We start from the raw sequence: 144,179 nt of genomic DNA, 5'->3' as shown, positions 1-144,179 counted from the left end.
AAAAAAAAAAAAAAGACACTACCTCTTCGGACCTCACCTCTAAAGATGCTTACTCTAATAAGTGTCGAAATCTCTACTTATTAAAGTGGAAGGGTTACTGATGTGCATAAAATTAAGTTAGCCCAAAGAGGCCCACGCAGCCAAAAAAAAAAAGAAAGAACCGAACAGTCCAAGAAGCCCGGAGGAAGGGAGGAGGCCCTGCACATCCTTCGATTCGGATCATGATCAAAGTCTGCCAAAATATTCGGTCCAAAAGTCCCAGCTCCTCATCGATCTAAGTATCAGCAACCACCTTTGGACCATATCGGCCCTAAGAGGACCTCCCTAGAGGTTAGGACTCCTCACGGGCGAGGAGTCTCCCGACTCCCAAGACAAAGAAGCTTGCATAAGCAATGGGGGACTTCCTGGCGGCTAGAACTCCTTACAGGTCGGGTCTCCCTAGACTGAAGGAGACTCCTATTAAAACACTCCAACCGCGGATAAGGACAACCTACCCCTTATCCCAACCAACTTCTACAAGAATTGCGGAAGGGGTCTATACCCTCAACAGACGAGAGCACTCCCTCTATAAATACAAGTTTAGTCTTCCATAAGGAAAACACCCATCTCACGTCCTTCACACCTGAATTATCTTGTAATTAGAACAAATTGAATTTTCAGAATTTTTCTTTTTCCTTTATATTTCTCTTACAAATTTTGAGGTAGAGGAGGAGCAATTAATGATTGTTTTTATCAACTGAATTAGGATATTAATTGCTAAAACCTAATCTTCTTTAGTTTAAGTTCAAAGTAGACTTACTAATGTGTATGTGTGTTCTCAATTGTTGACTTGGTCTCTTAGTTCATTTTTAACTATTAATAATTAATTTTAAAAAAATTATTATGATTAAGAGTACTGTCGATCCGTGACCTTCTTGACTTTATTCATCATAATATTACTTTTTTTTTGTTATTATTTAAATTGGTTATACCTGAATTAATATTATGTTTAAATCTATTGATCGCAACTTAATATATACTTCGTTGGGACGAAAATTTGTAATTTTACATAATTTACAAGAGTTTTGATATAAACAATTTGTGGTTTGCTTTCTATTATAATTTACGAAATCTCATTCTAATAAAATTAATTTTGAGTTATATATATATAAGTGCATTCTCTGACCACATAAATATTTATGTTTTATATCTTTTTGCACAGGTTTTACAGTCTTACTAAATTATTCTAACTATTTCTTAGTATATGGTATTTAAATGGACCTTTATAATATGTATTAAATAGTTTGGTTGGATGTCATATTAATATAAGAAAAATGCATTCTTCGTCCTCTATTTTATTGTGGCGGAGTGATATTTTTAGTCTATTTTGATTTTAATAATTTAAAAAACTTAGTATTTTTTTTATTTAAATTTCTATAAAAAAAATATCAATTTCTCAGAGAAAGGCACATATTTGCCAAATGACAACCCTCCTAAATTATATGTCGGCAAATTGGAATTCTCCTGCAAAATTTGGACCTTTTAAATATTATCCGTAATTACAAAATTAAAATCAAAGTAAAAATTGCCACTCTTCCGAGTTATAGAACAAAAAATACACTTTTTTATTAATTTACATAATGCAAAATTTATTAATCTCGTTGGTGATATAATATAATATCTATAATTTATATTCTTAATTATTTTCACATTCAATTTATATTAAAGAAAATATTAAAATAGAAATTGCAGATAACCCGTATTTATTTTTTTAAAATAAACAAAAAAGAAAAAAATGAGTTGGAGATGAGTCATGTATATGATGGCAAAAGTAGAATATATGCAGAAGAAGGAAGAAAGGGAAAGTGGTGTCTAATCACTTAATATATATATATATATATATATATATATATATTTGTAATTAATTGGGGGTTAGGTAAAAGCTTTGATTAAAGGTATTTAATTATCTTAGCTTATCTTAACTTCTACGCCATCAACTCTCGCGTCATCATTCGCATTCCCAGGTTTAAATAAAAATTAATATCACTTGTAATTAATTAATCTTCATATAATTATTAATTAATTAATTGATAGGGTAAGAAGATAGATAGAATCATAGAAAGGTGGCCAAGATCAATTCTATGGGCCAATCATGGTTTTGCGCTAAACTAGTTCGTGTTGTATGCACCAAACTTTGAACTTTAGTTTATATTCACATTTGCAAACAGGGTAAATGACAGGTAATTTTTGAAATAATTAAGAATAGCGTGTCATTATTTGGAACATTATGAATATTCTACTCAAATAAAAAAATAAATTGTATAAACGTATCTTGTAATTTTAGAATTTAGCTAAAAACTTCCTATATTAAAAAAAAGAGAAAAAAAAACTTTATGTCTTTTCTAAAATATTGCACACTCCACTTCCACTAAGTTTAGCAACGTTAAAATTTGTCTTTAATTGCCCGTTAGACCCTTCTTATAATTCTTAAAAATTGAACGATCCAAATCTTAGTAATTTAAAAACTATTTTTCAATTATATATATACATATACAATACATATATAATATAATATATTGCAAATATTCACTATAAGAAAATAGGGTATTAGAGACGGAAATTAACTATAATTTTCGTTTTATAAAATATATCGGTGATGGAAAAATTCATCGCCACACTCTGTGGTTGAAAGCCCCGTGGTTAAAATTAGCGACGGAAATATTCCGTCTCTAAATGAGGAACATTTCGTTGCTGCTTCTATCGACAAACAAGAACAAATTTAGAGTAATCTGTCTCTGATTTCTGTAGGCAATCCGTCTCTGATTCCGTCGATAAAAAAGTAATTCCGTCTCTAATCTGTCAATGAAGGTAGTTCCGTCTTTGAAATGCACAAAATATTCTGTTTCTAATTCGTCTCTAATCCATCTATAAATCCTTACAAATTACCGTCTCTGATTCCCAAAATTTTTCGTCTCTAATTTTTTTTTATTTTTTTGGTAAATTTTTTGATTTCTGTACCCAAATTAATATCTTGATCATTATACCATCAAATACATTCAATCAATACCAAAATCTGAATTTTTCAAACCAAGAACAATAAATTGTAACAGAAAAGATACTCATAATACAACCAATAATAATATAATTGATGTCATTGTATCATCCAAATAATATCAATGTCTGCACTCCCAAATCAACAAACGAAAATCAAAGTACCATCCAAATCAACATAAACAAATTCATAAACAACCAACAGAAAAAATAAACTAATGATCTTTCCGAAATGTTGTTGCTCCTACTGTCCAGACCCACCAGCAAATTAATGATTTGTGTATCCCACATCTTGAAATAATTTTCGAACTAATTCTTGTAGGTCTGCCTCCCTCTTTCGAGCTTCTTCAAGAGCAATTTCAAGAAATTTTCTATTTTCTTCTTCTCGTCTTGAAAATTCTTCTTCCATCTTTGTAGCATTAGAGCGCAAGTCCTCTACAACTTTTGTTAACTCATTAAACTTCTCCTCAGATACTTTAAGAGTAAAACTTACTGAACTTGCACTTGTACATGAGGAGCTACTTCCAAATCCATATAAGCATCATTTAGAAAAACCTCCAGCAATATCATAATCAAATGAAGGCTGGGAAGAAACATTAGTACAACCCGTTTTTTCAAGGTATTCTTCTTGTGCAAGTACATTAGATAAAAAGGAACATTTATATAATAAAAGTCTAAAAAAATTTCTCAATATATATACTAACCAATATTTAAATACCAATAATAAATTATACTTACACTAATTCTTTTAGATTTGTTGTCTATGAACTCCCCAATTTCTTTATTTTCTCTATGGCATCTTTGAAATACCTCAAGATTAGTCACTTCTCTACCAAGTTCTTTTTCCTATAGTTTACAAAACAATATTATACATGTCAAAAAATTGCATAAAAGATATCTAAAAACTTATACTTAAAACTTACCATTTTTTGCCTATGTGCCCCTATAGGTATAAAACCACCAGTGTATTTTATTATCGAACCATTTTTTTCAGTCAAATGATTTTTTTGGGCAGTTCAATATTTTCCTGCATAATCTTCTGAGGCCCAATACTTCTCAACTAGCTCATTCCATAATTAATTATTCAATCAATAAGGACCTCTATATATCATATCACTCATCTCTGATCATCTACCTAACTGTTTGTGCGCATCATTCAGTGCATTTTGCTTAGCTTTGTACACCATCTCTTTAAATCAATCACTCGCATTTTCATTCCACACCTTCCTTATTTCTTCGTCAGTTAGATTATCCCACCAGTATCTCAACTATCACATTTCAAAACAATAAATCACATTAAATAATTACAAAAATATATCTATGTAATTTAGCAATGAATAAATTGGATTAAATATAAATAGTGTTTATTACCTTGAAGTTCTCTCGTAGTAAATCTTTAGATGCTTTTGGCACTGCCTGCCATCTTGGCCATGCCTCAGTGAAAATATCTTTAATATCATTTATGAGATTTCGTGTAACACCATTTTCAATAAATCTATTTGACAAAATAAATTTAAAAAATATATAAAATTAAGAAATAGAGCTAACAGTATTTATGAATATATTAAGTTCAATTTTTTAGAAGCTTTGAAATTACCGATTGTTGACCACTGTCACTTTTGTCCTTGTGGATGATCGGGATTCTGAGCTCTATTGTTGGGTCCCCGTCGACGTCCATGTGATACAATATCATCACTTTGTCTTGTATTTTCTTCATTTTCAAATTTTAAAGGTATTGTTTCACCAACCTATAATAGTAAAAAAAACAATAATAGAAATTTTTTAATGCATAAGAAATAATATAAAAAAAACAAAAGTGAAAAATTGTCTTACTTGCATTTCACTGTTCGAACCTCTTGGAAGAATACGAGATGAGATACTTTGTCCACACACCTCTTCACTAGAATTAGAACTTGGATTATCTTCTGGTTGTGATGAGTGATCTCCCATAAACTTCGTACTGAACAATTTAATGTTGTAAAAAAGTATTCATTATGTGGAATTATGTAAATGAAATACATGGAAAAAAACTATAGTTGAAATTGTTATATTGTAATGGTTTGAGCTTATATTTTCTGATAAATGATTAAAAGCAGAAGGGGGTGAGAATGCAGAAGAAGAAACAGAGAAGATGGAAGGGAAATTTGAGGATTTTTCATTATACCGTTCATCACATCTTGCCTTTCCTTTTACATGGTAATGGAGACAAAAACTCATAAAAACTAAAGCTGAATTACATTAAAATGGTGAAGAATAAAATCTGAAAAAATGATCCTAAAAGTAGTCCCTATTGGCCGAGCTTTTAGCTTGCAGAACAACAAAAACAGAGGGCAGTTTTCCTCCATTCCCAAGCAGACGAAATTAGCACCGTACACGTGTCTTGGTCTGTTCAAATCAGGCAATCACTCTGTCAAAATGTCCCAATTCAGCTTGCGCCCTAATTTCCCTTCAAAATGGTAGGGTTTCACTCCTCGTGACCTAATTTTTCTCCCAATTCAATTCCCGCCTTCATCGAACGGTTGAGATTTAAATTGTACGGCTCTCTTCAAGAGTCGCATTTTCTGCTGAAAACGCGACATATGTTTACAATATGCAATAAATTTTTATATTCATAAATGTTAGTGTTCCATTGATGTAACTAAGATTTTATATTATTGAACTATATGGGTTAATCGGGCCATCAAGATTTTGATGAAACTGTTAGATATGATCATACTTCAATAGAATACATTTGCAAAAAATTTAGCCTTATTGGGATATGAATGTTGAGATATCACATCCAGTAATCATTCAAAATGGTGTATCATTGGATTAGACTATGAGATTTTAAATTATACCGTCTAATATGATCTAATAGACACATTCTTGTATATATTTAAATTTGGTTTAAATCAACTTCCCGAATTTTAAGATATTGTAATTGCAAACATAAATTTTTGAAATAGAACAAATATTGTAACGACTTTTTAGACTGTTCTACAATTTTAGGATGGTACTGGTTTTTTAGCCGTCATTAATATTACGTGGATCGACTTTTGTAACAACTAAGTAAACATTTGGTCGTTACAAAAGTTCATTTCCCTCCACTTTTTTCCGATGGCGCCAAAAAATTTGCGCAATACACTATGACATTTGTAACTGTCTTTTTAATATTTGGCCATTCCAAATAAATAATTTTTATTTAAAAAAATATAATTTTTTTAATACAATATTACAAAATTGAAGTATTTTATTACAAAACACTAGATTATCTAGCCTAATATTTATTAGTCTCATAGTCTTTCAAGCTATATTCATCATCCTCGTCTTATTCATTATCAGTTTGAACATGTTGCATCCATGATGTACCTGCGCATTGTTGTTGTTCAACCAAAAGATCAACAAAGATTTGTATATCATCGAGATCATGGAGATCATACGTCTGATTGTCTGTAGCAACTTCAGTGACTGGTACAACTTCCTCCGACTGATATGCGAAATCAGTCCATCGAGACTCATTAACTATTCTTAGAGCCTCGGTTTTGCAAACAGTCATCCAACCCACTTTATCTATCTACATACTTAGGTACTCGGTGTAATATATTTGTACTGTTTGTTATGCCCATATGAATGGTTCATCTTTTTGGTACACCTTTTTGAAGTTTACATCAACGAGATGATAATGAGGGCATACATTTGTGCCTCTTATTGGATCGATTCAATGATACTTGAACAGAACAATGTGCAAGTTCGGAATAAGTAGGTATATCAATTGAATGATTTCTTCGATTATCCCATAGAAGTCGTTGTCCTCCTCTGTATATGATGAATTTTTCACACACCCCCTCATAATTCATGGTTGACTTGCCCACGTTATGACGTTCCATGTGAAAATTATAACCATTCATAAAATAATAATTAAACATTGTCGGCTATGCATTGGGACCCCAACAATAACACTTTAGGAGCTCGTTGTTCGTGTAGTTGAACTCGGGATAAACCTACATTTTCTTATATTATACAATTTGTATATAGCACAATGTATAGTTTCAATAGAATCAATTATTAAAAAAATGTGCAATTTACGTCTCATTATCCATTTTCGTTAAATTATTAATGAAAAGAACATTGAATGCACGTTGTTAGTCATTTTGATGTATTAATTAACTTAAAAAATTATTAGATATATGAAGATGAGATATTATAATTTATTTATCGTATTATTAATAATAAAGATAATAATAATAATAATCTATCGCCTTTATATGGCCCAGACAGTGTCCTTATGTTTAGATGGACCTTTTTCTCTAGTGTAAAACTATTAAATGATATATACATCAACTATTAATATAATTTAATATTATCTTTTTACATTTTCATAGTTGGTATGTATATACTAAAAATAATAAATAATTTTTTTCACCCTATATATTATTACGGCTTAATTAAATATCATAACAAAACGATATTATTATCATGGTCAAATAAAATTTTTGCAAAAATTGAGTTTGGACCACAATTATCAACATTTATCATAGTATAGCCAAATTATTTGTTATAGTTTTTAATTGCAGCTAATATTTGGTGTACATTTTTCCAGAAATAATGAGTAATAGTCATTGAGCAATCATAGTTAATTAATTAATATTTATTTATTTTTTTTTTTTGCTTTTAAATTACAGTAATTAGTCATTAATAAAAAGCCATATTTATGGTATGCAATAAGATTATACTATGTAGAAGGGTAGAGTTGAACCACTTGCCATCAGCTTTTATTACATTACGTGTAGACTTGGTAGAAGGCAAGAACTACGAACCCAACTTCGAGGGTTCTTGTAAACTTTTTCTTACTATTATTATATCATTAATAAATTAGGTAAAATTACATTTCTGTCCTACAAGACAGGAGATTTAATATTTTTAATTTTGTACCCTACAAAATTTTTAAAATAATATTAAAATTAACAAAAAGTGTTGACCATAGGGGGTTTAATCTTTTCAAGAGTTAAATGGTCCCAAAATTAAAAAAAAAAATCAACACGTTTAGTTCTCTGTTTTATATAATTTTTAAAATTTTCTAAAATTAAGAAATTTCAACACACTCAATCCTCTACTTTACGAAATTTATGATATTAAACTTATCGAGTTTTCTCAATATTGGAATCATTTTAAAGTTTTGGTGAAATATAGGATTAAATGTGTCGAGTTTTTCCAAGATTGTAATCAGTTAAAAAAATCCAATAAAATAGAGGACTAAAAGTGTTGAAACATTTAATTTCGTACATAAATTAAGTAGTTTATGTATATATAGCTATACATATATATTGTATGTACCGCGACGTACATACGTTTTCATATTAGTTAGTATGAAGAATTGTACGTACAAATTAATGCTAACTATACTCCGTGGTGCATATTTCTACACAACTGTACGATATTAAGAGAATTCAAGAAACATATAGTCAGTGAGTCGATCGACATCTCCTCCTGTACAATGAATATTGCAATAAATATAAAACAGTGTTCCAATTTTAGTTCTGATGGTTGCAGCCAACTTTTGTGTGTTGTTGAGCTGATCCATCCATCTCAACATCAGAACAAGAAAAAGAGCAAAATAAGGAGAAGAAAGGTGTGTTTATGCAAAATTCTTAGTCGGATTAAATTTAGTCAAAAACTAAACCAATCACTGAGTAAGTATGATTTTTCTGAATTGTACATCAATCACACAAATGTATTGTACTTTCCATATAATTGATTCAAATTTGATCAAGTCGAGTCCGAATTAGAATTTCACGGATGTTTACAATATCTTCTATTTTTATAGAGAAAATTATGAATTGTAAAACTTGAGAGTGTTGAAAAATAATTTAATTATAAAATAATAATAAAATTTTATTATCAAAATTTACAAACAACCGGAAAGAAAAAGAAAAGAAAAGGCTAAGAGAAAACATCTATTTTCAACTATCGCTTTCTGGTTTTAATGGGGAGGGCAAGTGTACAGAAATAATTATTTAAATTTAAATAGGAGAAAACAAAAGTAGGACATCCCTGACAGGAATAAAAAGTCACAATTGAAAATAACAACAGGTTATGTTTCTTTAAATTTAAATTAATATATATATTATTTTAATACAAGTAAAAAAAAAACTAGTTCTTTTATAAAAAAAATAATAACAGTCCAATTCTTGAAATTATTTCTGATTCTATCAAACATGAAATTGATTTTATTTTTTTCTAAAAAATAATCCTAATAAAAATTAGGAGCAACCCATGATGTTTAGTTTAGAGGTTAAGGCTAAGATGTGATTTCATGAACAAAATCTTATCATGAGTTCGAGTCATATCGGACATATGGGTATTGTCCACTTAATGTAAATTTTATAATTTATTGGATAAATTACAATAAACTCTCATGAGATTTGTCTTAGTTACAAATGCATTCTCATTGTTTGAAAAATTACAAATACCCTCCTGAAATTACAAATATCTTAACAAATACCCCTTATGAGTTATTATTATTAGTGTATTGCAATGAGTTATTGTAATTTATTTAGTAAAAAAAATAAAAAATAATTATATGTAATGATTTATGTTAGTATTGAAATGAGGGTGATAAGTGCACAAGATTGAGCAGCATACATAGGTTGTTGTCTTGATAATTATAACCCTAGCTAGTCATTCTTGATTCCTGAATCTCATCAGTCATCAGCTTCTTTCTTGACTTGGTCAAAACTGTGGTAAATAATCATACGGTGCAGGTGCCCTCTGCCCTGCACTGCCCCTCCCCGGGAATACAACAACGCTTCTGATTTTAACTGATCTCATCATCATAAACAAAAACAAGTACACATAATTCCCTTGCATTATTTTCCTTTTATCAACAATTCCATAACATTTTCGAGAAATTAAAATTATGATTGTTAAATATAGAAACAACCATAATGTTTGGTTTCAATTTTACTTCATTTTCGAGATGGATTAAAACATGAACAATATTTATCTTAATTTTTTTTAAAAAGTTTGATGGTATTTTGAGATATTTTAAAATAGTACCTTATTTATTTTTTTATCAAAATAAGTCTATACTAATTATAGGCCATATAACTAAAAAAAATTATATACATTATATATATATATATATAAAAGAGATATGATTTGACATCAAACATACCATACATATTTTATATTATCTCCAAAAATAAATCAAACATACACACTATCTCTGACACATTCTTATTTATCTTTGTTTTTCTCTTTTTATTTTCACAAAACATATCAAAACAAGTTAAAAATAAAACAAAACAGAGTGAACATTTCCAGTAATAGTGTTCTTTCTTTTCCCATTTTTGGTTAAGGTCTAAGAACAGTTTATGATTCAAAAAATTTATCATTACAATATATTAACTGCTTTTTCTCAAAATCATAGATTTATTTTGGCCCGATTCAGAATTTAACAGATAATTTCTTATTTTGAGGGTTTCGATTATAAGTACATTATGAATTTCATCAACGATGATCAGTATACGTCACTTATTAATATTAAATATAGATCATTAATGCAAACTACCAATGATATTTTAATTTCAAATTAACTCAATTTTGCCACTTCATATTACAAGAAAATTAAGTTGATTAAAAATCGTGATAAATCAATGCTATTAACCACTGTTAAATAAAACCAAATCAAAAACTTAAAATTTTTACAATGATTAATCAAAATTCGTCGTGGTTTCTAGCCATAGCCAAAATATTTATCATAATTTTTGTCATGACTAATGTTTTGGCTAAACTACAGAAACAACGGACAATGGCTGTTATGAATCCGTAATTGATTTGTATTTGCTACGGTATTTTTATTTTGGCTATAGTAATTAATCGTAGTAAAAAATTATATTTTAAATAGTGTCAGCTAGACTTTATTGACTGATTTAACAGATATATTTTTTTTAGTAATACATCGATTTAACTAGTACATCAATATGACAAAGACCAGTAAACAAATTATATAAATTCAACAAATAACTAAAACCATACAAATTACAAACACTCATATACAATGAGATAAATACCCACACATTCAGTGGGTTTCGAACCCATAACTTGGAATTTGTTTATAAGACTTCAATTTTATTCTTAACATATAATTTAAAGAGTGCAAAGTTTTGTATTATTATTTTTGAAAAAGGATAATGTTGATAAAAATAATCATAAAAAATCATAATTTTATTTTGAACATATATTGGCAAGAAATTAAAATAATAAATTTAAAAAAAAGATGGATATAATGTTATGGGGAAATTAATGAAATTAATTAATGTATGAAAGAAATGGTGATGGCTCTGTTTTCTTGGTACACTTCAACAACCATCTTGTCCAATTTGGCTGTTAGTACTCTCTTCCTCTTTATCCCACGACAAAAAAGCTAAATCAATAATATTTTTTTTATTTTTTGTAAGGAAAAAGAACAAGAGATATTGTTCTTGATCAGCTTCAGCTCTGATCTTCCCTTTTTTTTTTCTTTTAGTTTTCAACCTTTCACACTGTAAAATTCTTACAAACCACAAACAAGAATAAGAGAACAGTCTCTCTCTCTCTCTCTCTCTCATCTTTCTCTCTCCTCTCCTGTTTGACCTCTTACAATTCTCTCTCAAAGCACAGTTTCCTCTTTCATGGCGACCCCACTCTGATCCTTTTTATTGCAAAAACATTAGCTAACCCGCTCCCCTTTCCCCCTCTTTCTCTCTCCCTTTCTCCCCCTCTCCATTTTAGGGATGAATGAAATGGCAAAAAATAGAACCCTCTTTTGTTAACTTGTTTCTTGATGAAACCCTAATTCTTGCAGCAAGAAAGAAGAAGCTTTTCTGTGACGATCAATTCCTTTGGTCTCTGAGTTTTTTAACGACGTGGGCTGGAAGAAATTACTTTCTTTGCAGATCAGAGCTTTTAAGCAGTCATGGGTACTCTCTCTCTCTCTCTCTCGGCTTTCGGTGGCTGTTATTTTCTCTTTAATGGTTTTGTGGTGATGAGCGGAAGAAAATCTGAGTTGGTGTAGTGCAAAATCTCTCTCCATATCTCTGTCTCCCATCTTACGTTATTCCTTCTAACAGTACTGATTGGTGCTCTTTTTGCTCTCCAGAATTTACTTTCTTGGTGTAGAGAGAGAAGAATATGGATTCTGGCAACAGTGGCAGCCTCCAGTCATCCAGCGGTGGTGATGAGGAGTACGATTCACGCGCCACCGACTCTCTTTTCATGAGTAGTACTCGTCCACAGCCCCATGTCGTCGGCTCCATTTCCAACCAACCACCACCACCACCCTTGTTCGACCCACTTTCCAACTATATGCAACTCCACCAAAACCTCAACAACTCATCACTCCTGATCAATCCCAACATCTCCTGGCCCAGACCCACATCTCTAAGATCCGACCCGAATTCCCACGACATCATCCACCCCATGCTCTCCACCTCTCCCCCGCCCTTCATGTCCACTTTTCAACCCCCGGCAGCGGTTGGATCGGCGGACAACAACAGTACTGGCACGGCGCAGAACCCGAATCAGACGGCGGCGCGTAACCCGAAGAAAAGATCAAGAGCCTCCAGGCGCGCGCCAACCACTGTTCTGACCACGGACACCACCAATTTCAGAGCCATGGTTCAGGAATTCACTGGTATTCCCGCCCCGCCTTTCAACAGTTCATCTTTCCCGAGAACCAGGCTGGATCTCTTCGGGACGAGATCCTCCGCCTTGGACGCGGCGCAGCCGCCCCCGCCGCCATATCTACGCCGTCCCTTTCCCCAGAAAGTCCAGTCGCCGCCGCCGTCATTTCTTGCTTCCTCCTCTTCTTCCCTCTTAAGTTCTACTACTAACAACATTAATATTTTCTCTTCAGTTCCTTCAACCAGCAGCTCATCAGCCTCTAGTTCAACTACTCCAGTTAACTACCAACTGCCAATTACTCAAAGTCCGAATCTTTTCAACATTCCAAACCCACTCCTCACTTCTCTCCTCCAAACAAACCCGAAATTTCTCTTCTCAAGTTCTTCCGCCATGGCTGCAAAACCTCTCCAGGGCTCATTCGATCTGCAGATCCCGTCAAACAATATCAAAATCGGGGGCCTGGAGGAATTCAGTTTAGGCCCTGGAAACCATGTTTCTGCAAACCTGAGCGACCTCCCGAACCTGATTTCCACCGATCAAATCGGGGCCCGGAACAACGATCATGATGATCATCATAATACAGACAACAATAATGCAGGAACCTGGAGGAATAACGGGGTGAACAGGCACGACGAAGGAGACGACTATCAAGCTCAAATCAGGCCTGTCAATGGCGGTAATTACAACGGGAAGATAAACTACTCGGCTTCTTCGTCTGATTTCCACGGCGATAAGGGCCCGGAAAACGTAGCCACGAGAGGAGAAGGTATGGTGGAGTCCTGGATTTGTTCTTCAGAGTAGAAATTATTACAGTAGAGAAAGTAAGATGGAGTAATGATGAGAGTGATGATTAATCAATGGAGCTGAGGTTAATTTTAGTTGTGAAATTCTTGATCTTTAACCATGATTTTCACAAAGTTAAATTAAACCGTACTACTAGTGCTTAAATTATGTGTAAATAATTATAGCCTTCTTTTTGTACCCTTTTCAGTTCATCTCTATACATATATTTACATATACACACACTGATATATACAAATCAAGAATCATAATCATGCAGAAAAATTTCACATACACACATTTATTATATATATATATACATGCGTTTATTTTCTTTTGAAAGTTGGCTTTCTTTCAACCGGAAAAATTTCTATTTCTGGGCTTCTGCTTTCACATTGAGATTTTGACTACATGCGATGATAATGTGAATCAGCAGAAGATCAAACAGCGACAGAAAACATCGAACTCTGTGAATCTATTTTGCCTTTCCTCGTACTTTTCTGGGATTTATTCTCATGTTTTTATTCAGCCCCATATTGAGAGAACATGCATTCACAAGAACTCTGGATGCATGTCGAAATATGAACAGGGTTTTTGATTGATGGTGGGTTTGGTCTGGTTTTCTTGCATTCTAATTTTCTCCGTTTGTTGGTAAGTTTGAATTACTGTATTTTTTATTGGTTTGAACGAGAAAGGGAGCAATCGGTGGCGAGATTTGGGGAGCTGTTGGGCTCCGCCGCAACCTCGTGCCAAAAACAAGATGCTTTTTTTATTTCTTTGATTTTGTTTTTATTTGTTTTAGTTTGAACAAGTGGAGTCTTCTTATTAAGGTATGACGACACCATATGATTCTTGTTTATCCATGTAATATTTTAGTTTAAATTGGGTTTCCGCATTTAAATTAATTTATGCTTATTATATAATCCATGTGCAATTTAAAAAGCATAATTGAATATAGGGTTAATTACATTATTCTCCATTTAAAAATACAAATTACACTTTCTCCTAAAAAACTTAAAAAATTACACTTATGTTACTTCAAAAAATCTCGATTTACACGTAATTCCTTTTCATTAGAATCTATACGAAAAATGTTGACGTCAATCAATTTTTTTTTTACATAATTCTTAATTTTTTTTTCTCTCATTTAACATTCGTATGTATATTTTTATATTTATAAAAGAATAAATGTAAATATATGTATATATGGAGTGAGATTAACATTACAATATTATTATATGAGAATGTTAAATGAGGGATAAAATAAAAAATTTACTTAATTTTTTTGCTTACGTCAATATTTTTCATTCAAATTTTAACAAAAGTGAGTTAGTTGTAAATGGTGAATTTTGTTAAGGGGTATAATTGTAATTTATTTTATTTTTTGAAGAAAGTGTAGTTCCATATTTATAGAGGGGTTTAAGTGTAATTAACACTTGAATATATACATATAATAGGTATAATAATTTTTTTAATTATATTATTGATTGAGTATAACCAATTTGATCAGAGTTGATTTTCTTTTTTTTTGTTGTTTTGTTGTGTTTGTATTGATGTATTTGGAGTTAAGAAATTCAAATCTATAATAATAAATCTACTATACGCATTTGAATAATTATAGTTTCAAAATATTTAAAATTTTATAATTCTCATTTTGAGCTATTTTTAATAATATGACGATAAATTTCAAATTCATTTAATATAATGTCATTTACATTATTTTCTCCACAATATTCCATGAAAGTTAAAAAAGATTAATGCATTTATTTATTATCCTAAAGCAACAATTACCAATGATTTTTGTTTTAATACAAAATCCTATATAAACTTGATTAATGTAGTATTTCATATATATGTTTGGATATTAAAACAAAAATGTTTCATGAATATTTTAAATTGGATATATGAAAATTAAATTTCGAATATTAGGAGGCTATCATCTTAAAAATAGACTTTAATTTCACTGTTTTGGTTTTGCAGACTAAATTTTCTATTTAAATTATGTTGCATTTTCTGTTTCATCTAATAAAATACACATTATATATACAAAAAATTATATTATTTATTTTAATATATCAAATAAAATAAAATATACAACAAAATTCGAAATAAAAAATTCAATTGGAGGTGGGGATGTTTTTTTTTTTTGGCTTTAATATATATATATATATATATATATGAGTAAAATCATTTTTCCAATTTTATGCTTGGAGAGATGGGATATATATGATGCCAGTTTCAGACACTAATCGATGATGTTACTCAAGACACGAAACTTCGTCTCTTACTATTTTTCTTCAAAGAACATTTAATGAATGCCTCCGAAACATGGGCATGATTTTGGGCAGCTTTCTTGCATGCCCTAACATCTTTTCCTCACCCACATATTCTAATTTAAATTAAATTTGGTTGCTTATATATATTGCAAGTCACATTTTAAAAAAATAAATTATTTCCGACGTTGTAAATGATTACGATATAAAAATTATGACAAATAATTACTATCCACCACAATAAAATAAAACAAAAAACAAAATTAAATTTTAATCATAGTTAAGTAATAGTTGTCATGGTTTTAAGTATAGCCAAATAATTTTTGTGATTTTTAACTATAATTAATATTTTGATATCGCTTGTAAAAACATCTATTAATAATTGTAGTTAATTAATATTTGCTATTTTTTTTTTTTTACTTTTAATCATAGTAAATTGCCATTATCAAAACTAATATTTCGCCTGCCATCATGCGCCAGCTTAAATTTGAGGAGGAATATGATCTGTGCATTCGATTTTCCCGCCAATGTTCCAATATCAGACACAACTTTAAGGATGATATCTCTCTTCTCTCACAAATATTAAATTCCATCCTTCATATATTTCTATGAGTTGAAATCAAGTAGAAGCAATACAAAAAATCATATATTTTACAAGTGAATCAAATAGGTCAAATAGACCATTTATATGTTATTATTGCAAGAATGGTCAATTTTTCCTCCAGTCAAAAATACTTAGCAGTAACATGCTAGTCATGTAATATACACCGTTAAATTATAAACAAGAAAGTGGATGAAGACCAGAGTACTAAATTTTATAAGTAATAGGACTAAAAGTGCTAATTGGGTAGTGAATAGGATCGAAAATGAAATTAGCCTAATTATGAGATCTAAAATGTTATTTTTCCTAAATAATTTGTCAAAGAAATCTCCGTAGTTGGTGGGGTTCTCTTCAATTACGCAGACACATATTTCTATAATTATGGGTTGCTCTTAAGGTGCATTTAATTTCCAAGATATTGGACAGATAACTAAAATGTGAAGCCCCTTTTTTATTAATTATTATAGATATAGACATTAGGATTGTACAAAAACAGCCTAACTTGAAACTCCCTTACCTGTATTTTAGGAACGATCAAATGATTCAATTATAGTATTTTATTGCTATAAAAGATAAAGAAATAATTATATTTACACTCTTTGATTTATGGTATATTTATACAAATTATTTCTATTTTTTAGATAATTGCACATACACCCATCAAAATATCACTATTACTTACACAAACCATCCATTACAAAAGATCCAAAGATAGTTTGTATAAATAGGCCATAGTTTAGAGAATGTAAATCTAATTATCCCAAAGATAAATCATGGGTTTGAGTTTCAGGATGAACATTGACGAACAAGTATGATATAACAAGTATAAAAAAATCATGGTATACAATTATTAATATCTGTAGGGATAATGCGTAGTTATTAAAATATGATAGAATTTGGAACAGAAAATTGGATGCGGCGTTGCATTATGGGACAATGAATTAATGTTGCGTGGGTATGGCGCAGAACAAAACCGTGCAAGAGGAATGGAATGGTTCCAAAAGGCGGTAGCTGCTTAGGAGATGGAATTTGTCCAATTTCAGTATACATATCGACACTACATTTTATATATATTTGGACAGCAAGTACATTAGTTTCACTGTTTTTTTGTTTATTTTATGATTGTCTTTTCTTCTTCTTAATAAAAACAACTTGTAATAATATTAATAATGCGATTGATTGCATGAGAATTCATAATATTATTTATATTGTGAATAATTTCCCGTGGTTCGACTGTAGGGATAATTGTATGACTCTTATTATTTACACAGTGTTTTGAGTTTGCGTAGATTGAATTATATAATATGGATAAACAAAATTTATTATTAAATTTAAATTAAGGAGTTACAATATATGTTGATTAATGTCGATTTTCTTTATTCTTCAATCCAATGTCGATCAAAGCACTGAAAGCATGTTTTTGGTCAAATACGTAATCTCTTCCGAACCTGTGAGAGAGAATCACGAGTTACCTAAGAATAATGGTGCTTGCATTGCAGTAGAGCTAGTCAAAACTAGTGGGAAGCTATCTAGAAACATACTGAAAACCATGCCTTTCAAATTGAACGCAACGCCCATCTTCCAAATCAACAGAAAAAAGGGCATGAAACATTTGCGATAGCAGTTTCATCGTGGCAGAAGGCTTTTTGAACTTTTTTTACTGTGGATTTAATGTATATATGTAGTATTGTACTGTTTCAAGTATCTTCTATAGACCTCATTTTATAGACACGAGCAATGTAGATAGCTTGGGCTCGAAGACTATAGATTTATTTACAAGGATCCATCTCCGATGATCAAGCTGTACTTTAATAAATTTTCAACCAATTAGTCAATTTAAAATAAAAAAATAATTTTTTATTTATTTTGGATTAATCCAACAAGATGCGTAAAGCTCATTTTTGGTATAAACACTTATTGCAAATTTGTTATCTTGAACCCATGCAAAGCTAATCATTTGGATTTTAATTTAAAATCAAATTACTACTCAATTATTTACGCTTTTAATTGATAATTTACACCAAAATTTTATATCAACACTCACATGTGATCATGTGAGGGCCCACCTCAAATATCTTTTAGACCGTTCATATGCATAATGCATTTAAAATTAAATAAATATATACATTTATTTATTTATTAAGGCATAAGGTTTTAGTCTTTTAAATAACTAGTTATGATAGACAAAATACGAATCGATTAAAATATTCTTACTTCTTTCAACTACAAACAATGCCCATTAATATTTAACTAGTTATGTCCATAATTTTCTGTTCTATGTGCATTTAAAAGCAATTCATTTTAACACTTCCCATCAATTGTTTATTTTCATTTTTTATATCTTTATTTAATTAAATATATATACTAAAAATTTGAATTATACACATATATCGGCCCTGTTTCAATTGCTAGCAAATGTATACGATAAATCATGACTAGCTCTCATGAAATTTGTTATACTTACATATACCCCCTCATTGTTTGGAATTTTACTAAAATCTCCTTGATTTTAACAGTCATCCAACATCTGGTCTCTTCATCATCTTTTTAGGATTAACTGATTAAAATATCATTGTGAACTATAAATTATAAGTTCATTTTTTTTTTATAAATTGAGTGGATTTTTTTATAATTATTTATTTTTTTTCATCCACCTCATCTAAATTCTTTTTTGGCAAAATTTCAACTTTTTTTTCATAAAAAAAAATACAATTAAGATCAAAATTAATCATTTAAAAAATTATATAAATTTGATTACTCAAAAGAGTAAGGGGAAAAGGGTTGGGTGGGGGGGCAAATGCAATGATGGTGATGATGGAGATGAATGGGGGAAAGTGCAATTTCTTTATGGCAAGTGTCAATTTATATTTCTGAATAAAAGGCACTAATCTTTTTCACATCATTGATTGATGGATGATAAAGCTTTTTCCCCCCTTTCAATTTCAGATCCCTCACTTTTTTTTTTTTTTTTTTTTAATAAATTTGAATTTTGAAATCATGATATACCTTTATGATCATCTTTTTTTCTTGTTTTGATCTTTTTTATGGTGTGATATGACAGCAATATATTGGATTTTAATTGGAAGACTTTTACCCAAAAGGAGATCTCCTCTTGTCTTTTTGGGAGGGTGGGTGGTTAACAATTTCAAATTTTATTTATTCATCTCATGACACGTTATTTCTATGTGTATATAATAAATAATTATTCATATTTTGAAATATATTATTAATAAAAATAAAATATATAAATCAATAATCATATTTTTTTAAAAAAAAAAACAACTTACGGTATTATCAACACTCCAAAAGAATTGATGTACTGGTGTTAAAATGATGTTGAGCCACTTTTGTAAAAAAAATAAAAAAATAAAAAAACTACTACAAATAATTTTAAAATTATCTAATTAGGGGTATAATTGTCCTATTTAAAAGTTAGTGTGATGGTGTCATTAGTGAGTATTATATGAATTAATATTTAATTTTTTTAAGGTAGCTGAATCTTTAAAATGCTACAGACTGCAGACCGGTAAATCTAAACACGCACTCTTAATGGGGTGTGTGTCGTGCGTTATTAAATTTGAAGGGTGTTTGAGTGAGGTTATAAGTTATTAAAAAAAATTTATAAGATATTTAAAATTTATGTTTGAGAGCATACAAAATTCTAAAAAATGCTCGCCAAAATTTTTAAAGAATGATGTTATAAAATCTAAAAATAAAATGTTATGAACTTATAAATTCGTTTTAAAAAAATAATAATAATAAGTTCCCAAATTATTTTTAAGAAATTATTTTAACTTTGGTCATATTAATTACAAAATCTAACATCTTTCGAACTCTATAATTTTATTTTATTTAAATACTATAAAAACCAATATCTTATAAATTATTAAAATATTTTAAATAAATTAAACCAAACAAGCCCTTAATACGTAGAATATCAGCTGTGGCAAGGAACACATTGGCCATGCCCTCAATGATGGCCATTCCACTACTTCACCCATACCCTTAAGGACAATTTATTCTTGATTTTCGACATCCCTTTTTATTTAGATAAATTATAATGAGACTTTTTTAGAATTAAAAGCATCTTTTTGTTGTTTTGAGAAATTACTAATACCCCTTAATTAATGGTCGTCCAACTCAATCTATTAGTTTCTGTTAGATTTTTATTTTTTTATTTTTTTTGTTAATTGATCAAAATGTCATTAATAACTAAAATTATAATATTACTTATATTTTAATTTTTTTATGAATTAAATCGATAATCTTTTTAATTTTTTAAAATTTTCTATTCAACTCGTCCAATTTCTTTTAATAGAAAAAGAAATACAACAAGATAATGTGGATAATTCCATGTCCCAATCCAAAAATTACATTATTTTTATCAAATAATAAAAAATATTAATAATTTTATAAATAATAAAGGGTATTCGTAATTATATTAAATTTCTGATGATTCATTGTAATTTACTCTTTTTATTTTGAATATTTCAGAGTATATTATTTCAAATTTAGTTTTCATTTCTATACAAGCACCAATTAAAATATTTTCAAGTATGGAAATTTTATGAGTGCTGAATATTTCGAAGAAAACTTGAAAATGAAACCAAACAAGGTCTTGCTTCAGGGCCTTGCCCAACAAAAATAAATTGAAAATTTAATTTAGTGGCTACCTATTATTATTGTACCATGTTTAGGTTAGGTGATAGTTTTAGGGATAACAAATAATTAGACAAAGTCTAATTCACATGAAAAAATTTCTCCAACTTTACTCACATTTTACATATGATGGTATGTATGAACTGGCAACTCTTGTCATTGGTTCATCATTTGCCTTTGAAAATAAAACAACAACAATAAATTACAATAAACTCTCCTAAAATTTATTATAATTATAATTATCTTATTGTTATTTAAAAAATTATAAATATTTTTTTTAAAAAATTAATAACCATCTAATAAATACTCCCTACAATGGATTGTCACGATAGGAAATTTCGTTACAAGAAAATAACTCATCAGCAAAGAGAAAAATTAGTGTGAGCTAATTAGTAACTAAAAATTTTTGTTGTTAATCTACACCATTTAATACAAGAAATTTACTTGCTAATGGAATTTATCAACGAAAATTTACTTGCTAACGAATTTAGCAATAAATTATTTAAAATATATATTAAATAATGTAGATTAATAGTAAAAGTTTAACTTACTAATTAGATCAAATGCTGATATATCAGTACCGAATTTCACAGCTATAGACGATTATTAATACCAGGAAATTTATTTATAATTTTTTAAATAATAAGGGAATAATTGTAATTATGATAGACCTTTACCTTTAAAAAAATTATATATGCAAAACTTAGCTTTTACAAAAGTATTAATGAAAAAAATAAATTATATCATTAATAACTCAAAACTATTACCTTAGCTAAATGTGGGCCTAATTTTTTTTAATTTATTCGGTTAGATTAATGTGTAAAAGTTTGTAATTCAACAATAAGTAGATATTTAGGACTAAAATTTACGTCCTCTTAATTATGAGACCTCAACTGTATTATTACAATATAAAATCCTTGAGGGGAATAGGTTAGGTTGATCACCTAATCCTTTGATCCTTCACTCTAATAGCGTCTAATTTTTTAGTACCTAAAATCTCAAAAACTCAGCCAATCATAATATTTCTATGGTTTCGAAAAAAAAAAAGATTTATATTTTAATTTTTTTTTATATATTCATCCTTAAATTACAATGAGATCTCCAGATATTTGAATTAATTACAAATACTTTCTTATTATTTGAAAAATTATAAATACTCTGTTAATATATGATGAAACTATGTAATTCTTAAATAGATGACTGAAATTATCAATTTTGCCCTTGTTGCATTTTTTTTTTTGAAAAATTATAAAAGTGGATGAAAGTTATTTAAGAAAAAATGTAAAAAAATGTCCACTTCGTCTATAAAAAAATTAATTTTTTTCAAAATAAATAAAATTGTAATTTATAATCAACTAAGGTAGTTTGGTCAGTTCATCATAATAAATTAATGAAAATCAGACGAAAACTAACGGATTAGATTAGTTCTTAGATGATTGTTAAAATTAAAGGAGTATTTATAATTATTTCATATTTCAAATTATGAAAAAAAAAAATAATTGTAATTTATTCATGTGAAGAAATGTAGTTGGGGGGAGGGGGGAGGGAATTAATTAAATTGTTGAGGGGGTCCTCTTTTATTTTGATTTTGAGGCTCTCCAGAAATGTACTAGAAGCGTGCTCTTCCCGTCAGTAACTTCTTCCAAGTGGGGGACCCTACAAAAATTAGAAATCGTGATTTGAGGAATTCTATGTTAGAAAAAGTGGGGGAGAATATTAAAAAAAAAAAAAAAAGAAAAGAAATAATTATTATGGATAGAAAAAGACAGCACTGTGTGACCTGGCATTTTGAGTATCTGAGGTTTTTGGTTGGTTTAAATTCACTTCTCCATCCAACTTTCACTCCAAACAATATTAAAAAAAAAAAAAAAAACCTATATTTTTTGACCCAAAAAATCATATTGATTGAGTCAAACGCACTTGAGAATATATATTTGTATTATGTGCATATACTAAACTATTTCTATATAAAAATAAAATACTAAGTATTTTTCTTTTCTTTTTTGTTTTCCTTTTTCTACATCGTATTGTACTCTTTATTCCCTAAATTTCACGGTGCTTTTTATAGATATATTTATCGTATTTTGTATAATCACCATATTTATTTATTTAATTTTGATTTTTCTCACATAGCGATATTTATAATAAAAAATTATATTGAGTGTATATGTTAGCTTTATATAATTATATAGAATATCCCCTCAAATTTGGCGTAACTCCTTATAATTTGAGAAAGGAAAAATTATATATTTGGTCCTGTAATTTTAGATCGTTGGTAGTTTTGGTTCTTTAACTTATTCTATTTACACATTTAGCCATTTTTTTATGAATTTAGTTCTTAATATCTCATATTTGGTTTTTTTTTTTTTGGCAAATTTAATCCTGTCTTGACAATTTTGGTCATAACAACCTATATTATAGAATAAAAATTGAGTCTATTACAGTGTGAATAAGACCAAAATTGTCAATACATGACTAAATTTGCTAAAAAATGATTAAATGTGTATTTTGGACTATATTATGTCAAAAAAGAACTAAATATGTAAATAGAGTAAGTTACATGATTAAAAGTGCTAACGATTTAAAATTATAAAACTAAAAATATAATTTTATTTTTTAGAAATTACATCTAATACTTCCTAAGTTTGTTTCTATTCAACAAATAGATCCCTTTGTTAGTTAGAATTCATAAAAATTATTGATATTAGCAAAACAGTTGGATAAAAATCAACATTTATCTATGATGGACTAATTACTAACCTATTGTAAATCAAACAACTCCTTTTCTAATCAAATCATTTTTATACATTTTCATACGTTAATGCGTGTGAGTAGTGATTAATAAATGAGTAATAAATGAATTGAGTGATTAACGTCTAATTATATAAAATTTTAAGGAAGACATTGTAATTATTCATAATTATTATTAGTATAGGGGTAATAGAAGAAATTGACGTCAAAGGGAGGTCAGGCTTAGGTGAGTAGTGATTCACAGGGGAGGGGAGGGTGGCCCAAATCCAATACAGGGAAGGAAGCTGTTTTGGTGGATCATGAAAATGACTGACGGACTGTTAACACGCCATCATTTTCCCGACAAGAAAAATGGGTCCCGTCCTTGTCACCCGCAACCCTAAAGCCAGCCCCCCGCCCTTCAGATTTGTGTACGGACAGGTGTGGGTGGCAGGTGACACCCCCCACCCACCCATGCCCACCTGCTGCCCCCGTCTTTCCAATTTCCTAACCAATTCTTTTTACTTCCACAATATATATATATATATATATATATAATATCATCTTTTTATTACCATCAAGTTTTATTACGATCAACTTCTCAATGGAGTTGAAATGAAATTTATCTTTCAATAGTGGTTTTAGTTGAATATTCAGACATTTCATAAGGATGTAGGATTTTTTGGAAGATGTTCAAGAAAAGGACTTATGTTATATTAATCATCTGTCTTTAAACGATGATTCAGTGATTAAATTATCAATTTTTATATGAACTTTACGAGTTTAAAACTTAATGAAAACATAGAGCTCTTGCGATCCTACTTGGATATATTATGAACTAGCGTGATTTAAATGATTTTTTTCTGGTCGAGTCTCTTTAGATCTTTTCATGGTCGTGACCTACAAAGACCAATATGAGTCGGCATCGCAAGTGTTTTTCTCTAAAAAAAACCCTTTAATGATCAAGTCAATAACAAAGTTAACATAATTAGTTAAGAGCATATGGGGTGTATTAACTGGATATCTAGTTTGACTTTTGGATATAATATTTTAGGAACGAGCAACAACACAATCAAAATGTGGCATGCTTTTTTGTTTTCACATGTCTTATTATCAACAACCCTTGATCTTGATTTTCATCTAGTTTGGGCAGAATTAGACCTAACTCACCAATTAAAAGTGAAAGGAGTCTTGGACTTTTCAAGTATTTCGTTAATATGCAGAGGTAATTCAAGAATTATGCTAATTTATCCATATTGTAGCGACAATTGAATTCGTCACGATTATACGTATCATATAATTTGATTTAAATATAACCAAATCCGACTCGATTAAGAATTTGGGTCAAATGGACAATCACACATATGAGGGGGGTCCATGGCAAGAACCGAAAGCACCTAGGATGGAGGCACAATTGGTTGAGTGTGTTTGAGTAATGAAAATGTTGTCCAAATTAAGATTTTTCTGTCTTTTGCTCAATTGGCAATGACAATATTAATGGTAAAGTAGTTTTGCACATAATGATTAAGGATTCATGTGAGCCTCAGCCACCCACCCTTTCGGATTCGGTGGGATCGCTCAATCTACACGGATTCTATCATCACTTCTCACACTTGTAATTATTATTATTATTATGATTATAAATTTGGCACAGTTGCAATTCGGGTGTCTGATTTTTGAAATTATCACAATCATTTGCCTAGAATTCATAATAGCCTAATAATATGAGAGTTTACTTTCAAAACACATACATCTATTATTCGATTGAAAATTATAATTATCTTAAATGAGGTTTTGTAAAATCTTACAATATTTACTGGAAAAGTGTGTAATTACAAAAATATTATAAAAATAAATATTTTTTTTTGAAAAGATAAAAAAACCTTTAGGGAGTATTTGCGAAAATTTCTATTTTCAGAGAAGTGATTTTAATAGAGAAAGTTGGAAGTTGTGGTAGAACCAAAAATTGATAGTGTTTGTAAAAAAGGTAAAAAGAGATTAAAGCTAAATTGGGTAATGGTTATATTAATTTGAGCGTCAGAGTGCTAAAGCCTTTTTTGCAGATCTGCCTTCAAGATTTGCATTCGCTTCGATCTAAGCTTTAAACAATAGTCCATATCTATTGGACCTGTGTGTTTGTTGCATGCATTAATAAGGAATAGTAAATATAATTTTTCAAATTATAAAGAGTTAACGTATAATTACACCAATTGTTATAAGAGGACAGTGCAATTATCCTTTCTATTAATAATTAAAAGAAACAGAAAGGGGAAATGGGTCGCAATATTTTCAAAACCCAAACTAACTATTGGGCTGGTATGTATTCATACAGAATTTGGGCTTAAAAATAGATGGGCTAAATGGGCTCTATTTCAGATTATTGGTTGTTTGATCCAACCCCAATCGATTTTGGGGAACAGCAGGTGTTAATTTTGGTGCATGTGGACCTCATGATCAAACGATCACCGTCCATCCTATGGACCGCATATCCGCTTTGTTACTCTTGTCATGCTTTTGGTTTCCTCGATTTTCTTTTCTTTTATTTTGATTTACACCAAATTATTTTTATTTTTGTATAATTACAAAAATCACGTCTGATAAGTCAAAAAGTTATGCAATGATGTTGACATCTTCAGGATACATATAATTTTTCATAAATTAGGGATAGTTTGTATAAGAAAAAAAAATACAAGCAACCCCTTGTGATATTACAAATAAGCAAATTACTCCACCCCAAAAAGGAATAGCAATTTACCTTTCTGTGTTTTTAAATATATAGCAATTTACTCCCTGTGTTTTCTAAATGAAGTAATTTACCTTCCTAATAAATTGTTTTTATTTTTTTATAGGGAAAATAATTTACTCATTTGCAATATCACAGTGAAAAATTGCATTAATTCTGTTTGTGTAAACCATGTTCACATTCCTGGTGGTATATATGTAATTTTTTTTCGAAAAATAAGAGATGGTTTGTATAAAATAGGGATAATATTGATATAATTATCCCTTTAATTATTTAAGTAGAAGTGTTGTGGTAGGGAAGAATTCCAGAGAATTAAAACCTAAATTGAACAAAAATGGATGATAGAATAAGGTAAAACTTATGAGTACATGAACAAAATTCCTGATCATAACTAAGTTGAAGTCCCATAATTATAAAATTATGGACTCAAACTGTATCAATATGTGTGAGATGTTATTTTATTTTAATAGTAGGTATTTTTTGTTCACTTTGATATTAGTCGTTGATATAATTATCTGATATTGATACTCAGTATATAATTATTATAATTATCAAAAGCTATTAGATATAAATATTTTATATTAATGATGATAATCGATTTACTCATAAAAAATAATAATAATAATAAGGTACGTGTTTCATATGTTTTAAGAGGCTTTTTGTCAAAAAATCGGACCTTTGATGACTTTTACTTCTATGACTGAGTAGTTCTATGAGGTTTCTGGTCTGGATTTTGGAGGATTGCATTGTCGGACCAAGATTTTGGCGTGGAATTTGGAGGACCTGTTAATAAAGACAATTGTTTTTACGGTCTATTAGTAACCTTAATATATCAAAAAAAAATTATAATATGATGTGTACTGACATCTAGTTGCACTATTAGGATTTAAGAATTTTCACGAAAATTTTAAAATTAATGAAAAATTAACCTGTAAAATAGATGTTAGCACTCCAATACTTAAATCAGTCACGATTTAATAAATAAATAAAGGAGAAACTCAAAATAACATAAGAAATATAGTTGAATATGATGATTGAGTGATAAAATTCAAGTGTAACCCAAAAAGTGAGCTAAAGTAGCTAAAAGTCGAGAGTTGATGAGAGTGAGTATGAGATATTGTGTTATGAAAATGACTGCACGAAAAGTCAATTTATAAACGACTATGGAGTAAGATCCGAAAAACGGTTACATTGAATCATTCGCTTGAAAATTGCATGCATTAGCTACTCAAAAGAATACTCGGTTTGTGACTTGAACGTGTCTAGACGAAGATATGACCCTTTTGATTGAGTTTTGTCCAGTCAGTTTGAGAATTTGAGAATCTATTACTTGATGTTTAAAAAGTGAATTTCAATCGTATTACTAAGATTTGGTTGGAAATCTTTAAATATGATGTGTCCGAAAGTGTCAACGATCTGTGTAACATTTCGTTCCTACTTTATATTGATTCATCTTACTAGTTTAGGCTCGTTTTTTAAGTCTGCCAAGTTAGTAAGAATAAAGCAAGTTATGGACTTAATACTTTGCTTATAGAATATGGACCAACAAGACCTGACTTATTAGACTGTTAGGTGGGAGTTCAGCTCTTTATTTATGAATTTTGAGAAAAAATGTTTAACGAACATTACTGTATATGGACCACATATACTGCTATTCCAATGTAAAAAAAATTTACTAATAGAAAAAACGATTAATATTTCAAATATAATACACATTTCTTGTTTCCTTACTATTGTTCTACAGAATAATAATTGTATTTTATTTTTCTTCTATTATATTTGGAAAAACATTTCTCAAAAATTTCAAGAATCAAAATCAGTGCTAATGTTAACTACTCCAAGAATGCTGGAACAACAATATCTATATATCTCTATCCACAAGTAGTAATTCCCACTTTTAGCATAAGATTGTCTTAAATTTTGGGACACTTGTGAATCTCCCATTGCTTACAATTCAAGCACAAGAAATGCGAAACATAAACAACAAGAATTCCTACGAAAATTCTTGTTTATTACATACATATACATGTACCCCACCTAAATCCACCCAACTATAGACCTTCTCTTTCATACTCACATCTTAGTCAACCCCCACCACGACCGCCCACCGCCCCGCCGGGGATCCGCCGGATTTATGATTGAAGAAGCTCAAAGAGATGGGATCAGAGACGGTGACTTTAGTTCTTGTAAATTTAGCCGGTATAATGGAGCGGGCCGATGAGTCTTTGCTGCCGGGGGTGTATAAGGAAGTCGGGGCGGCGCTGCACGCCGACCCGACACGGTTAGGCTCGCTCACCCTCTTCAGATCCATTGTGCAGTCGTCTTGCTACCCGCTCGCCGCCTATCTCGCCGTCCGCCACAATAGGACTCACGTCATCGCACTCGGCGCGTTCCTCTGGGCCGCCGCCACCTTCCTCGTCGCCGTTTCCTCCACTTTCACCGAGGTTACTGCAGCTTCCAATTTTTTTACTTCTTTTTTGTATATCAAAATTTGCTTCTTTTTCTTTTTTTTCTTTCTTGTGAACTGTTGCAAGTTTGATTGTGCGTTTCTTGAAATGAGTTTCCTTTCTTTAATATTTAGCGAATTGCGAATTTTTATGGTCGGATATCATTAACGACAAGAATTGTGCACACCATAGATATTGAAAAGCTTTTGGAGTGGAACAAAATGTGGATGCACGAAAACAGATATTATCCCGACTCTGTTAAGTTACTTGTTGAAAGAATGGATTTTTCGATTTCTTCCTAATTCAGCAATTATAGTTGTTAGTAATCAGTGTGGTTCGGTTTGCATCCGATCGGAAAATTCTTGCTTAAATTAGGTTTGGCCAGACTCAACATATCATATAATAAGTGATATTATAAGTGTAATGTGATTGATCAGTGTTCTTATATTATATCAGTGTTCGATTAACTTGAGTCTGATTACACTGGTTCAGGGCTAAATTTTCTGCAATGGACTTGTTTCTCAATACTGCTTCCTGTCTTTGAGGAAGTGTTAGAAAAAAAAAATGAGAGGGGTTGTAGTTTGAATGTGTCCAAGATTTTGGGAGACAAGTTGAAGGAGTTGCCTCTATTTTGTAGAATCATAACCGTTGTAGCAAAGAAGTTGTGAATGAATTTAACTTAGAAATAGTCTGTGGGTGTGTGTCATTCAAATTTTCTTACAATTGTAATTTTTATAACCCAATTATCTGGAATGAGTTGAGAGAAATCTAAATTTAGCATCTCTTTGTAGGTTTTGCATACTGCATTAGCATCATCAGATGTTTGGTGTTTTTATCTTATACCGTAGGTGGCAATATCAAGAGGCTTGAACGGGATTGGACTAGCCATTGTCACTCCCGCAATTCAGTCCCTGGTTGCCGACTCAACTGATGACAGCAACCGTGGTACTGCTTTTGGTTGGCTACAGCTGACGGGAAACTTAGGTTCCATTATCGGTGGGCTAGTTTCTGTCCTGATAGCCTCAACATCGTTCATGGGAATCCCCGGTTGGAGAATTGCCTTTCACCTAGTAGGACTCTTGAGTGTTGTTATAGGCGTTCTTGTCCGTCTCTTTGCTAACGATCCTCGTTTTTCTGAGCGAGATGGTAAGAAGGATCAAGATCGGCATAAACCGTTTCGTGAAGAGGTAAAAGACCTGATCAAAGAAGCAAAAGCGGTTATAAAAGTGCCCTCGTTCCAGATACTGGTTGCTCAAGGTGTCTCAGGCTCATTCCCCTGGTCGTCTCTGTCATTTGCTCCCATGTGGTTGGAGCTGATGGGGTTCTCTCACGAGACAACGGCTCTGATATGGACTTTGTTTAATGTTGCTGGATCGTTGGGAGGGTTGTTTGGTGGAAAGATGGGCGACGTTCTTGCCAAACGGTTGCCCAATGCTGGGAGGATTATTTTATCTCAGATAAGCTCTGGTTCAGCTATCCCTTTAGCAGCTATTTTGATGCTGGGATTGCCAGATGACCCTTCCACTGCAGCGACGCATGGTTTCGTGTTTTTTATTATGGGATTTTTCATCTCTTGGAATGCTCCGGCAACTAACAAGTAGGTCTCTTGAAACCTTTAATTCTTCTATGCATACGCCAAATTGCCATTTGACTTCTTGAGTGTTTGCAATAATTTTTGCTTTTATTGTGTAAATAAGTAGTGAAAGTTGTGAGTGTTTGAAAACAAAATTGAAAAGGACAAAAAGATGAAGTTGGGAGTGTTTGAAAATAAAATTAAAAACGGCAAAAAAGCTGAATTGGAGTCGTTTGGAGAAAAAGGTTAATATACTTACAGTTTTATGAATAAGTTGGAAAAGCTGGTATGAAGAAACTTATAGTCTCTGGCTCAATTTAAGCAATTCAAAAAGCATAAATTTTTAAATGAAAAAACACTATTTTCATCTTATTTTGAACAAAAAATAATAAGCACTTGAATTAAGCTACTACAAAAACCCCGTTAGTGTAATTTACTAACTGTACTTATTTATTGTTCATTTGAGTAATGAATTTTTCTAACATTTTCTCTTCCAATACGCCCACAGCCCAATATTTGCTGAAATAGTACCAGAGAGAGCTCGAACGAGCATCTATGCACTGGACAGGTCGTTCGAGTCCATACTGTCTTCATTTGCTCCTCCGGTCGTTGGAATATTAGCTCAGCAGGTGTACGGCTATAAACCGCCTCCAAAGGGATCGGTCGACTCAAAAACGATCGAAACGGACAGAGAAAATGCTGCGTCTCTTGGCAAAGCACTCTACACTGCAATAGGCATACCGATGGCAATCTGCTGCTCCTTCTACTCGTTTCTCTACTGCACGTATCCGAGGGACAGAGATCGAGCAAAGATGGACGCTTTAATCGAGTCGGAGCTGCAGCAGATGGAAACGGAGAATTCTGTTGTAGTAGATGAGTACAGTCAACTTCATGGTTCAGAATCCAATCAATTACATGGAAAGGAGAGAAGCGTTATTGATATAGACTATGAAGGGGACGAAACCGCTGAATTTAATGAGAACGACAAGCAGAGGCTGCTGTCTCGTGAGCTTACATTCTCAGACAAACTGTGAAACTGATACTGATCAAGTTGCAAATTTCAGTGCCGGAAATCGGTGGAATTCTTCTGGGTCTGAGCTCTTCGATGCTTTGCGCCCCGTCGATTTCTGTGGGATTCGCAGAGACCAAGAGGTTAGTTTTCATCTTGCAATTTTCCACAGCTTTTAGACTTTACACGTGCACATATAACCAAGTTACTTGTGACAAGGGATTCATTTAATTGCACATCCTGGATTCATCTTCCCATGATGTAAAAACATCGAATGTTGATGGTTTTCCCCCCGACTAATTTACTTTGATATGAATATCTTTTTCTTCCGTGCTTACACAATTGCATGCTTTTCTACGTTAGAACTGTTATATTAAATGATTATCCTCTTTTAACAGTTTATATATTTTGATGACAAGGTCATTAAACCGGTATTATAACGAAGCAAAACATGTCATTTCCGATATCACCGCCACCAAATTTATGATAAGAATTTCACATGCTAAGTTTCATGTAGAGAAGATTCTTAATTACACTTAAACTCTCTTTAAAAATACGAAATTACACTTTTACTAATATGGAAAGTGTGTTTCCTTGTACTAAAAAGTGACTTAAAAAACAAACAGTGAGAGTGAATGTGAAGATGTATGCTTGGAGAAAGATTTCAATTATTGCAAAGAAGTGGTGTGCAGAACATGGAATTGAAAAATGGGTTTTGTAAAGTCGAGTATGTAATGAATCTTTACACTTAATGTCCATGTGAAGAAGTTCACAGGTTTTTCTTCTTTTTGCTTCTGTTGTCAGTTTTTGCTAACGTAGATGTTTGCATTAAACAATTTGTCGTGTGATTAATCACTTTCGTATAATAAATATAATGTAATTTTTTAATGGTGACAAATTCCGTTCCATCCAGATTTTCAAAGACAAATTTAGTTATTTATGTAAATCTTTTTATTCGAACGCGAGCATATGATACATTTGAATTATGTACTAGTTCCATCATTTTTTAACTAGTTTTGAGTCACTTTATTGTATTCAGACCACCAACTCTAGTTGGAAGGGTTGAGTTACGACACTTGTGATATGAGTTAAAATCCTTACCCAAGTGTCTGGTAGGCTTCACGTACGTCCTGATTCCATTTATCTTCCAATCAATCAAAGCCCCATCTTTTAACAGGCTTATGACATAGTGTGTTTTTGGGTTTGCTATAAAAAGAAAAAGAAAAAGTAAATTTTTCAACAAGTTCTCTTCAAGTTTGATATAATTACAAATATATTTTTGTTATTTGAAAATTACAGACACCTTTCGATGTTTGATGAAATTATATAATTCTTGGATGAAAGCATGAAAGTACCACTTTTGCTCTTACTGTATTTTTTAATTTTTAATATAAAAAAAGTCAAAAATCGAAGGTGGATGAAATTTTTTTAAAAATTATAAAATATATATATATCCACTTATTCCATGTAAAAAAATATAAAAAATAAAAATAAATAAATAAATATAGTTTTTAGTCCACACGAACATTTTGATTAGTTCACAAAAAATATATGAAAATCTAATGGAGACTAACAGATTGGGTTAATTATTAGACGGACGTTCAAATCAAGGGGTATTGATAATTTTTCAAACAACGAGAAGATATTCATAATTACGTCAAATATCAGAAGAAATCGTTATAATTTATCTTAAGAATAAACTAATAAAGGTCATCGTATAGGCTCAAGCACAATTCTGAGCTATCCCTATTTTCCAATTTTCTTTACAAGAACTACGGAGTTCTAACATTTATGAGCATGTTATGTTAGGACCTCATGGAGTAGGAGTAAAACTTCTTGCTTTTTTTTTTTTTATTTTTAAGTGCTAACATGATCCTATGGTGTCTGAATAAATTTCTGTACTAGGAAGATCCTATGGATGTAATTAGAAAAACTTGAAGGAATGGTAACAGTGATGATTCGTCGAAATAATTAACTTAGGGTCTTTTTATTTATAGTTCTATAACACTTTTTTTTCAGTAGATATTTCAATGAGAAATGAGTACATGGCTTTTGAGGTATTTACACTTTTTTGTTACGGAATTATCATTTTAAATAATTTTTTTCAACTAAATTACCCTTATAACAGTAAAGATATATACATCCTCGTATGCATTAACGCATGAAGACGTATGAGGGTCATTTGATCATAAAAAAATTTATTGACTAACAATAAATCAATCAGGGGCAAATATAGATTTTTTTTCTAATTTTTTTTATTAATATCAACAAATTCGGTTAATTTGGAATAACAAAATGACTTATTTCTTAAATAGAAGCAAACCTTATGGGCGGTAGATATAATTTTTCTAATTATATGAGATTTGTATGTAATTACACCACATCTAAGAAAAGGAGATTGTAATTATCCGCAAATATTTTGCGCAAAAATAAATAAAGAAATAAAGGAAATTAAATATTTTAAGAAAAAATAAATTAAGAAAATAAAAGGGTATCCAATGATAAAGTGGGACCACATACCATTAAAATAAAATAAAAGGCCTTGATGCTTCATGTCTTAGATCTAACCCCCAACGTGAATCTCACGGTTGAAATAGATTTAGATTAAATTTATGCTACACTCGATATTTTAACTATTACAATGTATTTCAATATATTTTATGTTAATTTTTTTTGAGATTTGACATAATTATAAATATCTTTTTTTGTTTAAAAGATTATAAATATTTTTATGATATTTGATGAAATTATGTAATCTTCATATGAATGTATCTTATCATTCGATTTCTTTTTTTGGAAAAAGGACAGTTTTTGTGAAGATGAGATGCGATCTTTGTACTGATTTTGGAAGTATGATTGAAAATTAGAGTGCGATGTTTGAAACAAAAATTGTATATTTCCTGCCAAGAATTTTTAAAAGGATAAATTACAAAAATTTGTTATAATTATGAATATTTTTAAATATTTAAAAAATTATAAATATCCCTCTTGATATTTGATGAAATTATATAATACTTGAATGGAGGTTGAAATTGCTAGCTTTGCGTTTATTGTATTTGTTTTTTAGAAAAAATTAAAACAAATGTAAAAAAAGAATAGACAAGGTGAATGAAAATTTTTTAAAAATAAAAAATGTAAAAAGTTACCCACTTAGTCTAAAAAAATTAGAAATTTTAAAAAAATAATAAGTAAAATTATAATTATAGTCTACAAGGGCGTTTTGATCAGCTCACTTTAAAAAATAGATATTAATCTAATTGGGACTAACGGATTGATTAGTTGTTAAACGACCGTTAGAATTAAGGAGGTGTTTATTTTTTTTCAAATAATAAGGGATATTTATAACTATATTGAATTTCAAGGAAGTTCGTTGTAATTTTTATGGAGAATATTTTTCAGGATTTTTTTTTTCACTAAATAAGACCTCCTACAAGGCAAAATTCAATTTTGGGGAAATCACTCAATTCCAAACATGGTCTTGAGATTCGAATGTGATGTGGATTTGCCCATATATTCTTACTGTGGACCTCATTCAGGGTCCTGATCAACGTGGGTCGGGCCCACCATGGCTGTTTGCATGTGGTGATGATTTCGATCCATGATGGAAAAGCAGTGTAGAGATTAGAGTCAGAGTAGACACATGTAGTCAAATACTACCCAACAACTTAGGACTTACTGCTTACATAAGTCAAATATTTCAACTCTTGGTCTCTCTTACATCTTCAGACCCACACTTTATTATACTTTATACCCATCTAAATGTCAAATTACATTTTTTGTTAAAAATAGTTTAAAATTACACTTATACTTCCTCCATATTTTTACTTACACCTGACCTATTTCGTTATTTTTTAGATAAAAAAAGTTGTCGCTATATATATATATATTTGTAGAGATAACAGTTACTAATCGTTGCTTTATAATATTTGATTCAACAAGTGCTAAAAGTTATGGGATATTTGTATCATTCTCCCCCGAGATTTAATTCAATTACATATAAATTTTTTGTGATTTAAAAAATTACATCTAGCCTAGTATCCCTGATGTTTATTTTCGTCCAATAAATAGATTCACTCATTGGCAAAATTCATGAAATCTGCTAATATAAAAAAAAAATGAACGAAAAAATTCATAATTTACCCCGAGTGATTGTTTAATAACATATTTCAGGTCAAATAAACCAATTGAGATCAAACCAAGCTTATATATTTTCACATGTCAATGCATGTGATGAGGTACATTTTCGTCCATACAAAGGTAGTTTGATAAAAGAATATATTTGACTTACAATAAATTTGTAAGTCAATCGGGAGTAAATATAATTCTTTATTCAACTTTTTTGCTGACGTTAGGTAAATTTTGCGAATATTACTAATAAGTGGATCTATTTGTTGAATGAAAATAAACGTTAGGGGTAGTAAATAATTTCATGTTATTAGTTGTATCCACTTACGTACATCAATTAATTATTATACTCTATAACTTATAAGACACCATTTTGATGCGTTGACCAATTACCTAAAGTCAACAAATTGTAGGGTTTGATCTTCGTCTTGTCACGGGAGATGGAGATTCCTCAACGAATACATATATATTTGGTCAATTCTAATTTATTACTTATAAATGAAAGCTTTTTCAATTTTCATTCTAATCTTTGAACTATGTCATATAAATATTATGATACTAATTAATTCTATAGTTACATTTAATGTAAATTTAATTAAATTTGATTGGATCACATTATTTTTTATATAAATTTTCTATAAAAGTTGTAAACATGATAAAAACGTAATATTAGAATGACTAACATAATTACAATCTATATATAATAAAACAAAAAATATAGAGATTATTCAAGTAAGCGTCATGTGCGCGCGTCTTTGGATGGTTTTTTAAATTTTATTTTGCCACCATTTAAAGAAATTAATTATTCCCTATATTTTTAATTTTTAAAACTTAAAAAATCATTGCTGATCAATATTATCTATTACGGAGAAACAAAGTCGATACGAAAACTTAAATTTTGATCAACATTAGTCAACATTTATCATGATTTTATCTATGATCAAAATATTTTTCACACTTTTTAGCTGCATTAAATGTTTTGATCTCGCTTACAGAAATAACGACCAATATCATTTATTTTTTTTGGTGCATTTAGATGTAGATAAGTTTATGATTATTTATTTTTATCCAAAAGTATTACTAGATTTTGTTTTTGGATAAATTACTTATCTAAATAAACTTAGTAAAATAATGTAGATTTATTTTTATATTCAATATACTTTTGTGTTCTTATACTTATCAGTGACTTTAAACTTATAATGTAAATTACTTATAATTGTGTCTATTTTTATATTCTAAAATTTATATGAAATGATTCATAATTTAATAATTTTTTAAAAAGAAAACAATACTCCCGTCTCTTGGAACGGCTGCTAAAAGTATATGTAAAGAAATAATTATATTTACATCCCATATCTATATTCTATAGTTTATTTACATAAATCATTTCTACTTTTTATATAATTATAAAAATTACCCCCAACAACAAAAAATGAATATATTTTGTAATAATATTGATATTTTTTATGTGTAATTTAAAAAAAAAAAAAGAAATGATTTGTGTAATTGATGTTGACGTTCTGATAGGTGTATATATAATTATTTAAAAAATAAGAATAATTTATATAAACAAACTATAGATTAAGGGATGTTTATTGGTTAAATTTCATTTTGCCATCCGAACTATAATTATTTTTATATTTTGGTATTTAAACTTTTCTTTTTCAACTTACGATTGCAACTTTATAAAATTTCAAGTTTTTTGTTGAAAGACATCATATGCAGTGCACATGTGATACTTAAGAGTTATGTGATTGATAACTTTCACATATGCACAGTATATGATATTTTTCCGACAGAAAAATCATCAAAACAAATATTATGTATGGCAAAGTGCAAATTTCACAAAGTTGAAATGATAAGTTGACACACACAAAAAAAAATAAAGAAAAATTTGATGATTAAGTATAAAAACAGGCACAATTCAAATGACAAAATATAATTTAACCAATGTAATTATTCCTAAAGAAAAATACAGTATGATTACTATCTTGAACTTTAAAAAAATACCTGAGTTGGAATTTCTTCAGTTCATACACAGACTCTATAAATATTTAATAATGCGCATTTTGGGGGGTTATTTATAATTATTTATTTATGAGTACTCAGAAGTCGTCGTCGGTGGAATCAGCAAACTGCAAACCACATTTTAGCATCCTATTATTTTATATTAACTACTTCAACTTGTCCGGACTTTGACACTCTTCGTCTTTGCTATGCCCCAAAACTAGTCACTCCACCTTCATCATTATACCATCATCAACATTATTACCTAATCTAATATTGTTTAGGACGGTCGATGTTTCATTGCGTGAAAAATTATTTGATTTAGTATTGTAAGAATCTCACAATTTTATTTTAAAAAGACACCTCAATAAAGAGAAGAGGACTAAGATTTATAAACTACTCAAATTTCTCGTTTATAATCAACATGAAACACTTATTTATATTATTACCTAATAAATAAATAAAGGTTTAAGATTTTTTTTTAATGTCGCTATACTACCTGTCTCCATCCACTATATATGCATCAAAATTTACTCATTTCCACTGGTTATGATTTGTGTTTGAAAACCACGTCATTGTGAGATAGGTTGTATCAATTCCAAACACAAGGACATTTACTCTTCCCCATTCAAAAACTGGATTTCCAATGCTCAACTCAGTATGATGATTATAAACAAGTAGAATATCTTGTCCGGTAAAATGAAAATTATTCGGATATTTATCATTACATAGTGATACTCAAATTAACCCTAATTCAGAAAATGTTTACGCAAGATTCATAAAATAATGTGAAGGAAAAGAGAGCAAAGTGTAAAAGCGCGTAGATTAGGATGTCCCAATGTAGTTGGGCCATGTGACTGACCTCAATCTTTTGCCCCTCTTAGCATTAAAGTCTTGTTTCCCTTGAGCCTCACTCCCCACTCTCCACTCCCACACACCCCTCCTCCTATAAATCTCTCTCTCTCTCTCTCTCTCTCCAATAAATGCCACTGTCCTCCCACTTTTCCACTCTGAAATCCAGATCCATTTCCGCCTTTTAAACCAAAGGGAAAGAAGGAAAAAAGGGTCCTCACTACAATCTCCAAACAAACCAAAGGGTGGGAGGGGGGACATAGATTTCAGTACCCAAATATTTGTTCACAAATGGCTCTATTTCAAGACTCTTCCTCCTCCTGCCTCAAGAAGGTACTCTTGCTCTATTTACTACTGCTCCTTTTCATAACTTCAACTCTCATTTCTGCACACAATCAGCACACAAATCAACACCTTTTTGGTAGAAAAAGAGTGTTGTTGGAGTTGGAAGATGAAGAAGATCAGCCACCCATCAAGAAGAAGACCACTAGTACGAGTACAAAAGTTGCTACCAAGAACCAAACCAAACTCATCAACCCCACTTCCAAGAATCAAACCAAGCTCCTCAAAACAACCAATTCTACTGCATTCAAGAACCAAACCAAGCTCATCAAAACCCCTTCTGATTCAACCAAGAACAAAACAACCAAGATCACAAAAACCAATCTTTCATCAGACTCCACTCCATTGAAACTCAAATCCCAGCTCAAGAAACTCAACTCCACCTCAAATTCAACCACCAAAACTGGTGCTACTTCTTCACTTCTAACCAAGAAATCATCAGATCTACCCAAGAACAAAACAATAAAGCCCACCACCACCAAAGAGGCCAAATCCCAGTTGGAGAAGGGCTCCTCCCAGGTTAAATCCGGTAAGACCCAGCCCAAGAAATCCCAGAAATTGCCCAGCTGGATTGATCAAGATGATGATGAAGAAGACCTAGTGTCTGAATTCCGGGACCTCCCATCAAAATTTCAAGAATCCATTGTCCCGGATTTAGAAAGACTTTCCAAAACCTCACAGATCTACCTCACAAAATACAACAAAGAATTCACCAAGGGATTCAAACCGTATGTGGGCAACAAATACGCCGCCACAATTGCATCTTTCGTCTCATTTGCATTCATTATCATCCCTCTCATTCTCGTCTCACTCATTTTCAACAGAATCAAAGCCTATTTCTCACTCCAAAAGCTCTTGATTTTCATCCAAGTTTACTTAGCCATATACTTCACCATCCTCTGCTTATCCTCACTCCTCACGGGTCTTGAGCCTCTCAGATTCTTCTACTCCACTTCCCAGTCCACTTACGTTTGTGTGCAAGTGCTGCAAACCCTCGCTTATGTGTTGTACCTGCTGCTTCTGTTGATGTACCTCATCCTTGTGTTCTCCACCGAGACTGGGCTGGCAACCAAGTTATTGGGCCTGGGCCAGACCTTTGTGGGCTTTGCTGTCGGGCTGCATTATTACATGACGGTGTTCCATAGGGCCGTGCTGCACCAGCCGCCCAAGACAAGTTGGAAGGTGCACGCGCTCTATGCCACGTGTTTCCTTGTGATTTGTCTGTTAGGTAGGCTTGACAGGAGAAAGAAGGCTTATTTGGAAGAGGGAGGTGAAGAAGGGAAAAAGAGTTAAAACTTTTCAATTTCTTTTTTTTTTTTTCAATTTTTTTTAATATTAACAAAAATTATCTTTGTGTTTTTGTAGTCTCTCTTTTATGGGCTGTAATTTTTGAACAGAAGCAGGAAAAAAAAGATAAGGTTGCCTGCTTCTAATGTTTTTCTTTTCTTTTTTTCTTACAGAAGATGTAATTTATTAAGGATATTTTATTATTATTACTATTATTATTATAAATAAAGGACTTAATTACCTTAATTTTTTCAATTATTTGAGTTCATACGTAGCGTATTACATTTTTATTTATGACATATTTGCACAAACTACCTATATGTGTAATAGTTCAAAAATGATAAGTGATTCGTGTAGATAATATTGATGTTTTTACTGAATAATATATAAATTTTTAAAATGCAAGAGTAGTTTGTATAAATATAGTATCAGGGGATTTAAATGCAATTTTTGAGTTGAGTGAAGATGTTATTTTGTATTAAGAATGCAGTCATATCACAAAGATTCTCCCTCTCACTACATTCAACAACTAAATTCTTGAATATTCATCACTCGTTTGGTACAAACTTTTAAGCCTATGGTACAAGTGCAAACTGCCAAATAAGTCTTGTAATATTTTGTCACTATGCTCTAGTAGTACTTATCCCTGCTGCTTCCTTAAATTTAGGGATAAGGACGTCTACCTTCTCTATTTATGATTTATTTACGTAAATTATTTATATTTTTTAAAAAATTATATATATATTTCAAAAACGTCAATAACATTATAAAAAAATATTATTTTTTATTATTATGAATAATTTTTATAATTATGCAAAAAAATATGAGTAATATTGTGTAGTAAACATTATAATAATTGAATGTTGATTAATTCATAAATATTGATACATTTTCAAAAAGAAAAAATGTCACTTTCAATGCCCAATTATATTGCAATATTTTGACTAGTTTTATTTTTGGAAAATATTTTAATTGGTTATTTTTATCAAAATTATTTAATTTAGGGTTGTTTTGGGTCTAATCAAGACAAGATCTGAAATTTGTAGTTAGATCGAATACTATAAAAAAAAATTTGAATTTTCGTTACATTGTAAATGGCCACGATTTAAAATTTATAATAAATTAATATTATTAACCACAGTTAAATAAAACTAAAATAAAAAAATTAAATTTTTACCGTGATTAATCAATATAAACCATATTTTTAGTTATACGTTTGCCATGATTTTAGTCATGACTAATATTTTGGCCACACTTGTAGAAACAACAGCTAATGGCCATAGCAAAGTCGTGGTCCACATCTTTTTTTCTTACTATGGTAATTAATCGAAGCAAAAAATCATATTTTTATTCGACTGGAAGGACTTAAACTCAAAATTTTAAAATGACTAATAGAAATTGTAATCCTTATGAAATAAAAAAGCTGTAACTTATTTTAAAATTCATATACAATATTAACTATGATAAATTGATTCTTAAAATCAGACACTGGATGAGCTTTATTTAACAGTTGGGATCCTCAAAAATATTCTTAAAAATGAACTATTTATATAAGCATCAAATTTCGAACACAAGATCTTCAATAAGAAATTTTAAGCCCAAATGGTTATATTAAATTTTAAGGGCATTTGATGATATAAGACTGATGTAGACAAACATCTCATATTAATTGCAAACGAGGAGTTTGAGCAAGTTATAAATCCCAGGCCTCCTCTCCTTAGTCAAGCGCCTTTTCGAGACAAAATCGTGAAACTCATATACACTTAAAGCTAGCACTATTTTGCACAATGGAGCACTGATCGAGTCTCAAACCACATAAAAAATATAATAATTTTTTTATCGTTGGTACACGTAATTAGCATCTTGTAAAGATTAAAATATGAAATTCAAAAAATTAAAATTTCAATAATGAATGATTCAGAATCAGGCCAAATAGTAAAAATAAAGTCACATGAAATATTACATTATAGTAAATATAGAAATAATAGATAATGTATTGATTGTTTATAAACCCAAAATATAATTATAAAAAATATTGGGGCAGGGGGCCTAATAATTTGGAGAGCGTTTGGCTCTACAAGGAAAGAGCAGTCTTTTTCTAGTGACGAATTCAGCACTCAACCGACAGTTTGGGCCGTCGTTCTGTCGGTGGCGGAGGTAAAACAATGCAAAATATTTGTCTCCACCGACAACATATTTTTCACCTACTTTAATGGTAATTAATACCTGCCGTTATATATGTCTATCTTATAAAGTGATTATATCTAACTCCTCGAGGTTTGCTTCTATATATCAATATGTTCTCTCATTAGTTAAAATTTACTGAATTTGTTGATATTAGTAAAAAAAAATTGATATTTATTATTGATGGACTTATTACTGACTTACTGCAGGTCAAATAATTTTTCTTCGACTAAACTACCATTATAACGGTGAAAATATACTTCCTCGTATGTATTAAAGGATGAAAATATATGAGGATAATTTGGTTATAAAAAAATTTATTTGACCTGCAATAATCGATAATAATTCATCGAGAGTAAATATAGATTTTCTTTTTTGTTAATATTACTAAATTTGGTGGATTTTGACTAAGAAAGGGACTTACTTATTAGACGAAAGCAAACATGAGGAATACTAGATATAATTTTTCAAACCAAAAGAGGTCTGCACATCAGGAGATGACAGTGTAATTATCCCTTTTTGTTAATCTCTTTTAAATATTTTTGTTGATTTGAATGCTATAATGAATCGTATACTATAAAAAAAATATTAATTAACACTTATCTTTGTTTATAATTCTCTTGCCTAATTGCATATGCAAGTGACACTATTTTGTCTAACAAAAAAAAGTTATTCAAATTATATTTGGTCGGATCGAGTTTACTGTACTAACTATACTATCACGTAACTAGTTTAGATGTCATCGATTCAATAACACGACTAACGTAATTATATTTGTCACGTAACGAAGCTCGTTTCTTAAAATATGCATTAACTGCACTTATTATATGATCAACTCAGATCTGATTATATTTAATTTTTTAGAAATAAAATGTTAAAACATAAAATAGCACTTTTAAGTCATTGGCGTCTACACGACGTAGTACAATGTCAGTTGTTAGGGTTTCAGGACAAGTAAAAAAATTGTACTTTCTCATACCAAAGTCATAATGTTGAGGGATTTTCAATTTTTATATGAATCGATAATTTATATTAAAATCGAATTTCACGTGCGTTACATCGCCTCTTCAGCTCATTAAGTGTTGTTTGCTTGAACTATTGGGCAGGATTGCTGAATTATATTAAATTCACACCAACCAAAGTAACAAATTGTGTGTATACAACGTTGTCATGTTGATGATGTAGGTTTGAAATCTTATTAAGATATTTGGTTACCTTCACTTCTACATTAATTATCACTCGATTAAATTTTAATTCATAACAACAATAAGTTAATTATAAAAGCTCTGATCGGTACACAATGCAAACAAATTTTTTTTTATGAATTTGAGTTTGAGCGGAGCTTGACCAAATTTTGTCTGCTCGAGCTCGAGCCTGAACTTGAATTCATCAATATTTTACTTTCTTTAAATAAAAATATATTAATATTAAATATTATTGTGTTACTTGTGGAAAGTATTAAAGAATATATGATATAATATTTTAATTTAATGTTATGAATATATGACTTCATAATATCTTTATTAGACATCTTTGATTAGTTTAGTAGTAACATAATTAATAAAAGTATAGAAAACATATATACATCAAAATTATCTAAATACTAGCACCTAAATAAATACACATATATTATTTTTTAAAAGTAAAATAAGAATGGTCATGAACATACACCTTTAAAATATGTGATACAATTTAAATTTTATATCTTTTAATTATACAAAATAAAAAAAATTCTAAAAGAAATCAAGCAATAATTGATCTTATTATATAACTATATAATGCAATAACAATGAAAATAATTTAAATTGTTCAGCCATCATTATTATTTTTATTTTTAAATTAATTCATGAGAATCACCAACTTTTATAAGTTTATAAGTAGTTAAACAGATTCATACTGTGTGTTTTGGTATAAATATATACTCACAAAAATAAATATAAAAATTCTAAGTTAATTATTATAACTTATTAATTTAAAAAAGTATAAGAGATTACAAATTGATACTGAAATATAACATAAAATTCATGTGCATCATATTAAATATAAATATATATATATATATATATCAAATCTTACCAAATTATTGCCTAAGCTTGTTTTTATATAGAGATTAGATAATATAAATAAAAACAGCACACTTTATTATTAACTAAATCAAAATATGAGATAATATTGATTAATAATTCTAATTTATGGTGAACTCTGAATATGAAGTTGATATAATATTAAATATGTAATTATATATACACAAAGGAAGTTTCATTTGTTGTAAATTGACCCCATTCTTACAATTTCATCTGTTCATTCTCCTGTAATGACATTCATGACTTACAAACATGACAACATTGTAAAACTTGAACAGCCCTACTTAGTGTCTCTATCATATTTATTATTGACAATTTCACATCAAATATTGTCCCAAGTCTCAATTGTTGCATGTGACTCATTCTCAATTGAGTGCGAGTCCCCTAAAGCATTATACAATGCATGAATCATAGAGGTCCTCTAACTCAACAAAATATCCAGTTTGAGTCATAATTATTGATCATGAGATGAGCCAATCGCCACAGTTCTACTAATTCCCCATAATCAAATCATCTGTCTATTAACACAAACAAGTTCGTGTTTAAATCAATTCAATCCTCTGACCTGTCTGATGGAAAAAGCGCAGCATATTCCACTTGAATCGCTACATCAACGGTGTAATACAACCAAACTAGTTCTTATAAAAGACTACGTACAAATCATTTTGTGCTGATCGTATACAGTTTTAGCGACAAAAATCAGCACCAATCAAGACTCTGACGAATCTTCTTCATGATTGCTGGCAGATATTAATTAAGGTCAAATCAATCTTTTTACAACATTATGACCTTTCGGCCCAGACCTAGAAGGCATCCAACTTGATTGTTCTCTCAGTAGCAATCCTATTACACTTATTTAATAATATTTTGCTTGTTTTATGTTAAAAAAAAATATTCCGACAAAGATCAGCATCAAACAACATATCATAGTAAACTTGAAAGGCAGGCTGACCCCTTGACTTGATAAGCCAAGAATCATAGTAGAGATTTATACCAGCAAATGGACATATCTAATCTCAGTTAATTCATTTTTCAATATAGTTTTGGACTTACCCACAATTGATGGTATCAAGAAGTTGGCCTTTCGCTTGATGGGCCTCCAAGTTTGAGTCTTTAGACATTACTATTTTTATTTATCTATTTATTTTAATATTTACCCATTCAACACTCACACAATCACTTAATTCGTAAAAAAATTTAGGCTCGAATCATTGAATTATTCCCTTAGAACTTTTGATCTCACGATGTATGTAAATGTAGGTTACATTCTATCAATTATAATTTTATCATACTGTGAAAATATATTTTTTAAATTCTCTCGTTTCCATGTTTTAAATCTTCTTTCTCGAACTAGCTTTTACCTTTTCTCCTTTTTTCTGATTCTAGAAATTTATCACGTCGAATTACGGAGAGGTTGGGAGGAGGGTACAAATTACCTCGTATATATTCGAATTGGATTTTTAGTATTCTGTCTTCTATTTCATGTAACATATTATGTTGTGTTTTTTATTTCATATAATATATATGCTCATGTGTATAAAGATTACGTTATTTATTTTATTTAAGAATTTTTTTATATAAATAACATGTATATATCAAATAAAAATATAGTTTTAAATTAAAAAAAATTCAATTCGGATATTTGATGGGCCAAAAAGCTCCTAAAGAATCTCCACATTCTTGTTGAAACCTAATAAGGTTAAAGCACCCCAATGTCAAAGATAAACATAAATTGTATTTTTAGAAGCAATATACAAAATAAGCAGTTAACTTAATTTTTTTTCCAAACATCCCATAGAGTTATCTTGATAATGAATTTTGTTATTTTTATCAAATAAAGAATAAAGGACTTTGCTGATATCCAAACTTCACTATAAATGTTATAAGTAGGTAATTTAACAATATTTGACAATTTTCTCCGATATTCTTAACGTGTGAATCTGTATATTTTACATGCACCATCAATCATTTCGATTTAATGATTAAAGTTGAACATTATCACACACATGATGCGGGTTCAAAATTTTACCATGGGGCCAAATGTACATCCTGATTTATGTGTTGATTCCCATATAGTTTAGAAAATTACATCTAGTAAGGTATTGGGTACACAACAGTTTGTGTATCTTCTCTGCAAGTTGGGTGTTCGCAATCTTCATGCACCAATTTGAGGAGGGGAACTAAAATATCTCAAGATCTGTAAATATTTATCTACTGTGTACAATATATATTTTCTATGTTTAGGAGATATAACAATATTCTCTATGATTAGGAGATTTATTTTCTATGTATATAGGAGCTTTGTTGGTAGTTTGAGATGTATATATTCACTTGGCTTTTCTTTGGCTTAGAGAGATAACAGAACAATTTTGGCTTCCCAAAAGCTCAATGAGGGATAATTACACTGTCATTTTCTAAGATTTGGTGTAACTACAGGTAGATTTTCTATCGTTTAGAATTATATTTAGTACTCCTAAGAGTTACTTTTATCTGACAAATAGTTCATCTTTTTATTCAAAATTCACTGAATTTTATTGATGTTAACAAAAATAATTGAATGAAAGTTGATATTTTACCTTTATTTGACTTATTTCTGACTTATTGCAGGTCAAATAATTTTTTTTCGACTAAATTATCATTATAACAGTGAAAACACACATTCCCACCTGCTGTAATGCATGAAGATGTATGAGTGTAATTTGTTCATAAAAAAGATTTATTTGACCTACAACAAATCAACAATAAGTCAATCGGGTATAAATATGAATTTTTTGCGATTTGTTTCTAATATCAGCTAATTTGGTGAATTTTATCTAATGGAGGAATTTATTTGTTAGAGGAAAGCAAACCCCAGAAGTGCTAGATGTCATTTTCTAATCAATCTGAAGTTTACTTGTAATTACATCAAACCTGAGGGAGTGAGAGTGTAATTATCCCCAACAATAATGTGTAATTAATTATGGATTAAAATTTTGTTTCTAACATATGTTTTGACTTAATAAATATTAGAAAATTTTTGAAAGCATTGCTGAAAAATTGGAAATTTGAAGAAACTTACATAATAGTCATAAAATAAAATTTAAATATACTACCTTTCTCTTTTTAATTCAATCATATCTACTTTAATTCTTTATCATTTATGCCAACTAAAATAATTTATTTTATATAGTATAATTATATATTTGGAGTTATTATTTGATGGAGTTGCTATTATTAAAGCTAAATAATAATATAGTATTTATTTTTTTAACTATGTGTCATAAAAGTTTTTATTATGTTGATATATATGCATATAAACATTACTAATTTAGTGTGATATTAAATTAAATAGTTGAGTGGCACAAGAATTTATATATTTGTAGATCAAAGTATGAAGTAAATATTTCGCTAAAAGATTAGAAAAATAAAAGAATTTCTTAGGAAACTCAAAGATTTTGTACGAAAATTAAGAAAAATAGACATAATGTTTGGTTTTATTTTTAACTTATTTTGGGGTGTTTTGTGAAGATAGAGAGAGAAAAACAAAGATAAATAAAAATAAGTTAGAGATAGAGTGTATGTTTGGATTTGTTTTTGGAGATAATATAAGATAAGTATGGTATGTTTGATGTTGGGTAGTGGGAAGACAAAAAGTACTGTTCATTGTCAAATCATGTCTCTTTTATATATATTTATATGTATGTATGTGTAAAAATATATATAAGTTATTTAGTTGTGAGTGATTAAAATAAATATTATTTTTTAATTACTTATATTTTTTGGACAACAAGTAATTAAAACTGTTTCAAAATAATCAAAAATATATTTAAAACTTACAAAACCAAACAAGACAAACATACACTATATTTTGGCCCATCTTTTGAAATGGGCCAAAATCAAAACCAAACATACCGTATGGATATAAACTTCATACCGTATGGATATAAAACCAAACATACCGTATGGATATAAACCATCTTTTTTCAGTTTCATGAAATTAAAAATGAAAACTTTTCCATACTTTCGATGGAAACGTATGGATATGTTAAACCATTTGGGCACCTTTATTTGGGCTGATTGACCTGTTATTCGACTCTATTATGGCATATATTATGTTTTTACTTACTTTAAAATCGATCCCTAAACTAAATTATTGGGTAAAATACAATGGGATTCTCTAAGATTTATTATAATTACAAATATCCTCTCGTTGTTCGTAAAATTACAGATATTCTTCTTAAAATTAATGGCCATCTAACAAATACCCCTCGTGATAATCCATTGTATGTATACATAATAATTAATTAAAAAATATGTAATTTTATAAATAATAATAAAGTATTCAGAATTATATTCAGCTCCCTTTTGTAATTTATCCTAAATTTTTCCTTCTTTCCCCGTTTGTCTCCAACTCACTCCAAAAAGTTGGTACTTAGAGCTCGTTTGGTTGTGTTTTCAATTAGATTATTTTCACTTTTCACTATTTGGGTAGTTGGAATTTTGTTAGGTCAAGCCATTTTCATTGAGAATGCATTCCTATTTTAATCTTGAATTTTTTGAAATTATAGGTCACATGGGTTGGTCATATTTGTCTTATCTTGTCAGCATGTCTTTTCTTGTTTCAAATCAAATAAAATTGCTTTCTCTCCTAATTATTTTGGTCAACCCTCATAATTAATTTCTGACACATCAAAAATACATATACATATATTCTTAATTCTCACACCTATATATCTATATTTGGAAATAACTAATCCAAACATATTCTCAATTTTCACACAAAAATCAATTAAATATTTTTACACAAATACAATTGTTAGAAACTGAAAATTTTGCCAGTTTGCCGTATCTACACACGTATAGACTGAGGAATTGACGAGTCATGAGAGAGACTATTAATGCCTCTTAACTGCTTTAGGACACATGTCTACACATGCTTTCTGACTTTTATATATTTCTTTAAAATACATTCATATTGTTAAATCAGTCAATACTATTAATATTTACATTCGTATAATTTGAACTTACGATGTTTTGATTTGTGAGACTTCAGTAGACTCTATGTTCTTAAGTATTATTAACTGCTACTCAAAATAATTTAAGATTAGCTGACTTTCATACAGTAAGATTGTTAATTATATATGGGGATAAATTATATCGACACTTTCTTGAAGTTAAATATAAATATATAACCAATTTTTTATTTTTTGTAAAATTATGAATACATCCCTTAATGATAATGCACTTTAAGGGGGTGTTTTTGTAAACTTTTGTCATTATCAGGAGGTGTACTTATAATCACAACTATAAATTTAAGGGGTATAATTATAATTTTACAAAAATATGAAATATTTGTGTATTTAAATCTTGAATGAGTATCAATGTGAATTAAGTCAATGGGGCCGAATGCACAACCTACTTCCATTCAATTCCGTTTTTGTCCCTTATTATTAGTTTATTCCCCCATTAATGCCCCATAAGGATTAAAACAACTAGGAAGTATTAGAGTACAACAACATTAAATTAAACATAACTTCAAATTTTAACAAAGAAATCGTGTTTCTATATTGCTTTATTTACATTATTGTTTGATTTATCACCATTCACATAAACTTGTGAAAGAGAATATTATTTTGCTTTAATGTTTAACTTAATGCCGGGTACGACTCATTTTGGATCCACCCCTGATGAGGCGAGTTCAGTTCAAACAATTGAAGGTGGATTCTAATGCTCGGGTCTGGAGCAGGTCTCTAATCCTTAAGGACTCACCCCGATATCATATATATATATACTAGTTATAGTAGCATGTCACTTCTATGTGCATATAATAAATAATCTTTACGCTTTAAAATATATTACAAATAAAAGTAAAATATATAAACCAATACATTACATTAATAAAAAGAAAAAAATAAATAAATAATAATTTATCAATTAAAGTAAATTTTAAAAAGTTGAATAAGTTGGTTATTTTATCATGAAGGGCATTTTTTACTTTACAAAAAAATAGTGTAGTTGTGTCATTAACTGCCGTTTGTGAATATGGAGGGACTTTTCTTTTTATATTAGTATAGATATATTATATTTATTTTTTTTATTTTTCTTCACTTATAAATTTGTCTTCTCTTCTCCAAATTAGAATATCCCTAAAGTTTAAACATTAACAAAATATTATATCATTTTCTTTATTTATTATTAGGTACTTGTTCAACAGTTGTTGAATTAAAAAATTATCCCACAGTACTTGACGATGAGGAAGATGAAGAAGTTGTTACTAATGTTTATAGTTATGAATTATTTGGGTTGTTTTTGTTAAGAATAATTTCATTTGTACTTTTGAATTTATTTTTTGGATTTGAATATTTGACAAATAATTTTTTTATTTGTAATTGATATATTGAATTTTTTTTCTTTTTCTTTATATGTGTAGAACAAATAAAATAAAATAATCATGTTTACAGAGTTAGACCCACCCACAAGTTTTGTACCGAGTCAAATGCGTGTCAAAGTTAATTGGATATGCAATACACTCAGGGGTTGGGATTTTACCTTGTGAGGACTCTTGACTTATTAGGGTTCACTTTAATGATCTATTTCGAATGTTGGTTGAATTTGATTAATTTGCATAGAAGGACGTGGAAACTCTCCTATTTTGTACATAACTTGACTCCATGAGGGTATTTTTATCTTTGCGAATATTTTATCCACATTAAATATATTTGATATAGGGCTCTACATAATATTATTTATTATCGTCAAAATTATTGTCAAAACCATACATGTTATCACAAATGATTTGCTGTTTGTTATAGGTTTAGTTATGCAAACATCACAGATACAGTGCTTCAATTGAAATAGGTTATACCTTCCACGAAGTAGGTAATTGACTTGAACATGAACTAGCCTGTGGTAACTCGTGACCTGATTACGAAAAATTATTATGGTCCCACTTTATATATATACGTGGATTTGTGGTGATGCGTTCATTTGAATAGTAATTGTTAGTCAAATTGAATATTTCGTTCTGATTAGGAGATTTATGTGATCACACTTATGGATGCTATAACCTACACTGCTCAATCCTTCCCTCTCACAATAAAAACACACACACACAAACACACACAACATTAAGCTAACGGCTGCAGACCCGACTGCAAAACTGTCTGTAAGCCAAGAAAGCGACCTGATATAATCATTCCGAGATTACGAAGAAATGGAGTAAGGCTTTACTCTTCGTAGTAGAGTGAATGGACTTATAGTTTAGAGTTATGAGCCAATAAATTAGTTGTTTAAGTTTCGAGTTAGATGTCAGAGTTATAGAGCTATTGATCTCCTTTTTCCTCTTCTTTTTCTACTTCATAATAGTCCTTTCAAGAGTTCGTTTACTTGTGTATAGTACTATACTATGCTTGAGGGTCTCAAAACGATTCAGAATTAAGTCACTACAATAATTGCAAAACCAAATTTTCTATTATAAATTATATTGTAATATTTATTTTATTTAATATATACATGTTACATATATAAAATTTTATTCCTTAAATAAAGTAAATAACGTAATTTTTATATACATAATATATATATATTATATAAAATAAAAGTCGCGATATAATTTAGAATAAAAAATCCAAATAAATTGAAGTATACTAATTCTTTTGACCCCAATGTAAGAATATCAATAGATACAAAATTCTCTTGAACAAATCTATATAGATTCTATTTTGCCACATAAGCTTTTTACAAAAGGGTCCAAAAGATACACCAAAAAATGAGTTTTGATAAATTATCCTTTATTTTATTTCAATATAGGTAAGTGCATAACAATTTGTCTTTATCAGAAGATTTATGATTTTGTTTAAAAAAATAATTTGTTCCTTTAGTTGAAATGAGAAGAAAAAAGAAATAAGAGGAGGAGGGAGAGAAAGAATAATAGTTTTTCTTTAAATTTTTTGGTATCATTAGAAGATAAGAAAGTCTCAAATACATGTACTTGTTTGGAACAAGAAAATAGATTCAGAAGAAAAGATTATCTTTTGTAATTTTACTAAATAATCATTCCCTTTATTTTATATTTGAAAATAAATAAATAAATATTATATTATCATAATTTTAGTATATAAAAAATTTAAAAACCTTATTAATAAAAATATTTATCAAAGAAGAAGAAGAGTATTTTTTTATCAATAAAAATATTTATCGTTGATTTCGATGTAATAATGTTTCAGTGATTTTGTTATCTTTTCTCTGGCGATTATATACTGTATTATCAGCGAAAATGAGAAAAGAATTGGAGGAAAATTATATATATGGGTAATAAAGTAGATAAAAATATATTATTTTAGTTTTTTTGGCTTTATACTTTCACTTTTCTGCTCAATTTTGAACTGATATAAAATTAGATTATAGAGGGATTTCATATATATCGCTATCTATCTTCATCCAAGAATTACATAATTTCATCAAATTTCAGGGATATTTATAGGTTTTCAAATAATGAGGAATATTTATAATTATGACAAACCTCAGAAAATATTATTGTAATTTACCCTATTTATTAATAATTTTTATTATTGATTCTTATAGAAAAACTTATATAAAGATTAATAAATCTATTATCAAAATTTATATCTATTAATAAATTTTTAGTTCACATTTTTTTTGTGGGTAAATTACAACGTTTCCCCTGAGATTTGTTATAATCAAACCCTCATGAAATTAACTTCCATTTAACAACTACTCTCTCGTGACAACCCAGTGTAGGAGGTATTTATTAGGAGGCATTCGTAATTGTTCGAATAAGAAGAAGTACTTATAATTATGACAAATTTCAGAAAAAATCCTCTATAATTTATCATTTTTTTAGAGAAATATAGTTTATTTATACTATATATCAAGGGAGAGTAGATTTCTGATATCTTTCTTATTTTTGGTCTTATTTTTTAATATTTGATTTATTTATTTTATTCATTCATCTAACTTTTCATTCCCCTATTACCTTTTTTGATAGTTATTATAATTTTTTTTTAATTTTTATGCATTTTTGTTGGTCATATTTTTTAATAAATTTATATATTTAATTTTATTTTAAATAATATGACAGAATTATGTATGCACAAAAAATACGAAACAAAATTTATGTATTATTTTAAGAGGAGAACAGGTATTTGTTCCCCCCGGAAAGTCACGTAACTTTTCAAGGAAAATCACATACAAGTCGGGGGCTGAACTCCCAGGAATTTGCCACAAGAAAACATCACAGTCGCAAACTCAAATCTAATCTTCACACTAACCAAGGGACTCTGATTACGTGCAGTAAGGTCTCCCAATTCTGATAGATGCACCTGATTATCACCAAAATCCCAATAAAGGAAAATATTTATTTATTTATAAATATAAATATATTAGAACGAAAAATAAATAATAAAAATGGGATAGTCCTCAACTTCTCAAAGACTCAAACCCTTCTCTCTCATAAAAACCATAATCATCACTCTCTCGCTCCCTCCTCCTCCGGAAACCCCTTTTTTCTGTTGGTTCCGGTTACTCTCTTACATTTTCGTACAGTTTGCTACACCTGTAAGCTATTGGAATTGCTGGAAAATTTTAGGGTATAGTGTGCTTGGGGATTGTGATTTTGTCAGTTGATTGTGTTGTCTGATTGATTGTTCAATTCGAGTGGAATAGAGTGATTACTTGCTGTGTTTTTCGACCGCGAACTGGACTGGGTGGCGTCGTTTCGCTTCTCAAGTTCATCAGGTTAGCTTTAGACTTTAGAGATTATTTTGTTCAAATACGTGTATATATTGAGGTGAGTGACGAGAGCTGTATTTTGTTTATGATGATGGGAATTGGAGTTTATGCGGTGAAGGATTTTTTTTTTTAATTTTTCTTTTTTTGCTGTTGTTGATTTCTATGTGATGAGTTTTGTTATTGCGATTCAAGTGCTCTGTTGCTTTGATATCCGTCGAACTTGAAAAGAAAAGAGAAAGAGTTTGTTTATTATTTGTTGCTTCTGAGTTCCTCCTTCTTTCTCGGGACAAAAGTTTTAAATGTTGTGTACGATTTTAAGTAATTTAAGTAGTGAAGTTCCTGTGGTTGCTGGATTTTAATCATAATGCTCTTGATTTGCTGAAATCATGTACTCTTCGACTGATATGTTGAACACACGTGTACAGAGACAAAACATTGACTTTTACACCTTGCTTGCGTCTCGCCTTGACGTAAAGGGCCTAAATATCTTTTAGCAATGATTATGTTGCCGATGTTATGTTAGAATTGAGTATTTAATTACTCTTGATTCTTTATCCTGGAAATTCCCTAACGGTGTCGAAAGCATTTGCTTTGCTTGGTGGGCTGATTCTTGTACATCTTGTAAGCTCAGTTCTCTACATAATGAATCCAAAATCAATATAGTGGATCAATTTCTGATTAAGAATCATAAACATGGAAGCCCTGATGTTTATGGACAAAAAGTTGATGGGAATGACTAGAAACTTTGTAAATACATGGCTCTCGTGATCCTTGAACTTTGGTAATATCTTTCCTAGAAGGTTTGGTACTAGAAAATAGGCATAGCTTGAAGTAGGTGGGATTATGAAAATATGAAATAGTTGGCCTCTATGACATTATGTGGATTTTGAATTTTAATTAAGGCTCATCCTCGGAAAAGGTATCTTTAAAGCACTGGGAAGCGCAAGCATCCGATATTTTGATGAGTTTACCGGCACATGACTGTGAGCACTGCTTGATTGAGAGAAACTTCCAGCTACCCTTAGATAGTTCCTTACTGGGTGCTTGTCTGCCGTGGTCTGTAATACCCAGTTGACATATTAAATGAGACATATTTTTGCAAGCAACACATGTGAAATACGAGACCAGTGCGAATTATGCGAAGGTGTTATCATGAATGTAAATAACATGCGAGTTTCCCCATTCGTAGTGCAAGGACTAGTATTTAGTTTTGCTCTAGTAAATGTGAGAAGAGGCAAATGCTTGGTGTTTCCCATTGAATTTGGATTTGCTGGCAGAGAATCATAGGGGATGAATGACATTCTAACTTTCACATCTATAATGGTTAAATCGGTTTCGGTTTGTGGAGCGTGAAGGTTCTCCTCCCAATTTTGAATTATTGTCATTATGATGTACGTTTGTGATTGCTATATTTGGATACATGATGACCTTTGCTATAGAAAGCTCTGCAGATGGCCCCAGAATATATTGCCGTTTGTCATTATGATGTACGTTTTGTGCTGGTAGGTGCACCAGATTTTTGATTCATAGTTTCGTACTTATGGCATTTAGGTGGAGACATTCTACTATGTGCCAGTTCTTGCTAATCGTACTTATTAGAAGAACATAAATTTAAAACAGTTGATTTTGAGTATAAAGATTTGGAAGAATATAAGCATAAATAGTTCCATTTGGGTTTATTTTGAAAATTTGTCTGGGATTCGAGTTTGATTACCTGAGCTCATTTTGATGGATTCAACACTGAGCTTGTGAAAGGTTGAAAGGGACATCTCTGTAATTTGACATCAAGAGGCTAACCGACCTCTACCCTAGAGGGGAGGCAGGTAATGACCTCCAGGGCCAAATGTTGGTTAACATGTCATGCTATAGGATAAGATGTTTCTGGAGTATCTCTATTTCTTTTATTACGGTGTATGACCACTCCTTGTGATATAATTAAATGCCTTTAAGTTGATTGGTCTTTTTTAATGTTTGAGACACATAAACTATTTAGTATTTTGTGCATAATAGCTTAGTATTCTTCTTGTACATTCAGTTTTAGAACTTTTACGTTGCTCACAAGCATATTCATGTATCTACTCCTTAATATCTGAAAGAATAAGTTAATCATATTCCTTTACAACCCAGATGCAGAGCTCATGTCTGTGATGCTGGTTTGTGAAGGAATAATATACCAAATCACTAGATCAGAAGCCTGCATCAGCAGCTTAGGTTGAAGAGAACTGTTGTGCTATTTCTGTCCACTGGAAGGTGAGAGTTAGGTTCATTGGAAAAGATCATGGAAATTAACAAGGAACAGGAAGTGGCCAAAAAGATCAGAAGAATTGTATGCTGTGCCTGTTCTGTTGATGTTCTGATAATCACTTAATCATTTTGTGAGATATTTTCTCTGTATATACAAAGTATCGATGTATGTGCTTGGCCTACACTACTTTGTGTATCTCTTAATTTATTACTCGCACCATGTATCAAATCCATTTATTTTAAAACACGATAAACAATTGTATGGTGCACTAGATGCTCTCGTTGCTCTGAAATCAATATTTTGCCTCTGGTCACTTATGAGGCTTTTTCCTGAATATAGAGCCGAGAGCAGCACTGGAACTTGGTCTTCTAACTGTTTGCTCTGTCCGAACATGTTTAGGTAACTCCAGGCAGTTGGCATTTAGCTTTAGTATTATGGATGGTATAATTGGGATTTTCACACAGCTTTGTCTTTATGTCTGCCTAAGTATACCTCGAACAACAGTTCCTTAATTCATTATCTTTGAAGAAACATGAATTGTTATAGGATAGAATCTAGAAGGAAGAGAAATATAAACATGCATATACGTAATCATTATGATGGTCGGATTAGGTACGGGCTGTCCTAGCTTCAGGTGGTTTGGGAATTAATAGCCATGGTTAGCGGGCTTTGCTTTAGGGTTAGCCATATTATAAGTAGTACCATCTGATGTCCAGACCATAATAAATATCAGCATCCTTCTTCTGTTACGGAGCATAGTTGGGGAAGTATACAAGAGTGGTTCAAATTCTTATTTTTTGTTTAGCGCCCTAGGTATATGTAGAAATAAAGAAGGATGTATTGCATACTTGGTATAAGTGTAGAATTTAAATGTTATTTTGACACAAATTAGAAGAGGATTCTGATTTTATTTCCTGCATGGTAGTGTCTGTTTATATAATTTATATCTCTAATATTCATGCTTCTGTTGAATACTCCAGGCACTAAATATGAAATAATCATTATCTCAAGAAGGCAGCGTCCTTAGCCACTGAAATTTGTTGTCCACTGGAGGTTGCCTCCAAAGATGCCTTCTCTTCAGCTTCTGCAGTTGACTGAACGTGGTCGAGGACTTTTGGCCTCAAGAAGGTGAATCATCCTCACCATTTCTTCTTACTATGAATATCTTCCCCTGGCATTTTTTTGTATCTTGTAAATCCCCCAACCACAGACACATACACATAATCGTTCTTTGATTATCAGTCATATATTACATGAGGAAACTGGATGATATTTCTCAACCTCAAAGTCTTGATCATCTTATTCCTGTGTCTATAGTATTCAAAAACTGATGGTTGCATATCAATTTTTAAGGATGATAACAAGTACGCAGTGAATGTTCTCTGCGAAGAGTTCCATGAGTCTAACATTTCTCAATGAGAAATTAAAAACACATTTTGATTGTTTTACTACTTTTTTCGGTGTACTTTTAACAATAGCATATCTCTGAGGGTACAACCAGAAGCCTTTCATTGTCCGTCTGCCAAGACCATAAGGAAATAAAATACACTAAATGTTTCAAAAGAATGACAAAGATAGACACTGTGGAAAACGATGAATAAACAAGGCTATGCTGCTATATACAGTCGCGTGATGAACTTGTCTAATAGAAGAGGCATGTCTAAGTATATGTAACAGTGAGTTTTACTTTCTTCCCATTCTTACTTGCTTTTTCCTTTCCCTTAGAGTTTGGGTTTTACACTTCTGGGGTTTTTTGGCCTCAGTTGTTTCCTTCTTGTCATTGGCTATCGTTATGCACTTAGACCTTGATTATTATGATTTACAATCTTACTTTTATTTTTAAAAAATTTCTTGCAGGAAAGCTCTAATTCTTGCCACTAGTATTGCTGTTGTTGGTGGAACTGCTACTGCTGCATATATTCAGTCACGAAATATCAATAGAAGGCGCAATTCTTTTGGCCATTCTAATGGAGTCCAGGACAACAAAGATGAACCAGACCAGTTAATTGGAAATGATAAGAATGTAAAGAAGAGTAGGCAAAAAAGAGGAAATTTGAGGTCTCTCCAGGTTTTGGCTGCTATTTTGTTATCTCGGATGGGGAGGATGGGTGCAATGGATATTTTATCTTTGGTGGCTATAGCGGTAAAGTATTCCATTCAAGAACGGCTGTTTGATATATAGGGTTTAGTATCTGGTTATCATCTTCTCCATAGCCAATGCTTCTATGGTTACTGGTCAAAGTGTCAAACTTTTCTTTGTTTTAGTTCTTTTTAATAACTGGATATTTCTTTTTGCTCTCTGGATTTAATATCACTCAATTTTCTTTTGATACTTTTGAACGTCATTGATTGAATAAGCCTTTTTGTTTGTGGGGATTGCTCTTTGACCTTTCCTTAAACTGTGCTTGTGCATGTAACATCCTAAACAACTCAACTTCTGTGGTTTGTATGCTGAAGCAGCAGTATATTTGATTTAGTGCTTCCTCCCTGCCATTGCAGGTATCTCGAACTGCTGTAAGCAACAGATTAGCTAAAGTCCAGGGTTTCCTTTTTCGTGCCGCTTTCCTCCGTCGTGTACCAGCATTTCTTCGTCTTATCATTGAAAATATTTTGCTGTGTTTTCTCCTATCAACATTGAATTCCACCTCTAAGTATGTAACAGGGGCCTTGAGTTTACGGTTCCGAAAAATTTTGACGAAGCTTACACATGCGCAATATTTTCAGGTAATTGTTGATACTGCTGATGCTGACACGATAGATGGATAATGTCTTTGGTTTTACTTGTTGCTTATATTACATTAACATTGGTTTATGTTATTTCACAAGCGAACAAATCTAGACAATAACAAGCATTGGAAAGTTATTTTGCTTATGTAAATGTTATTCAACAACAAGAATTTGGTTATTCTGTTAGTTTGAGGTGATCGTGCAGTTGTGCCGTACCTTTGTCAATTGAACATGGTATTTGGTATGGGGATTGTTAGATCATCAGACGTGGATTGCCAAAGGTCATGAGTTGAAGATTCATTTAGAAAGTCTCTTTGGCTTAAGATGCGGTACTGGATCACAAAGCAAGATAATATTGGAAATCCTCTGAAAATGTAAAATATTCAAAATCGAGATATGCATCTCCAGAAAAAGTCATGATAGAAAAGTTGAAAACATTAATATGGAAGAAGACATAAAAATGTCATTTGTGAAAATTTCTGCAAGACTGCCTGCTCTGGAAATTGATTAGATAATAGAGCTTCTTTCTGAAGTTTGGATGTACACAAAGATTTTGTCGGAGGTTGTACTGTATTCATTTACATGCTTGCTCTGTTTTGCATTTAATGTTATTGTGGTTTTCTTTTGTGAAATAAATGCTTGAAGTGTACTTGTGAAACTTCTTTATGACTTATGAGCTAGATTAATGTTATGACTATCTAACAATGGTTGAGATCTTTTGGAAATTATTAAAATCATGACAGTATAATTTGATCAAATGTCATTCATTTTAAAACCATCATGTTGTTGAATTAATTTATTTTCTATTTTTCAACTATCTCGATGTTAGGAAAAGCTTTTTAACTGAACTATCTATTATATTGGATACTCCAGTTATATCTACTATTACTCTTGAGCTAGCTGAAGTACCTAATTGTGGTGCTTCAACCACGTAACACATCAGTCACATTTTTCAGTGTTCTCATGCATACAATTTTCTACTCATAGAGGTCATATATATGAATTCACTAGTCAAATACACTAATGGCACAGGTAGGTAATTGTCTCTGCTCCTCAAGCTTTTTCATTCACTTTAATCATTTGATCACATTATACTTAGACATAATTAACATTTACTTGTTAAGTGAAAGCATAATGCATAAAGAGAGCGCAAATTTTTCCCATGCATCTGATCGAGTAAAACATCTCTCAAGCAATTGTGGTCTTGATACACAGGTCTATGTGAACTGCATAATGGAGGAACCTCTCTTTCAAGTTGTTAATTGTTAATATGTTCTATTATTTGCGTTCAGAATATGGTGTACTACAAGATGTCCCATGTTGATGGTCGGATAAGCAATCCCGAGCAGCGAATTGCCAGTGATATACCAAGGTTCTGTTCAGAATTGAGTGACCTTGTGCAAGAGGATCTAATTGCTCTCACTGATGGGCTGCTCTATACTTGGCGCCTATGTTCATATGCCAGCCCAAAATACATATTCTGGATCCTGGTAGCAGCTTTTGAACTTGCATCTATGCACTAGCTTGTCATTGATATACTAATCACTTTGTTGGTCTCGATTAATTATCATTATTGTATTAAGATATTTTTATCTTTCTGTATATGGTTAATTTAGGCATACGTGTTGGGGGCAGGGGCCACAATTAGAAATTTCTCACCAGCATTTGGGAAACTTATGTCCAAAGAACAGCAGCTGGAAGGGGAATATAGGCAATTGCATTCACGGTTAAGGACCCATGCGGAAAGCATAGCACTCTATGGTGGAGAAAATAGAGAGCAGTTTCACATTCAGAAGAAGTTTGAGACTCTTGTGCGGCATATGAAGCGTGTTATTCATGATCATTGGTGGTTTGGCATGATTCAGGACTTCTTACTTAAGTATCTTGGTGCTACTGTTGCCGTTATCCTGATTATTGAGCCCTTTTTCTCTGGAAATTTAAGACCTGATTCTTCTACCTTAGGACGTGCAGAGATGTTAAGCAATTTAAGATATCACACAAGTGTTATAATTTCATTGTTCCAATCCCTGGGAACTCTTTCTATAAGTTCAAGACGGCTGAATCGTCTCAGGTATTGCTTGTTCAACTGTTTGTAGAACACAATACACATATCTTTCTATTATGTTTCAATGTGAGAATTATTGTAGTTGTTGATTCCCCAAAGCTTCAGGTGCTTAATTCTGCCTTCTACTGAATAAACTCATGGGAAATCAACCTTTTCTTTTCCTCCTGCTTATGGTGCATGGAGTAGATTATCTTAATTACCCTGAATCCGGATTGCTACTCTGAACATTCACTTTGAGTTTTTGACCTTGTTCTTACTCGTAAATCTTCATATTGAACTTTTCTGTGGGAAGAGCCCCTGAGAATTAGTGGAAGCATCACATTCCTGTAAGGTTGGCTCCACCACATTTAGGCCGGGCTCTTCTATTCTTGCTTTTAGTGCACTGTTGTCTTATTTGACTAGTTTGATTTGTAGATATTTTCCAAATTGCCTTTTTAGATTACTAACTAAACAGGTATTAGTTCATGTAAGAGTGCTTATCTTGTATACACTGTTGTCTTATTTGACTGGTTTGATTTGTGGATATTTTCCAAATTGCCTTTTTAGAATACTAACTAAACAGGTTTTAATTTGCATAAGAGTGCTTATCTTGTATACATAAAGGAAGGGATCTTAAGTCCAAATCAGTCGTGTGCTCATATATTTCTGAGCAGGTGTTCTATATTTTGAAGTTCTGGAAACTTAGTTCTGGTCAGCGGTGTGTTCTTTTGTTTTCATTTTCTATTCCATAATAAGTATGTATGACAGGTGTTGACACAATTCAAAATTGATGACATCTCAATTTCTGATATTACTTGATGGTGGATCATATTGAGAAACATTTAAGGCCAGTTTCTGGCGGGGAAACTGTTCCATTTTATATACTCTATGCTAAAGATATTTGACACAAAATCATATGGAAATTCTGTAGTTACTTATAGTTCTTCTCAGTGTAGTCAATGGCCCCGAATGGGCATTTACCAACACCATGTGAATATTCATTGTTAGTACTTAATGTTATGTTTAGCTTTTTTTGGACAAAAAGAATTTATTAGCTTCAGGTATTATTTATCTATATTGATATTTAGGTAACTAGTGATTTTCTTCCATATGCTTGTGTAGATAATCCATTGTTTTGATTGCAGTGGCTATGCAGATCGTATCCATGAGCTCATGGGTATATCTAGAGAGCTTGCTGTAAGAGATGCAACTTCCCAACAGGCTGATGGGAGTAGGAACTATGTGAGCGAGGCAAATTACATTGAGTTTGATGGTGTCAAGGTAGCAAGGAATGCTGGTATTTCATTTATCTTATTCTTCTCTTCTTTCCCCTGATCCTTAAAGCACATTGGATCTTGCAGGTTGTTACCCCAACTGGTAATGTGTTGGTTGAGGATTTGACCCTAAAGGTGGAATCAGGTTCTAATCTTTTGATAACAGGTACTGTTTAATTCTAAGTCGCTTATTTGTGAAGTATAGTTATACAAGTATAGTTCAGTTTGTAAACGAAAGCAAAATATGTTTGGTAGATGATACAAACATGCACGTCTTTTCTTTCATGTGCTGGTTTCTGACCAGTGATATCTTTAGTACTCCTGAAATTCCTCACTGCAATTTTTGTATCTAACTGTGCTATGCTTGTGCATTTGACTGTACTTCCTGGCTTTAGGAGAGAGATATGCATAAATACTAGAAGTTTCACTGTAGTGTGTGCTAGTCTTTGAAGCCGTGAATTTTATTTCCTAAATCTGTTGATGTATTGGGTGCTGCTGGTTGGCACTTCTTGCTTTGATACCTTTTATCATCTATGAGTGTAATTGCTATTGTTTGTAATTAGCATCAGATAAGTAGATGTTGCACATTTTTCTGGAATAGTCTCATAGTTGAAATTATAACACCACTGATTGATCCATCTTAAGGTCCAAATGGAAGTGGAAAAAGCTCTCTCTTTCGGGTTTTGGGTGGGCTTTGGCCATTGGTGTCCGGTCATATAGTGAAACCTGGAATTGGTTCTGATCTAAACAACGAGATCTTTTATGTGCCCCAACGACCATATACAGCAGTTGGAACTCTACGTGACCAGTTAATCTATCCTCTCACAGCAGATCAGGAGGTCGAACCCCTTACTGAAAGTGAAATGGCTGAGCTGTTGAAAAATGTGAGATTCTTATTAACTGTCTGTTCAGTTATCTTTTACAATCGTGCAGTTTGATTGATTCTTCTTTTTTGGTATCTTAGGTGGATCTAGAGTATCTTCTGGAACGGTACCCATCTCAGAAGGAGGTGAACTGGGGTGATGAATTGTCACTAGGGGAGCAACAAAGGTTGGGAATGGCTCGTCTCTTTTACCATAAACCTAAATTTGCTATTCTGGACGAATGCACAAGTGCTGTAACAACTGATATGGAGGAACGTTTTTGTGCTAAAGTTCGAGCTATGGGAACCTCATGCATCACAATTTCCCATCGTCCTGCATTAGTTGCATTTCATGACATGGTCCTATCCTTGGATGGTGAAGGAGGCTGGACTGTTCATTATAAAAGGTAGGACCTTCAAATCAGCATCTGCTTCCAATTTCTCTGTTAAGAGGATTGGAAAACTCTTGCTTATTAACATTCTCATCAATTGTAGGGCGGACTCCCCAGCTCTCGCTGAATCTGAGTTTGTTAAGAAAAGGAGTTCTGAAACAGAGCGCCAAAGTGATGCCATGATGGTCCAACGTGCATTTGCTAATACGAAGAAGGTCCAATTCTCATGTTCTTCTAATTTCTGTTAAAATTGTTGTTTAGATGCATCCATGTTAATTGAACGAACTTGGGGATAATCGTTGTCAGGAACCAGCATTTTCAGCCTCTAGGTCACATTCCTCAAGGTTGATAGCCGCATCCCTTACTGGAGCAGATGACCAATCATCGCCTGTCTTTCCCCAGCTGCAAAGTGTTCCAAGGATATTACCTTTACGAGTAGCTTCCATGTTTAAGATACTAGTAAGTGTCATTACTATTGGAAGTCTTTCTTGTGCAGGGTCCAGGCCTTTTATCTTTGTTTGTGGGTAATCTCTGTTTTGTAAGCTTTGTTTAAAAATTCCGTGGACAAGACCAAAAAATTGCTATCTTTGAGCATATCCCTCAAACTACTTTCAGGCATCACTGTTGTATTTGATGCTTGTTTACTTGCTGTGGTAATCATAATTATTTTCTCAGAGCACATATGTTCGGGGCATTAGCTAGCATGCGGAGAGATGCATCACATTGCAAATAGTAGGATGTTGACTTAAACATGTGTTTGGATGCTCAAAAGTTAATACTGAATAATTGTTAACACCTCATGTGAGAAGACCAGATTCTAGTTTGTCAATGAAGGGAAGCCAAGATCATTCAGTCATTTGCATGACAACATTTGCTTCCTGAATCTTTTCCTTCCTTAGGGATTGCCCCTCTCCCTGTTCCAGTCCAAAGCAAATAAATATGTAAACAAATGTTGTAGGAAATAAAAGAAAGAAATACCAAAAGAGTAACAGAAGAGTTATTTGGTTCTTGCATGGCATGTAATCCAAATTTATGCAGTTACCTAAAATTGTTATCTGACTTTGGCCAGCCAATTGGTCGTTAGGGTTTCTCAACTTGGTTGTATTAACCAACTCCCTTATTGGACCACCATAGATTGTTTGTGCTCTCTTCTTTGAAATGTATTCCTTCAGTTGCATGGCTTCGTTGTCATAGTGACTGAATGCAGTGTCTTAGCGCAATCCTCCTTGTAGTTGGAAACAAGGGAAGATTTTTCTGAGGTTAGTGTTTCAATATATCCTTGACAGCTCTTGCTGACCTATTACTTGTTTTAGGTGCCTACAGTGCTTGATAAGCAGGGCGTCCAACTCCTTGCAGTTGCTGTACTGGTGTTATCCAGGACATGGGTATCTGATCGCATTGCTTCCCTGAATGGTATTTTCTATTATTATGTCGATATTGCCTTTTCTTCTTGTGCTGTCATTTGGGATCATGCGCATAGTATTTGTAATGATATTCTCAGGGACAACTGTAAAGTATGTTCTGGAGCAAAATAAAGCTGCTTTCATTAAGTTGATTGGCGTCAGTGTTCTCCAAAGTGCTGCATCCTCCTTTGTTGCACCATCTTTGAGGTATTTTTAGTATCTGCAGAAGATTTAGAAAGATAATTGTGTGCAAGATTGCATGGCTGCGCTCCAAAGCAATCATACTGTTATAGGACTTTTCTATGTCAGATTTTAAACCTCTTTGTGGTATAAATTTGACCAATCCAGGTTGTCTCTGCGGAATTGTACCTTTGGGATGTATTATTTGGGATGAGCTTTCTTGAATTAAGCACCAGACTCACTGCAAAAAAATACAACCCAATACTTCATTTTCTTATTGTTTTCTTTGTGCTGCTACTGTATGTGTCATGCTGCCTTATGTAACCTTCACTTTTATTGATAATATCATACCTGGGATAGAATGTTTCAAGTTATATGAAAAGAAGAAAATAAGGGATTGTAATATGCCATTTAGTATATTCTCAGAGGTTTTTCTAGAAGGGTCGGAGTGGGATAAAAAACCTGACATGCTTGAGGAATGCATATATTTCTTAATGTTATCTCTGACATTTTAAGCATACACACCCCAGGAATTGGTATTTGGTCATTCTTGGAAACTTCAACACAGTGATGTCTGATGACCAATACATGAACCTGAAATGTCTATTGGCATTCTTTTGCTTCATTTTTCTTTATTAGCTTCTAGAAAAGAGACTGGATAGAGTATGGGATTAATTGTTTCCTTATCTTGATCTTTCTTTCTCTTTACCTGCTTCCTCCTCCCAGTAGCACATGGAAGAGTTGATTGAGTCTTCTCAGTCTTTTCAGCATAGCATGTAGCATTTCTTGATTCCTGTATGTGGACTAATTTAAATGGAGGTATGTTTAGTAGTTGTGATTATATGCATTGGAATCTGTTAAGTTTGTCAATTTAAGTTTCACCACGAATATACACAATCCTCTGGGTGAGTGCTTTTGAGGTTCATGTGATTAGATTTGTTAACATCACAACTGAGTTCTGAGCTACATAATTGGTAGCATCTAATTCTGTGACATTTATGAGTGGCTTTACTGAGCATAAGTAGGTATTGGATTCTGCGGACTGAAAACAGGATGGTGGGACTTGTGTTGTACAAACTTACCAGAGCCCAAATTTTAGTTAGCCAAGAGGGGAGAAGGTTTATTTTGGAAAATCCTTCTCAACCAACATGGATGCAACATCAATGTTGCTATAGAAGCAGAGCTGGAGATGTTTCGCCTTTTCAGTTTTGATTTTATTGCCAATTATCAGTTATTTTTGGTATCAATTTGTATGCAGCATTTGCAGTTGTGCTTGATGGCATTTTATATCATGTATAAGAAGAATATGAAACTTTCTCCTTTTTTCCCCGTCTGAGTTGGCTTCTCTCTGGAGCTTCAGATAATTCTTGAGTGTGTTGTCATATTTGATGCTGGAGCCTTTTAATTCATTTGAGTATCATTTGCTGATATTATGTCGGCCTACCTTGTATCCAGGAACCTGACAGCTTTGCTTGCACTTGGATGGAGAATTCGTCTTACCAAACACTTGCTTAAAAATTACTTACGAAAAAATGCATATTATAAGGTATTGAATTTCTTCATGAGTTTGAAAAACATTTTGATGCTACCCAATGATGAATTATATAGTATTTGAGGAGGGTGTATGATATTTGAACCATAACCAAGTTAGAGATGTTCAATCATAGTTCCAATTTGGCACAATTTGTACATCAGCTGCTCCAAGTTGTAGTTGCAGCTACTTCCATTCAGGCTAGCTGACACATTTTCCGGATGAAAATCACATTGATCTTTGGCGTTATCTACTATTGATAACCTCTTCAATGTTTCTCTATAAATATCAAAAGTGGGAAAATCAGAGTCTATGTCTAATACAGAAAGAAGTAAAGAATACAGATTATTGAAATTCTGATCTATTTTACGAGATTTAAGCCTGAAGAAGGTTTGTTAGACATAGAACCAATTGAAGCAGCTGTGTCTCGTCCCTTTCGCCTCAGGTCCAGCATCACTGATGAATGGGGTGTCTTATGATTTAAATTTTGAGCTACCAAGCTTGTTACTTGCCAAATGTAATAGAATATGCATATTGTAGGTTTTTCATATGTCCCGGGTAAGTGTTGATGCGGATCAGAGATTGACTCAAGACTTGGAGAAGTTAACTACCGATTTGTCTGGATTGGTCACTGGAATGGTAAAACCTACTGTTGATATTCTATGGTAAGTATGTACTAATTGCTTATATGGTTGATTATTACATATGTAATATATAAGGACATGCCTCTGGTTTTCAGGTTCACCTGGAGAATGAAGCTGTTAACTGGTCGAAGGGGAGTTGCAATTCTGTATGCGTACATGTTACTAGGCTTGGGTTTTCTACGGGTTGTTACTCCAGACTTTGGTGACCTGACAAGTCGTGAGCAGCAACTGGAGGGAACTTTTAGGTCATTTTGCATTTAGGTGTTTTTCACTTGCAAAGATGTACTTTCAGACACCAACCTTATTCAATACTTCGTTTATTAGGTACATGCATGAGAGATTGCGGGCGCATGCAGAATCTGTTGCTTTTTTTGGCGGTGGTGCTAGAGAGAAAGAGGTACTAGTCTTCGTATTTCTAATTCAAGAAAATCAGACTTCCTGTACCAGCTTTCCTTTTTGTTGGTTTCTCTGGAGAAAAAGACAAATTTACTTCTTTCATTGTATAATCTTGAATGAAACTCACTGATCTTATTTTGAGAGAAATGCCCTGCTTTAATCTAGATTTCATAGGAAGTCTCTGTCAGTGGGTTGACAGGATTTATTCAAATTGAGTAACAGAACATGATTTGTTTATTGTAAGTACCTTGGTTCTGATAGACGAGATAGATTTAATTGCTACTGATAGTCACCGTATTGTATTACTAATTTTTTGACACTTGTTGCTGTCTTCAGTTGCCTTGTCTTGCATTTCCAGTCTTCTTTTAATTAATCCACCTTCTACCTGCAGATGATTGAATCCAGGTTTAGAGCACTCTGTAATCATTCGATGTTGCTTCTTAAGAAGAAATGGCTCTTTGGTATAATAGACGATTTCATAACAAAGCAACTTCCCCATAATGTAACCTGGGGATTGAGCTTGTTGTATGCAATGGAGCACGAAGGTGACAGGGCCCTGACTTCAACTCAAGGTGAAGGAAGTTTCCTGACATTTCCATTATCTCATAGTTTGCATTAATGGATTGGAAGCCAAGAATTTCGAATTCATAATAACAAATCCATTGATTTTGTTTGGACATTCTTGTTACAGTGAATTTTGGGGACCTCGTGCATTTATCCATGTAATATGGAGTCTTTTGAATCCTTTAACCAAACGCTTTCTGTAATTCAAATCTTGCTAAATGCAGTCTATAAGTTTTGTTGTTCTCTTTTGTTTAAATTTTCAGTTTTGTACTAAATTATATTTCAGGTGAACTGGCTCATGCATTGCGGTACTTGGCATCTGTTGTATCTCAAAGCTTTTTGGCTTTTGGTGATATTCTTGAGCTACATAGAAAATTCCTTGAGCTTTCTGGTGGTATCAACAGAATTTTCGAACTTGAAGAGCTTCTCGATGCTGCTCAACATGGTGTGTATTGTCTTTTTCTGCTTCCTTTTGAACTGTTTTTTCATTTTAATATGATGAGTGGTTTGGTTTTTGATGTAGATATTTATAGGTTATCAATCTTGTGATGTATCAAAAGTATCTGCCTAATGGAGTATCCATTACTCCAAGAAATCTTGAGGGAGATTTGCTGTTTTCGTGTTGGCATGATGTGAAGTAATTTCTGTTTGATTAATAATTGGCTGTACTTCTACAAGATTTAACTATATCTCAAGAGGATGGACTTCACTTGTACAAGTTTTAGCTGTATCTTAAGAAGCTGGACTTGATTTGTACAAGATGTAGCTATAGATGTTATCTTTATTTCAAGCTGAACTCCGATTACTTTTGACAAGCATATGGCATAGTCATTATTGGTTAATTGGTGAATATCTGTGATCTTGTTCTAACTGGGTTGTAATAAGGATTAAGTTGACTCTGAAAATTAGTTTGCCTCTTCGCTTAACTCTGGGTATAATGCTACGGATGATCAACAGTAAATTTGAGCTTAGATTGACAGAGTTCAATCTATGTAGGATTTATCAGCTGTGTCACCACACTGATACAGTAGAGTAGTTAAACTATCAGAGCAAGAGGAGCTTGGCATTTTTACTTTCTCTGACTTCCTTGCTAACATTGATAAGTTTACTTTGTGATGTGTGGAAGCTAACCTAAAATGCAGAACAGAAATAACGAAAGTTGATTGATAATCTTGTTGCTCCAGATCTGGTGAGAATCCATGGCTTTAAAGAAGTGGAGTGCTTTACTTTTGACACATTTTTAGTTTATCTTTTCTGCACTTTGTGGAACTAAAACAAAATTTTTATAGTCCTGGGGTCAAAGGCATTTATATTTCCTAAAAAAGCCTTGTGGTAATGTGCATGTTGTGGAGAAAGATCAGGAGATGTACCACAGTTCTCTAAAGAGGGCTCTATGTTATTGTGGTTAGCTTTATGCTTGACAAATTGATAACTTATTGGATCTGAAGACTTATAGGAGACGCTGCGTTGTTGGGCTGAGTTATGCTTGTTTTTATACCAAATCACTGATTTAGGTGCTTCTGGACTTTTGCCCAGCTTCATAATAACTACCAAATAACCTGGCTTTATCTGTGGCTTTCAGTAAAGCTTGCTGGAATGTCTGTTCAGGCTGACAAGGTTGTATTTGTGCAGGACACCATGATGACTCTTCTTTACAATCTACTCAAACACAATCTCTCTCAGATGATATTATTTCTTTCTCCAATGTGGATATTATTACACCCACCCAGAAACTGTTGGCTAGACGGTTAACATGTGATATTGTTCAAGGGAAAAGCTTGCTTGTTACTGGTTAGTAGATTATCTTAATTGAATTTTTTTGCAACAGCAACTTGGTGGTTTCCATAGTTTTACTTGTTTTCCTTTTGACAATATTTCTATTTCAAGGTCCAAATGGAAGTGGGAAGAGTTCCATTTTCAGAGTACTTCGAGGCCTTTGGCCTGTGGTCAGTGGAAGACTCATTAGACCACACCATCAAATCGACTCTGGATCTGCATGTCATCTCTTTTATGTGCCTCAGCGACCATATACTTGCTTGGGAACCCTCAGAGACCAAATAATATATCCTCTGTCTTGTGATGAAGCAGAGAAAAGAGTGTTACATTTGATTGAAGAAGGTAAATGCACTTGCTGAAGCTATTGTTTCTAGTTTTCATACTAATGTCATAAAATCAGAGATTCACGTCAATGCCTTCAACTTGTATGGGTCATACATAGTCGCTTAAACAAAATGTACATTCTCCTGTTGATTTTGAACCTTCTATTCTGCATTTGAGAAGCTTGAGTGATGGGTTGTGGTGTTGATAGTCTACTCTATTCGCCAATCAAGCTGCCTGGATTAAGATATACGAGCACTGAAGTGAAATTGAATGATTAGTTGCCAAATCTGTTCTTTAGTGTTTCTTTTTCTCCCACATTCTGAGATAATTAAATTCATATGTTTTTCACAGATTACATATGGCATTATAGATCTTCTCTCTCTGTTGTCAATCCCTCCAATGAAAAAGAGACCCACTTGAGTTCATTATATAGATCCCTTAATGAAATATAAAATCATACTTCAATAAAAACAATAGAAAGTCTTTGTATGTTTGGATTTATCTTTGAATGAATTTTTTAGTGACTGTTCAGCTGTGTAAGGACAAGGTTGTACAATTTTTCTTATATTTCAGCTGTCTGACAATCGAGCAAATGATTGCATAAGCAAATCACAGGATATTTACCATGAAACTGATTTGGCACATTTTCTGAGTCAGGTCAAGAATCCATTAGTGCCAAAATCATTTTGGATGAACACCTGAAAACTATTCTGGAGAATGTTAAATTACTGTATTTGTTGGAAAGAGAAGGTGGATGGGATACTTGCCAGAACTGGGAAGACATTTTATCTCTAGGGGAACAACAGCGTTTAGGCATGGTGAGTTCACTTAAAAAAGTGGCACGTTTTTTGTGCTTGTTTGATAATGTATTTCCAGGAAGTATGCCGATCCTTGACATTATTATTTTCTGTTCTACCAGGCACGACTATTCTTTCACAAGCCCCAGTTTGGAATCCTTGATGAGTGCACCAAGTAAATGGATCCGTTTATCTTCTTTCCTCTTTTCCTTGGAGATAAATCAAATTGATTTCATGGCACTAATTGCCTCCTTTGGTGTTTGAAACACAGTGCTACAAGCGTTGATGTCGAAGAGCACCTTTACAGGATTGCAAGTGACTTAGGGATCACGGTTATGACATCCTCTCAGGTACATGTTTGATTGTCTTGCATTTCTTCTTGTCTGCATTTAACCATTCTTAGATCTTGCCGTTGTCTGCTTCTTTCATTCACTTCCTTACAAATTTATCCATAGGATATGAATATACTACTACTAGGAATATAATTGAAACTCCTAAAAATGTATGTATTTGCTTTGACAGCGTCCTGCTCTGATACCATTCCACTCAGTGGAGCTACGGTTAATCGACGGTGAGGGTAAATGGGAGCTCCGTACAATTGATCAGTGAGTTAAGATGCTACTTCATGTCCTTTTACTTGCAATTTGACGCCATAACCACTTAGATAATGATAGTGGGGGGAAGTATCTGCGTGAAGTGCCAACACCTCTCAAATGACTGAGGAGCCAAAATGGAGAATATACAATTATTGTTGTTAATCCAAATAAAGAAACAAAACTAGAGCACGAAATATATATATATATTTTTCTTTTCCCCATTTTGCGGTTCAGTTGGTGGATGGGGTAGGAACTGCAGAAATCCTAGAATACAGAAACAGTGTAAAAAGTCGCAGCTGTTCACCAATAATTTATCTGTCTTCTGTTGTAATATTTGATAATCGATTATTTCTATTAGGCTGCCTCAACTAATAAAGAGGCCTACTTCGCAGCTAAACCCTGTATAGTAATTTAAAACTTCTTATTTCCAATTGTACGTGCGTAATAGGCCTTGAATCTTTATTCCTCCATAGTTAATTACAACATATTTTTTTGTAATGAATTTCCCTTTTGTATCTTGCTTCTCGGGCATGCGCTGATGCTGATATCTCTTTTTTCTCTGAAATTGATGAAAGATGTGTATCCTAGATATGTTCATCCCATCTTGGTCGTCCACCTGCTTGAGCTTCAGGGTCTGTGTAAATTTATTATATTTGCGGTATCCAAAGCTGGATCTCATTTGGTGTAATGCGTATCTCATGGAGATTTTCTTGCATTTGTTTTTGTTTGATGAACTGAGACAACTATTTGGACAGTAGCATTTCATATGCTACTTGTACACCACTGCTTGTTAGCTGTTACCCGAGTTAGTGAGGGTCAGTCTTACATCATATGTTAATCTGCTACCTTTGTCTTATGATTGGTTCGGCTAATAGGTAGTTAGACCTATATATGTTCTATTGTTTTCTTCACTCGTTGTTTCAAGTTGCAACTTTAATGGGAAATTGGTCTTTTACTCCATTTCTTTCAGTTCTGTTGTTCGGACAGGAAAAAGTTGTTGCAATTTAAGATGGTGTCTGGTGAAGCTTATTTGAAACATTTTATAAATATTGTACTTCTTATAAGATGTTTTAAGAGCTTAAAAAGGTTTAATCTAATTTTTTTTATAAATATCGTACATCTTATAAGATGTTTTAAGAGTTTAAAAAGGTTTAATCTAATTTTAACGGTAAGTTCTTGAAATATTTGAGTGAATAAGGTCTAAGATGTTAGAGTGTGGCATGATGAATTTTTCATACTATAATAATGAAAGAAAAAACCATTAACTACTAGAATTTAAAATTATATAAATAAATAATTTTGCTTTTGGGGGGGAAAATATACATCAATTATATGAAGGATAAAAGTAGAAAACTAATAAAATTTTAAGTGTGTTTTGTTTATTGAATATTAAGATTTAAGAGTTTATAAGATGTTTTGAGAAAAAGTTGGGTGGTGTTAACTTTTTTTTAAAGAGTATAACTTGAAAAAGCATCTTATTTTAGGATTTTATAAGCTTTAATAAAAATTTCACCAAACGATTTTCATGGACCTGTGAGCTTACAAATATGTTAAAAGATGTTTTAAAGAAATTATAAGTTTACTGAAACACCTTCTAATTACACATCAATGAATTTAAGCTGATGGAAGTTCTCAAAAAGAGTGAATTGTTTGAATTGTCATTGAATTGATGAGTTTTATCATCATAACTTCACTAAAATTTCTCTCGGCTCTATAGTTACAACGACCTTCTAAAAAATTTACCAAATCTCATAGGAGGTTATTGTAATTTATCCGTGTAAGCATAAAAAAGATGTGAATTATGTGTTATGTTGGTAGTGAAAAACTATATTATACCACAAGTAAATAATTCACATTCTTTTATAATCTCATTACTTGTATTTAAGAAAAAGCATGAAGAGCAGGGATTTGGAGGCAAACAGTATTTAGCTCAACTCTTGTGAAAAGGGTCACTAAGACATGGAACCTTTGATGCACTCCAAGAGTTTATAGTATTAAATTGAAGAGAATCTGTCAACAAAAGCATACAAGGATTCACTTCATCTCCTCTCCACTCATAAAGCTATCATACTATTTAATATTATTAGATTGTGTTTAGATCTAAATCCATTTTAGCCAGTGATTAGTATTCCAAATCTCCCAATTAGTGGATAAGTACTTGGACTGGTGAAGCTTCCTCCATTATGCAAAACCACCTTCCCCTCCACTTCTCAATTTTAAGTGCAACTATAAATATCCAACCATCTATTACTTTCCTTCATCAAATCTCTCTCTCTCTCTCTTACACACACAACACACAACATACGACACTTAATTCTCCTTAGATGGATCATTGTTCTCTCAGCTTTGAGCTAAGAATAATAAGGGCTAGAAACATCAACCTCAAGAAGTCATCAGGAGACTTATTTGTTAGATTCTATCTGTCAGCAGGAGGCAATAAGAGAGTAAGATTAGACAGCCAACACACCTCATCAAAATCAGACTCCATCACCTGGGATCAAACCTTTTCCTTGGACTGCTCAGGCACTCAAGACTCCATCAAATGTCTCAAACAAGGCACCATTCTCTTTGAGCTCCGCCTCAGAAGATCCACACCCTTCATAAACGGCTCAAAACTAGTGGCTAGAGCTGAGATCCCATGGAACGACATCATTGGCTCGACAAATTTGGAGATAAACAAATGGGTCGTCATGATCCCAGAAAAGGGATGCACGTACAATGATGTTAAGCCGCCAGCAGTGCAGATAGCAGTGAGGGTTCAAGAATTTGGAGAGGTGGTAGAAAGAAAGAAGAGTAGTGTAAGAAGGTGGGATGAGTGTGGTTGCATGGATGGTGGGTGCAAGTGCAACTCTTGTGTTGATTATGAGTTTTTTGCTATTGGAGCTGTTTTAGAAGCCTTTTAGATTCTTTTCTTTTCGTTCTTTTTTTTTTGGAGAGATAGAAATGCACTAATTGAGTTTTGCTTTAGTTAGGGTTGGTGATTTGGTTTAGACTTTTCAAGAATTTCCCTCTAAATTGTGCATATAAATGATGAGAATTTGTTACTTAGATCAACTTTGTGTGATCAGTAGTAGTTCTTGAAATTTAAATTGAAAAAAGGGTTCTTCACTCCACTTTCGTTTTGTTTTCTCTTTCACATAAGATTATAAATGTATAGAGATGGGGTGGGTAGAGTGAAGGCTCATTCCGAATGGCACAAATAGGGATCCAAAATATGGAGTTTCGATTTGGATTTAGAGATGTAACTTTATTTCATCAATCGAGTTGAGTTGGAGGTGAATATTATTTTATCTTTTTGTAAAAAAGATATATTAACTAACTGAAAAAGATAAAAAAATCTTAATCAAGTTCAAAGAGTTAGACCCATCGATCATATTTTGAGTCGAAATGGGGTGAGAGCAAGTTTGGAATGGGGGAGAGTGGATGTTACATCTAACTAGAGGGTGAAAGTGGATCAGGGTAGGTTGATGATATTGCTACACTTAAATTGGGTCGTATCTTGGATCCGGCAAAAATTCACCTTATTACCATTCCTATTATACGATAAGTGTATATAATTAACAATTAATAAATACCTTGTTTTAAAAGGGCTGGTTTATTACAATTGGTCGGTCTCAATTAATTGATCTCCAAATCAAATTTTATGTTTACATCCTCAATGCAAAGCCCATTACTTAATTATGGGCCCAATAATTGATTGAGATTGGGCCAAATTATTTGTCAAGCCCAGAACAAGATAAAGCATCCATATTTGTACTTCGAACTAAAAATACCAATTCTATCCTTTTAAATCTAATTACCACCCATATGACTTAAAATATGTGGAAGATGTAAGGGTAAAAAGGGTATTTACCTTTTATATTATACAGTCAAATTCTGTAAAAATAAGTGTAGCATGTCATATGTGCCATTTACATCCACCCATCAATACATATTAATAAACATAATATAACTAATATTAAATGATCTTATCATAAATTCAACGAAATATTTGTCAATCATGCATTTATTCTACATCTAAATAGAAATAATTCCTAAATATTTAGGATTATATTACATTATTATAATATAGTTTTACTACGAATGCAACAATCTCATTGTATTTTGTGGAAAATTATGGTCCACAATCATTTGGTAGGCCTAGCGCAAAGTTGCCCAATCCTCTCACATGGATGGCTCAATCCACTCCAAATCTTCGGTTCACTTACTAGCTCAGCCCGCTCTCCACTCAGCCGATTTATGCGATCTGATTTGTCTTATATTTATATTCCCTTCTTCTGAACCCTAACCCTGATTCATTTACCCTCCCCTTGTTTCCTTCACTAGTTCTATCTGGTTCTTTCCCTCTCTCTCTCTCTTTTCTTTTGCTTCGATTAAAAAGGTTCTTTGTGAACTCATGCTTGAGTGAAAATTCAAAGTGGTTGTGAGTTGATCTATGTGGACTGATCTTTGTGGTTATTTGGATTCTGTGCAACTGTGAGAGGTTGCACGCCTTAGTATCTGTGGGCTTCTATCTCTAGATCTGGTTCCTTAAGCTTTTTTTATCTCTTTTCTATTCTTGTTCTTTATTTACTATTTTAATATTATCTTTTCTGAATATTTGTTAATATTTTTTTATTATTATATCTGTTAATATTTGTTGTTGTAATATTTGTTTGTTATATGTTAATGATTTTTGTGACCCTTGATTCTTTCTAATTGTTGATTAGGGCTATAAGTTTTAGGGTTTATCTTTTGGGCTCATCACTGGTGGATCTCTAAACCCTACCTCTATAAATACCTCAAAAGGTTTTCGGATGAGAATAACCGATTAAGAAATCCTCTTGTGATGCCCCAAAGATTGTAATACATAATTAGGGGATTAATTGGTAAACTCTTATAAAACTTAGTTAATTGGTAAATAAACTATAGGTCATAACCGGAATATAATAAAACTTGAACGAATTAAATTGGAGTTCGTTATAATATTTGGGGGCAACTTATATTAATTAAGAAAATTCAAGAAAGACGTAATGGGTATTTTGAGAAAAGTTTAATTAAATAAATAAAATAATAAAAATATTATACATATATATATGTATTAGTAAGTTATATATATATATATATATATGAAAGAGAGAGAGAGAGAGAGAGAGAGAGAGAGAGAGAGAGAGAGTTGAGAGTAGGCTTGGTGGGTCATCACCCCCACCGCCTCACTCTCTTTTCCTTTTCTTTGTTACACACACACATTCACAATACACATAACACACACACACACAAAGCAATTGTGAGAATTGCAATTCTCGGTCGAAAATGAAAAAGAAATAGAGGTACGAATATAGTTATTTTAATTTTTATTAATTTATATAATTATATTATTTAATTAGTTCATTTATTAAATGTTGTTCATCTCGAGCGATGTACTATTTATTCGGAATATTTTATGAGTTTGACTATTTAAGTTTGTGTCGAATTAAATATCAAATCGGATATAAAAATGATATTGTTGGTTAATTAGATTATTAAAATCATTAGATTTGAATATTGCTATAGCTAATTTATACAATTTCATTAGAATTATTAGCCAAAAACGCAATTCTATGTATTATTGTTTAATTAAATTGTATAGCAGCGAGAAATTGATAGAAAATTCATAGGAATATTCTGAAAATTATATTTAATAAATGGTATGTTAATAAAGAGGAAAAATGAAGATTTGTACTTCGATAGAAATAGAATATTGAAGAATTATTAGAAATCGTACGGATAATATTTAATATTATATTTAAAAGAAGTTGTATAAGGTATAACTCATTATAGGATATGGGGATAAAGTGAAAAGACCGAACCACTACCTTTTGGATAGATAAATGTGTTGTAAGGTCGAGATAAGTAAATAATTACTATTATATATATATCCCCTTTATTTGTGGCTTTACTGTCATATAAATTTATGGTTCATGCTGATATTGATTTATCTGAAAGTATATGAGTAATGGATGATTTGATTTGATTGACGGTATTGTGTACGTGGAATGATGAAATGCTTTGAAATATTATATTTGTTGTTTAACGTATTGTGGATGTCTGGAATGAGATCATGTTGACATATTATTTTACGTTACTAGTTGCTTACAAGAATGGTGATATGTGGAAAGGAGAGAGTGGTGGAAATTGAATATAATTGTGGTGTGTATTCCATTGATGTGTTGAAAAGCCTATAAGGCGAAAATATGATATGAAAAGAGCTATGTGCATAATGAAAGAGCTATGTGCGAAATGAAACAGCTATGTGCGAAATGAAACAACTATGTGCGAAACGAGATTGATGAGCCGGCTGTCAAGGGAATTCACTTAAATTTATATGACGGTGAGATTGAGTTGATGGGAAAAACACGATATCACCTTCTGGTAAGCAAACTAGGAAAAAAAAAGTTTAATTGATTATCTTATTGTGAGATAGCTATGTGGTGTACTACAGTTGATTATGTTGGAATTAAATTAACTGTATTTCATGCATGTTGCCTACTTATCTTGTTTGGACTGTGTTTGATATACATATACAGATTGGGCTGGTTATTTACTTACTAAGTGGCAGGCTCACTCCTCTACTGACATTTTCTTTCAGGAGTGACTTTGAAGTGTCTGACTATTGAAGACTAGGTCTATGCGTTATACTCAGGCAGGTCGGGCCAGTATACTATTTTCTCCTCTTTGTCAGTTAGAGTAAAAATCGTATTTTGCTTGTATAAAGAGAACGTAAGCAAGGAGATTACTTGTGATGGACTACTTGTGGTGTTTGATGTGCATATATGATGTTGTAGGTTGATTACACCTGTTATGACGTTGGGATTACGCATGCATATGGATTAAATTATTATGTGCATTTATATATATAAACACAGGGATAACTATAAGTATGACGCTTAATGTAGATATCGCCCTTGTAGCGAAGAGGGTGCTACAGTGGTACTCAACTGTATCTCTCCTAAATATTATACTTAAAGTAAACCCTAATTTATATATATATAAAAATATGCACATAATACAATTCTTGCTGAATATACATACGTAATCTCATCGTTACAACAAACACAGTTAATTTCTCATCTGCAAGATTATAAATATATATATTCGCAAAAAACACCACAAAATGAAACTATTACAATTAGTTCACACGTCATCTACGTTCTTAATTTGTATTTATATATTCCCAAAATGTGACTTCTATTTTACTGACGGGTGAGGAAAAAAACTACATATTGTCAGTGGACGTCATAAAATAAGATATCTGTTGAGCTGCAGAATCTGCAAAAATATGTTGAATCGTATAGTTAGCTAAGGCAATAGAAATAACGAGAGCACCATTATGGGCTTAAATGAACTCCCTGAGTATTAGTAAGTCCAAAGTGGATCATGGGATCCCTTGCTGGTGCTTTATGGTCAATCTCCTTTATCATTTGGGCAGCACGATCATATGTAAGCCTAGATTTCGTAGGAGTCCCATCAGTAGGTCTTCGACTATCATGTGATCACCTCTTTGGCCGATGTGTTTTCGTGTTTTGCTCCTTAGTAGGAGCCTTATCCTTATGGCGCTTGGCACTACCTCCTAGAGGGATCAACAAGTTGATCCTCGTTCCAACGGGAATATCTATGGCTAGAGCATTTCTCTTGTAGTTCACAATGCTAATTTTTGTAGACGTAGTCCTTTAGGTAACCAGTTTGGATTAACCTTTCTGTCTCCTATCTCAGTTGGCGACATCTATTCGTATCATGTCTGTACTCTCTGTGGCATTTGAAAAGTATTTAGATATGGGAAGTTATAGTCATTCCTCTGCACCCTTGCACCACTATAAAATATGGTATTTGTTTATAGCCATCAGCATCCATGCTGAGCTAGTGATAAGTGGGGTTAAATGCTCTGTGTTGGGTCGATGGGATTCAACTATCCTCGTGGTTCCCTTCTATTTTTTAGAGAAAAGGTGGCTTCATAATCCCATCTTCTATCGTGGATGTGCTTAGCAAGGAGTGTGGTGCCATTATAAGCAAGTTTGTGCTAGGGTCTCTTGAGGTGAGCAAGGAGCTCTTCCGCCATAATATCTGCACTGAAGGGAATATGCGCTCCAATAGCGGGGCCTCCTTCCTTACCTGTTGGCAGAGTTCCACCACGTCTTTCTTGAGAGAATGCCAGATTTATGGAGGTTCTTGATTGGCCCTCTCCTTGCAGACAAGATCAACTAGTGTAGGTTCGTCCTATTAGAGTTGGCCTGTCGGTTCTTCGATTTTCTTGTGTGTTGAGCCTCTCCTGGTGAGAAGATTGTACTGCTCCCTTGGCTTGGGAGCCACGAAGGGCTGAGTTGACGGTCTTGCGATGAACTGGAAAAGCTGCTAGAGGAAGAGCGGGTTGGTTGTAGCAGGCAAGGCTGTCGGATCAAGAGTGAGAGCAGGGGTGTTGATATCCCTTAATCTTTGTTCTGAAAGTGGAACTACAAAACCTGCTGCAGTAAGGAGGGAAGTGTTTCCTTAAAAAAAGTCATTGTCACATCCATTTTCTAAGTTGGATATTTCTTACATCTCTAGCTCAAATATTCCACAAATGGCGCCAATAATGCATACCAAGATCTGACACATCACAATGGTTGAAGGATCTTCACTGAAAATGAGGACTAACCTACAAACAGTTCTGATGCTTACGTCAATAATAGATTTACTGAAAAGATAATTTAAGATTTTGAAATAACGTAAGAATAATAATGAAATAGTTGAAACGACTTGACAAAGTATCAATTTAAAGTGGGAATAATGTTTGAGAGCAAAATAGGGCCAGAAGCTTGCTGAAAATCAAGGAAAAAGACTGATTGCGTAAATAATACTTGATACCCTCATGAATGCACAATGACCTTTATTTATCGGCCGATGAAGAGCAAGTTTAGAAGTTGTAGCAACTTGTGATACATTGTTAGAAAGCTGCATGGTTAGATTACTAACAAAAAAAAGAACAGATTGCTATTTGGACTTATCTTTAAGAAGTTATGACTATTTGAACGAGTTATGTCAGTCAAGCCTACTTATGCAAATTTCATTTTACCTGTTGATGCCAAGTCAGCCACCATCACTTGAGGAGTTTGTTGAAAATTTTTTGGCCTGATATGTCTCATGGTGTTAGAAATACGTATAACTTGTCATCTCTAATATCTGGCGAGTTATCCTTTAGATTTGGCTTATTAGCCTACCATGTTAGTATAATAGATGGGCTATGGGCATGATACCTTGCTCATGGGCCATTTGGACTAGGCCTGCTGGACCGATTATTTGCATTAAGTCTATTAGTTGTATGTGGCACATTCGATGCATATGTAAAAATATTTATAATAATTAAATAATATTTAATAAAAAAATTTATTATAGGAAAAATGATAATATGAAAATGATTATGATAAAGAATAAATAATTTTATAAGAGAATATTTAAACGTAAGAAAATGAGAAAAAAGTTATAAACTATAAATAGTTTTCTCCACTTGTAGACAGTGGAGATATGAGAAAGTTTTAGTAAATAGAAAAGAAAAAAACATACTAAAAAATAAAAAAAAAAAAAAAGCATCGAAAAGATGCTCTTCTTTAATATACAACATAAGTACTCCATTTCAAAGGTTTCTTCTTCTTTTATGTTTCATTTTAGTAATTTATTTTAGGAAAAATTGCGTAAAACCCTCATGTGTTATGAAAATTCAGCTAAAAACCCATGTGTTAAATATATAGGCCAAAAAGATCCTATATTTTTTTAAATCCAGCACACGCTCCCTTGGCCATTTGTTTTACTTAACAATATTTTTTTTAAATTCCTGTTGTACCCTTATTGATATAAATTTTTATTAGTATAATGACTGTTGGATCTTTTATGATTGTATCAGAACCATAGGATCTAATCAACTTTTAATAGCCATATTCAATAAATAAAATTGGACGGTCCAAATTTTGTGTATTTTAAAAATGTATGTTACACATATATATACGTACAATTATGTATATGTATATGTATAGCTATAGATGCCGATGGAGGGCCGCCGCTCCACCTCGTGCCCAGATCGGACGTAGAGATAGGAAAATCCAATTCAGTTGCGGAGAAATGAAAAGAGGTAGAGGCGATGGTGAGGGAGCTCGCGAGGTGGAAGCAGAGACGCGTGGCGTGGGGAGTACTTGACGAAGACGATGATGCTGTTGCTTTGCATCTTTTTTTTCTCTTTCTTTGAATTTTTTATTTTTATAAATTTGAACATATGAAATAAATTAATTATGTGTTTTTATATTGAAATATAAATATATTAAATATTAAAAATTTATTTATTTTAATTTATATAAATAATATGATTTATTTGTTGTAATTTGCATAAATAATTTTAAAAAAATATTCAATACAAAATACCTTAACTAATATTATTTAGGAAAAAATATCATGTAAACTTATTTACTATAATTTATATAAACAATATAGTTTCATAATATATTCAACAGAAAAACAAATTAACTTATAATATTCTAGGACAAAAATCATGTATTTAAATTCTAAAAACATATAAATATTAAAATAGTTGATGTATAATAATTTAATTAATATTTTTTACATATAAATATTATATGAATAATAATTGTTTAGTATTTATAATATTTTTTAATAAAATGTAAGGAATTAATCAAAAAAAGAAAGAGGGAATATAAGCATAAATATGAGAATACATTGGTGGGCGGTAGAAGAACAGTCTCCTCTTTCTTCTCTTCTTTCCTTTTCTTCTGATTTCATTCTTCCACCATCTCCATGGAAGAAGACACTTCCACTTTAGGGAATAGTAACTTCTGATTGAGTAAGTTTGGCAATTCCACATTTTCCTGTTATAATTGCTTCCTTTCTTGTATCCCTATAATTTTTACTATGTGAAGAATTGCAGAGACCTGAAGAAGACAGATCGCGTTTTGCAATACGAGTAGCAATTTTTTCACCTTTTACGTTTTCTTTAGTCTGATTGTTAAGTAAGCAAACGCAACAGCGTTTTTATTAGTGTCAACACGCTTATGTGTGTGTAACGACTAGTTGAAGTCGTGTTAGTTTCTGTGTATATATATATATGTATCATCGCCTCTTCTGAAAACTACAGAAATCAAAATTTCTTTCTTGATTCTTGCTCTACAGTTTTCAATGAGCACTCTTCCCTCTCCTTCCATCGTTTTCGCTCAAGATTATCTTTGATGGTCTCTGATTAACCCAAACAAGAAACTCCATAAATTGATTTCTTGATTTCAAGAATTGAAGGTGACAATGGCAGAGGACCTGAGGTTCTGAAATTACAGCCAGGAGACAATCCAAGATTCACTCAATTTCTTGCTTTTTCGCAGTCCTCAAGTACGTGGGTGGGGTTGACTGGAGTTTCTCAAAAAATCACTCGTTAATTCATCATCTTGTGTTCCTGGCTTCTTGGCATTCAGAGAGGTGGCATTCGGAGAGGTCACCCCGTTTTCTTATTTTCAGTTTTGTTATTCAGATTTTGATTCTTGATATGGTACAACTGATTACTCTTCTTGTGAATGCTTGTGTTGCCTTTGGAAATTGGATTGGGTTGCCTTCACTAGAAAATTACAATTCTTTAGGAAAAAAATTTATGACAAAAATTGCCTGTCCATGCAAGTAACTCTGCGGTATTGTGTTTCAGGAAAAGGCGGAGACGGTGGAAGACGAAAATGAGCATGGAGAGGAAGAAAGAGATGGAAAGAGGTTGCGTATTGAAAAGGGTGAGCTAAGTGAAAAGGAGGAGAAGGAGCAACAAGAAGCAAACAAAATTAGAATTCAGGAGGGTGAACTTAGCGATGAAGGATTATTGAGGGCTGTAAGATCATTATGGTCGTCATCTTTGTCATCGATTGAGCTGGAAAGTGAAATTGAAACTGCACCATCACCTCCCAAAAAGAATAATACAGTTGTAGGCAACAATAAAAATGATGGAAAACGTAGCACTGAGAATAGACAGTTGCCTTGGAGGATTGAGTCGGGGATGTTCAGTCGGATTACTCCTGAGTTGTTGTTTCACATCCTCAAATTTCTCTCTTCCGAGGTATCTGGATTTGTCCAATATTTTGCACAATGTGTGTGTGTGTGTGTGTTTCAACCTGGAGTTTGTTGTTTTTTGTTGAGTGGTTTTTTATTGACATAGTTTATACTTTTCTTATAATGGAACTGCAGGACCTTGTTTCTTGCTCAATGGTTTGTAGATTCCTAAAGTTTGCCTCTGCGGACGAATCCTTGTGGCGTCGCCTGTTAGTACTCTTTCCTCTGCTCCCCTTTTACCAGCCCCAACCACCCCACCCACAAACCAAAAAAAGTAAAAAGAAAAAGAAAAATAAAAACAGAGCCTGGTCCAACAGAGGGGATTTCTTACCTTTCTACTAATGCTTTTTACGTGCATGATTATTGCTGTTGTGACATCTTTTTCATGTTCTGCTTGGTCGTATTGCACTTGTATGTTGATGAACAATCTGATAAGACACCCCCTTTCTGCTGTTTTCCATGGGCAGCTATGTTTGGTCTGTGCACCCTAGAAACTTGCAATCCTCTACATATATTTTTCATCTATGAACTTCGAATGAGAAAATTTATAAATATTTGCTGCTTGTGGATATTGTATGCTGTGGGGTCTATTGCCACCTAAAAAGCCGCGTGAATGTGCTTGGGAGAAGCTTTACATCCAGGCAAGTTTGGTTTCTATATTTTAAGTTCTGTCATTTTTTAACAAAGTAAAATTACAGTGTGAAAATGCTATATCTTATGTTAACCCTTCATAAATGGAGGAGTGTGTTCTCACATACTCTTTGTTTGTCTTTTTCGACTTTCTGACACCAACCTGCTTTCACGTAGTTGTCTTTCTAATTGAATTGGATAGTTCACATTGAGAAACCTTTAACTCACTTTTTTGGCTTGCTTTTGCTTTGTCTCGACAACTTTAGAGTTTTTAAAATCTCTATTTTCTATCTGTTTTGTGGATGTGACCTCCTTTTCTTTTGAATTTATTATATTTATAGTTATGAAATGATTTTGTGGTCGGAAAATGTCGGTTATTTCACCTATAGGTGATCATGGTTAATGCAGCTCCCTTTCTATGGGTTTCATTGTCATGCCACTCTTGGTCCTTATTGAAATCTTTGGAAAGGTCTGTAGGTAACGAAATCAGCGATCTATTTTAGGAGCAGTAAGTAATGTATATGCTATTCCTAGTATTATCTTTGATACCAATCAATTTCACCTATGTGGGTCTTGATGCATAAATGTGATTCTCTGAAATCTAAGTGCCATCCCTCCACTCTCTGTTTCTTCTATTTGAGCTATACTTTAAGAGATCTAGTCCCCTAGTTGATGAACCCACAGAATTTATCGATGTTCTCTTCTTCTGTCTGTTGGTTTTTTCATAATTCTGTTGCTTATGCCTTTTAAAGAATGCCAGAACTGTACTATGTAAGCTATTTCTTTGCGCCCAACGCATGTAGCATACAATTATAAAAGGGTTTCACCTTACTTGGTATATCATTTTCTAGTAATACATGTGACATGCATTTATTTTGTTCTTCACGTGAAGCATTAATTAGTATATAAACATCCAATGTATTTGATTATGCAAGTCAAGCATATAAGTAAGTATAGGTGATATATAATCGTTTTATTGAAACACAAAGGGCCTAGAATATATTGGTTGGCAAGTTATGTGCGAACTAAATGGCTTCGTTTCATTAAGCATAGTGCTGGAAACAAAAGGCTTAATTCGAATTTAAACGCTCAACTGAAACACACGTTGGTTGCTAAAAGTATGCATTTTGACGACATTCTAGAACCTAATGGTAGTTGTATCTTCATCTTCCTCTCTTCATGTTTCTAACGAAAGGTAACCAGTGCCCAATTAATTCTTCTCTCCTAATTTTTTCCCCATATTTTTAAATCGAGAAAGGTTGAAACTATTGATTTTACACTTTGTAAACTACAAAACTCGAATTTAGTGCACTAATTTCTGTGGAAATCCCTCACTGTCACCATTTTGATTTGGAAATAATGGGATTATTGAATTTTGAGGTTGCGCAAAATGTGGAGGATGCAAGCATTGGGTTGAGACTTAAATTGGAGAACAAACCTCCTCTCTCTTTGTGGACTTATTCCTAATTCATTTATTGAGTTGGATTTTCTTCATGTGGTGGTTTCGAAATTTTTTGTTGTTATACATTTATTATCCTTGTGTGATTTTACAGAAACCACATTCATTTATGTTATTAACATCATCATCTTTGCAGGTGTATCATAGAAAAATATGTTGGAAAATTTATGTTATACAATAACGAATTATTTGATTTGTGAACCTTGAAAATAAAATGCTATATGCTAAAATGTTGAATGGTTGTCTAGATGCCAAATTTAAATTTCTCTACCAAGATGAGTAATTTTTTGTGAATATTTGTAATTTCAAATTTTGTTAAATGATTTTTAAGGAACACAGACCTTTGGTAACTTAATAAATATTAAAATGGAGAACCCTTTTTCTTTTTATTATTAAAGTGAAGAACTTTTTTTCTTTTTATTTATATTACCCACAATTTAGTTTTTTTTTTTTACTCAAAGATTTGTTCTCTCATACCAAATGATTTTTTGTTAGCCAATGAAGTTTTCAAAATCGGTATGAAGTGTGTACTAATTTTTCTTCAAAGAAAACGAATTATAAATGGACAAAGTTTGGAATGTATTTAATCATTATTCATCTACTTGATTTTTGAAAATGAATGAAATGTCGTAATTTTTCACTTATTGATAAATGTGTTAAACTTTTTATTTTTGTAACTAATAACTGATTTGAAATATTCTTTTAGTTCTTTGAAAAACTTAAGATGCACGTCATTTCCTATTTTTGGAAATATGGATTGATGTAAAATATATTTTTTGATTTTCAAAGAAGTGCATAATTAATTTTTCTTGTGATAAATGATAACAAAAGACATGTATTATTAATGCTTGTACTTGTCAAGATGTTGAAAAAGCTTTTTAAGATACGTAGTCGTATTATGAAAATAATAAATATACTTGGCATCTAGACAAATATTCATCAATTTAGTATGTGTTATTTTATTTTCTAAGTTCACGAGTGAATTAATTTGTGATTGTATAATAACAATATTCCAATAAATTTTGCTGTGATGCACCTACAAAGTCCAGATGTCAATAATGTGAACAAATATGGTGGTTTTGTAAAATTTGTACAAGAATCATAAATGTTATGACAGACAAAAAGTTTTGAGACAGCAACATGGGAACCTAACACAATTTATGAATCAAGAATAAATCAACAAAAATAGTGGAGGATGATCTCCCGTGTAGGCCTCAACTCTAATGTCTCCCGCATCCAACACATTTAAAGTTGTCTCAAAATTCATAATCCTATATCTTCCAAATGAGAATGGTGAGAATGTGAAGGTTCTGTAGAAATTAGTCACACATCGAGTTCTTGTAGTGTACAAAGAAAAATTCAATGGTTTTATCATTTCTTGAATTTTAAATATGGGGAAAAAATTTATAAAGGGAATGAATAGGGACAACGGTTGCTTTGTTGTTAGAAAATGACAAGGGGGAAGAGAGAGATACAGTACTATGGTTCTAGATGATGTTAAAATGCATGTTTTTAAGCAATCAAAGTGAAGCAGTTTTAGTTGGGTGTTTAAATCGCTATTTCGACTTTTAGTTTCCCGTACTATTCTTAGTGAGATGATGTTATTTAGATAAGCATAGAACTAAAAAACCAAATATAGACTCTAGCGTCTTGAGGTTTAATAAACGAGTATGGATAGACCATAGATTTCATGTTACAATTGCGTTGTGTATTACTTATAAAGACTCATCCATTTATTTTCTTCAGGTTGACATTAGAGCAAAGGAAGCATGGTTTAAGCTAAGTGGTCATCGACTGATGTAGTCGAAGTGGGCGTATCATACGACACTATTGAAGTTGTTATCAACAAAAGAGTTCGCCCGACGAACTTATCTTGGACTTGTTTCATAGCGGCGAACATGTCTCAGATTGTCTTCCGAATATGCCTAATAGGTTTTAGGAGATTGTTTTTTAAAATGTAAATTAGCACTCGTTGTTTGTAGAATTTCAGCATTCTTTGTATGACATGAAAGATTGTACTTGTATTTTACCTAAAGCAGTAAAGATTGTTATTCGTTTTATGTCCAAAGAAGTAAAATTTCTAACTTTCGTACATTTTCTTATTTCTGTGAACTAGTAAAATGCAGGTGCATTGTTGTTAAGCATAAACTTTTTTAGAAATATTTAATTTATACTGAATGGAAATAACAGAAAATTCAATAAAATTGAGAAATATTTTAATTTTTTACAAGGTATGAATATAAAATAACATTATAGAAAATACATAAGTTTTAAATTGTACGATTTATATATGTTTCACAATATTGGATGATAAAAAAGCTTATTTAGTTTATTCGTTCGGAAGTACCATCAGCATGGGGGCCTAAACAAATCCGAGATTTGAAAAATACATGTTTAATACTTTCTTTGTTTTATATATCTTATTTAATATGAGTTAAAATTTATAGTAGAATAATACGAGTTCCTTTTTCATCTATATGTTTGTCAACTCTACCTAGCACGCATCTGTACTGGATGCATATTGATGTGTCAAGTTTGTAAAATACATTTTCAATACTCTAATTATTTTATTTATATATTTTGTTAATCTATTTTCACAACGAGTAAGAAACTAGAGAAAATTGTAGTAAAAAATATGAGCTTTTTAAATCTCTCTTTTCAACACCACTATCAGAACACCCTTTGTTTAGGATATGTTGATGTGTGAAGTTCGAAAAATACATATTTGACTCTCTAGTCTTTTGTATTGTTGAATTTATTTGATTTATTTTTTCTAAGCAAGATAAAAAAAATAAGTTTGTTTAATCTATTTGTTTAGCATTACTCTCGACATATCCCAAACTATGGGCACGTTGATGTGCGAAGTTTGAAAATACATCTTTAATGCTCTATATTTTACATTATACACTTCATTAATTTATGCTCACAAAGAAAAGTAAAAAATAGAGAAATTTATAATCAAAAGTACGAGTGTTTTAAGTTTATTTGTTGACCACAACATTCTGCACACCCTATGCTAGTGGTATGTTAATGTGTAGAATTTGAAAATTTGATTTTTAACACTTTAATAATTTGCATTATACACATTAATAATTTATTTTCTCTAAATAGGAGTAAAATATAGTGAAATTTGCAATACGTATTTTTTTAGTTTATTTGTTGAATACTATCCTGAGCCCATCCCATGCTGGGAGTATATTGATGTGCGAGGCTTTTAAATTACATATTTAACATTCTAATCATGCATTATATATTTTAATAATTTATTTTTTTAAGTGAATTAGAAACTAAATATATTTGTAGTTAGAAAATACGAATTTGTTCAACACGTCAGACGTCATACGTCATATCCCATTCATAGTGCGTGATGATGAACACTACTCGAAAATATATTTTTTATGTTCTATTTTTGTCCTATTATAAATGATGCCCCAAAAATTCGCACGGCCTAAGGGATAGGGCTATCATGGAGAAAGGGTAGTCAAAACCCAAGGATACACTCGGCTCGAGGAAAAAGAGCTTAAGTTAGGGTCTTGTAGGAAAGTCTGTTTAGCCAGGCCTGGAGAAGGAGTTGGGAGGCTTACCATAGGCCTAGAGAAAAGGCTAGCGTGGCCGCCATATCGACGCGAATACGTTGCCATATGTATGTGAAGAGAAGCTAAGCAACTAGCTCAGAGACACAAAAATAGGAGATTTGTTCGATTTGTTCAACACTATCCTTACCCTAGGTTGAGGGCATGTTGATGTATATAACTCTTGGGATTGAAATCATGCCACGAGGGTGCACCACCTCCCCCACGAAGACATACAAGGAGGTGTTCAGCTATATCAAGCGGATGTCCCACAACTGCATCTGGTCATAGGCTTCCCTAAATAATATGTCCGCCAATCTCCCTGAATCTATGAAAATTCACCGTACTTCATAGTTGGTTACTAATGCATTAATGATCAGAGAATTATAGCGGAATGCTTTTAGGCGCTGATCATTCAGTTTGTCCGAACTGGATGAGGGGGTGTCCTTTATCGCCTCCACATCCAATACCTCTTTCATGATTATGTCATGTGCCTCTCTCATCCGTGCGTTTTGGCATAGTGCGAATTGCCTCCATTGGGTCCTCCCCCTATCATCCGTATGACTCATTTATGTCTTCGGACATAGATCTGGACCCCTCCTATTTTTTTTTATGGAAAACTACCTCATTTACCCACATTTGCTTAACTTAGCATACAACTCTTTCGTAACCAACTCCAAAGTGTTCTCCTCGTTGCTGCATCCCTTCCATTTCACCAAGTACTATAATTGCGCTTTGTGGTCCTCGTAACCCGATGATTCAGATTCGCTTCGACCATCTTCTCCTTCATCTTAGTCAATTCAAGTGGCGGGAATATGGGTTGATTGCGGGCATCGACCTCCTTGTCTGTTGAATATTTATTTAACTAGCTCACATGAAAGACATTGTGGATTTTCCACCAAGGAGGCAACTCTACCTTGTAGGCCACCATTCCAATCCGCTTGATGATATGTAAAGGGTTTATATTTTTTTGCATCATCCAAGCATTTCTCCCCCTTGATGACTTCTATAATCTCCGGTCTGGGACCTTCACCATCACAAGGTTTCCTGCATTTAACTCGATGAAGCGGTGGTTTTTATTTGCATACTTCTTCATCTACTTCCGAGTTTTCTCCAGGTAACTTCTGGCGATGTCAACTATTCTGTTTACATTCCTGAGAGAAACTTTGAGCGAGAGAGGATCTCACACCTTATGCGAAGTCGAGGGTGTGAGGGAGGACCAGTTGTTTCTCAATCATAATTTTAAAAGCGCTCTTGTTGGTTGAAGAGTTCTTTTGGGCATTAAAACACAGCTGAACAATATCCAAGAGCTTCACCCAATCCTTTTGAGTATTGCGGACAAAGTGTCGGAGCTATTTCTCCAGCATAGAATTGAAGCATTCACTCTGGCCATCAGATTGCGAGTGATAGCCCGAGCTCATTGAAAGTTTGGATCCGAGGAGTTTGAACAACTCGATCCAGAAAATGCTAGTGTAACAGGACTCTCGATCACTAACGCTATCCTTCGGCAAGCCGTAATATTTAGCCATTTGCTTGAAGAAGAGATGAGTCATCCCTTTTGTCGTGACATGTTTTGTGGCTGCTAAGAAAATGGAACATTTGGATAACCGGACTACCACGACAATGATGGATCCTAAGTCTCCCACCTTAGGTAATCTAAAAACGTAATCCATAGAGACACTCTGCCAGAGTATCTTTAGGATGGGTAGTGATTGGGCAAACCAGCCTTCTTCTGATGGTCTGCCTTATCCTGCTGGCAAATCAAGCATGTGCGGACATATATCTCTACCAAATCAAACCTGTCTTCTTCTGATGCTCTGCTATCTCTAGGACCACTAGGTGGGACCGCAGATCTCGGGCTCTCAGCATCTTGGTCTGCCATTCTCACAGTAGAATTTGCTTGGGTCGCAGCAACTCGCTTCGATCACATGAAGGCGTCGAGGCTCTGATACCACTTCTCACGAGGTGCCTTCTGCAATACGGACGAAACGGCACCGTGTGGCTAGCAGTCCGTAGTAAATGACTACTTTTGCCTAATAGCAACACAATAACAAAACTCCTGCCGACACTAGGACCGCGTGCTGACAAGAATATCAACATAGAATGCGACATCAGCAACAACAATAAGCAGCAAATTGAACACATGTACCAGAATGTGGATTTATGAATAGCGGAATGCATATACATTGTACAAATGATGCTAGCGCAAGGGGATCGCCTTGAGAGGGACACTAGTATGTAGATTACACCAAGCTACAAGAATTTATTCCCCCTTATAATAGTTTTAAAAAGATTTTTTTTATTGACAATAATAGATACAAAAAATGTTGAACATCGCACCTCAAGAGGCATAACGTCCTCCTGAGTAAACAAAACTATTTACAAGCGTACAACATGTACAAGACAAAAGACCTACGCCTAAAACTCTAAGACTGCGGAAGTCCAGCGTCTGTCGACGAACGTTGTTGGTCGGTTGGGTTGAGTGGTTTGCATAGCCGAATCTGCCTACCCTTGACACCATGCCAGGGGCTTGTTAATGTATGGATTACGGAAATACATCTTTAATGATCTAATTTTTGGCATTATAGACGTTATATTATTTTTCAGAAAGAGTAAAAAATATAGTAAAAGATACGAGTTCTTTAAGTTAATTTATTCACCATTACCCTTACCGTACCCTATACTAGCATGTTGACATGTTAAACTCGAAAAATACATCTTTAGCACTGTACTTTTGTGAAAATACGAGTTTTTTATTCTTTGTTTAGCACTATCCTTAAAACACCCCGTATGTAACGCCCCAAAAATTATAATATATAATTGAGAGATTAATTGGTAAATTTTTATGAAACTTAGTTAATTAGTAAATAAAGTATGTTCCATAATTGGAATATAATAAAATTTGAACGGGTTAAATTGGAGCTCATTATAATATTTGAGAGCAAATTTTATTAACTAAGAAATTAGGAAGGAAGTAATGGGTATTTTGAGAAAAGTTTAAATTAAATTAAATATATATATATATATGAAATTTACGATATTCTCGATATATTAATTGTATATGTTATAATTCATTATAGGATACGGGGGGTAAAGTGAAAAGACTGAACCACTACCTATTGAATAGATAAAGGTGTTGTAAGATCGAGGTAAGTAAATAATCAGTATTATCTATATATGTCCCCTTTTTTTGTGGCTTTACTGTTTTATAAATTTGTGGTTCGTGCTGACATTAATTTATCTGAAAGTATGTGAGTGATTGATGATTTGATTTGATTGATGGTATTGTGTACGTGGAATGAGGAAATGCGTTGAAATATTATGTTCGTTGTTTATTGCATTGTGGATGTCTGGAATGAGAATATGTTGATATATTTTTTTACGTTACTAGTTGCTTACAAGAATGGTGATATGAGGAAAGGAGAGAGTGGTGGAAATTGAATATAATTGTGGTGTGGATACCCCTTGATGTGTTGAAAAGCCTATAAGGCAAAAATATGATATGAAAAGAGCTACGTGTGTAATGAAAGAGCTATGTGCAAAATGAAACAGTTATGTGAGAAACGAGATTAATGAGCCGGCTGTCAAGGGAATTCACCTAAATTTATATGACAGTGAGATTGAGTTGACGGGAAAAACACGATATCACCTTCTGGTAAGCAAACTAGAAAAAAGGAAGTTTAATTGATTATCTTAGTATGATATAGCTATGTGGTGTACTATAGCTGATTTTATGTATTTCATGCATGTTACCTACTTATCTTGTTGGACTGTTTTTTATATACATATATAGATATGGCTGGTTATTTACTTACTGAATTAGGGGTTATAATTTTAAGCTCATCACTCATGGATAGCCAACAGTTTTGTGAAATATTTTCATTCAGATAATATTTTGATGAATCTAACCAATTATATGTATCTATCATATAATTTACCATTTTTTTAAACTATACCGTAATTATTCAAATAATGATTGGATTCAATTTGAAATTAAAAAAAAAAAGTAGATGATACGAGAATATCGAAATAAATGAGACTACGATATCCAAAAAAACAAAATAAAAAATAGTTGGAAAAGGAAATAAATAATGGTATTGAAATCCTGAAAAGAGGTTTAAGTAATGAGTATTCCCAAGACAAGTTGTGAATTTGACAATTGACATCAACTTCAACTCTCTCCTCCCTAACTTCAAACTTCACCAAACCATCCTCGGGAACTTAAAACCTCAACCAATATCCATCTTCACATTAATATCATTATTAATTTATCAAATTATCATCTCATCTAAAAATTTAATCTAAAATTTTTTAATTAAAATTAAGGATAATTACACTTTTCTCTTTTAAAATTTGATACAATTACAAATAGCTTTTTTATGATTTGAAAAAATACATCCAACATCTTTAAGATTTGTTTTCGTTTAACAAATAAGATCCCCGTTAATCAAAATTTACCGAATTTATTGATATTAACAAAAAATTTGAAAAAAAAAATCTATATCTATCTCCAAATGATTTATTACTGACTTATTGCAGGTCAATAATTTTTTTTATGACCAAATTAGCCCATTACGTTTTCAAGCATTAGTGCATGTAGAGGATGTATATCTTCATCATTATAAGGATAATTTAGTAAAAAAAAAATTGACTTGGAATAAGTCAATTAAGGATAAATATCAATTTTTATTCAGTTTTTATTGTTAATACTACTTCCTTCTGATTCTGATCCCGATTGCTTGAGGTCCTCTTTGTCTTCAGATTATTCTGAAATTTCTATTTTTTATTTTTCTTTTAATGTCTCCCTAATTCCTTCAAATAGATTATCCAGAAATTCTTCTTGAGAAAATTCCTCAAATTGATTCTGAGATTCCCCAGCGAGACAAAAAAATTTATTTTCTCCATTTTTGCTTGAGGTTTCCATGGGAAAAGCAATTCCCGAAAGATTCTTTTTCAAATCATTTTGCATTTGTTTGAGGTATTCCTCAATCATTTGGTCTTTCGTGATTACCCATTTCTTGTTCAGAATTCTTTGGGAGATATGTTCAAAAGGATTGGGTGCCTTTTCTTCTTTTTCTGCAAGAACTTATATTCTTGTAATTTTTTCTCTATCTCATTGATGATTTCTTGACCATAGTATTTCTTGGTGTCTGGATCAATTTGCATCAACTTGTTCCAAAATTTTGAACAAAACCTCCTTTTTATGCATGGAATTTTCTGTAGGGTAATTCCTACCTCTGGTAGCCATTTCCAGATCCATGAGATAGATAATTTCATAAAAAATAAAGTGAAGTCATTCCTTCAATCCATTTTCTTGATTTTTCTGCTTGTATTATTTTTGGCGAATAATTTAGCCATTCCGTATAATATTCCTAGAAGATTTCAGGAAGAATAGAAATTTATGGACCAAAACTTATCCACCATTGGAATATCCAATTTGGTACTTCTTGTTGAAAAATCAGTGGACAAATTTAAAAAAAAACCATGTATGTTTTGTTTTATAATTTTCATAAAGAAAGGCCTTATTAAATGCCTCAACATAGTCCCAGTAGTTAAACTTTATTGTATTTTTTTACTCTGGGTGAAAGTATTCTTTTTCCCCTAATGGGTTAATTTTCCATTCCACAGCAGTGATAAACTTTTTAATTACTGTTTTGGAATAATTAAATTTCTTTCCATTGCTAGAAAATGTGTTATTAATTTCAACACTCTGGGTTGCTTTAAGAATACATTGATAATGTGCCCTAGGTTTATATGACCCTGCTGGAAAGATGCAACATTAAGATACATTTTCATTAGATACCATGGGTCATTTTTCCACCTTAAATCATCATTCTCAAGAAGTATAATTACTTCGTGGTGTTCACTAAATTTGTAATTAATTAATTCATCTTCATCTTCTTGTACCATTTTTGCATAAGATGCTGATGATTCATCAGTCGTTAATTTTTTATGTTCCTTTTTAAATTCAAGAAACTGTTTGAAGAGTTCATTCTCTTCTTCAGGAATGTTATTAAATTTTCCTATTCCTGAAATATCTTCTCTTACTAAGGCCCTATTCCTATGTCTGATAATATCACCAGCTCGAAACCTACCTCCTCCCTGATTAGAGGAGGAATTTCTTCCTTTTTCCCGTTGGGGGAGCATTCCTGAAAAATAAAGATGATTCATTAGCCAGCATAGAGACCAGCAATTTGCTGATGGTATAGCAAATTTGCTATCCAAAGTTATTTAATACAATTTTCTGCAGTGACATTTGCATCTGGAAATTGTATGAGAATGTCATAAATTAATTCCTTGACTTTATCAATTCGCTTTCTGATTATTTTTTGAATTCTTTTTAATCTTGTCTTATATTCAATTGCTTCATCCCACAATTTCTATTGGTAAATTGGCCAATGGACTCCATTCATAAAATATTTTTCTCCTATGACCATTTCTTCAATCCAACTATTTGGAATTGTCGAGGAAATATTCATTCCTCTAAACACTTCATTTTCAAATTCATTCAGATTCATTTCCATCAATATATTCTCTTGATAGGAAATCAGAGAGACTATTTGTCTCTCCTTTAATATATTCGATAGAGAAATTAAATAGGACAAGATGTGCTTGTCATCTAGCAAACATTTGCTTAGAAACATCATGTTTAATATCTTTATTAAATATAAATTTGGCAGCAGAACAATCTGTCCTAATGGTGAATTCTTGATTAAGTAAATCATTTTGAAATTTTAAAACACATTTAACAATAGCAAGAACTTTTTTAGCAACCTTAGCATAATTTCTTTGGGATGCTTTCCATTTTCCTGAATAGAATCTAACTAAGTATTCTTGCTTATTTTCATCAATTTGTTTTAGTATTCCTTCAAATCCAATATCAGAGGCATCTGTTTCAATAATTTTCTTCCAATTTGGGTTAGCAAGAGTTAGACATGGCAATGATTTAAGCATATCATACAATATTGTTGTATATTGGGCAATGTTCCTATAGTATGGGGCTATATAAATATATATATTGTACCCTTTTATTTATTTATTTTATATATATATAGATATATATATATATAGAGAGAGAGAGAGAGAGAGGAGGGGAGGGGGGAGCTTTCCTTCTATTTAAGGGTGTCCATGATACTTTGAGTTTCAAAAAGAGAAGCTGCCAAGAGAGAGAGAAGGGGAGAGGAGAATGGAGAGAGCAACACCTGTGCGGAAGTCTCACACTTCGACCTCAGATCTCCTAACGTGGTCGGAGGCTCCGCCGACCGGCTCCTCCGCCTCCGCTAATGTCTCTCGCTCCGGCGCTCGTTCCAACCAGGTACCTCCATATTGCCCCCCTCATTTCACCCATCTTGCGCATTCTCTTTGCATTCTATTTTATTTTGTATTTTGTGTTTTTCGAGCAGCCATCGGGTGGAGTTGGTAAGGTGCTATTTGGAGGTCAGATCACTGATGAGGAAGCTGAGAGCCTTAATAGAAGGTATATAAGACAAGTTTTCATATTTCTTCTTTCTTTATTTCGTCATATCTCTTCGCATGTCGCTGTTCCTTTTCATTATTATTATTATTATTATTGAAGAAATCAGGGTTTCATTATGTGAAGCAATCAAAGGATTGTTTGTGTTGGCCAATCCTTTGATAAAATAACAAAGCATCCTTGGTTTTGTGCAATCCCAGAAAAAGCTTTTTTTTTTTTTTTCATTTTTTTTTTGTGTGGGGCAGTATTTGCTGGTTTTATGAATTCCGTTAAAGACCCTGAAAGGCTTCAAGGAAAACTGTTGCTAATGAAGCTATCCAAATTTGTGGACAAGATCCTGTAATATACTGTAACAGTGTTTAAGAGACTGCTGAAAAAGTGTTGTTCTTAGTGTCTGTTTGCAGATTGCTTTCATTTACTGTTATCGGTAAAATTTTAGATAAATGACATCTAGATAAGGATGTCAGATTCCTATCAACTAAGTAAATTTCTTATTTAGGGCCTTCATTATCTTTCGCGGAGCCCGTGGTATAAGTTGAATCTATTATTTTGAGATAATAAATAAAGGGTATTGCTTTCTCTTACCAACAAACTTAGTTAATTTTAATAATTCATTACAACAATACTTCAGTAAGATTCAACACAAGATAAAAAACAGAATGGGGACTCCAGAATGAAGTTCCAATTATTTCTGTGTATGTGTTACCTTCGCTTTCTTATTGTTGCTTATCCACATTTTCAGACCTTGAGCACCATATTCACTCTTCATTAAGGTTCTTGCTTGGTGTTAATTGGTTATATTTTTCCATTATTCCAATGGAATTGAAGGACCTGCAGTTGTTAATTGCACCATATAGCTTTGCTGAAAAGAAAATGAAATATAAGCAGACTTGGGCGTTTGGCTTATGATGCAATTCCCCTCCATTTAGAGGCACTAAGAAAATGTTGCATACTTTCAGGAAACCTTGTTCGGGCTATAAATTAAAGGAGATGACTGGCAGCAAAATATTTACTGACAGTGGTGAAGGTGATAAATCAGAATCTGGAATTTCTGATGGTAATGTTTATAACCGGACATCAGTTCGTATGGTGCAGGTATTTGTCTATTTGCTCTTACCCAAATGGGCGTGAGACCTAGGATATGTTGAAAATTGTTAGTCTGAATTCTTTGAATATTCTGATTTTTGCCCATTATTCCCTATCAGCAAGCTGCAAATGGGATAAGTCAGATTTCCTTTAGTACTGAAGATAAAGTATCTCCCAAGAAACCAACCACTCTCCCTGAGGTCGCAAAACAACGTGAACTGAGTGGAACATTAGAAAGTGACTCAGAGAGCAGAACTAAGAAGCAGCTTTCAGATGCTAAATCTAAGGAACTCAGTGGCAGTGACATCTTTGGTCCTCCACCTGAAATTCCTCGTCGATCATTGGCTGCTGCACGCACTCAGGAAATAAAAGAAAACAAAGATATGGGTGAACCTGCACCACGAACTGTACGCACTTCTGTCAAAGTATCTAATGTGAGTTGACTTCCTTTACGAGCCCTTCCCCCCTCTCCTCTCCCTAAGTTGTGTTTGTCTAAAGGAAGTTCTTTGGAGAATATTTATTGTTTGAGATTCCAATCTGCACATAAAATTTGTGATCTAGCAAATAGCGGATCAATAAGTGTACATTGGGTGAGCCAGCTTCAGATTTCTTTTGCAAGCTTTAAAAGTCAATTTTAAGCTTCACATAGTGCACAATGAGAGATTAGAAGTGTTAATAATACATTTTCTGAAACACCCATAAGCTTAATTTTTTAGGTATACTGAAGTTTTTTCTTATTGGTATTGCTTTCAGAACTAACTGTGTTGGTTCCTACCTAGTCCTGAGTCAGTTTCTTGCATGTTTTGTCCACCTCTTGGTTGATTTTTTTATATTCAATTAATTGGTTACGTATAGATAGAAAGATCCCTTTAATGTCTCCTTTTCCTGTATGGACTATCCTTTAGGTAGTAAAGGGAACATGTAACTCCAGTACCCCAAATGATTTTTATTTTTCAACATGAATCATTCTTGCATGGGATTATACTAGTTTCAGCACTGTCTAAACGTGGTTTTTATTTTCAGCCTGCTGGAGGTCAAAGTAATATATTTTTTGGTGACGAACCTGAAGTCAAGACAACCAAAAAAATTCACAACCAGAAGGTTGCGGAGCTGACAGGGAACAACATATTCAAGGGAGATGCTCCTCCTGGGTCTGCTGAGAAGCCATTGAGTGTGGCCAAGTTGAGAGAAATGAGTGGCAATGATATATTTGCAGATGGCAAGGTCAAATCCAGAGATTACTTTGGTGGTGTCCGAAAACCACCTGGTGGTGAGAGCAGCATTGCCTTGGTTTAGCCTCCTGCATGTAACTGCTGAACACGGTTGATCCTGCTAACATTGACCCCATATTAATGTTCCTTGAGGATCAGGTAAGAGGATGGAAACCTAGGAAGGCTCAAATTAGGATTATGGATTTTATGTTTTTCTAGTTTCGCACACAATGTTGTACCGACACTTAAACCAGTTTAACTGTTTATTTTCTTCTAGCGTCCATGTTCTGGATTCTAATACAAATCCAAACCATCTGTGTTTTTTCCCTACTTGCATTTCAGGGTCAGATCTTCCAATTCAGCCAGAAATTTGCTGGCACGGGATCCAAATTATTCTTGTTATCTGAAAATTGACATCTTTCCTAGAATCCCAACCAATTTAACTTCACTGTTTTCTTTGGGCCACAAATCTGCTCAATCTTAGCATCTCAATTGAAAATTTAACCATCAAATTACCTAAGTTGGCTAGCAACAAAATTGCCTCAGTGGCATTTCTCCTGAGGTATGTCTATTTCAATCCTATTCATGGATGCCTGGATTTGAAAAGCAGGTCCTAATTAGATTTGATAGAAAAATTGCCATTACTAAGTCCTACATCGGAGTCTGTCTACTGCAGTAGTGTTTCCGGATGGGACTCTCTCATTCATCTTTGTCTGAAATAAACCTGCCATTGTCTCAATCTTATTGGCCCTATACAGACTCCCTCCATATTAACTGAAAGTAACTTATCCAGATCAATACCCATACCCATGATTAGCAACTCTTCAATCTTCTAAACAGGTATTCATAGCATAGATCAGATAAGCACCTAAAAGGATAAATCAATAGAAGTACCATTATATCATCAAACACACCATTGTCAAGTATCTTGAACCATTATTTACAGCCAGAACATAGACAGTCTATAACAGAAGGCCACACAACACACAAGCTCGCCGCTTATATTTATTTAGAGAACACAGTTATGGAACAAGAACTCGCAACACTCAGGCATGCTCATTTTCTTTTCCAACCAATGCAAGGAGGAACTTCTCGTAGTCTCCAGAAGTGTCCCCGGCAACCGCATGCACCAGAGTCATACTGTTTCGCTTATGGTATTCTTCTTTGATCCTCTGCAAGTTGACCTCAGCTTGGGTGACAACGACTCGAGTGAGAGCCCATTCGTCTGTGCCAAGCCCGGTTATAGCCAAACGGAGAGTTTTCTCATAATATTTCTCCGGAGAGGTCAAGCACTTTATCGTTGCTCTCAGGAACCTGAGGTACTCATCCTTGGGGTCAGCTTTCAAATCCTACAAAAAACATCATAAAAATACCAAGATTTAAAACTTACCTTCAAGAAAGAAGATAGGTCATAAAACTACCAAGGTAACAAGTTTCATATATAACTTGGGGTATAACATGTGATTTCCAGATAGATAGATAGAGAGAGAGAGAGACATAAAGTGAATTTTGTTTCTCAGACATTGTTACTTTGTTCTGTAAGAGCTCAAGCACAAGATACCTAGGATAAGTTCCTATATCATGACTGGAAAAAAAGGTAGCATTTCTGTCCGAGTATAACTTTGCATGTCATAAGAATGAATTACCTTAGAAATAGCATTTCCAAAGTGATCGTTATACTGGTTAAAAGTTGCATTCAGCTGTGCTTTGCTTCTGGTGGTTAAAATTCTGATAAGCTCTTCATCAGCACAAGCTTTGCCGGATATCTTTTCATGAAGTATCTTAGCCTCGGATTTCGCCAATATCATGTCTACCTCATCGCCTTCATAACGGAAGGCACTCACAAGAGGAACCAACAGCTGTTTGAAAATACAGAGAATACAAAATCATGTCTGAAAATAAAAGGTATAAATCAGACTTGCTTTTTTACCTTGTCTCAGTTCATTTTGTTTGATTGATAAACATGGGATAAATCCCACATGACTGTTTCATTCACTATCATCTCCATCTTATCAGAACAAACACAACTTAAGCCCCGAGTACACTAACATTAGGGAACTCACTTATTACAGCCTGGGAATATGTAACTTACCTTTCGGAAGTCACCAGTTGTGTAATATGCAACATCTTCTTCAAGTGATTTCTTGTAACAAGCATGGTATGCCTGTCTGATTTTGAACAGATCGTACGATGACCTGGTGCAAGCAATCTCCATGATGACCAAATTGCTAGCAGTCAACTTCTTTATAGCCTCATTAGCCAAATAAGCATCTCGCTCTGCTGGATCCAGCGTCCAAAGAAGTATGGCACGCTAATACAACCACAAACATATGCAAACATTTATTGGAGAACATAAGTGACGAACTCCGATCATATGTAAATGATAAAGCAGACCAATCAAGAGAGAAATCAACCGAAACAATCATTACTAGTTCCACATAACTATCATTGCAACGAAAGATAATTGCAAGTCAGTTCATCAAAGAACAAGGATTCTTTCACTTGGTAAATTCGCTCTTCTGAAACCATGTACAATGTCCACTATCCTCTCCATTTCAGGCCTTGAAAGCAGAGTACAAAACAGAGGATCAAGAGGGTTGCCAATCAACAAGATAGAATAGACTCGTACAGATTGCATTTCATACACAGCCCACGATTAGTCTACAGAGATTAAATGAACAAAACTTATCAGCAGACTAACCAGAAAATCACCAGAAAGTTCTTTCTCCAACTCCTTCAGAAGATCCTCACCATAAGCTGCAGCATATGCTTCGCGAATTAACTTTCGCTGTGCTCCATTCCTGTGGGCAAGGATACCGACAATTCCTTCCTCGTCTGTGCCCCATCCTGCAAAAATGAATTCTGCACAGCTTCAATGTACCAGATAGAAAAACATTACTTCATTTTCCCTGATATCTTTTTTGTTTTCAAGATTGCAGGCTATCTACCTAAATGACCTTTTTGGTAGTAAATGATAATGTGCATAGAATGAAAATGGCCAAATCTGTAGTCCATTGAACTGAATCATCAAATGTAGTTCAGAAAGTATGAGCATTCATTTTTTCAGGCTATTAGCCTCCTCTGAGTTCCAAGTTAACAAAAATTGCAACTTTGCCAGTTATTACCTGCAATTTGGCAGCAAACCAAATTTGATTCGCATAAATTTGTAAGAAACATAGCACATTCACCAAACTTCTAAAGCCCATCAGATACCACAATATCAAAATAATTCCAAAAAAAAAAAACGAAAACCCTCTATCCAACACCAGAATCCAAAAAGGCCCCACCCCATGATCAAGAACTGATACAGTCTTGACCATTTCAAGATTAATGTAATTACCACACATCACCAGTCAAAACCCACGAATAATTCTTACATTTCAGTCACTTACGCTCATGATCTTAGTCTCTTCTATGTACAGATAAATTGCATTGAAAGAAAAGAAAGGTTTCCATAGAGATCTGTTGAAGAAAGCAGAGAAAAAAAAGACAATTATAACAACCCGCAAAAGCTTTGTGGAGCTTCTCAGCATCCTCTTCCGAAGGGGGAACATTTGCAGGGACTTTCAGAGTTGCCATTGTTACCTCCAAAAACACCCTCTCTCTCTCTCTCTAAAACACTGTAATGAGGGAGGATTTATGAATGTGATGAGGACGAAGTGGGAGTCATGAATAGTAATGAAATATATAAGCTGGGATTGAGGTGTTAAAGAACTGACGTTATTGTTGTATGAAAAGGAAGCAAAAAGTCATCGAAATCCTCGTTTCCTTTCCGATTCTTGTCAGAGATGCATGAAAGAATATTACAGCTGATGAAAACGTGATTTTCATTTCATATAAAGAAAGGACAATGGAGTTGAAAGATGATCTGATTTCTATGGGACGTGTCTCATGTCGTGTCATTTGGGGTACGATGGGAAATTGACCAAACTATGTATACGAAACGGATAGAAACCCAAATTAATTGATGCCAATTAATGAGAGGTTTTAAATAAAGATTTTAATAATAATATAAGAGAGTCAATGGAATTTATTGTAAAACTCTAAAGAGGACGTTTTCTTCAGCAATAATAAACAAAACTTACAATTAATTTAATTTATTAGAGAAGTAAATAATAAATATAAAAGAAAAAAGAGATGACAAACGACAACGACTCCGCTGGGGATCGAACCCAGAATCTCTGGTTCCGTAGACCAGCGCCTTATCCATTGGGCCACGGAGTCCAATTGATGCTACTTAACTCCATATAATTTACTAGTACTAAAATATATCTTGATTATTCAATGTTTATACATTAGTTCGGAGCATGAAATATATAAAATACAAATCCTACAGTTCAGTTAAATGAAACTTCAAACATTTAAAGACACAAAAAAAAAAAAAAAAAATACAGTAACATGGACTTATACTCAATGATTCTATCATCACTGACACATAGGAAGAATTCTATAAATCCACAATCCATATATATAGCTACCAAATTTTTCATATGGAAAACTGAAGCAGAACTATTTCATTTTGCTCTCTCTTTACACTTTACTACCCTTTAATAGACTTTACTAGTTGTTCCATGGCAAAATGGAAAAACACTTTTAAGTCGCCTTTTCGTATATGCACTCTGGACATATTCTCCAAACACGATTTCCGATTCGTTATCAAATGTAAAAATCATTTGCAATGAAACAACCGTAGTCTAATGATTTGCAAAATGTCCACTTAATATGTTCATAGTAAAGCAGTACCCTTCCACTCATAAAACACGCTTCCTGATATTTGCAAGTTACATCAGAAACGGATTTGACTCCAAAACAAACATACAAATCAAACAGCTACTGTACTATTTTACTCCTTTTTGGAAGGACCATTGATGGCAGGTGTCTTGGCCTCGTCGTATGCCGCAACATGGACACCGAGGGCAGCTCGACCAGACGGGTCAAGATTCTTGGACCACGCTGCATCCCACTCGACAGCCTTTGCTGTGCTGCAAGCCACACTTGGACCACCTGGAACAGTTGATCTTGCAGCATTCTGTGTTCAAAATGACAAGTAAAAAGAACTTAAGCATGGAGTAAACTAACTAATGATGCCGCTTTGGTGGATAAGCAAAGATCTGATCAAGCTTCGAGAAAACGAGCAGGTACGCTTGTGGGTGGGAGACAAGTTATATTGATGATCCAGAAGATAGGAAAATGAATTATAACTGAAGAAACTTCAAGGTAATCCATAATCCAAAACGCTACAACTCTTCCCACTAGTACAGCCACAAGATTAGGAAAAGGAAAGAACAAATGGGAAAGCATATAAAATAAGTCGATAAGCTAACTAGGCATGCAAACCTCACCTTAGGGAAGAATCGCTCAAAGATGGTCCTATAGTAGTACCCCTCTTTTGTTGTTGGAGTATTCTCAGGGTAAACAAAACTTGCATTGGCTAACATTGCATCTGTAACCTGTTGATTAAGTAGAGATGAATATCAACAAATATGCATCAACATAAGGGAAAAATCCATACAAAGTCATAGATTAATTAATAATTTTAGGAACTGGAGAGACAGGCCATACCTGTTTATTAGCGTGATCTTTCAAGCCATCAATCCAACTGTATCCAACTCCATCACTGAACTGCTCCTTCTGTCTGTACAAAATGTGCTGAACCCCACAAAATAAATGGCTTAATAACTCCTACAACTATATGAACCAAAATGTCTTTTTCTTTTAGGGTAATTGTAAGAAACAGGGAGCTGAATGCTAACAATAAACCACGTTATCAAAGCAGGGCAGCAAACCTTGGGCAAATATGGATTCTGCTCGTCATCAAATGCATTGCGTAGAATCCACTTCTCAATTCTTCCAAGATCAGGTCTTATCTGTCATCGCAAGTCAAACAAAATTCTTCAGGAAACTGAACAGTTCTGAGCATTAAACACAGGAAGTGTTCGGTACATATAATTGGAAAGCTTCATTTGATTGACACTAACATTTTTACCCCAGTAACTGTAAATATCTTCCTATTGTTTTCACCCTTTTTTTCTATACCAGTTATCAACACATTGGAAAATATTTACAAGTTGACGTAAGGAAGGAAATTAGAGTTGGTGATTCCAACCATGCGGTGCTTTTCAAGTTCTCATTTCATGAGGGATGGGTTTCATGAATTCGTTACTGGCAGAAGCTTTATTCCTTGAAAATAGTATAGCGGTTAGTCAATCTGTCACATCAGAACACTGCATAATCAACATGCTACCTGAAGTCAATGCCTTGACAAATATTTCAGCATTTGTGGGTAGGGTTTCCCCCACGGACTTTTCTGAGTTACCCACTATAGAACATACGACCCTATACAGTAAGTGCACACATAGATAAGTCCTTAAAGTTCCATCCAATGTTTATTTGGACCAATGTTTACAAATCAAATTGCATATCAACATACTCAATCCCTTCTTACCATTTTCCACTCTGGATCAATATCCATTGCAACATTGATAAATTCCTTGTCTAAGAAGGGCACACGAGCTTCAACGCCCCAAGCAGAAGTTGATTTATTAGCCCTCAAACAGTCATACAGATGAAGAGCTTTGATCTGGATCCAAAGTAAAGCGGACATCATAGAGGAAAACCATTTGTTAAGAAAAAGTAATTAGAAGAGAATACGATACCCTTTAGGTACACATAAACACATAATAACCAACTGCTGAATACCTTTCTACATGTTTCCTGGTGAAACTCCTCTTTGTTGGGTGCCTTGTGAAAATACAAATAACCACCAAAAATTTCGTCGGAGCCTTCACCAGAAAGAACCACTTTAACCCCCAGAGCTCTGATTTTTCTAGACATAAGAAACATAGGCGTACTGGCCCTGATAGTAGTCACATCATATGTCTCAATATGATAGATGACCTCTGCTAAGGCATCTATTCCTTCCTGATTTGGCAATCAAAAAGATAAAATAAGGTCAATCGGATGCGAGAGAGGCGTGTAATAAATTACTTCGTACTTGTGTGGAAATAGTACCTGCACTGTAAAATGGAACTCATGGTGACGAGTACCAAGGTAGTCTGCCACTTCTTTGGCAGCTTTTAGATCAGGAGAACCCTGATAGGAGAAAAATTGAGCGGGCAGACAATTATATACCATTGGAAGTTGAGCATTATTGAAGGGGTATAAAGGTTTACAACAAGATTGACAGACTAGTTTATGCTGAATAATGTGACCTAGTTGCTTCCCTACATTATGTTTCATGAAACAAAATAAATTGCTACAAGGAAAGCCATTCTTTTTTGGAAAGGTCAAAAATGAAAATTTTTGTGTCAAGAGAGTTAAAATAGAAACATAACACCACTTCACGCATTAGCACATGATTATAGAAACAGTCAAGCAACTACAGGTGGAAATGAGAATTGTGGCCTTTTATCACCTTTAAGCCAATACAAAAGGTGTGTAATTGTGACCCCCACTGGGCAGCTTCTGAATAAACCAAATAACGGGAAGCCACCGAGGCAACAAGGGAGGAGTCAAGTCCACCAGATAGAAGTACACCAAAGGGTACATCTGTCATAAGTCTCTTCACAACAGCCTGCAACATAGCAAGAGCATATGGAAAAGCCATTCAAGATATTAAGCATCGATAACATGCAATGACTAAAAAAGCATGAGTTTTGTGCAAAAATTATCTCACAGGTTTCGTTACAAGGAGGGACCACTATGAGTGGTGTGAAGCTTTCTTACAGTGAGTTGTATGCTTGACTAAAAAACATGTTAGGAAGGATGCGACTATCACATATATTGACCAAAGATCAAAGCCAACACATCCACTCAGGTAATCCTTGAGTAGCAAGAAACAGAACTATAATACAGAAGACATACATGAAGGATGGAGAAAGATTAGGAGTATAAAGCAGAGAAAAGATGTAGTAGTAGTAGGAACCAAGCTGTAGGGAAAAGAAGAGAAAGAGATTTGAAGACTGAACAGTTAGGAGCAAAGATCAACCCCACTCCAATTATTAATTTGAGAAAATACGACAGGGATAGGAGAGTAATAGGAGAAGTGAAGGAAAAAAATGAAAGGAAACAACGAAATTACATGTGGGATTCAAGGTGCAACAACCAACAAGGAAGAAACTACTGACCTTCTCAAAAGCCTTTCGCAGTACAAGAGGTTCATAAGGAGCTGAAGGTATCTGTTCTGCAAACCACGGTGGGTTGTACCATCTTCTGAGCCCTCCTGTAACCATCATTTAAGTAGTCTAAACTTAAATGTATTTGCACGCAAGTAAGCTATGCAAAAAACAGAGAAGAAAGAAGCTTGTTCAAAAATGTTAATTAGATTCATCTTGTTCCAGTTAAGAAGCAAGTACCCAGATTCTATAACTGGCTAAGCCCCAGGGGTGTCATCCATACGGAGCTAATATCATAGGCAAAAAAGAAAAAACGCAACCTTTGGCTAATTCATCTCACAATGACAGCAATAAAAACAACCACTGAAATGATAAGCACATGGACAGATTTCATCTCATGAGAACAACAATGAATTTTCAGCACCACAAACTATATATGGCGAGTTCTATTTATTTTTTTCACAGATGCAACTTTAATATGTAGACCTTAAATACATTTTATCTATTACAAAAAAAAGCAACTATATGAGCAGAGAACAAAGCTTGTCTTACACAGTTGTGATTGAGAATAAGTACAATAATAGCCGTGGGAAGCAGAATCTAACATAAATTAAATTGCATACTCTACACAGGTTGCAAAATGCATACCAAGTTTGCTTGAATATAAATGGCCAGGAAGAAAAGACATGAACCGCTCACAATCATCGCTTATAGCTTTCATTTCTGAAGCAAACCAAATGGATCCTGCAGAAAGTGCAGTATTTAGCTGTACAGAAACCACAGAATGAAAGATTAAACTAATTTGCACACTTAAGAGTCAGGATGTCAAATCAATGGATGGGAAACATTTATACAGGATACATAAAGGAAAACAGAGGAGTGCTGACACGCAGCCCTTTCCAACAAGACAGCTGGTAAACATCAGACCAAACTGCATTAAGAACACACTGGGACATGCTAAATAAGCAACTGCAGGAAACCTCTTAAGAATTTGATGAAAATTATTACAGCCCAAAACGTTCACTTACCATCAAGACCCCAGCCAATGTAAAGGGGAGTAATGCCAATGGCATCCCGGGCAGCAATGAAACTATTATCACGGGTGTCAAGAAGCACAAATGAAAACATTCCATCCAACATATTCACAAACTCTTCTCCATATTCCTCATACTGGAACAAAAATTAGTTGTGTCAGAAAAGTATAGGATAAAAAAGCTACTAGCGGAGAATAATTTTACTGTATGCTAAGATTTTTCAATTGAACAACTCTAGGAGACACCTCTTATTCATAGGCTAACTCAAGAGACATCTGTTTTATATAAGTTACTGGAACTTGAACTTCATTACAGTGTTTAAGAACTCACCAGATGAGCGATAACTTCACAATCACTTCCTGTTCTGAACTCATGAGACTTTAGCCTCTCCCTTAGTTCTTTATGGTTATATATTTCCCCATTCACCTAAAAGCACAAAAGAGGGAGGGAGAAAGACTGATCAAATTTAGATCAGAAAAGAATCCATAATAAGGAAGGAGCTACTGGCTATGGAACTTCCAAGGGAATGAACTAACAAACCCCAGCTTCACCACTATTCTTGGCCAACTTTTGATTAATGTTCTACAGTAAGACGCAACATTTTTTGGTAGCAAGACCGTCACCATAAAAATATGCCTTGCGAAATAGTTTTCCAGGTAGGAGGCCTGAGGCCCACAAACATTGGAAATTACAAGTTTGATTGATACGACAATGTTTCAACAGCCATCACATCATATCCTCATTATAAAACAATGTAATAGCCCATAAAAACCAGTATCATGCTTCTCATCTTTTCATTTACATAGAATAAGAGTCTCACTACAATGATATCTGGATTAAAAAAATGTAGAAGTGATGGAGGGGCATCCTGCACTAGTACCATGACTATGGGCAAGATTGTGTACCGCCTTTTGCATAAACATTAGGACAAAGTACATGGAGTACATGTCCTGTTAGGATAGTATTAACATCAGACCTTTTCCCATTTCTTTTCAGGTTACAAAGAAGTGTAGAGAGAATTTTTTTTTCCGAAAGTAACACAATGAACATGAACAAGAGGATAATTTATGGGAAGCACATACAGATGAGAAAAGAGAATGGGGAACTGCAAGTGCACTGCAAGTACTCTACTGCTTTTCTTTTAAAACCCAAGAACATTTGAGCTGTTAGAACTCAAGAATATGGCCAAGCAAGAACAGTTAAAACCACTGCCTATTTCAAGAAACTACTCAAAAATATTTCTGTAAAAGATTTCACCTACAGTGACAACAATTGTTTTGTCTTCATTGTATAGTGGCTGATCTCCTGAGGCAGGATCTACAATAGCTAAGCGTTCATGAGCAAGATAACAATTGTTATGATGGTGCAACCCGCTCCAATCAGGGCCTCTATGCCGCAGCCTGCGGTTTCCAAATGCCAAATGAGTAAGTGTTGTTCATAATAAATGTTATATCTTCATACGGACAGGTAACAAACGTTAACCAACAAAATTCTTGTGCTTCAATTAAAGAGAGTTTCACAGTTCAATAAGTTGATAATAAGAGATATCTAATAATGATACCAACTACAATCATGAATCATGTGTAAGGAAAAGCGATTCTACATGTCCAAGATTAAAAAAAAGGGTTCCGGTATGGGAAGGACATGACATTGATAAGACTGATAGCATCTCTGAAACATTTTGGACACTACAATTTTTTTTAATATCTTTTAAAAATTTAAAAGTTCGTAAAATTAAATGAAGAAATAGTATTATCCTTCTAAAGTCATTCTATCTCATTCTTTTACTTCTATTTTTTCTTAAAAAAAAATATTATGCTCTTTTTTTTCTCAGTGATAACATAATCTATAAATCACATTTCAATAATGTTTAACCCTATAATTGAAACAAATGCCTTTCTCATTATAATTGTATTTTATATTTTATATGTTTTGAACAATCACATATATATATATATGTATGTCAGTATGTGTATACATGTTTATGTTTATACATTTTATATAAGAAATTTATAGGATAGTAGCATACAAACAGCATCATATTCTAAAAGACTTTTAAAAATTACATGTTGTAGTGCCCATAGCGTCCCCTGAACATGTACATGCACCAAAGTCCTTAAGAGAAATGTACATGCAATCTATATTAAATTGGAAAGTATACAGAGATATTTCGATACTGTAGCCCAAATAAACTCAAAGAAAGTAATCAGAACTCGGGGAACAACCGAATCCAACTTATAGGTGGCTTCTGCAATGAAAATAATCAGAATCATAAAGTATAACACGTGTTGAAGATATTTCAAGCACCGTATAACTCATAACATCATCTGAACAAGAAATTTCAACATTCAACCGAATTCTCCAACAAAGTCCATAGTCTTCTCGAGCCATCATAGAGAACTAATAACTAACATTCTTTGGAAACAATTACATTTCCCATTAACTTTTTAAAAATTTTCCCAATACTCAAAATAAAAAACTTCGCCATCATATCTTCCCCCACATTTCGCCTGACAACTAGGTTCAACGAAAACAGGACACAATCAGTTTACCAAAAATTTCCACATAAAAATGAAATTATCAAATCAAAATTCACCGAACAGCACAATGCAACAAAGTCACAACCACAAAATTCAAACAAAACATAAACGAAAATGAACACCTCCTGGAGAGTTCAATAATCCTGGGCCGTTTCCCCTGCGGGTTGTCAGCGATGCCGAGCACAGCGAGAATCCCACACATAGTTTTCCGTGTTGCTTCCTGCTACAACTCCTGCTCTCTCCGTATAAATATATAAATACAAAAAGAAATGTATATCTACGTATACGAATGCCTGCGCTTCGCTCTCTCTGCTTTCCGAAAAGGAGGCGCAAAGATAGAGAGCGAGTAAGAGAGAGAGAGAAAGTTGGGGGGAGGGTGGCTGCTGAATAGTAGACTGGGCATTCAGTTATAAGCCAAGATGGGACGATCTCGGCCGTCCATTTTGAGCGGTTTCCAAAAGATTCCGCTTTGGCTTTGATTTAATTAGGGTTTAAGCGCCGTTAATTGTTTAAGATTCGATTTGTGTGGGGCCCCTCCCCCGGGTCTCGGTTTCCGGGATCTGCTCCTCCTTTTTCCCGTTCCTCGTTTTGGACAAAATTCACATGTTCTGATGTTCCAATTGTTTAAAAAAATAATAATAATTCAATTAATTAATGTTGTTTTTATATTATTGAGATAATTACATCCTCCATTCTTAAAATTTAATATAATTATACATAAATTTTATATGATTTAATTAAATTATATTAATATCTATGAAGTTTATTTTTGTCTAATAAATAAATATTTTCATTTATCAAAATTTATAGAATTTGTAAATTTTAACAATTAAATAAAGAAAAATTCTTGTTTACTTTTAATTGACTTATTATCAATTTATTACAAGTCAAAATAAATATTATTCTGACCAAATTACTTTTATACATCTTTACATGTTAGTGCATGTAACGCGATATATTTTCACCTTTATAAGGATATATCTTCATATGCTAGTGAATTTGAAGCAGTATATATTCGCCCTTATAAGGAAAATTTGGCTAGAAAAATATTTATTTGACATACAATAAATCATATGTAGTAAATCAATTGGGAAAACTATGAATTTTCATTCAATTTGTTTTTTGCTAATATCAGCAAAACTAGTTAAATTTAATTAACAAAAAAATTTATTTATTAAATGAAAGCAAATATTAAGGTTACTATGTATAATTTTCTAAACCACAACAAATCAATGTATAATTACGCTAAACATCAGCGAAAGGCGGTATATTTACCCTTTTTTGTTTTCTTGATGTTAGCGTGGTCTCAATTTATTTTTAATTTGAATGAAGTGTAAATTATGCTATGTTATTTTGAATTATATTTAAATTAATGGATTTGAATTTCAACAGATAAATTTTAAAAAAATAATTTTAAATTACTTTATATTAAAGGATTTTGAAATCCCACGAAATATAAGTTAAATCTAAAGATGAAATATTTAAAATTATTTAAATTCAAAATTTATCAAAATAAATTAGAGAATTTGACATCCATAATATTATAGCAGACAATGCAAATGTAGCCTTGGACTATTTAAGTAATATGGTATTAATGATTTAATAGAACTATAGATATTAATGTCATCAATTATTACAGATTATAATTAAGGTCGAATATTGTCATCTCTGATGTGGGTTCAAATATGTGTTTGTGGAATGACACGGACTCTTGATTTGTATGTTAATTCTCACGTAATCATATTTTTGTTACAAAAACTTCCGAGACGAATGATGGGCTCGTTTCCCATTTTTGTAACCACAAAAAAGAATTACATATTATTTATTTCACATACTATTTTTATTAAAATGGACATATATAATATAAAGTTCACATGCAGATAAGATAATAATTAAAATAAAAATAAAATATATAAACCAACAAATTGTATTTAAAAGAAAATCAGCTTAGCACCATTGATACGATAATGAAATTAGTGCATTTGTATTAAAACAATGTTGAGTCACTCTCTATTTAAAAATATATATATAATTATAATTAATTTCTAAAAACTATAAAATTAAATAAATAATGATCATATTTAAAAATTTAATAAAATAATATCATTAACCACAATTTGTAACTGTAATATTTTTTTTTTATTTTTTTATTTTTTGTATAAGAGATTTATAGATGAAGTGAGTGGAAGGACTGGTCCAAGTGAGACGAGGCGGAGGCTCCAGGAAGAGGAGTTTTGGATAGGACTACCACATTAGTTCATGAATAGACCATACAAAGTTCATGCATAGATTTTAATTCTTTCCGAATTTTAACATTCTAATTAATTAATATTCGAGTGTAAGAGGGTGTCTGAGTGCGTTTATAAACTTTTCAAAATATTTTATACCACGTTTGAAATTTTATAAGATGTTAAAAAATATTAGGTGAATTTTCAGCAAACAGACTTATAAAATTAAAAAAATAAGATGTTACGAGAATATAATTTTTTGTTTCAAAAATAATAATAATTAGGAGTTCTCTACTTATTGTTTATATCTTAACAAATTCAATCGAATTTTATCATAATAATTCTAAAATTTATGGTTGCCGATATTTTATAAAATTAATAAACTTATTTTATTTGTGTTCACAAAATTTTGGTGTCTGTAAAAAATAATTACAAGATAAAAAGATATATAGACAAAATAAAACTTGTTCTTGGATGTGAATGTGTGGTCTTATTTGATTTATAGAGCAAACTACGTGATATATTAAAATATGGTATCAAGGCCTTGAGTTTTGAGCTAAGAAAGACGTGAGACACTTGTGGTTGTAGTGTAGGGTTTCATTGTGGCAATCTGTTGCATGTAGCGATTTGTGTTGGTATGTAATGATTTGTTGTGTGGGGAGACCATTAATTTTGAATTTTGAATTTTGAATTAATAATTTATTCTAAAATTTCAATGTCAACTATTAAAAATATCGATAATTAGTCATCGCGGCATGTTGTCCCTGTGTCTATATAATAAATAATCTTTCACATTTTAAAATATATTATAAATAAGAATAAAGTATATAAACCAACAAATCAGATTTTTTTTAAAAAAATACCTTAAAGTAAAATAGCGACACAACAAGCGAATTGGTGTAGTAGTGTTAAAATGACGTGGAGTCACATTTGTAAAAGGAAACAAAGGTAATTATAATTAATTTTTAAATTAGTCTAATTAGAGGCATAATTGCCATATTTTTAAAATTGTTCCGAGTTGCCATTAACTATTGATTATAGGTGTGGATTGTCTTTCTTTTTCATGTTAGTATAGACATTGATAAAATAAAAATACGGCAATTCATAAAAAAAGAAAAAATAAAGGGTGTGTTACATTTGGTTCCTTAAGTATTTGTTAAAATTATTTTAGTCCATTAAGTTTATTTTTTTGACTTTAGCACCCTAAGCTTTAGTTTGTGCATTGGTTTGGTCCCTCTGACAAATTTTTGGCAGATTTTGACTGTTTCAAGGATAAAATGATCAATTTAAATTCAACTTTCTCACTTAAGTTTGTAAAAAAAATCAAATTAATAATAATTTTCGATAGGAAACCATTTTTTCTTTCATATATTTTTGTATGTTTGATGTAATTATTTTATGTAAATAATAATTTTTTGAACTCTTGTAAATATAATAATAATATATTGCTTAACTTAAATAAAATAATCTTTTTTTTATTTTTAGAAGTTACAAAAATAAAATATAATAGAATTATGAATATATTTTATAAAATTTATCTAATCTTAAAATATATAAAAAATCTAATTTGAAAAACCCTTAAAATGAATCAAATCAACCAAAAAAATTAGTTAAAATTTATATTCTATCAATTTTCTGTTTGAAATTCCAAATATTTAATAAATATTGTTTATGTTTAACTTTTGCAAATTTATCTTTAATTCTTAAGATGAAAAAATACTGACATTGCTTTTTATTCATTATTATATTTTTGAACTAAATAAATTTTATAAAATTTATTCATATTTTTTATTTATTTAATTATTGAAAATAAAAAAAGAACTGTTTATTTTAAATTAATCAATATGTTATTATTATGTTCACAAAATTTTAAAGTTATCATTATTCACATAAAATAATTATATTATGTTCAGTGTACAAATATAGAGAATTATTTTTTGGCTTAAGAAAAGGACTTGATACACTTACAAACTAAAGAGACTGACATGAGAAAAAATTAAATTTAAATTGATAATTTTATCCTTCCAAAAATTAAAATTCGATCATATTTTCATCAAAAAATGGTTCGAGAGATCAAATTGAGATAAAATTTAAAAATATTAAAATAAAAAAATAATTTTTTTAATAAATTAAAATGATTTTAAATAAAAATTTAAACGACCAAAAATAGCATTTACTCTTTCCTAAATTGAAACTTTAGAAATTAGAACATTGACGAACACGACGTCGTGTGGCAGCCAAAGCCGGCTATTTCCTTTTGCAGCGTTTCCCCCGTGGACGCCAGACAGAAGAAAAGCACAAAATACAGACATTTCTCGCAATTAAGTCTTTCTTCTTCTTTTTCTTGTTTCTCGTAACCCTCAGAAATTACCGATCGCCACATCAATGGCGGTCAGGAGGCGCGAAGCTCCGAAGGCCGGCGGGGTTAACCCGAATCCGAATGCTAGCACGAAGGTGTGGCTCTTTTCTTTGCTGCTGACGCTTCAGTACGGTGCTCAGCCTCTCATCTCCAAACGTTGTACCAGGTGTTTTATTTTAATGATTTTCTTTTTTTTTTGTTCACCTTGTTGTTACTGATTTGGTAAAGTACTGGAACCGCAATCAACATTGTTGTGCTTTTGAGGAAAGATTGCTTCATTTTTTAGGTTTTGATTCGGAATTGTGTATGGTTGTATCCGATATTGCTTTCTGTTTTATTGGAGGTTGGCTGTATACTGTGCTAGTTGTATGTGGCTCTAGAGAAATTATTTGCTTAAGACATCGTGAATATTGAAGAAATTGAGTACATTGATTACTAAAGTCATTTAGTGTACTTATAAGGTTTCAGATTGGGCTCTGTATAGTGCATACTATTGATTGATTACTCCTGGGCGCTCTGTCCATATATTGCCTTTATGCTTACTCTGGTTGGATTGATCGCTCTGGGTGTTTCATCCGCCACCAGGTGCTTTCGGTTTGTGCTCTGGTCTGCAGATCATTTTCCTTTGTTTTATTGTTTCCATTGGTTAAGTTTTGCATCTAGTGAAATTTGTCAGAACCATTACAGCAAGTTCTCCGCCTGTGCTCTTCAAGATGTGGACGGTCGTCCATATAATACGTACTTCAAAGGTCTGGAATGGAATTTCTTCTTCTGAGGAAATGCAGATTCTGCACATTCAGCCAACCACATGCAGTGATTTAGTATTCCCCTTTTTTGTGCATTATAGATTTATTGGGCTCGTCGTATGTGGTTTATCAGTAGTTAACTGCACTAATTTTTTCATTTTACTATGAGCCAAAATCTTAATGCATTAGAAATAACTTTTCTGACAACTTACATGTTCTCTGTCATATTTTCTTCTTCATGCAGTCGAGAAGTTATAGTGACTTCATCTGTTCTGGCATGTGAGGTGGTTAAGGTAACTCTTGTTCTATACTTTCTTCTCCACCTAATTTTCAGGTTTTGGTTCGTTTGAATTTTAAGTCTCATTTGGAAGTGTGATAGGTGATCTCTGCTATCATGCTTTTAGCGAAAGATGGAAGCTTGAGAAAGACATTCAAAGACTGGACTTTGATTGGCTCTTTAACTGCATCAGGACTTCCGGCTGCCATCTATGCGCTGCAGAATAGCTTGTTGCAGATCTCATATAGAAATCTTGATTCACTCACATTCTCAATGTTGAACCAGACGAAACTCTTTTTCACAGCATTGTTTACTTTTATCATATTAAGGTACTTCCTCATTTTAAAAAGTTGCATTTCTGTCATGTGGCACATGCAACTATCAAATTGGAAGCCAGTGATCCCTCTACTGTCATGCTTTTCTTAGCACTATCAGCATTCTCAACCTTAGTTACAATTATGTTTGCTGCAGGAGATCACAGCAACTTGTACTGGTTTCCTGATTACCAGTCCCCCCCACCCCCCACCCAATACAGGAGTTGGTTTTAAAATTTTAATATGCTTTTAAAATTTCTTAGGAGTCATGTTCTTCTTTTTGGTTCCATTAACAGGCAGAGGCAGTCAATTCAACAGATTGGGGCTTTGTTCTTGTTGATAATTGCTGCAATCCTTCTTAGCATTGGTGAAGGCTCAAGTAAAGCATCTAGTTCACGTAATCCAGATGAAATCTTATTCTATGGGATTATTCCGGTCCTGGTAGCTTCTGTACTTTCCGGTCTGGCCTCGGCTCTGTGTCAGTGGGCTTCTCAAGTAAGCAAAATAACTTAATGCTCCTGTTTGGATTTGAAAGCTGTGTCTGCTCATATATTTACCCTTTCTAGTTTGCAACATTTTGAACAAAGGTCAAGAAACATGCATCTTACTTAATGACTGTGGAGATGTCTATAATTGGGAGCCTTTGCTTAGTGGCTAGCGCATACAAGTCTCCAGATGGTTCGGCTATCAGACAACATGGCTTCTTTTATGGGTGGACTCCTTTGACTTGGGTAAATATTCTCTATTGATCATACCATTACGAAGTATACATGGAGTCTAAATCATGATCTCCTGATGCGCAAGTATTGAGTTTTCTCTACTCTTTGTGATCTTCATGATGCTTCCTATGTAAAAAATCAAGATGAGATATTAACTCTGAAACTGATAAGTGAAAGGCGTGTTTATTGGACTCGGAGCTGTCTTTATCACTTCTAAGAGTGTATGTGTATTCACACTTGTGTGCCTAATGAGAAAATGTCCCATAGTATGCTCAACGCATTAATGTGGAATGTATAATGTCTTATGAGCTAACAATTTCAACAACATTTTCGGTATCTCGTGTGAGATTTCATTGATTATACATGACATTTAGATAGTTTTGCATGCTGTATAATTTCAAGTTTCATGATTTTTGTTGTTCCAGATTCCTGTTATACTCAATGCTGTTGGTGGAATTCTTGTTGGTCTTGTGACAAGTTATGCTGGTGGTGTCCGAAAGGTGAGTTTTCAGATTTTTATTCTAAGTAACATACTGCCATAATCTACAGTGAGATACTATTGGGTTCCCATTTTGAAAAATCCTTTATGCTGGGTGTCCAAAATAACAAGCATCTGAAATTTAAAACCACGAATTTTCTACATCGTTGAGTTGGGAATTCAACGGCCCGAACCATCTCAATGTTATAGTTTTCAGATTGAAAACAATGGATTAAGCTGCATATCATCCATAAGGCCTTGATAGTCTGTATGACATGAATTGTCTCTGAATAGGCATGCCCATGCACATGACTCAGAAGAAAGACAAATGCATGTTAACAACTTCCAAAGTGGTTGTAATTAATATTACTATCATCAGTGATTTAGATACTCTTCTACTGTTTTGCTGACGGTTTTATTTAATCATTCGACATATATGCAGGGATTTGTCATTGTTTCTGCCCTTCTGGTCACTGCCCTTCTTCAATACATTTTCGATGGAAAACCACCTTCACCGTACTGTCTTGTGGCTCTCCCGTTGGTTGTCACTAGCATATCGATCTACCAAAAGTACCCATACCGTGTCAGAAAGAAGGAATTATGAGTTAAAAAGACAAGCTATAACATTAAGGGGGGAAAGGTTGCTTTTATACATCATTAGTTTGAATTCATGTGTATCGAAACATCAGAAGAGTGAGGAAAATCGCTCGAAATTTTTAATGAGCCAACTTTTTCCTCTTAGGGCAAGGATATTGAACTATTGAAGAGGGCATGGCATTCTGTTGCTTGCTTTCCTTCATTTGTTCTTCCTCATAGTAAATGTTGTGACATTGATATCTAATCCAGCATGATACATGCATCATAATGTGCAATTGGCTGACTCACCTTCAGTGTTTGTATGTTGCTGGAAATAATAGAGAATGATGTGAGATTTATCAATTTCTATTTCGGATGTATCATCTGTTTTTGCTAATTTTAACAATGTAGCATATCACAAATCCTGCAGTATACTAACACACACTGATTCAATTTCTCTTTGTAGGTTCAAGTTTTTTGGGAGGGTTAATTACACTTAAATTCCCTCTATAAATATGAAATTACACTTTTTCCTAAAGAAATTCTAAAATTACATTTATACCTCGTTCAAGATTTAACTGTTTACACTTGGTCTTTTTTTGTTATGGTTTGAACCAAAAAAATGTTGATATTAGTAAAAAATATTATATAAAATTTTAATTTTACTCCTTATTTAATATTTTTATGTAATAATTTTGTACTTATAAGAGAAAAAATATAATAATGTTAACCCTACTTCATATATATATATATATATGTCAAAAATATACATGTCAATATTAAATTAGGGGTAATATGAAATATTTAAAAAAAATTTTTTGTTAATGTTAATATTTTCTTTTCAAATCCTAACAGAAATAGATCATGTGTAAACAAGAAATTTTTGGAGGGTTGTAAGTGTAGTTTTGAAATTCTTTTAAGAAAAAGTATAACCTCATATTTTTAAAAAAGGTTTAAGTGTAATTAACCTTTTAGGAAAAGAAATAGTATAAACCATCATCGTAATGCAATTTTCTGCTGAAGATAACAGTTTCTTTTCTTTTTTTTCCCCCTAAATGCTATTACTCTTATTTGTAGGATATTCAATGGTATTGGTGGACAAAATTTGGATCAGAACTCAGGACTTCCCTACAAAGGAAAGGTGATGCTAATTCAACTTACTGATTGTTGGCCCTAAAATCATACTTGTGGTACCTATGATTCTGAATAAGAGACTGTGGATCTGTATAGTTACTTCAAAGGATGGGATATGCAAGGGATGGGTTAGAAATGGGATAAAATGGGAGATGACACTAATTTATCACATTCATTTTTGGTTTACTTGTATGGGATATTTGAGGGGTAATATTATCTTATGTCTATTTGGGAGGATAAAGTGGACAGAAATTGTAACATAATGCTTAATTTAATTGCTTTTTGTCCAAATGAAGCTCAAAATTATGTAAAGGGACCAATACTTCTTATTTATGCTTTCATGCTCAATTGTAACGGGAGTTGTATTCCTTATCTATTTCATCTATTGCTTCAACTGTAAGAGAGTAGTACTCTTTATTTATAACTTTCTAGATGTCTTTAGGAAGTTAGTACTACCCGTTAGAAAAGAGACACACAGTTGTAGCATGTCTCAAATGATTTGGCATCCATGCTTTGCCATTGCTTCAAAACGGTGTTGTTTGGAGGAGTATGTGGATGAGTGCTACACCAAAATCACTTACCTCAAGGTTTATGAAGTGATGATCAATAAAGTCCTTGGGTTAAAGGACTACATCAAAACTGACATATAGCCTTGCAGCCTCCAAAAATGAAGATCAAGAGGGGCAGGCCACAGAAATTGAGGAGGAAGGGACCTAATGAACTCCAAAACACATTCACGAGAAAAGGATTAACTCACACATGCATGAATTGTTTTGAAGTAGGCCACAACAAAATAGCACCACATCCAAAGTCCAAAGATTACAAGGTTTGCTTCTTTAGTAATTGTCTGCAATTCAAACTTTCTTACATTGACTAAAGCTAACCAAAGATGTTTGTTTTGTGATAGGCACCTCCAGCACATGATCAAATGCGTAATGCAGGCCAATATGCCCCTCCATTGGGTCACGAAGATGCTTTGGGGTCTCAACCAAAGATGGCTACAAGTGACAATATAAGAACAAGTAGGCTATCAAGGAAGAAGGAATGCAACTCTCTCGAGGAAGAGGCAAAAAAGTTATCCTTCATCAATACTTGCATCTAGTACACTACCAACTGCTCTTGAAAATATCCCGCCTATTGCAACCACCAATACCAGAAAATGAACCAAGAAGCCAACCACTTTTGGGAACATCAGGAAAAATCCAAAAGAAGGGGATGGAAGTCATAAGCAGCAGACTGTTTTTTTTTCAAAAAAATTGAAATTTCTGTATTATTCTGAATTTGTGGTTGTGTTAGGGTTTTAGTGTGGATTGGATTAATAATCCATGCTAATCACTTGTTTTCTTTCTATGACATTGATCCCTGATAATGAGGGCATGATAGATAAACAGGGCAAGCTTGAATTTTGGTGTGATGGATGAAATGCAAGCTTCCACCACAATCTACCTCTCTTTTATTTAGGGTTGTAAATAATATGAATTGAATAAAAAATATTATTATTCAAACTTATGTAATTGATATCAAGCTTAAAAAAATCATTGTTCTAATTAGGGGTGCTAAATGTAATTTTTCAAACCACAAAAAGTTTACGTGTAATTACATAAAACCACATTGGAGGGAAATGTAACATCCCTAATATTTTTGGTTCCACAGTATTAAAAAATATTGTAAATGTGGTTTCATGGACTGAACTTGTTGAACCAAATTTGTTAGGCTTTAGGACCACATATGCAATATTTTTTTAATCTCGTAAGACAAAAAATATTAATTCCGTAAATTATGAGATTAAAAATGCAACACCTTTTATTTTATAGGACAAAAAATGTAATTCTATCTAAATAAAAATAGGAACGGCGTGAAACAACTAAAAGGTTAGTTTAATTTTAAGGTCCCTGGTGGGCTCTAAATACCTAATTTCAGTTACGGATTATTGACTCTCACAATATTCGTGTACTTTGATTTTTATGGTTAACATTATCATCATTATTATCCTTAAGTTGTTGGCTAACGCATTTAAAAGATGCTATATGACTATGGAGATGTTAATGAGTTCTAATTTAATTGGTGAAATCGATGTTTCATAATTCTAAGGTTATAACTTCGAACTCCGTTAATGTATTTGATATTGATATATGATCTTATAGTTATCGGGCTGCTGTTAGATATAGATATTTCACATTGATTGTTTCGATTAATTCAATAAATAATAGTCTATCACTTTCATTTAAAACAAAATATTAAGGGATAACTGCAGTTTTGATCCTCTGAATCTGATACTAATTTAATCTCGATACATGTGTTCCATCTTATCAAAATTCGATACATCTATAAATATGTAAATTATAACTATATTTTATAAAATTTTGACATAATTATGAATACTACCTCGTATTGAAAAATTATAAAGACTCTCCTTAAACAAAAAATAATTATGTAGTCCTAGACAATGTGGTAGAAATTACTATTTTATCCTTGTTGAATTTTTTCTTCCTAATCCAACATATAAAATTAATATATGGTGTGTAAAATGAAAATTTCAAAGCTGGAATAGCTCAGTTGGTTAGAGCGTGTGGCTGTTAACCACAAGGTCGGAGGTTCAAGCCCTCCTTCTAGCGTGCGCTACTTTTAACTTATTACCTTCTCCAGAATTAGAAAAAAAAAAAAAAAAAGAAGTGAAAATTTTCATAGAATTTATTAATCCATAAAAATACTATAAATTATAAACATTTTAAAAGTATATAGTATTATAACTCATAATTCAAAATAATATTTTAATCCGTTCATCATAAAAATAAAAAATTCGATGAGATATGAGGAAGAGTAATCAAATGAACCAGACGAATATTTGTAATTTTTTTAATAACAAAATTATATTTATAATTATATCAAATTCATTAATTATGTAATTATGACATATTTAAGATTCACTACCATTCCAACTCCAAAATTGAATGAATAAATTAAAATTCCCAAATAAAAACGTATCGACTATCGAGAGGGGAAAAAAAAATGAAACTACTATAAAATTAAAATATATACGCTACGTTCATGAAACTCAAACTCGCAACCTTTCTACTGTAAGGCCTCAACAAGACTTAACAAATAAATTACAATAATTCATTTGGATTCATCAAGCAAAAAAGTTTGTTCAACCAATACATAAACATGACTTAACAATATTACAATAATATATATAAAGTGAGACAAATATACGTATTCAGTAAACTCGAACCCATAACCTCAAATTTATTGATGAAACCTCAGTTTTAGCTCTAACAAAAGACTAAGACATGATGGGTCATATTACAAAGGACACATTTGAAATTGAAATTGTGGTGAGTTGAGGCAAGTCCATTTGATATGAAGTGGAACCCCATGAAGAGTTGCCTATAAATACACAATTTCAAACACGTCTTTACGTTACTTACCCATCAAAACTGAATCCCACCTCCCCCACTGCTCTCTTTCCTCGCCATCCTTCATAGATTCAGATCCGATCATCATCATCGTCGTCCTCGTTGTTGTCTCTCTCAATATATACTGCTCCTATGGCGGTGGTGTCACCATTAGCAAAGTACAAGCTGGTGTTTCTGGGCGATCAATCCGTCGGAAAAACCAGCATCATCACCCGTTTCATGTACGATAAGTTCGACACCACCTATCAGGTAAATACACATATTTACATAGACGATCGTGCACATATACACACACTCACACACACACACATATATATATATATATACATATATATGTATGTATGATATGTGAGTGTTTGACATTTTCGTCAGTCTCTTATTTTAGTTTTTCAATTTGTTAATGAAATGTCTCGATTTCTTTCTTTCTCAGTCCAGTGATCAAATGTTATGATTTGATGTAGATCTTGTTGAGGCGAGCTATTGAAATTGTAGAATGTTTGATTTCTTCTAGAAATGTTTGACTTGTCATCATTTAGGACAGTCTTTTTACTGTTTTATTGATTACTAATTTTCACTTCTCTGGTAGAAGGATATTGGCCTTCTTTTCTGCACACACAATACACACGCAAATAAACCTGGTTGTGGTAATATGACTCAAACAAGATGGGTTATGAAATTAATGTGTACTATTGACTGATTAATTAATATATAATATGAACATTTGTGTTGTAATTTTCTTAAAATTTTTATATGCAGGCCACTATTGGCATTGACTTCTTGTCAAAAACTATGTACCTCGAGGATCGAACGGTTCGCTTGCAGCTGTGGTAACATATTCTTTACTCTTTCCACAGTTAGAGCAAGCTAAAAAAAGCATCACCATTTATGTCTTAGGTTTCATTTAAATATGCCGGAGACATAATTACCAGTTACATACGCTTTATAGGATTTGAACATGAGCTTGTCAACTTGGGACACATTTGGACTTTCAGGTTTGAAATTCAGCAGTACTTGGTTCCTGTCTCCTGGAGTATTGGGGTTGGACCATGGATCATAGTTTCATAGGATTAAGTGTCGTGCCATAATTTTCTTATGATATTTGAAACAAGAGATAGTCAAGAGAGATTAACATAGTACTGGTGTTGAACACTTGATCATAGTTTCATAGAACTAATTGTTGTGCCCATATTTTTTCTTATGATATTTGAAACAAGTTGTGCTTATGGGGCCAGGGATACTGCTGGTCAAGAGAGATTCAGGAGTCTTATTCCAAGCTATATCAGAGATTCTTCTGTTGCAGTGATTGTCTATGATGTTGCCAGTAAGTTCTTACTGGTCTGTTAAGCCTTACATCCCTGGCTGGGTGCATTGCAAAAACAGCAATGCGACACATGCTGTTCTTGTTGAATTTCTCCACTAGCTAATTAATTCTTGTCCTCCGACAATGTTATTTCGTTCTTTTAACCTGGCAAAGTCTCGTAAGAATCAGTTGTTCTTTGCTGAATTTTTCTGTCTTTGCAGATCGGCAATCATTCTTGAACACTTCAAAGTGGATTGAGGAAGTAAGAACCGAACGAGGCAGTGATGTTATTATTGTTCTTGTAGGGAACAAAACTGATCTTGTTGATAAAAGGTGAGAGGAGTTCCATTTTCTAGCAGTCTGAGGGACAAAAAAAAGCATCATGAATGTTTGTGCGAATTTTTGCAGAAAACACAGTTGTGCTTGAACTTATCTTTATTATCCTATAAAATAAAAAAAGGAAACGTACTAAAAACTCCCAAAAACACACACACTTCTTTATCTTTCTCTCTTATCCCCAAAAAACAAAGAAAAACACTTTAAAATGAAACTAAAAATCCCCTTTTCTCTTGCGTTCTTCTGTTGGCGTAGGGAGAATTCTGAATTGATTGTCTTAAATATGACTCTGCTCTACTTAAAGGTCATGCTCTAAAGAACACTAATTCCTAGCTCAAGAATCAACCTTAATGTCCACATCAAGTTTTATCTAACCGAACTAATCATATTACAAGTATTATTGCACTAGTCATGCGATTTATTACTGTTTTTACTATACACTAATTACATGGCAAGTGAACCCACCATCTCATTTTTTGAACCTACTCCTAACTAAAACTTCCTGTGTGAATGACGATTTTTCTGCATCCTCAGCTCAAACGGCAGACAGAGACTTGTCTAACTTTTTAGTTGAGGATGATTTGTTGCCATGTTTTAAGCGTGTTTTCCGTTCTGCAATTCCTGGATGAATCAAAATTTATGATATCATATTGTTCTTGCCTTATACAGGCAAGTTTCGATTGAAGAAGGAGATGGTAAGGCTCGTGAATTTGGTGTCATGTTCATAGAAACTAGCGCTAAAGCAGGTTTCAATATTAAGGTGAGGACTATTGCATTTTGAAGAACATGAACTCGATTGCAGCTTCGGGTTCTCCTATGCACACTGCATTGCAGTTTACTGATTTTCTTTATATCAGCATTTGCTCTAAGTGAACACTTTGATGTTTGTTGTGGATTATATTTTGATTTAGGGATAACTTGCATGTATATATCACCTGGATTTGTGTATATCACAAAAAAAAATCCTCAATTTTGCAATCCATACTTCCTTTGGAGTGATATTTTGCCTTATTTGTTCGTCCGACCATTTGGTTTTACACAGGGCAAACCCGTAATATAATGCACAACTGCAGCTGATATAATAACAATGTTGTTTCTCTTCTGGAATAGATCTTCACCTATTTTTATTGGTAAACATAGTTTACGTGGTGTCTTATAGTAGTCGGATGTTTGATTTTGAAATTTTGACATTATCAGAGTCTTAGTCGAAATTTTGCAGGGCGTGTGTTTGGTTTGAAAAATCAGACATGAAAAAACCGCAATTTATCACAGTACGTTTAAGTAGTATGAATATATGTAACTAGTGCAATTTTATTATATAAATAGTCAATTGTCAGTATAATTATTCTTCCGAATTCATGTTTATGGAGTCGCTTCAGAACTTCTGCATCTAAATGTAAGTTGGTTTGCAGCCCCTATTCCGGAAAATAGCTGCTGCACTACCAGGAATGGAAACGCTTTCCTCCACAAAGCAGGAGGACATGGTCGATGTGAACTTGAAGCCGACATCAAATGCTGCCAATGCGGAGCAGCAAGGAGGAGGCTGCGCATGCTAGAAACTGTACCAAAGAGTGAGGAAAAAGTAGGAGGCAAGGGAGGGGGAAAAATTGGAAGTTTTCGCCGCGCGTGTGTGTGTGTGTCTGGTGACATACCATTGAGTTTTTTTATTATTTGGGATGGAGGACTGGAAGTACTAGGAAACAGATTAATTTTAAAGGCTGGAGACTGATCAACTGGGTGGTATTCCACTTCGGAATGCTTAGGTTCAAAATTTGGAGAATTGTATTTTTGTACTTAAATCTTGTTTTAATGTTGGATTTAGGATGGGAACTTCTTACTGTGTATCTTGATTCAGCTTAGAGAATGTGATTTAATTGACAAATTGTGACTGGGATGTCTTTCTTTTCCAAGCAATTGGTCTTTGCACTCCCTGAATGTAGTTAGATCTGTTTTTGAATTGAAAATCTTATTGGGTTAAGGCTTTTAATTTCATTTCGTTATTTAATTAAACTAAAGTGGATTTTCTCCATTATTATGATGGATTTTTCAAAGGGTTAATCTTAAACCCTTTTTGGAAATATAAAATTATATTTTTTTTCAAAGAAATTTTAAATTACACTTACGCTCTTTTCTAAAGTTATCTGTTTACACCTAATTCTCTTCTGTTAGAATTTAGATGAAAAATATTAATGTCGGCAATAAAAATGTTATGCAAAATTTAATTTTACTCCCCATTTAACATTTTTATTTATATTTTTGTACATATAAAAGGATAAACAATATATATATGGAGTGAGATTAACATCATTATTTTTTCTCTTATTGGTACAAAATTATTACACAAGAATATTAAATAAGGAATAAAATTAAAAATTTCATATACCATTTTTTTTTTTTTACTAACGTCGGCACTTTTCGACCAAACCCTAATAAAATGAGACTAGGAGTAAACAATGAATATTTTGGAGAGGGTGTAAGTGTAATTCTGAAAGTTTTTTGGAGGAAGTTGTAGTTTTGCATTTTTAGAGGGGATCCAAGTGTAATTAACCCTTTCAAAGTTGCATCAAATATTGGAGTGATTTGAAATTCTTAAAACTCTAATTCAAGTGTTATGAGAACAATCTTAGGCCTAATAAACCAACCCCAGGCATGTGCTTGAGTAACGCATGCCGAGGGTGGGGGTTCAACAGAGCAACCATGAACCATCGAGATTGATATATCATTCACGATGACATCAGTATATTCAGATCTAATGGTCACCACCCCATATAGGTTTCTACACAAATGGAAAGCATGAAAGCATCCCTCCAAAAGGCAACAACTACATGTAAAATTTTGGCACAAAAGCCTCTTCTACAGCAAAAAATCTCATATTGATGAGCAATATGTAAACCGAAAAATTTGTATACAGGGCAAGTTACCAATTGTTGCATCTTAGAGCAGTTCCAGATGTTTCAATATGTACATTAATGAAAAACTTACATCACTGAACCAAAAACAGGAAGATACAGTAAGCGGAAAAACAAAAACAGGAAGCTATGATCCTAACAGATTCTTCCATAAAAGATGGCAATAAGAAGGCAGAAGTTAAGTATTTTAGACATTACCAGACACATCACTGATTTGCCTCACTCTCAGTGTTAGGTATATTAGGATAATCGTTCCCATGCTAGACCTGAGAAGGAAAAAGACCATTAGATGTTGAGTTTTATGCCAAGGAAGTAACTAAAGCATCTTGAGCCAAAGAAATAAAAGAAAAGAGCAAAAATACCACGAGTTTTAACTATGAATTGAGAGTTCAAGAAGATTTTCAATGATAAAATGAAAAATCACAAGATATCAGTGAAGTTAGCTCTTCGTCTGTCTGTGCAAACCACATTTATACTCCACTGCCTGGTGATATTATACAACATATGCATAATACAGATGACTTTTGGTCATCACATATAAATAGTAGAACTGCTACCCTTTTGTTCATTGTGTGTATCAAACAAATTACCAAAACAATAACAAAAATAGCTAGGGCATTTCGTGGTAGGTCTCAATAATTAAAGCATGCATGAGTAACATAGCGTTGTGATTGAATCCCATCAAGAGGTAGTTCCTGGCCACTAGATTTTTCTTTTTACAGCAGAAGGCCAGAAATATCAAGATTAAACACACAATATCTCTTGGGAAGAAAATTTCTTCACCATTTTTCTTTTTGCTAACATCTAACTTGTTGAAGATTATGTGGGCCCTGCTTCGTCTGCTTGGCCATACCTCAATTTCTATTTTTCCTTTAATGACAAGACATTCTTTAACTCAATATCGATGTTAAAAGTAAAGTTTTACATACGGGACAGCTCAATAAGCACAGTATAGGATGATTGAGCTTACAAGACCGAGAAAAGGAGAACTACTCTTCTTGAATTGAATGAGGGGGATCGCTTGTATTTCCTTGATCTATTAGTAGGCGTTTCATAGACTCTCTCCAGTAGAAACTTATCTGTTATACAACACAAAGAATGTTAGGGAAAAACTGAATCTCATAATACGACATATAACATGGTAAATATCATATGAAAAAGAAGAACATGTTCTCTAATAACATGAATTTATGATGGTTGAGGCTCACCTTAAAACATGATTTATACAAGTTAAGCATTATGAGATCCAAAGATGAAAATAAACAAACGGAATGACATTAGAATGGACATAGCTGATATTCAAGGGCAGCTCATACAACAGGTTAGTGGTACTAGTACTACATGGATATTTGCATGCTGGGTAAAAGTTTCTGTTATCATATAGGAGTTCACTTATTTTTCAATTTCCCTTCACATTATTAACATAAAGGCACTACACAGGCACAAGCATAAACATAGTGCATAAGAAATGGTGTGCTCTTTATGTTTAACTTGTCACAGAAACACTTTATTACATGTGGATCTTTAAAGAGAAGTGCAGAAATTTCAATTGATAGCTTGCACTGGAATTCGAGAAGAAGTGCCTATGCACAAAACCTTTGGAATAGGCAAAAAAAAAAACAGATTGCAATATTATGAATCATTGAGAAAACAGAAATCAGCATGATTGTGGTTGCTTAAACTACCTCTTGAAGTGAACTTTGGTAACTCAACCCCATGTTTCATCAGGAGCTGCATGAATTTTCCTCCTATTTGGAAGCAGATCTCTCTCTGGAATGCCTTCTGTAAAAACAATTCATTTCAGTTTCAGCTCATGCAATGGGTTCAGTATCATCCTAAGAGAACATCATCCATGGCCAGAACACAAAACAACTCTTGATAACATTTCAAGGACATTGAACAAACAAAGCACATTAATGAGAATATAGAGACATACTGCTACGGAATCGTCAGACTTCAAAATGACACCAGATTCTTCGTTACACATGGGAATTTCTGCCTTTCCTTTCTCAATGTCCACATCCAGGACAGATGGTGCATAATTATTCAATTTATCCACTTTTATGTTGATTTGATTTTGCAAGTCAGGCTCAGAATTTAAGCACATCTCGCTTTTCACCAAAGTAGGAACCTCCACATAGCTAATATTCAACGGGAGCTCATTCTGCAGGTTAGGGGTTCCTTTGTCAGGCAAAACCACAATACTGTGGACATTTTGGCACTGAGAGAAACAAAGTAAAAATCATTCAACAGGATCACATAAATCAAAAAGAAAAACTAAAAGTAAAGGAACAATCACATCACAAATCAAAAGGGATAAACAACAAGAAAAAATGCTTGAAACTCTGGGAAACAATATATGAACCTGAAAGCTAGTACCATCAGACCTCATGTGCAGCCACACGAACAAAGACACAAAAATATCAAGATACTCATAAACTTATCTTTAATAAGCCCGAAACGAGCATACATGAGGTCCTGGTTAATATATTTCCTTCATGAATTGCCGAAGGTTAGAGTGCATCAATTAGTCGTATTACATCAGTTTTGGGTTCAAGTATTCACCAACTATTGCTTCAACCTCCAGAATAGATTGGTTGTATTAAGATGATCCGTAATGCAAACAAATATATCATCATCAAAGCACATGATTCTATAGCAATGGAGCACAAAACACGTCAAGTTGTATTAGACTAGCAGTTAAAGTTTCAACTCAAATGTTGCCCCACGTTAATTCCTAACATCCAAAAAAATACAAAATCTAAGAGAAATAGTCAAGAAAACACACCGAATCACGGATTAAGTATTGTGTAACCAATAAAGTACCATGACGCACATAAAGCACAAATTCACTGAGTGGTCAATTGTGACCAACCAGGCACCTCTTCGGCATCATCACCTCCAGCCAAAATCCAGAGCTACGCAATAATAGTTTTTGTCCATACCTCAATGGCGTCATTCAGATTTTTACCCAAGTAAAAAGTGGAAGTATGACCTCATACTCTTTCCAACAATTTTTACATTCTGAGAAATTGATTCCTATAGAACGTAAAGAAGAAGAACAGGAAGAAGAATGCGCAAACTTAATCAAATTCAGAGACAATATCACTATATTAAAACGTTCCCATCTTTGCTTCTAAAAGTTACTATTACATTTCAGGTCAACGGTAATTACCAGCAGAATCCAAGAAACAGAACAAAATTTCAATGAACTAAGAACAAGTTAAACCAAATCTCAAGGAAAACAACCAGCATTGCGGCAATTTCTTAGCTAACTATCGTATTCGAATTCAGAATAACTGAATCGCAGAGTTGAACTTCGAAAGCCACAACAAGATGTTAATAACAACAAAAAAACACAAAAATGCAGCTGAAAATGGACAAAGAAAGGCCATATCCCAATGCTTTTGAAGAGGAAACAGGAAATCTCACATCTTCACTGGAATTGACCGCCATTGAAGAAACAAGGAGCGGAGAGAGAGAGAGAGAGAGAGAGAGATTTCCTGAAGTCAGAGGTGTGTTCCGAATTCTCTCTGCTGCGGTCTGTTTACGAAATCAGATGAATGCTAATAGCCTACTATGTGCATGTATGTATGTATCTTTGTGTTCGCTGCGGGGGTGGGTTGGGGGGGGGGGGGTGTTACACAGGCACGAACTGCCACTGCCAGGAAAGCTCCTGATCACGACATTGATGACCACGACAAACATTTCTGCCCCTTTTTCCTTTGGACGCATATGCCCCTCGCTATGCTGTCTAATGACCGTTTTTGTACTTTCCTTTTCTTATTTCTTTTTTATTTATTTATTATCTTTTATCCTAGCACTAATGGATTGGGGTGTCCGTAATAATTTTGCTCTATTATTGCGAGAATTAGTTATAAAGAAAATTACGAATTAAAAAATAATCAAATTTGAAGGTATTTGAAAATCGATCAGATCCAACATGCTTCCTTCTCATAGGATAGTTATATTCCCTTTGAATTTGAATATTTCGTATTTTTTTAATCAAAGTATCTCGTACACCATCCAATTGAGAATCTCCTTAATTAGGAGGCCTAGTATATTTATACGGTTAAGATACCTCGTAATCACTTCAGCTAGAAGACCTCGTATTTTCTTTAATTAGCGTGCCCTTTATGTTATCCAACTGAGCCACTTTGTAACCTTTTCAATTAGGAAGCCTCTTATACTATTCGATTAAGATGCCTCGTATTTTTTTCAATCAGTGTACCTCGTACATTATTCGACCAAACCACCTCGTAAGCTTTTCAATTAGGAGGCCTCTTATACCATTAGGTTAAAATATCCCATATGGGTCCAATGTAAATAAATTCTTCAATGTGGACCTAAAGGAAAGGAATAGTAACATAACCTTTTTATTTGTATATTCCCTTTTTCTTCTAAGTAAAAATGCATGTTAGGTCCTCAAAAATATCAGGATTGGCTTTTCTAATTGAATCTTCTTTTTTATTATATGTTACGGGTATAAAATCTTTTTTTAAATAAAATATATAAAAATTTTATCATTATTTATATCCATATAATATTGAAAATAAGCAAATTATCCCTCTGTAAAAAAAAAATAGCTATCTACCTCTTTATCTTTTTTAAAAATTGAATAATTTACCTCCCCATCTAAGAGGTAAACTGCTTGATTTTAAAAAATCATAGAAAGGTAACTCCTTTTTCTTTCTTTTTTTTTTCCCATAGGAGGTGTTTGGCACATGCTACTTATTACAGGGATGTTGCTTGTATTTTTATTTTTATTTTATAAAATAAACAATATCATCTTTATATGTGTGGCGCGTATATATTAAATAGAATAGAATGTAATGAGATTTGGAATAAAAAAATCTAATCCAAAAAATATCACCTCAAAAGCTACTAACAATTATTGCACCTGTTGGAAAGAAGCTTTGAAATATAGGATAAATTGTACTTTTGATCTCACACGATATAAGGTGTTACAATTTTAATTCCACAGTTTACACATTTTAGTTCCATGGGCTAAAACATTGTAGCGTTTTGGACCAAAATGCTTTAATTTTTTATCCTATAGGACCAAATGTGTTATAATTTTTATTCTATGGGACAAAAATACAACAATATTTTATCATATGAGACTAAATGTGCTAAATCTATAAACTGTGGGACCTAAAGTACAATATCTTCTATCCTGACCAATTTATTTCCAACACTTTATTTCATCTTAATGCGTCAATTTCATTCGTTATTTATTTGCGGTTTATAGCCTCATTATTATAATGATTTAATTGTGATTTTAAGGTTAATAAATATTTGACTATTGAATTTTGTATTTGTGTGGCCCATTTAATTGCCCAATTAATTTTACAAATTATTTACAATTATTTCATTAGCCTTCTTCATTTAGCACATTGGGAGATTGATCTTTTTATATAGTTTATGAGTTTGACAAACGCATTTTCATACTCTCACAAGTGTTTGAGGGTTTTGACAACGTGATTGAAGAATTGGTTCATAATCTCTTCATAGTCGTGCATATAGGGTGAGATGCTGCTGAGAGATAATGAGGTTTTATCTTCGAGTCATGATCAATTGTTAAAATCTACACATAATTAGGCAGTCATGATTTTAAGATTACGACAAGTATCATGACTCTCTATCGGTGCAGCTTTATAATTTTGGAAATTCTTGTCTGGACCAGGTTTGGTCAATCCAAACCAATCACAGAGCAAGTGTTATGATTTATCATTTTTTCTAAACTGTACATCAATCACATGACAAGTATACTGCACTTACCATATAATTAGTTCAGATTTAATCGAGTCGGATCGAAACTAAAATTTTCCTATAATTTCTAAAGGTTATTTCTCATTTTATATATATGATACTTTATTGTACTAATATTTTATATTATGAGATGTATATTTGAAATATTATAAACACAAATCATACAATTAATATCCAAAAGGGCAAAAGATAATTTTCGTCCCACAGCTATAGGCCATTTTCGTTTTAGTCCCGTAAGTTTCTAGGGTTTCAATTTGGTCCCGTAAAACTGAAAAATTCGTAATTTCAGTCCAAATTTGGCCGAAAAATTTTGTGGGTCGCCGGAAAAAGTCACATGCGATGCATGTGACTTTTAAAATTGGGGGCTCGATCCTGATTGGCTGGAGAAGCTGATGTGGCGCATATGTGGCACATACGTGGAAATTTAAAAAAAAAAAACGCTCTCAAAAGAATGGCAAAGGTAGAGGACGGCTTTTGTCGGATCTTTGAACAGAGGTGACCAAAATTGATGGGACTGATCTCAAAAGATTCACCAGAATGAGAGGCGTTCAACGATAGTCTTTCGAGCCGGTGGTTCGTTCAGACGAAAGAGAAAACGCCGGCAGAAGGTGCAGTCACGGCGAACGACGACTGAGATCTTCAAAATAATGGATCTTTGCACCTAGTTGATGAAAATGGATGAGACTAGTCCCATTAGAACCGCAGTGAGGAGACGAATCCAATGGTACCAATCCGCGATCGTGGGTCGTCCTGTCGCCGGCGAATCGACAGGAATTGTCCGCGGCGGTCAATTTCAAAGCCCAGTCGTTGTCGTGGTCGGATCGCAAAATTGGTTGAGGGGTTTTGTTCTCCTTATTATGGGTAATCGAATGGTATATGTGGTGGCTAGAAATTTCAAGTAACGACGGCGAAATTGAAGAGAGAAGGTGGCGGCGAATGGTGGGGATTTCAAGACTTTGATTTCCTGTCAATTTTTTTTTTTAATTTCCACGTATGCGCCACATATGCGCCACGTCAACTTCTCCAGCCAATCAAGATCGAGCCCCCAATTTTAAAAGTCACATGCATCGCATGTGACTTTTTCCGGCGACTCACAAAATTTTCCGGCCAAATTTGGACTGAAATTGCGAATTTTTCAGTTTTACGGGACCAAATTGAAACCCTAGAAACTTACGGGACTAAAACGAAAATGGCCTATAGCTGTGGGACGAAAATTGTCTTTTGCCCATATCCAAAATATCACCAAAACTTTCTTAACCTACCTCAGTAAAAATTATCTTATCATCAAATTTTCCGTGCAGAGAATTTAAGGTACGAGATTATTGGAGGATACAAACGGTCATGGATGGTAGAGTTGTCTCTGGCTGTCATGTAGCTGCATGTGAATTGGACGGACTGTTGCAATGAAGGAGGCGTCAAATCAACGCCATGCAGCAAGGGAGAAAAAGCATAAAGTGTCAGTCACGGGCTAGCAACTATTGTTCAAAAACTGAAACTCAGTGTGGGATCACCCACAATTCTTGCGACGATTCTGTTTCTTTTTTCTAAAAAAATGAAAGCGATAATCTTCTCCTACGTTTTAGTACTACATTAATATATAGAATAAATTACAACTATTTTTTTTAAAATTTATGAATATTTTTTTATTATTTAAAAAATTATTAATATCCCTTAATTTTAATGATCGTCTAACAATTAGTCCATTTTATAGTCTTCATTAGGTTTTCATATATTTTTTTTATAAACTGACTAAAATACCCTTATGGACTAAAAATTATAATTTTATTTATTTTTTATTTTTTTTTATATTTTTATTGACTAAGTGGATTTTGTTTTTTATAAATTTTCAAATTTTTCCATCCATTCCGTTCGCTTTTTTTACAAATTTTTATTTTTATTAATAAAAATTACAACAAGAATATAGTTAACAATTTCATAACCCCATTCAAAAATTAAATAATTTCATCAAATATTATGGGGTATTATGTAATTCTTCAAATAATGAGGGATATTTGTAATTATGTCAAACCCCAAAAAAGATCGTTGTAATTTGCCCTAATATATAATATTTTTTGGAAATTAAATTGTACAGTAGGGATGCATATATATGTGTTTGTGTGATATAAATCATGAGATAGAAAATTTTTCATTTTGATGTGGGCAAACGATCCATACACATTGGTTGCAGATAAAAAACTTAAGTGGCTTATAGGCTCTTAGGTCTCCTCTCCTTAGTGAGATGTTTTTTAGGACAAAGATCATAAGATTTTTATAAAGTCAAAACGAATAATATTCCGCGTAATAAGATACCAAATGAGTCACACTTGAAAATGACGTTTGAAACACAATGTTCGCATATAGTAAAGTTAAAAAAAAAATATCAAAATTGCTTGAATCAATAAAGATTTACCATCAACACGATCGTGCAGTAGTTAATAGTTTTCTATTTGAGTAGTCATGAGATTCGAACTTCATTGAATCCAAAAAATTTGCTGCTTCAATACGGGTATATTATGAACTGACAATAGTTATAAATAACAAATGAGACGAGCAGAGTCGGACCCTGCTCAGTACCCACTCCAAATTGGGAGGGTTTAGTCCAGAATTATTAAATTCAATAAATTTAGTTTTTGCAATTGCTATGCAATTGATACTAATAAAAGAAAATTAATGCAACAATTATATTTTTTTATATGATAAATCAATTATATTATTAGTGCTCGATATATATTAATTATCAACAATTTTTTCTAAAAAAATATTGGTAAATAATAATATCATGAATGAAATTATGTTGGGTTGGGAGGCAACTACAGTTCAACAAGATGGTGAAAATGACAGAATCATGAAAATATTATATGAATTGGAAGTATAATAATCAATATAGATACATTATTATTAGTCGAGAATATGAAAATACATAAGAAATCATGGTAGCTGCATTATTTGGAGGTACCAAGTGGAGTGGCCGTGCAATGTGTCTAGGCCCTGGCCTTATAATTGCCATGGACCCAATGTTTCACTTCCTACGCTACACATTTAATAATGTACCTTATTATATATTATTAATTAAAAATAAGGTAAATGATAATACATTTTTTAAAAATTTATCATAATTATAATTATCTTATCATATAAAGTAATATAAATATTTAAATATCTAATGAGACTCGAACTCGTAAAATATGATATATATATATATATATATACTAATCAATAAATGTTGAATTAGTATCAAGGTGGGAGCTCTAATTTATTTCTATTTGACTAGGCAACCCCCTTTTCTTAAAATTAGGAAAAAATAAATTGAAAATTAAATAATGCACTAATGTATGGAGTTATAGTGCATGGATACGAATATGAAAAGACACGAACACTATAATATAGAGAATTTAAAGAAAGACTAATGATACAATACGGTACTAACACGACTCTATGTGTTATACTTTTTAGTTTATACATTCGCAATTTTTCATAAAAATTTAAAATATACAATGAAAAGTATTAAAATAAAAATATAAAATAAGCATGTCGTACATTTAATTTCTTAATCAAAACATATGGCTTAGAAAATATACATAAAAAGAACATTAAATGTATTCTGAACATGTCGAACATGCCAAAAAATATGTTCCATACTGTGTGCTTTTTGTTTTTTATATTTTTGAATATGCAGATATCGTTTCAAGGCGTGTCTGAATTGTGCTCATATTCAACACGTGTCCGATACTATTTTGGGTTCAAGTCAACAATTTGGGACGAAGTTGAGGACCTCAATGTAAATGCACAAGACCCCAAATTCAACATCAGATCATAGGGTATTTGCTTAGTGATGAGTAATTCATAAATAAAAAGAGTAGAAAATCCTTTGCTAATATATTGTAGGCCCATTTAAGAATAGTGAACGTAAATAAGGAATGGGCCCTAACAGTAATCTTCATTTTTTTAATAATTATATTTGCACCCTTAACCTATGATTTAACTACATAAATCATTTCTACCTTGTGCATAATTATATAAACTATTCCTGATAAATAAAAATCGTTTATGTAGTGATATTGACGTTTCAAAAGTGGGTGTATGTGTAATTTTTCAATAAATCAAGGGTGGTTTGTAGAAATAATGTAGAAGTTTCTAGGGGATGTATCTATAATTATCCAAAAGGCATGAATGGTTTGTGAAACAAACTGTAGACAAGCGAGTATAAATGTAATAATCCCCCCCCCCCCTTTATTTTGTTTTTTACTTTTACAACCCTAACATCAAACTTATGCAAGCATAGTCCAAATCATGTATGTTCAACCAACCATAGATTTTCAGACAAATCTAGTAAGACTTAGTCAACCTAATGTATTTCAGTCAAATCAAGTCCAAATCGTGTATGGTTTGTTCGGTTAGTTAGCTGATTCAAAGGAATTCCAAATGACGTAAGATTTTCCAAAACAACCCACGTATCCTATTATGTACATACCTATAAATAGAATTGTTGTGTGGTTATTTGGTAACATAAGTCCTCACTCTCAAACTCTCACTTATTCTCTCAAACTCTCTCTGGTTTTTGAGCTATTCAAAGCTTGCACTTTGCACTCAACATCATATTTCACCATTATTTTCATTTTAATTCAAGTTTTTCTTTCATTTATTCAATCTTTACTGACTTAACCATCGCAGTAATAACATTTATTTTGTAAGGTTGGTCCCCGTTGATCTAAAGATTATTCTTGAAAATCCTTCGATCTTGTAGTGTGGCCAAGAATCTGGTATGTATCAATAATTATTCAAAAAACATAGATGGTTTGTGTAAACAACCCATAGATCAGGAGTGTAAATATAATAGTTCTGTTTTTTTTTTTTTTTTTTTGACAACTCTAACATCAAACTTATGCAAGCAGAATCTCAATTTTAAGCAAGTTTCAACGAACAAATATGAAATCATGAGTCTGGGTCCTATTGAATGTGTGTATATCTGTCTCACTTTATATGAGTTTATTAGGTTCTAGTAGATTAATTTTGTTATATTAATGTATCAATCAAATCAATATATTTACCAATTATTCAGTACATTAAAACACTAATATAATCATATAATTATTGCTTTCTTGAAAAAGAAATTATAAAAGAGCAATAACATTCATTTCTCGAGCAATAAATAATTAGTTAATCAATTTATTTCTTAATTGTTTAAAAAAAAAAAAAAGACAATGGTATGTTACAAATTACAACATAAAAGACTATGAACGTGGCATGTCTCATTCGAAGATGAGAAACAAATACTTTATGGATAGAAAGAAAATGACAAAAGCAAAGGAGCACCTAAGTTCATGTGTTGATGGGTATAAGGGAATATGTCCTTATGCTTTATTATAAGTTGCGATATTATCATCCATTTGTCCACCAAACAAGATATAGCATATTCCCAATAAAAAAAAAAAAATATCGTCTCAAAATGAAAGTTTGAAGTCACACTTATCAAATCATTGCAAGTTATCAGATTGTGGAAATACCCCCAATAAACAAATTATAATCATACAAAAGAGATAGGTAAAGGACGAAACAGTATTTCGCCTTCACCTATCTTAAATAGCGTAACATTGTAGTAGTATAAATACCCATCTTCATTTGAGAGGGAAGGGGGATTTTTTGGAAGAACTCTAGTTGGAATGATGATTATGATCCTGACATTATACCTAGATCTAGCAATTGTAGATCCAACTCCCCATCGAATTGGCCGGGTTCGTAGGGTAAATTTGTAATTGTATAGTTCTCTTAAATGTTTTAATATAAGTATTGGGTGAATATCACTTTAGGTCCCTCAACTATGTCACTTATTTATATTTGGTCCTTCATGTTTCCTCCTCATCAGACGTAGTCCCTCAAGCTTATAGATTTCATCAATTTACCGTTATCTATCCGTTAGTTTTAACGAATTTGTGAAAAAAGAAAAAAAAAATTCCACTGCCAAAAGGACTTGAAACTATGACCTAACATAAAAGAACAAATAGCATCACCACTTCACCAAGTACAATTTTACTAAATGAAATATTTTTTAAACATAATTATAAAATAGAAAACATCTCAAAATTATGCTGAAAAATTTTAAAACTAACCAACATTAGTCATTATCATTCTATATATCCTAAAAATAAAAATTAAAATATAACCAATCAAAATAACACAAACATCAAATAATATCATAAATCACAACCACATAAAAAAATTATGGCATCGTTTGGTTTTTGTGATATTTTAGTTGGTTATACTTTAATTTTGTTATAAGGAGATATAGGATGACAATGATTGATGTTTGTTGATTTTAAAATTTTTTATCATGATTTTGAGATGGTTTTAAATGCTTTTTTATTTTACATTATTATAAGAAATATTTCACTTAGTAAAATAACTAAGTAATGTATTTGGTGGAGTGGTGGGATTGCTCATTCGGTTAATTATTTAAAAATTATTTTAAAAAATTATATAAATATAATTTATATAAATACTATAATAAAAGTATGTTAGTCGACTTAACTTTTTTTAGAGGGTGTCTTGGACCGGATCCACGACATGAAAATACTTTTTTTTGTTTTTCGTTTAATTTTATTTTTTATAAATTAGTTATATTCATTTAATTTTTAACAACATATTAAAATTCAAAAAATCTTAATATTAAATTAATTTAAAAAATACAATTAACTATACAAATATAATAGTGTATATTTTTTATATAATTATAAGAAAAACAATAAACTATACAATTATTGTTGAAAACCTTGCACCGGCACATTTGATTGTGTAGAAGAATTTCTTCGTTGGGTTTGTTGTCTTTTTTGTTGGATTTTTTTTTCTTTTTTCATAGATCCATTAAAACTAACACATAGATATCGAATGGGATCAAAATTGATGAAATCTATAAATTTGAGGGATTAAATATGATGATAGAGAAACATGAGGAACCAAATATGCATAAGTGACGAATCACATATGGATAAGTAAGGGACTAAAAGTGATAATTACCCTATAACTATTTCATGGGTGGTTTTGTATTACAATACACATAAATATAATTATTCAGATAAAAAGGGATAATTATATGAACAACCCCTGACCTATGGTCTTTTTACATAAAGCACCTTTATTTTTTGCATAATTATAAAAACTCCCCCTGACAGCCAAAAAATAGGATAGTTTGTGTAGTGATGCTAATATTTTTAAGGGATATATTTATAATTTTTTGAAAAAGTAAGGGGTGGTTCGTGTAAGTAATATTGGCATTTGGTGGGTGCATATGTAATTATCTAAAAAATATGAATGATTTGTGTAAACAGACCGTAAATCAAGAAATGTAAATGCAATTATCCCAAATAAAAATGATCTCAAGCAATCGAAGGTGTTGGAGAATTCTCCGAACCATATAATATCTTCTATGTCTTGCGCTTAATTTCTTTTGTAAAAGTTTTTGTTGTTTGTTCTATTTTTCAATAATTACTTTTGGAATTAAAATTCTATAAAAACCACATTTTGGTTAAAGTTATGGATAATTACACTCTTCTACTCTAAGATTTGGTGGAATTACATTTAGAACACTTGATATTTGTATCCCGTACAACAAATAAGTCCGTCCCTTAATTAAAATTAACTGAATTTGTTAATATTAATAAAAAAAAATTAAAAATTGATATAATTACAAATACCTCTCTTTGTTTTAAAAATTACTAAAACTCCTTGATTTTAACGGTGGTATAACAATTAACAATTCAATAGTTTTTGATAGATTTTCATTTTTTTTTTTGTGAATTGACAAAATGACATTGTGGACTATGAACTATAATTTTACTTTTTAAGTTTTTTGAATTTTCTAACAGACTAAGTGGATAATTATTTTATAATTTTTTCATCTACCTTCCATTTTTTTTTTTTATCTTTTTTAATCTAAAAAAAGCCACATTAAAGAAAAAGTTGACAATTATAGACATCCATCAAATGATCATATAATTTATCAAACATCAAGGATATTTATAATCTTTTAAATAATAAGGGGATATTCGTAATTATACCGAATCTCAAAGGAGTACATTATAATATATCAAATATTTAATTATAAAATTGTATATTCAAATGTCATAATTATTTTTTTAAAAATAATATTCTCATAATAAATTATATAATTATCAAAATAAGTATGGCCCTACATATGAAATAGGAATAATTAGACGTTTTTTTCTTCAAATTTAGTATAATTATATGTAAATTCTCTATTATTTAAAAAATAGTACCCATGAAATTTGTTTTCATTTAATAAAGAAGACCATTCGTAAGTCAAAATTTATCAAATTTGATAATATTAATAAAAAAATGAATAAAAATCAATATTTGAGCTCGATTCATTCATTTTCTTCTTTGTTAATTAAAAATTTAGTAAATTTTGACTAATAGAGGCACTTATTTATGAGATGAAACAAGCTTTTTAGATATTAGATGTAATTTTTTAAACCATATAAAATTTACTTGTGATTACATCAAATATCGAAAGAGGAAAGTGTAATTATCTTCATAAATTAATAAAATTCTGATATTACATCACGTGCTGAAACCCAGGACAGCTGGTCCGAAAGGCTATGAATTTTCCAATTTTGCCCCTACCACCACCCAAAATGCCAATGCGCACCGACCATTGAGCAGTAGGCAAGACCACACCTCCAACAGGAGAAACCCAAAAACCCTCGGAACATTCAAAAACAAAAATGGAAAAGAAAAGCCAAAAAAGGAGACGCAACGGTTCCCTAAAGTTGCAATTGCTGCTGTGACCTTTCCAGTGTTTGTACCTTCTGGACAGAGTCTACCCTTCCCAAGACGCGCTTGTACGGGATACTGAAATCAATATTTCTATATTTTGTCACTTCATCAAAAAAATATTGATAACATGATTAATATGACTAAGATTTTAAAATCCAGATTTTTAAAAGATTTCTGAAAAAATAATTAACCAAAGCATAGAGTTGAAGGGCTTATTTTGTATATTTATTGTTTAAAAAAATTACACTTAATCCCAAATTGGGGCAAAAATAGCGTGATTCGTTAGCTTTGCAACGACTCATGTACATTTTTTATTTTTTTAAAAATTTGACCGAAAGTCGTTAGTGGGACAAATGACTTTGAATAGTTCTTCTAGTTATTATTTTATATTAATTAATACTTTAATATATTAATTATAATTATTATTTATTTACTTATTTTAAATTGTAATATTGTATTTTGTATTTAATATTCTTACTATTAATAATTTTAATAATACTCGTAAAAATCACGAGCTTATTCTTCCTTCATTTGCCAAAAGTCCCTTTTCATAATGTTTTGATTCTTGAACGGGTATTTATACTGCCCAAACAATTAATGTGGGTGGGTGTAAAATCATTTTTACCCGTCCAACAATCATTTACATATGCACCTAATTCTTCTGCTAAGTCTAATCTAGTAATTACGAGTTTGTTCAAAACATCCCGTCTCTTTCTCTTCATGTTCTTGTAGAAATCACTTTTTTTTTTTTATCCTTGGTGTGATTTTTCCCCGGCTAAATACAATTTACCCCCGTGTTAATAAAAAAGTCCATATAAAAAATTAAAATATAATTTACCTCACTGTGACACTAGAAAAAGATACAATTTACCCTCAATTTGCACTTTTTCATTAATACAGGAGGAGTAAATTGTATTTAACCCAATTTTTCTTGCCTCCATTAATTACCAAACTAGTCGATATTCCATTTGAGACTGATCGGTAGAAACTTATTTAAACTCGATTCGTTAATTAAACAAACTAAAATTAAAATTAATTGTTCATTTGAGGAACTTCAAGCTCAATTTGAGCTCGATTCAATTATTTAAAGAAAAATATTTGAAATCATACTCAAGTTTAACTATAATTTGATTTAACTGAAGCTCGTTCAAACTCGACTTGATTATTTAACTAAAGTTAGTTTTTAAGTGCGATTTGATTATTAATCAAATAAAGTTCAAATGCAATTTTAAGCTTGATAGTAATTTAAACAAGCTCCAATAATGTTGATTTCGACTGGATTGGACTTGTTTATATCCCTACAAGAAAGGGGTTGTTGGTTCAATTTATGGAAACATGATTGTATAACCTATTTTTATAATAAGCCATTTGTATTTATTTGTTTTTATTAGAAGTATGCTTGTATTTGAAATTACTAATGTAATTAATCAGCTGTGATTTTATTAATGTGCTTAATCAATCTTTATTTAATTTCTTCACTTTATTTATTGTTATTTGATGTATATTTTGATTCAAATTTTTATGTATTTTAATCATTTTGACTAATTTATTGTAGTCTTTTTCGTTTCTATTGAATGTATATATATTTTTAAATTATTAATATACTTAATAAACTTAGAATTAATTACATTTGGATCCCCTCTAAACATTATAAAATTATACTTACAACCCCTAAACAAATTCTCCGTTTACTCCTAACATCCTTTTGTTATGATTTGGACGGAAAATACTAACGTCAAAACAAATTAATATTTTTTTATTTTAACCTTTATTTAATA

The 144,179-nt window shown here is 32.4% G+C and overlaps 11 protein-coding genes, 2 long non-coding RNA genes and 2 other non-coding genes across 20 annotated transcripts; 11 read left to right on the top strand and 4 right to left on the bottom strand.

The window, feature by feature from the left end:
- The first annotated feature begins 11,576 nt into the window (after positions 1-11,576).
- LOC105176470 (uncharacterized) lies at positions 11,577-13,653 on the top strand. Its single transcript, XM_011099284.3, has 2 exons — positions 11,577-11,969; positions 12,149-13,653. The coding sequence occupies exon 2, from the start codon at positions 12,181-12,183 to the stop codon at positions 13,471-13,473; it is 1,293 nt and encodes a 430-aa protein (XP_011097586.1). The 5' UTR covers positions 11,577-11,969; positions 12,149-12,180; the 3' UTR covers positions 13,474-13,653.
- A 14,739-nt stretch (positions 13,654-28,392) lies between these two features.
- Positions 28,393-31,829, top strand: LOC105176469 (uncharacterized). Its single transcript, XM_011099283.3, has 3 exons — positions 28,393-28,902; positions 29,754-30,502; positions 30,987-31,829. Exons 1-3 carry the CDS (start codon positions 28,615-28,617, stop codon positions 31,510-31,512), a joined length of 1,563 nt encoding a protein of 520 aa, XP_011097585.1. The 5' UTR covers positions 28,393-28,614; the 3' UTR covers positions 31,513-31,829.
- A 6,701-nt stretch (positions 31,830-38,530) lies between these two features.
- On the top strand, positions 38,531-40,355 carry LOC105176468 (cell wall integrity/stress response component-like protein). Its single transcript, XM_011099281.3, has one exon. It carries the CDS (start codon positions 38,763-38,765, stop codon positions 40,104-40,106), a length of 1,344 nt encoding a protein of 447 aa, XP_011097583.1. The 5' UTR covers positions 38,531-38,762; the 3' UTR covers positions 40,107-40,355.
- A 13,405-nt stretch (positions 40,356-53,760) lies between these two features.
- ABCD1 (peroxisomal ABC transporter 1) lies at positions 53,761-72,354 on the top strand. Its single transcript, XM_011099280.3, has 26 exons — positions 53,761-54,103; positions 57,323-57,470; positions 58,200-58,485; positions 58,842-59,066; positions 60,362-60,559; positions 60,686-61,140; positions 62,259-62,394; positions 62,475-62,553; positions 63,033-63,271; positions 63,352-63,656; positions 63,745-63,856; positions 63,948-64,100; positions 64,955-65,054; positions 65,143-65,251; positions 66,680-66,770; positions 67,296-67,420; positions 67,495-67,644; positions 67,724-67,796; positions 68,187-68,367; positions 68,646-68,804; positions 69,992-70,150; positions 70,247-70,477; positions 71,117-71,277; positions 71,379-71,431; positions 71,528-71,606; positions 71,779-72,354. Exons 2-26 carry the CDS (start codon positions 57,409-57,411, stop codon positions 71,863-71,865), a joined length of 4,008 nt encoding a protein of 1,335 aa, XP_011097582.1. The 5' UTR covers positions 53,761-54,103; positions 57,323-57,408; the 3' UTR covers positions 71,866-72,354.
- A 1,702-nt stretch (positions 72,355-74,056) lies between these two features.
- Positions 74,057-74,965, top strand: LOC105176503 (nitric oxide synthase-interacting protein). Its single transcript, XM_011099323.3, has one exon. The coding sequence runs from the start codon at positions 74,177-74,179 to the stop codon at positions 74,753-74,755; it is 579 nt and encodes a 192-aa protein (XP_011097625.1). The 5' UTR covers positions 74,057-74,176; the 3' UTR covers positions 74,756-74,965.
- Positions 74,966-76,984: 2,019 nt separating this feature from the next.
- LOC148784600 (uncharacterized) lies at positions 76,985-78,717 on the top strand. The gene is made up of 2 exons (XR_016063809.1): positions 76,985-77,161; positions 78,460-78,717. It is a non-coding gene; the product is annotated as an uncharacterized LOC148784600 (long non-coding RNA).
- Positions 78,718-82,444: 3,727 nt separating this feature from the next.
- LOC110013067 (uncharacterized) lies at positions 82,445-88,108 on the top strand. 3 transcript variants are annotated; one of them, XR_016063806.1, is made up of 5 exons: positions 82,445-82,692; positions 83,222-83,330; positions 83,536-83,934; positions 84,063-84,568; positions 87,763-88,108. It is a non-coding gene; the product is annotated as an uncharacterized LOC110013067 (long non-coding RNA). The 3 variants fall into 3 exon arrangements; XR_016063804.1 differs by lacking the exon at positions 82,445-82,692 and having other exon boundaries at positions 82,713-83,330; XR_016063805.1 differs by lacking the exon at positions 82,445-82,692 and having other exon boundaries at positions 82,728-83,330; positions 84,063-84,136.
- Positions 88,109-96,686: 8,578 nt separating this feature from the next.
- LOC105176466 (uncharacterized) lies at positions 96,687-99,689 on the top strand. Its single transcript, XM_011099279.3, has 5 exons — positions 96,687-96,903; positions 96,992-97,065; positions 98,022-98,157; positions 98,268-98,582; positions 99,172-99,689. The coding sequence occupies exons 1-5, from the start codon at positions 96,775-96,777 to the stop codon at positions 99,442-99,444; spliced, it is 927 nt and encodes a 308-aa protein (XP_011097581.1). The 5' UTR covers positions 96,687-96,774; the 3' UTR covers positions 99,445-99,689.
- Positions 99,690-100,236: 547 nt separating this feature from the next.
- On the bottom strand, positions 100,237-103,187 carry LOC105176464 (annexin D7). 2 transcript variants are annotated; one of them, XM_011099277.3, is made up of 5 exons: positions 102,863-103,187; positions 102,061-102,206; positions 101,452-101,670; positions 101,006-101,218; positions 100,237-100,708 (listed from the first exon to the last, which is right to left on the bottom strand). In XM_011099277.3, the coding sequence occupies exons 1-5, from the start codon at positions 102,936-102,938 to the stop codon at positions 100,406-100,408; spliced, it is 957 nt and encodes a 318-aa protein (XP_011097579.2). In that variant the 5' UTR covers positions 102,939-103,187; the 3' UTR covers positions 100,237-100,405. The 2 variants fall into 2 exon arrangements, with proteins under 2 accessions (XP_011097579.2, XP_088733250.1); XM_088877124.1 differs by lacking the exon at positions 102,863-103,187 and adding an exon at positions 102,308-102,809 and having other exon boundaries at positions 102,061-102,221.
- A 323-nt stretch (positions 103,188-103,510) lies between these two features.
- On the bottom strand, positions 103,511-103,583 carry TRNAR-ACG (transfer RNA arginine (anticodon ACG)). The gene has a single exon. It is a non-coding gene; the product is annotated as a tRNA-Arg (tRNA).
- A 455-nt stretch (positions 103,584-104,038) lies between these two features.
- Positions 104,039-111,450, bottom strand: LOC105176463 (asparagine synthetase [glutamine-hydrolyzing] 3). Its single transcript, XM_088877181.1, has 14 exons — positions 111,170-111,450; positions 109,769-109,907; positions 108,838-108,933; positions 108,502-108,643; positions 108,122-108,217; positions 107,486-107,580; positions 106,774-106,932; positions 106,371-106,451; positions 106,059-106,280; positions 105,805-105,939; positions 105,146-105,226; positions 104,922-105,008; positions 104,702-104,809; positions 104,039-104,388 (listed from the first exon to the last, which is right to left on the bottom strand). The coding sequence occupies exons 1-14, from the start codon at positions 111,247-111,249 to the stop codon at positions 104,203-104,205; spliced, it is 1,707 nt and encodes a 568-aa protein (XP_088733307.1). The 5' UTR covers positions 111,250-111,450; the 3' UTR covers positions 104,039-104,202.
- A 4,086-nt stretch (positions 111,451-115,536) lies between these two features.
- On the top strand, positions 115,537-119,107 carry LOC105176462 (Nucleotide-sugar transporter family protein). Its single transcript, XM_011099275.3, has 7 exons — positions 115,537-115,800; positions 116,625-116,673; positions 116,760-116,986; positions 117,268-117,466; positions 117,559-117,702; positions 118,116-118,190; positions 118,611-119,107. Exons 1-7 carry the CDS (start codon positions 115,661-115,663, stop codon positions 118,770-118,772), a joined length of 996 nt encoding a protein of 331 aa, XP_011097577.1. The 5' UTR covers positions 115,537-115,660; the 3' UTR covers positions 118,773-119,107.
- A 3,312-nt stretch (positions 119,108-122,419) lies between these two features.
- Positions 122,420-122,493, top strand: TRNAN-GUU (transfer RNA asparagine (anticodon GUU)). Its single transcript has one exon. It is a non-coding gene; the product is annotated as a tRNA-Asn (tRNA).
- Positions 122,494-123,188: 695 nt separating this feature from the next.
- On the top strand, positions 123,189-126,840 carry LOC105176459 (ras-related protein RABH1e). Its single transcript, XM_011099268.3, has 6 exons — positions 123,189-123,543; positions 124,051-124,121; positions 124,527-124,615; positions 124,816-124,927; positions 125,600-125,690; positions 126,343-126,840. Exons 1-6 carry the CDS (start codon positions 123,427-123,429, stop codon positions 126,484-126,486), a joined length of 624 nt encoding a protein of 207 aa, XP_011097570.1. The 5' UTR covers positions 123,189-123,426; the 3' UTR covers positions 126,487-126,840.
- Positions 126,841-127,818: 978 nt separating this feature from the next.
- LOC105176460 (uncharacterized) lies at positions 127,819-131,474 on the bottom strand. Of its 3 annotated transcripts, none has more exons than XM_088876970.1 (5): positions 131,272-131,474; positions 129,776-130,003; positions 129,525-129,621; positions 128,810-128,918; positions 127,819-128,105 (listed from the first exon to the last, which is right to left on the bottom strand). In XM_088876970.1, exons 1-5 carry the CDS (start codon positions 131,293-131,295, stop codon positions 128,027-128,029), a joined length of 537 nt encoding a protein of 178 aa, XP_088733096.1. In that variant the 5' UTR covers positions 131,296-131,474; the 3' UTR covers positions 127,819-128,026. The 3 variants fall into 3 exon arrangements, with proteins under 3 accessions (XP_088733096.1, XP_011097573.1, XP_011097571.1); XM_011099271.3 differs by having other exon boundaries at positions 129,776-130,060; positions 131,272-131,472; XM_011099269.3 differs by lacking the exon at positions 131,272-131,474 and adding an exon at positions 130,205-131,258 and having other exon boundaries at positions 129,776-130,060.
- Positions 131,475-144,179: the final 12,705 nt, after the last annotated feature.

Source organism: Sesamum indicum, linkage group LG13 (genome assembly GCF_026168435.1).
Source record: "Sesamum indicum cultivar Baizhima isolate 11 linkage group LG13, ASM2616843v1, whole genome shotgun sequence".
Classification (NCBI taxonomy): Eukaryota; Viridiplantae; Streptophyta; class Magnoliopsida; order Lamiales; family Pedaliaceae; genus Sesamum; species Sesamum indicum.
The sequence above is the reverse complement of the archived record's forward strand: the minus strand, read 5'-3'. Positions and strand labels throughout refer to the sequence as shown.

What these genes read in the sequence shown, in the direction of transcription:
- LOC105176464 (XM_088877124.1), bottom strand. Translation starts at nt 102,374, where the DNA reads ATGGACTACAGATTTGGCCATTTTCATTCTATGCACATTATCATTTAC. An exon ending in AACTTTCTGGTGATTTTCTG is followed by an intron (nt 101,671 to 102,060) that starts GTTAGTCTGCTG and finishes TGGTTGTATTAG; the next exon opens with CGTGCCATACTTCTTTGGAC. An exon ending in TTGGAAATGCTATTTCTAAG is followed by an intron (nt 100,709 to 101,005) that starts GTAATTCATTCT and finishes TGTTTTTTGTAG; the next exon opens with GATTTGAAAGCTGACCCCAA.
- LOC105176469 (XM_011099283.3), top strand. Translation starts at nt 28,615, where the DNA reads ATGGGATCAGAGACGGTGACTTTAGTTCTTGTAAATTTAGCCGGTATA. An exon ending in TTTCCTCCACTTTCACCGAG is followed by an intron (nt 28,903 to 29,753) that starts GTTACTGCAGCT and finishes CTTATACCGTAG; the next exon opens with GTGGCAATATCAAGAGGCTT. An exon ending in AATGCTCCGGCAACTAACAA is followed by an intron (nt 30,503 to 30,986) that starts GTAGGTCTCTTG and finishes ATACGCCCACAG; the next exon opens with CCCAATATTTGCTGAAATAG.
- LOC105176462 (XM_011099275.3), top strand. Translation starts at nt 115,661, where the DNA reads ATGGCGGTCAGGAGGCGCGAAGCTCCGAAGGCCGGCGGGGTTAACCCG. An exon ending in ATCTCCAAACGTTGTACCAG is followed by an intron (nt 115,801 to 116,624) that starts GTGTTTTATTTT and finishes TTCTTCATGCAG; the next exon opens with TCGAGAAGTTATAGTGACTT. An exon ending in TGTGTCAGTGGGCTTCTCAA is followed by an intron (nt 117,467 to 117,558) that starts GTAAGCAAAATA and finishes TTTTGAACAAAG; the next exon opens with GTCAAGAAACATGCATCTTA.
- LOC105176463 (XM_088877181.1), bottom strand. Translation starts at nt 111,249, where the DNA reads ATGTGTGGGATTCTCGCTGTGCTCGGCATCGCTGACAACCCGCAGGGG. An exon ending in TTTATATTCAAGCAAACTTG is followed by an intron (nt 107,581 to 108,121) that starts GTATGCATTTTG and finishes TGATGGTTACAG; the next exon opens with GAGGGCTCAGAAGATGGTAC. An exon ending in AGAATCCATATTTGCCCAAG is followed by an intron (nt 105,009 to 105,145) that starts GTTTGCTGCCCT and finishes TGTGGGGTTCAG; the next exon opens with CACATTTTGTACAGACAGAA.
- ABCD1 (XM_011099280.3), top strand. Translation starts at nt 57,409, where the DNA reads ATGCCTTCTCTTCAGCTTCTGCAGTTGACTGAACGTGGTCGAGGACTT. An exon ending in TCGCATTGCTTCCCTGAATG is followed by an intron (nt 65,055 to 65,142) that starts GTATTTTCTATT and finishes TGATATTCTCAG; the next exon opens with GGACAACTGTAAAGTATGTT. An exon ending in GTTACATTTGATTGAAGAAG is followed by an intron (nt 70,478 to 71,116) that starts GTAAATGCACTT and finishes TTTCTGAGTCAG; the next exon opens with GTCAAGAATCCATTAGTGCC.
- LOC105176503 (XM_011099323.3), top strand. Translation starts at nt 74,177, where the DNA reads ATGGATCATTGTTCTCTCAGCTTTGAGCTAAGAATAATAAGGGCTAGA.
- LOC105176470 (XM_011099284.3), top strand. Translation starts at nt 12,181, where the DNA reads ATGGATTCTGGCAACAGTGGCAGCCTCCAGTCATCCAGCGGTGGTGAT.
- LOC105176459 (XM_011099268.3), top strand. Translation starts at nt 123,427, where the DNA reads ATGGCGGTGGTGTCACCATTAGCAAAGTACAAGCTGGTGTTTCTGGGC. An exon ending in ACTGATCTTGTTGATAAAAG is followed by an intron (nt 124,928 to 125,599) that starts GTGAGAGGAGTT and finishes TGCCTTATACAG; the next exon opens with GCAAGTTTCGATTGAAGAAG. An exon ending in AAGCAGGTTTCAATATTAAG is followed by an intron (nt 125,691 to 126,342) that starts GTGAGGACTATT and finishes GTTGGTTTGCAG; the next exon opens with CCCCTATTCCGGAAAATAGC.
- LOC105176468 (XM_011099281.3), top strand. Translation starts at nt 38,763, where the DNA reads ATGGCTCTATTTCAAGACTCTTCCTCCTCCTGCCTCAAGAAGGTACTC.
- LOC105176460 (XM_011099269.3), bottom strand. Translation starts at nt 130,231, where the DNA reads ATGAGGTCTGATGGTACTAGCTTTCAG. An exon ending in AGTCTGACGATTCCGTAGCA is followed by an intron (nt 129,622 to 129,775) that starts GTATGTCTCTAT and finishes TTGTTTTTACAG; the next exon opens with AAGGCATTCCAGAGAGAGAT. An exon ending in ACCAAAGTTCACTTCAAGAG is followed by an intron (nt 128,919 to 129,524) that starts GTAGTTTAAGCA and finishes GTTGTATAACAG; the next exon opens with ATAAGTTTCTACTGGAGAGA.
- LOC105176466 (XM_011099279.3), top strand. Translation starts at nt 96,775, where the DNA reads ATGGAGAGAGCAACACCTGTGCGGAAGTCTCACACTTCGACCTCAGAT. An exon ending in CCGGCGCTCGTTCCAACCAG is followed by an intron (nt 96,904 to 96,991) that starts GTACCTCCATAT and finishes TTTTTCGAGCAG; the next exon opens with CCATCGGGTGGAGTTGGTAA. An exon ending in GCTGAGAGCCTTAATAGAAG is followed by an intron (nt 97,066 to 98,021) that starts GTATATAAGACA and finishes GCATACTTTCAG; the next exon opens with GAAACCTTGTTCGGGCTATA.